The 144,179-nt window shown below is 34.0% G+C and overlaps 4 protein-coding genes across 4 annotated transcripts in view; 1 reads left to right on the top strand and 3 right to left on the bottom strand.

The window, feature by feature from the left end:
- Positions 1-9,951, bottom strand: part of LOC140448564 (uncharacterized) — a 12,135-nt gene extending 2,184 nt beyond the window's left edge. Inside the window, exons 1-3 of the mRNA XM_072541649.1 lie at positions 9,254-9,951; positions 6,796-6,928; positions 573-702 (exon numbers count right to left, since the gene is read on the bottom strand). Coding sequence (XP_072397750.1) covers positions 573-702; positions 6,796-6,928; positions 9,254-9,852 — 862 coding nt within the window. The 5' untranslated portion in view covers positions 9,853-9,951. The remainder of the gene's footprint in view (positions 1-572; positions 703-6,795; positions 6,929-9,253) is intronic.
- Positions 9,952-10,262: 311 nt separating this feature from the next.
- On the top strand, positions 10,263-65,055 carry RhoGAP15B (RhoGAP_ARAP and RA_ARAPs domain-containing protein RhoGAP15B). Its single transcript, XM_072541046.1, has 12 exons — positions 10,263-11,735; positions 33,347-33,589; positions 42,381-42,738; positions 52,810-53,003; positions 55,082-55,314; positions 55,576-55,699; positions 56,732-56,944; positions 58,136-58,323; positions 59,440-59,688; positions 59,920-60,054; positions 62,564-62,782; positions 63,305-65,055. Exons 1-12 carry the CDS (start codon positions 10,682-10,684, stop codon positions 63,563-63,565), a joined length of 3,471 nt encoding a protein of 1,156 aa, XP_072397147.1. The 5' UTR covers positions 10,263-10,681; the 3' UTR covers positions 63,566-65,055.
- A 10,406-nt stretch (positions 65,056-75,461) lies between these two features.
- Positions 75,462-125,241, bottom strand: LOC140448009 (uncharacterized). The gene is made up of 5 exons (XM_072541045.1): positions 124,975-125,241; positions 90,468-90,789; positions 86,221-86,384; positions 82,060-82,161; positions 75,462-77,657 (listed from the first exon to the last, which is right to left on the bottom strand). Exons 2-5 carry the CDS (start codon positions 90,748-90,750, stop codon positions 77,289-77,291), a joined length of 918 nt encoding a protein of 305 aa, XP_072397146.1. The 5' UTR covers positions 90,751-90,789; positions 124,975-125,241; the 3' UTR covers positions 75,462-77,288.
- On the bottom strand, positions 111,880-112,674 carry LOC140449109 (uncharacterized). Its single transcript, XM_072542253.1, has one exon. The coding sequence runs from the start codon at positions 112,672-112,674 to the stop codon at positions 111,880-111,882; it is 795 nt and encodes a 264-aa protein (XP_072398354.1).
- Positions 125,242-144,179: the final 18,938 nt, after the last annotated feature.

Below are 144,179 nucleotides of genomic sequence, written 5' to 3'. Positions count from 1 at the left end.
AAGGAACGATTCCCTCCGAAAATTTTAAGTCAAAATGAGATGCAAATCCAAAAGTCCTATAGTCAACATCTGAAGTTGTTTTCCTCTATAGGAAAATATTCAGTCCTGTATGGAATCGATATAGACACGCCCAATTGAAGGAAATATGAAAAATAAGCACTAGTTGTATGAAATCGACCCCTTCACTCCTACTGTGCCGGGCATCTGGATCTTTGTATCCCCTGAAGGGAGCAGACACGCTGTCCAAAATATGTGGAGAAATTCTGACAATCTTTCGATGAAAAACACTCAATATACGACCTTGAAGAACTACCAGAAGCTATTCGACTTCAATTAATTGACTTATGAGAACCGTTAGCATGGAACTTCTGGAATTGTTCCCACTGCACCCGAAATTCCGCACACAAATCCTAGTGATCCCGGAGAAAATCGTTAAAAAAACTGGATCTGGCTCGCAAATTCCATAGCAGTATACGAAGCCCGACAGGAGCTGAAAAGCTGTAATTAGCCGAATTCAAATTTTATTTTACATTTGCTAAAGTTTGTACTACATAATAGTTAAAAGTACTAACCTGCATCACCGGGTTCTACATAAAACGACAAAGGTTTACACATGCTTTCACATTCTGGTGGTGGATGTAAGTACCAACGTTTTGTTCCTTTTAATTGAGCTTGCCACATTAAACGGTTTATAAAGTCGAGCTACAAATTAAAAAAACTCATTAAAAAAACTACAATAGTATAATACTGTATAACTCACAATAACACTGTATAACTCGCCTTAACTTTAATGTTGATCAGAACAGAATAAATAGATTGGCCAAAAATTACCTTTACAGACATTAAAGCAAAGAAAACAATAATATAAACGATAAAACAATTAAAATATATAATATATATACTTAAAAGGTGAAGCATACAATGAGATATCACAATTTTTACGAATAAAATATGCTAATATGTACCTTATAATAATTAAAAGTAAGGACAAAATTCTAAATTATTCCAAATTAAAAATAAAGACAATATTAAGCTAAAGCTTAATATTGTCTTTAAAATAAAGCTTCAAAACATTAAATGATATAAAAGAATCCCTACAATAGACACAAGAAAGCCTAAAGAACCCAACATAAAATAATGCCTCCAACACGAATATCACCACATCCACTGTAGCAAACTGAACATAGATATCAATGATATTGACGAGCTCTGGGATCGACTGAAACATTGTCTAGATACTGGAACCGCGTAAAAAATACTAAAGACTTCCGCAAGGAAAAAAGAGAAATGGATGAACGACGAGATACTCAATATGTTGGAACAACGGAGACCATGTAAAATCTTCTTCTTCTTTTTTCTTCTCCTTTTAATGTAGACATGACTCAGTCTGTTTTTCAATGTGCCTCCAGTAATTTGTGTTCCATCGTTTTCGTGGTCTTCCTACTGATCGTCTTTCTATTGGGAAACCGTCTCTTGCCGTCTTTACTACTCTATTTGTTGTCATTCGGCTTATATGATCGTTCCATTTTACTCTTCTATTTCTTACCCAGTTCTTGATGTTCTCCACCTTGCATCTACGTTGTATATCTGTACTTCTAGCTCTGTCCCATAGTGTCTTGCCACCATTTTTTCTAAGTGTTTTCATCTCTGCTGTTTCTAACATCCTTGTTGTCATCTCTGTGGTAGGTCGTATTTCTGCCGCGTATGTCATTATTGGTCTGATGACTGTTTTGTAAATTCTACCTTTCATTTCTCTCCCGATATTTTTATTTCTCTATATTGTTTCATTCAGACAGCCTGCGGCTTTGTTTGCTCTATTCACCTGATCTTCCACTTTAGTTTCGTACTTTCCGTAGCTGGATAATGTGATGCCTAGATATTTAAACTCCATCACTTGTTCTATTATTGTTCTATTATACGGCGATTATTCCACCATTAGCTTTATGTCGTCTATGCTAAAGTTACTACTAAAAGTCATCCATAACTAACATACTTCCTAATTCTAAAATCCTACCTGGATGACCGCTACTCTTTTGTACAACATAGGTATAAGCTTACGTTACTATTCCCAGTTCAATCGGGTATTCCACAGGGAAGTGTTTTGGGGCGAGTAATATACTTATTTTCGGAATGATAGGCGTCACAGATATCATAAAGTGCATAGCTTGGCTGAAGTGGAACAGGGCGGGTCATGTGGCCAGAATGAATGGCGGGCGGTGGAGCCAAAAAATTACACTGTGTAGACCACGAGCTGATAGAAGAAGCAAAGGTAGACCACCTACACGATGAACTGATGACGTCAAAAGAATCGCTGGTAATTGGCTACAGAAAGCTCAAGATCGACAAAACTGTTAGACAGTACGATTGAAATTAGGGGAGGCCAATGTTCAACTTTGGACGCAGAAGGCTGGATGATAATGATGATGACACAGCGGACTTAGCACCAAACAATCATACCACGACGGCCATCTACGCATACGACACAGCTGTGTTGTCATTACATCAGGACTCAAGAATAGTTTCTCAACTACTACAGACTAGACTCAAAAAAAAGGAAATTTGGCTTAAGCGATGGCGTTTTCAAATAAACGAATCGAAGACAGTTCATATTACTTTTACAAACCGCAACGGTCATTGTCTGCCAGTATTTTTCAACAATCATCATCTACTGCAGCAAGAAACTGGCAAATACCTTGGAACGCACCTTGACCAAATATTAAACTGGAAGATACACATTTTCATGAAACGCAAACAACTTGGTTCCTTATTGTTCTGAAGCTATTTTCTTGTGGCCTCTTAAAGCAATTACTATTTTAATTGGGAATAAGCCAGGTTTTGTATTTTGAGAACGACTTCCGAAGTGGAAATTGAAAGATCAATAAAGTTATTAACCTAAACTGTGGCTTATTCCCAATTAAAATAGTAATTGAATAAAGTATTTGTCTACAAAGCAATCCAACAATCTATCTAGAGTTACGGACTACAACTTTAGGAAACTGCATCAAACTCCAACATTGAAATCTTACAGAGATTCCAGTGAAAAATACCTCAGATTATTACAAATGCCCCATGATATGTAACAAATAATATTATCAGACACGACCTTCAACTACCAACCAACGGTAACAGAAGTTGGTAACTTGGGTCAAAAATATGAAGACAGATTAACAGAAAATAACAGAAAAGCCAGCATATAGCGAGAGACCTGATGAGACAAAAAGTTGCAGAACGGAATACACCCAGTAATCTACCAGCAAGATTTGAAATAATATGCCCTAGTTGGTGAAAGAATCACCTAATGGTGATGCTTTCATGTTTAGAAGGTAGTTCACGCTGTATATTAGATTATTATTTTAAATATTAGTAAACGTAAATCAAAAACCGTACATTTTGGAAAATGTTTAATTTTAACACTATTGTTTATAGTAGTAATTAATTGCATTTAGCAGCGTACATTAAAGTGTAGTTATATTATTATTTTCTTATTTTCAGAATATTTGTGACAATCTCTTCAAAAATGCAGTTTATAACAATAAAAATATAGAAATTTATTACGTTATTTTTCTATTGCGTACAAATGAATCATACAAATGCCAACCAAAGGATTGACTCAGTCAAATATCTAAACAATCAATGAGAAATGCACTCTTATCTTATTTAGCTTAAGATCACGTCAATTGTGGGAAACAAAATGCATAATTTGTTCATTTTAATATTAATATTCTGTATAAATAAAAAAAAAGTTAATTGAGCATTGGATAATACTATTTTTAATGCAATATCATTCTTAAGATACCTTCTAAACCTCTCAAACCTTCAAATTAAGTATCAAAATTTCGTTTATAATACTTTATCTAAGAGCATGTTTAGTAATAGGGGCATTAAAAAAACAGAAGACATTTGGTCTAGGCGCAACAGACAACAGGGGAAACATACTGGTACAATTTTGAGAACCTTTAAATAACCAATATCTTTTTAAGCAACATTTCAGAACATGTCAGGAATCAAATGTACTTCATTCTACCCTGGTGGAAACATTTATAGCGATCACAATCCAGGAATATTAAGAAAGATGCAACAAAGGTACAATAACCAAGTTCACTGGAAATTCCCGCCAAGGAAATACAAGAAAATACATGTAGAAACAAAAAATGTATTACTAACTGTCAAGAAATTACAGATAATTTCATAAGATGACAAAATTCAAATACCGATGAAGAAAATCTTTCCACATTTAGCGGATAATCGAAAGGAATGGAGTAAGAAGCAGCTATCAAAAGAAACAGATGTATAATTATAATTTTAGTTATTATATTAACGATGGGCTAGGGGCGTAATGGGGTAGTGTTGCGCAACATATAGCCTTTCCTACTGCTCGTATGATGATCTAGATATTCTAGATCATGGTCATCTGGTGCATCCTGCTAGATAACTAACGAGGCTCTGACGTCCGAGTGTTTGCCGGTGTAAGCAATCCACCATTTACTGGTCAACGGCTTCGGGCGGATGAGCTGGTAAGATAAGGAAACAAAGGAGACAGTCGCACGGATTCTTTCAGAAAAGCTAAGTAACATGGAGCAAACATATGATCCAAAAGTATCACTCCAGAATATATGTGAAACCTTTAACAAGATCAGAGAAGAACATCTAACAGAAAATAAAGAGAAGAGGAAAAGTCGGATGAATGACAATATACTGCAACTCATGGAAGAAAGAAGAAAATCAAAGAATAACAAAAGAATGTACAAAAATATTAAGAGACAAATAAAAACCGATATACACAAATACACAAACAACCACAAATCTTTTCAGAGCAGTAGTTTGGTTGGTCACCGAATTTTTTTTTATAATGTTACCTCCATTTTGAGTCCTTAAAATGTGTGAGTAACAGTGTCGGAATAGGATCCTGGATGGAGGGTTAACCCCCAAAACCCCCCTGGGTGCGCCACTGTATTCAAATATATCATAAAAAAAATAAAATAGTTCACAAGGTAGCTTTCAAACTAAATGAAATAAATCATGTTAGCTTATCAAATTGGAAAATATAAACAAAACTTTGTGCAAGACATCAATATAATATAATAAGAATGGAACCTATGAATAAATATTTGCGTCCAAAGTAGCTAGTAACTATGGCCGATCTTGTTTCCGGAATGTCAGTGGTGTACGAAAAAAATTCTTTTGGTACATATACTCAGATGCAAAAAAACGCAACAGAGAAAATTTTGGTCAAATTCAAAGTATTTCAGGTTTTTTATTTTTAGCCCTATTTTGATGATTTTTTAGCACACTGTCTAAAAATTTATAAATCTTAATTTAGAATAGTGAGATTTTTAATAAAATTTTGTATTTGACTTAATATACGGGGTTAATCGAAAGGTGGTTTTTTATCCTAACTTTGAAACATGCTGTGGCATAATTCCGTTAGCGGATTTTCGTAAAACCTTGTTTTTCAGTTGCAACCATGTCTTCTAAGTATTATGTTTTTTGTTCCATTTGAAAATATGGATTGGTTCATTTTTAGGATCGAAATGACTTTGCCACCCACAATTTACGACTTTTCCTATTTTTACCATTATCTTTTGTATTAATTTGTAATACGACGATGAGGGCTTTGGTGACTGATATCGAAAAAATTTCATATCGACAGCCCAGAAGCACTGTATTTAAATAATGATTAAAAGCAATGACATTATCTTGGTTTTAATGAACAATGATAACAACAACAAAACATAAAAAAACAACTTAAATGTAACTTAACCTAAGTACGCATATAACAAAGAAAAACTACTAAAAAATAACTCAATACTTTGTATTGCCTCCCGTAACCTCTATAACTGCCTGTACATGTCGGCTCATGCTGTCTATAAGGTTGCGAATATCATCTTGCTGGATGTTTTGCCATTCCTCTTCTAGGGTCAAGCGAAGTTCGTTAATTGAGGCTGGTGCGACTTAGCGACCTCTAATATTTCTACCAAGCATGTCCCAAACGTGCTCTATTGGGTTCAGATCTGGCGAACACGCCGGTCAGTTCATTTTATTAATACCAACTTCCTCTAAATATTGCGTGACACACATTGCAGAGTGGGGTCGCGCATTATCTTGCATTAATAGAAAATCATCGCCGATATATTGAGAAAAGGGTACTACGTGATTCGTGACATTGTAGCTAGTAATGTGACGTCAGTACCGTCGTCAATTAGCTACATGTAAAAATATCAACAGGCTACATCCTTAGTATATTATATCAATGGTGCAAGATATGCATTATATGATTACATAGAATTTGTTTTTGGTACTTCATCGTAAAATATCATGATATTTTACAGATTTGATTCTGTAATTGGCATTGTGTTTTGATTCTAGAGGACTTTAAGTTACACCCATAACATATTACCAATAATATAAAATTATACAATGCCCTGACATGTTTCACCTCATTATCATCATTAATAATTGTGTACATTAGATTCTAGACTATATTTCAAAGTAACATAAAATATCTTCTCACATAAGAGACTAACTTGGTATGCATATTTCCATACCTGTACTTGCCCTACAATGGCAGTATTTCAGCAGTAGTTGTAGTATTTCCTATTTTGTCATCTATTTAGATAAACAATTATGCATATCACCTATATACCCTGAAATGTGTTCTACCTGCTATTGTTAGAATGTATGTCATGCATGTGACACATTATTAGAAATATACTCCATTTAAACATGGGTTGTATTGATTATTAAAAACTATTAAGAGATTAGTTATCTATTTAAAAAGAAAATTTTCCAACTTACATGTAGTGTAGCACCATCATCATACCCCATAAAGATGTATTCTTTTGAAGGTATTTCACTATCTTCTGGTAAAAAGTGAGGCTTTGGATAGTGTTTTCTCATCTCCTCAAGAATAGTTGGGTGGCAGTTACCCCTAATATATGTAAAAACATAATATATCAATTATTTTAAAAATCTTTTAAAAAAGCTTAAAATATATTTTATGACATTATTATAAAATAATCCAATTATCTTGGGAAAACTTTACCTCCTCTAAAAAATACTTATCATCCTTATCATCACAGAGCAAGAAAATAATATTGATTTGTCCTAGATATATGTTTATTTAATACCTATTAAAACCAAGAGCAGTTGTAGAAAAATATAAAAGTAAAAATTATTTTTTTAAATGTTGCAGTAATTATTTCAATACAACAAGAAACATGTGAAACATACTGGGTAATGTAGGAACCTGAAATTTTAAAATCTTAAGTCCTTCAGGCCATACAATTAGCCAAAAACAGATTCTCCTGGACCAGACATCTCGACTTAACTTTTAAAGATACAAGAAGACCACATTAGTGCACTAGTCAAATTTTTTAACTGGCTAAAATGTGTTTTATAGCACTTCTGAAGAAATAGCAAGCATAAAGATGTCACAAATACAAATTAATTAGTCTGATGAGCCACACATTGAAAATTTTTCTTTGTATAGTTGTAAACCCAATGTTTACAAGGAATGGTACCAGTGCCTTGAACCATTACTTTTCCAGTAGTACCTTGACCAATATAAAGTTATTTATTTAAGTTAATTTTTTCGAATACAAAAAAGCTTTTGATATGCTAAATTATAGAGCAACTAAATTCAAGTAAAAAGATAAAGCACAAAAATGAGACAGCTCAGATGTTTCTCAAAATAAAATCATTCTGTAACCACAAATTAAACCTAAATTGCATTAAAGAATGATCAAATGTTGTATTTGGTCTATGTTAATATATGACATTAGATTTGGCCTTTGAAGACTGATATGATCAATAACCTAGAAGCGTTTGAGCTGTGATTGTGTAGAACAATACTCTGAAATATAACAAAATAAATAAATACCCTGAACAGCTACGCAGACCAACAAACAGGGTATTAAATAATGCAAAGATGTTTGTGAATAATTTAAAACTGTTAAGATAAGAAAGATATCATATCTAAGGCATGTTCTTATAGGAGGCTGATACAGAATCTTTTAGCTTCTAATGAAAGGTAAAATCAAAGATCACAGAAAAATTGGAACAAAACAGATGTCATGGCTAAAGAACATTCACAATTGAATAGGAATATACATTACTGAATAACTATTTCAAGTAGCTTAAAAGCACAAACAACTTGCTAATGTAATTGAAAATATTAGGAGAACCTAATATGGCACAGAAAGAAGAAAAATGAGATGTAATAAATAGAACATTAAGTACTATATCTAAAAATGTAAGTACATGTACCTAACTAGAAGTACTTAAACAATTGAACAATATAGTTGTAGCAGAGTGTTTTAATGATTTGATATGTCTTAAAATGTTTGGATCAAGAAACAAATAAAGAGTCTACTTACAGCAACAATATTATGTCCTAAACGAGAACAGACATATTAAAAATAAAACAACTTTAATAAATAACAAAACAGAAAAGTAAATATAAGGTTGAATGCTCGGATAAATGAACTTTGGTCAAATAAAAGGCATATATCGAGCACAGTTTAATTTAATCTTGCCCAAGTACTTTCGATCGCTAGATCATCGTCAGGGGCATTTCGTCAATTGCGGCATATCTGACAAGAATAAAATGTCATAAACATATAATTGTACAACACACTACACTACACAAGAACAAACAAACACTTTAAAATTATTGAAGAATAGCTACATTGCGTACAGAATTCTGTCTCCGGCTTCTATTCTTCAATAATTTTAAAGTGTTTGTTTGTCCTTGTGTAGTGTAGTGTGTTGTACAATTATATGTTTATGACATTTTATTCTTGTCGGATAGGCCGCAATTGATGAAATGCCCCTGAAGATGATCTAGGGATCGAAAGTACTTGGGCAAGATTAAATTAAACTGTGCTCGATATATGCCTTTTATTTGACCAAAAAACAGAAAAGGTGAAACAGGAAAGTTTGGAATAATAAACTCGATATATAACATTTGAGCAATAGCCAGATAGTCCAATATTACATTAGATAGCAAAAAAATGTTATTATTTAAAAATAGACAATTTTAAAGATATTCGAATAAAATCATTGCTAAAAAATTAAATTTAAAAGAACTTTAAGTGGATTAGAAAGCTTTTTTAAAAACATTTGTCAAATATACATAAATTACTCACACTCACATTAGATATGGTTCACATAAATATTACTTATGTTAATATTCCTATTATTGGTGTTATTCTTAATACTTACAAAATGAAATTTTACCAAAGAAAAAACTTACCAACCAACATACCATGACTTTTCAGTAGGTTCATTTCTAGATCTTTCTTCACTCATTAAGAATACATCTTTAACAGATATAAAATCAGACTTAAAATGTAGGAATTGACACTCCTCGTTAACACTTCTGATTGAGCCTTCTATATTATTGTACAGTTTTTGAAAATATTCTAAAGAAAATACATGCATGGCAGGCCAATGAAGAAAGGCCTCTTTTATCACAACAGGTTTTGAACCATAATTATATGGCAAAAATGTATCTCTGCTTACATTTGGCAATATTATAGGTTCTGTTACATTTAAACAAAAATTACAATTGGATATTGGTCTAGTAGCTTCCCAAATAAAGTAATTATTAGGTAATATGCATCTTACACCAAAAATATAGTTTAAAGCTAATATGAAATATTCTCCATTTAAAAGAATACTCAAAACTGTTGCGCTAACAAAAATAAAAAGAAATATACTTTTGTATGATATTTTGAAAGATTGCTCCAAATCTTTTAAGAGACATCCAGAGTCAATATAAAATTTATTTAAATTGTAGATAGATTTTTTTAATTGATCAGTTTCCTTAACACATATTTTATCTGTATACATTATTTTTTAATCATCCTGAAATCAAATGCTACTTATTTATATAATTATTTTTTTCAACTTCTTACTATAATTATGATATTAAGGACATTGTTTATATTATTACTGTCACCTTTGCTGTCACTGTCATAACAAGATCAGAATTGTCAAGTCGACTGTCATAAGACTTCAAGCTTCAAGGCAGTTTATTGCGTTTTTTTTAACTTAATGTTAAAATACTTAATAAGTTTTTAATTTATCTTTAATGGTATAATTCAGATATTACAAACTTTAATTTATTTTTTTGTTAATTGATATATTCTAGTTGTTTGATTTAAAATTTAAAGTTAATTGTTGCATATTTAAAATATCTATCAATGTAGAAATTGCCTCAGAGTAGAACAAAATAAAGATTTTTATTTATTTATTTATTTCATTCATTCATTTTCATTTCTGTTATGATCACTTGTTGAGTGTAGATGTCAGATGTTAATTTGACTAGAAATACGTTTTGCCAGTTTATAGAAAATATTGAGTTAAAGAGATAAGAGAAGATAAGAATGTTATAAAAACCGAAAACAAACGAGAGTATGAAATTAGATTTTCGTGGTATTTTGATATTTAATTCATTTAATTGAGAGATGAGTCATTCTCAGAAGCACAATGCAATGCATTCCTATACTTAACACGCGGATTGTTTGCAGTTTATACGTTAAAGCATTTGTTTGTGGTCTTTGTTTAAAACATGTCTGTGATAATTTAATAACCCATATCTATCGATTGTGAAACGTAATTGTTACATCCTAATTATTACTGATGCAGAGTTTCCAGTTTTAAATGTTGAACGCAGAAAATGGACAGCAACACAACTCGTCCAATTCCAAAACTAAGAGAATTGAAAAAGCCTATACCTACACCAAGGAGAAGCATAATCAAGGGTAACTTGGAACAAATTGCAGAAACTACACCTAGTACTATAGAAACTATATATGCACTGCCAGAGTTCCCAGAAACAAATGTAAATTGTCTTTCAACTACACCATCAAGAAGTGAAATTCGTAAGCCAACTTCTACAGAAAGTTTATCTAGTGTTGAAGAAACAACAAATACTAATACCTTAACCAAAAGGGTAAGTTCAGCATCAAAGCAGCTAGCTGATGATATAAGCCAACTTGTTCAAGAAAGAAAGAGAGCTGTTATAGAAGGAACTAGACAAAGTGTTAGAAGAATTGCTAGAAGATTTAGTTCAAGTTCACAAAGTGAAAGTGCTTCTGAAGAAATACAGCAGCCTGAAAAAGGTGAAGAGGACAGTATTAGTTTATTTAGTGCTATAACTTTTAGTTCACCTCTGTCTGCAACAGAAAATATTTATAATAATGTAGAAAGTGACCATAGTTCTGTTTCTTCTGATGAAAACTCCATTGCTCTACCTCCCCCAAGTCATCCTCCACCTCCTCCCCCAGATGAATCATTATATGATGCACCATTATCAATTGCATCTAGCAGTAATTCTGGAAGTTCTATCAATTTAAAACCTAAAACAGACAATTATGAAAGTATATTTCCTCGTCATTCTTATAGTGGTGAGCCAACTGGTAATAATGCAGATAAATCCAGTTTTTTGTGCAGATCAGAATCTTGGAGACTCTATGATGGTGTCACTAGAGACAATGGATATACTACCTGTGCTGATCAATTGGAAAAATCATTAAAAGAACTCGAAAAGAAAATAGATAATCTTGATATAAATTTGAATGTTAGTAAACCTGAAAGACCTCCCAGCCTGAAACCCAGTGTATATGAAAACCATCAAATTTTATCTCCAGTTCCTCCTCAAAGACCTCCACGTGCTTCAAAAAGTGTCATAGTTCAATTTGATCCCATTATGAGACAAGACAGTTTAACAGGTAAGTTTTGTTTGTTTTTTTTTATGTAATGATATTCAGACAATTACAAATTTAAAAGTCACAGCTGATTTGTTACAGATTTTACATTTAAATTACAGAATAATGACACAATCTTTTTTACAAAGAATTATAAAAAATTTTATAATTTTAAAGAATTATAAAAAGAGATTTTTTTATCAGTAAATTGTTTCAAAAGTTATTATATTATAATTTAGTAAAAATTATACCATATTAGGTACCTAAATAACCTTAACTTCATTGATTTTCAAAAAACACAGGACACAGTCATATGTTTATAGCCTTAGCTTTCATTCTTGTTGTTCTGCTCCTATTGGAGACTGGAAATCATTTAACCTACTTGTACATTATTATAAGGACATTATTTACTTCTAATTACCCTATTCTCCCAACTTTAGCATCCATATGATTCTTCTATAACTAAAATTCTTCCTTCAATTTTGCTCTATGTTATGTTGTGAACACCCCCTTTTGTCCTCTCCTAGTATGGATTTTGGGTCCTCTCAATACAGTGCCAAAATATTCAAGATTATTATATAGCATATTACTTTACTTTATGCTAGTCACTCTGTCTATCCATAATTCTGTAACGTCCAATGAATACAGTACATCTTAAAACTTTCAATAATTTTTGTTGTTTTCTTTATCTCTTAAGTCTCTAAAGTTCCTAAAGATATCTCAACATTTTTGACCCATAATATTAACTAATAATCACATTTTAAAAAAACTTTAAAATTAATATACAGTAATTAATTCATTCAAACCATAACAAGGAGAACAGTGCAAAAAGAGGAACTGTGTGGCTCAAAGGGGATGGAGAGTGCTATGTTGGGCATTTCACTACTATACAAGATCCCAAACTACTAGATGCCTACTGAAGCAAAGGTCATTCACCAACATGTTGGACTGATGATCTAAAACATTGCCATAAGAATTGGATGCAAGAGGCACAAGATCAAAACAGATGGAACATTATGAGGGACATCTAGATCCAGTAGTGGTAAAGCAAAGATTAAATGATGAAGTAATTCGTTATTGATTACTGAACAGTTTTTGAGAATTTTCCTTACATTATTTTCCCCTAGAATTTCATTTCTAACATAAACTATGTATGTATGTATATACAGCGTTAACAGGCCTTTTAGGCCCATTGCTGGATGGATAATTTCCATCATTTTCTGTTCTTAGCTATCAGCTTCCAATCTCCTAATTCCCATCTCTCTGACATCTTCAATCACTACATCTCTCAATTTTTTCTTGGTCTTCCTCTCTTTTTTTTTGTCCGCAGGTACTCTCCAAGCAATATTCTTGACTAGTCTATTACCTTGCATTCTTTCTAGATGACCGAGCCATTCTAGTCTATGTTTTTTCACCACTTTTGTTATTGTAGGGTCAGCATACAAATGGTACACTTCTGCATTAGTTTGTCTTCTCCATTCTTCCTCTACTACTTTTCCACCAAACATTCTGCAAAGTATCTTTCTTTCCCATGCTTCCAATGTGTTCTGTATGGTTTTGTTCATAGTCCATGTCTCGGCAGCATATAGCATTGTGGCATATTGTAGGCAATAGCATACTTATGTTTGAAAAAAATTTGTGGGTGTTTTGGTGTTTTTACCCTCGGAATATTAAATTCTGTCTGTTTTGAGTTTTTTTTATTATGTTTGTGTAATGTGTGTGTATGTACATTATATGTTTGTGTATTGTGTGTTGCATATATATTGTGTGTAAATTGTACATGATATGTCTATAACTTCCTAATAATTCGCTACTGTTGGTATATTCTTGCAATTGACTTCTAGTATTATCAACTTAAGCCTGCTACATTCTGTTCCTGCTTCTGTTCCTGCTTCTTGGACTTTTCTGTTTTTTCATGTCTGTTTCTTTCATGATTCATGATTATTGATGCATCTTTCCATTATACTTTGTGCTAGTTGTTCCAGGCATGTTTACATATCTGGGACATGTTGAAGTCTCTGTTCTTGATGTATGTTTCATGCTTGTTTATCCTGACACTTACTTAGTGGTGTTGAGGTTTCTTCCACCTAGAAATTACTGTATTCACATGGTTTTTTGTAGATGCAGTTTTTCAATCTTATTTGTGTGTGTTCGGTTTGATTTTGAACGGGATAGATCTCAGTGTGTTGGTTGTTTTGAATGTTGTTGTGATGTTGTACTTATTTCCTATTCTTTTTAATTTTTCTGATAAGCCCTTTACATATGAAGGGTACAGGAGAAAAGGCAACCAAGTCCAAGGACTATATTTTTCAGGAGAAAGAAAACAAAATTTGAAACTATAAAAATACTAAGCTTTGTTACCTTTTTAGCTAAATATTTTTGTATATTTAGGTCAATATGTACTTTTTCTTAATAGCTAGAATAATGGTATGATTGTATTTTTATTTCAAAGTTAGTTATTTTTTATTTAAACAAAATATGGACTGAGTTGGTTCTTCCTCTGAATAGATCAAAACATTTTTATTCTATTTTTTTTATTCCATAAGGTATTTCCACATCATATTAAAAGAACAAATCAAGCTAAAAACTTCTGATTTTATCTGATTTCTAAAAATAGCTTAAATCTTCGGGAACATCATCAGGCTCAGATGGTAACTCAGGCTGATTAGCAAAAAGAAGTTGTCTGTAGTACTCTCTAGATAGCTCTTCTTCACAGGATTTTATTAGAACTTTTAGATCAGCACATTTCTTTGGGTAAAGTAATAAAAGTTTGGTAGAGCTGATTGGGTTCTTGAAGATCTGGTACATTTGATTTTCCTTCCGATTCTTTTATTGATCTTTTACTAAGGGCACATGAAAGATACATTATATATAGTAGATACAATAAAACAGTAGAATTGGATGAAACTAATATCATTCAAGGTTTGCTTAAATGCTATATATGAAGATTTAAAAAGTTACATACTTCTATTACTAATGTACTTAATGTATATTTAGTTACAAGCAACAAAGGAATAATTTCCTAGGTAAGTTTTTGTATATTCATTGCACATTATTTAACACTATCTGATACAGTGATTTATTAGACCATACCTAGTCATATAGACTTAATAAATTGATATCTTCATTTATAAGCACCACATTTAGGCACTTCATAAATTTTGTGCTTTGGTTTATTGCACATTTTTATGCTTTAAAAATTTTTGAGTAGAGTATTGCTTGAATCATGAACCTACTAAACTAGAAGGGAATCAGAATGAATATCAATTCATCACCTTATCAACATTCAATGTTAAATATAAGCACATATCATATTTCATGTTTTATTTCATTATTAATGAAACATAAGAGCAATATAAACCTATAGAGAACTATATTTAAATAAAAACTTATCTAAAAGATTACAATATCTCATTAGATATATATATATATATATATATATATATATATATATATATATATATATATATATATATATATATATATATATATATATATATAAAGTATCTCTTTATAACCATTCCCTCCCTATGTAAAGATAATTCCCCTATATCAATGAAAATAGTAAAATAGTAAACTTGTTTGGTTTGTCATAAGGACAATGTATTAATTCTTTCTTGATACTACTGATATTCTTCTCCCTTTTGACTTTTCATATATGGCAAATGTGTTATTATGTTTAAAGCACAGACTACCTGAGTCACAAGTGGAAAGGACATTGTCCAGGGTTGTTTTGTTTTGCACTTAAGGAATGCGGCCACCCCTCCTACTCATTGTTATTAAAGGGTTGAGTGACACACTTTTATTGTTCGCGCGCGCGGTGTGCCTAACACAAATTTTGTCATCTATTGATGACTTCTCACTTCTAGTTTCAGTTGTGTCTCAGGGTGTGAACAGTCAACATGTTTTCGAAAAAGCGCAAAGTGCTCTCGTGGAAGAAAAGTTAGCGATAACTCGGGCAATAGAGAAAGGTGAAAAAGCAATCGAGCAATGCTTCAGTGGTTCCAGCCGCAGCATATGAACCATATTTCCCTTTCTGGGCTTGTGTTCATGACAAAAGCTGAGTTGTTTTGCAACTAAGCTTGGAATTGACTGTTTCAAGGCATCTGAGGGTTGGCTGATCTGCGGCAAGATCAAGTACGGGCAGATCAGCGGAGAGGCTGCGATGTTAACAAAAACGTAATGGATGAGTAGCTAGAAAACGTGTGGCCTGGACTGAAGGTACGATATGCGTCAGACGACATTTTGAATACTGATATGACTGGATCGTTTTTTTAAATGACACCAAACAGAATTTAAATCGGAAAAGTGCGTTGGTGGAAAGCTCTCTAAGGAATGCATTACTGTTTTAGTAGCCGCTAACCTGGTTCAGCGAAGAGAAAATTTTTAGTGATAGGGAAGTCGAAAATAACCGACGTTGCTTTAAAAGCATCAAAAATCTAGTTGTGACCTACAAAGCAAACAAGAGTGGGTGGATGACTTCGGAATTTTTTTAAAAAGCGATAAGAAAATGGAATGTCGAGCTTAAAGGGAAAAAAATTCTTCTGCTTGTAGACAATTGTCCTGCTCATCCTTTACTGTGCGACCTTTAAAACATTGAACTCTGTTTTTGCCCAGCAAGCACAACGAGTGTCCTACAGCCCATGGACTAAAGTGTCCTCAAGAGTTTGAAAAGACTTTTAATGGAATTGGTTGGGAATAATGGCTATCTCAAACTAAACGTGCTTGGCGCCATCCTATTGATTAGTAAATCCTGGGACGAGGTGACGAGCAATACGATAAAACATTCCTTCAAACACACAAGATGGCTGGAAGATCAAAGATTGACTGAGGATGAAGATGACCTGCCGTTAGCTTTTTAGCTGTTAGCCAGACAGTTTGAACTTCCTACGGACCGAAAGAGCTAACAGATTTCGAAGAAGTTGATGCAAATGTACAACATCTGGACTTTCTGACGAGGATATCCTACAAGCAGTTCGTGTAGAAGAAGAAAATAATGACCTGGAAATGAAAGCAGAGCCAGAACCTGCTCCGATCCGTCAGCAGGCATAGGATGCGTCAAAAGTACTTCATCGGTTTTTCATCCACCAGGAAGAAGGTCAGGTCAGTTCTGTGGACAGGGAAAAGGAAACAGACCAAGGTGACAGACTTTTTCGTTAATGTAGGCTAAACATAGGACGTAATCTTTTTTCATATATTGATGAAAATATTGTACAGTACCGTATTATATATTAATTGTACAGTCATTTTGTATACTGTATTACTTGTCATTCTTTAATAAATCTATGTTGTGTAGAGTATATGCAGTGTTCACTCATTTATAATAATAGTTTCGATCAATGTTTTAAATTACATAAGAGACACACGTTATATCAGATTAATTTTGGAATATTCATATTTTGCAGCCAGATCATTAACTTAGCAAACACCTCACCGTAGTTTATTTTAGCGTTTGAGTAATCTGAAACATATTTTATTAAACGAGATACTTATTGCTTTGTTTTTCATAGTGGTGTTTGTTTGTTTTCAAAATGTGTCAATTTATTTATTATTTGTTATAAGTCTTGTAAGTAATATTTTGTAATACATTATCCCTCGAATAGATAAGAAATTGCGACGAGTGTTAGTCACACAATAACATATTATGTATTGAATGTTTGATTGTATAAAACACTAGGGTTTTTTGGGATGCTAATTTGTTGTGTTTTAATGTTTACTTCCAACATTTATCAGCGATATGAACAAAATATTTCATTGACGTTGAAAAATTAACAAAACAACGAAATTGTACTTAAACTTCAATAGTAGTGGATAATTGTACTCTTTTTTAACAATACGCAATTACAATACGCAATGTTCTTCCTCGGGGATCGCAAATATTTACTTTTTCTTTACTCTCCTTCCCAAAGTCATTCCTGCCCTTCGTGTCTTCTTCATTTAAACAGTTCTCTCTTAACTCCTGTGCCACATATTTCATGTGGTTCTTCTCCATAGTCCTTTCATTTTCCTTTTCTTTCTTACCTTTCTTTCCCTAAACTTCTTATAACTCAATCCTTCGTCCCACATAGGCATTTCTATGTCTGACGTGACCAAACCATTGCCGTCTTTGTTCTTGAACCTTTTTTGAGACTGCAGTCACCCCGGCTCTTTCCCTAATCAAGTTGTTCCTGATCCTGTTCCTTCTAGTCTCACCCAACATCCACCTAACATTTTCATTTTAGCTACCTCCATCTTCTTTCCCTGAATCCTCATTACAGGCCACACTTCACCGATTTTTTTATCACAGAGTATCCTGCTCGTTCGCTTCCAGCTAAACCAACCAACCTGTATTCCTTGGGCAATTTCTCTGATAAGGGACAATGGTCCTTAATGAAGCGTCTAAAGAAAAATGCGACCTGTCTCATCTTTCTTTGGACTATGTATCTCCCGAACTTTTTTAAAATTCGTGCTCCCCAATCTTTCTGTAAAGGTCGATTCAAACACATCAGTCACGTCACAGTTTCGGCGCCGAACCGGCACGGTCCCGTCACAGAACTATTCGCACCTGGAATGCATCATTCTTCGGCGACCAATCTGTTGAAAATATGGCAAGTTTTTCGGATGAAAAATTAGCAATAATTGCTATATGTCTGGACGAAGAAGAAGAAGCGAAAGCAATCCAAACTCTGAACTGCAAAATTTGTCTTTGCAAGGTGGAAATGCAACAGGAGATGCTTTTCAAGAAAAGAGATACATTTAAAAATTATTTTAATTTTCCAGGGTAGTCTTTGCCGTGGCAACTTGAAAAAATTTAAAAGTATGTATTTTATTTTTGTTATAGTGAAATAAAAATAATAAAGAGCGTTTATGCTCCGGTTTCATTCCAAATATTATTTTTTAAACTAATATACATGTATTTAGCACGTTGCAAAAGATATAAAACATTATATTTTCTCAGAGATTCTGTTAATTGTTCACTTGTACCGCCCGTCATGTTTTCGGCAAAACCAAAAAAATATTGGTGTCGTATCGGAACTAGTAACTATGTGGAATTTATATAGTTACCAGTTGTAATCTAACATTGCACAATATTACGCAATATGGCGCAATGTTAGTCCGAACGCTCTTTGTTTGGATCTCGTCTTGAAAAAGACGAGATCTGTTGTATATTCTTATAGGGTGAAGAAAGAAAACAAGAAACTGTGGTAAAAAAAACTCAGCCACAGAGTCTTAAGAAAATATCGCAGAGCCCTTAGAGCAAAGTGCTCTAGGAGCGCCCGTGAGGGGCTGACCTTGACTAGGCAACTCTTGACTCGAGATCCGAAATGCCCCATATTTAAAGGTGTTTTAACTTGTATATGAGATTTTTGGATCTCTCGTCCAATCAAATTTAATAAAAGTTCCAGAAGGAAGTGCGATGCGCATCAGGGTGCGTATATGTTGCACCAGGATGACATTGGCGCGGAGATTATAAAATCGGTCTGACGTTAGACGGGTCGAAACCTGTCTGTTTGGAAACTATTTGGCAACGAATGAATGTTAACGCCGGCGGCATATTTCTATTAAAGAATATTTCAGGAGATTGGAAGAGTAAGGTTGAACTCGCAAAGTGGACGTTTCAGTCTCATCTTTTTCAAAAACCTTTAAAGAATGTTTGTGTATATTATAAAAGCATGTTTCGCCCTTCATATTCCTAAAATTCTGTAAGAAATAATATACCAATCCACTCAAGTCAGAAACTGAACTACATAATCGTCTAGAAGAGCAAGGGCGAACCCACAGGCCTGTTTCTGTAGTTGGTGAGAGGTAGTCTCAGATATATGCCTTACGTTACATTAGCCTTAAAGTTATTTTGTCTTTTATTTATTTTCAAAATGAACAAGAAAACAACAAGGCGGAAACAAAAGAGAACGGAACAATGGCTTGTCAAAACGGAAAAATGGCTTGTTAACGTGTGTAAAACCAAACTGAAACTACTGTATGTTACAAGAAATACAAAGAAAACTATATCTGCGCGCACAATAGGACTGCCATGTAAGTGTCGTAAAATGTGTTTTGAAAAGTTGGGCATGAACAATATCAATATGATTTTCAATAACTTTTGGCAAATCGGCAACTACGATAATCAAAACCAATACCTTTCAAAAGTGGTAAGTTGGAATGATTGTAAAAAGTCTTTAATTACTTATAGAGCTAATAGAAAGCTTCGGACCATAGAATATAGTGTTTCAATAAATGAAGAAAGAAAATGTGTTTGTCGTCAGGCTTTTATTAGCATCCATGGCATAAGCGAAAAAAGAGTTCGCGTTGTTTTAGACAAGCAGACCACCACAGAAACTGTGCTGGGTGATAACGGAGGGAAGCTAAGTCCAGGAAATAAAATGATTGGATATAAAAAGCAGTTGGTCAGAGATTACATTGATTCAATTGTTACTGTCACTATAGCAGAGCCAAAAGTCCTTTTCGAAAATATATGCCACTGGGTTCGTCAATTACTGGAGTATATGGAGCTTATATGGAATGGCTAAGAAACACACATCCTGAAGAACAGTATGTGATAGAGTCCTACTATCGAAATATTTTTGTCAACGAATTCAATATAGGTATTCAGCCTCCTTCTGTTGATGATTGTAATACCTGCTCTTAGATTAAATTGATATAAGGTTGAATGCTCGAATAAATGAACTTTGAAAAATTAAAGGCAAATATCGAGCACAATTAATTTTTCAAAGTTCTTAGATTAAGTTGAACTTGGGTTAAAGACTAGCAACCCGAATTCTCTCAGAATAACTGAATTGGATACTGAACTGAAGGTTCATTTAGCAAAGCAGAAAGCTGCTCAGAATATGATGAAAAGCTACGAAAGCAACCAGGATGAAAATACTTATGTTGTATTTATTGATTTACAACAAGCATTACCCACGCCTAGATTTACCTGCAACGTACAATACTACAAAACAAAAATGTAGACTTACAACTTACGAATCCACAACGTTTGTATATATGTATGGGATGAAACCATCGCTAAACACGCCAATAATAGCCAGTTTTCTTAGTCACTACTTGGAGAACTTTGTTAATAAGCATGTGAGAAAAGTTATAATTTTTAGTGATAACTGTGCCGGGCAAAATAAGAACATAAACGTTGTTTTGTCTAACCTTCGCCACATTTATGCCAATCGCTTTGATTTTATTAAGCACGTTTTTTTTAATCTTGCAAAATCCTCTTTTAATAACGGTATAGTTTTATGAGATTAAGCCACAATTGGTTGCAATGATAATTACATTTAAAAAAAAACTTTTTCTTTCTTAAAAAAAATATAATTACAGCCAATTGTGTCTAAATCTCATAAAACTATACCTTTATCAAACAAATAAATAGCTTCAGAATTTATCCTCTTTTAAATTTTGTTAATAAAATAAAACTTGTTCGCCCTTACTATTCTAACATGTTTTTAAACTTTATACTCAGTTTTCCAGAAACGTATTTTTGCAGTTAGCCTTTACGCTTCCAAGCTCCTGATTTTTTATGGCGGATTGCTACGTTCGGCGCCGGAACTGTGACGTGACAGGACTGATGTGTTTGAATCGACCTTTAGGCCAAGTTGTAGAGTTTGAAGAGTGGTTCGTAGAACAAAAAAGCAAAATAAGTACACAAATTGGCTTTTCCTCGAATTCTATATTTAAAAATCTAAATAAAAGATCGTGATTTTTCGTTTTTTTTTTATTTTCGTTAGAGTGAAAGATATTATTGTCATAGTAATTTAATCGCAATACTGGCAGTGGGATTTTTGTAGAGGATCAAAAAACAATCAAATTTTTTTTAATAAAAACCTTATGGGTGCATTTTTCGCAGAGAAAAGTCGAAAAAAACCGATAAAATCGACCATTTTTTGAAAATATCATAACTTGAACCCTTTTAAAATTGGATAATTTTTATTTATAATACATTGTTTAAACAGGCGCAAAGGTGGACGCTGTCCGACCAATAGTTTTTTCAAAATTTTAGTTTGAATATTTTGCACTGGTAGTTTGGATGGCTCGGCATATTAAGTGGAGTTATCCGATTTTATTTTTTTAAATTTATTAAGATTCAAAATTTATACTCCAAATTGTATATCTTCGATTTTCATTTAAGTATGGCGAAAAATATAAATAATAGCTCTGAACGCGCGATCTCACTTTTGGAGTTTAGGAGTAGGGACGTTTACTCGCACCAGCAGCTTATGCAGTAACGATACTTTTACAATAATTTCATCAATTTTAAATGAATTATTAACTCGCATAGATGTATATTTATATACGATATTACAACACTTTATTGACGATATAAAACATGTAAATAGATTCACATACCTAGGAATGGATCTGGTCGCAAGCAATGAAGAAGAACCGGAAATAAATAGAAGGCTTGTGCTGGCAAATAAAGCCTATTTCGCGATGGGCCACATATTCAAATCGCGAGACGTACACCGGAAAACAAAACTCCGGGTCTATAAAACAATAATCAGGCCCATAGTAAGTTATGGTTGCGAAACATGGGTGGTGACACAGAAATCTGCCAATGCATTAGATGTGTTTGAAAGAAAAATATTGCGTAGGATCCTGGGCCCAATAAGTGAAAACAACAACTGGCGAATTAGGTACAATAGAGAAATATACGAGCAATATAGCGAACCAACTCTAGCACAACATACTAAACTGCAGAGATTACGATGGGCAGGGCACGTGGTCCGCATGCATGAGAATAGAATCCCCAGAAAATTATTAAATGCAAGAATGCAGGGAAAAAGACCTGTTGGAAGACCTAAAAAGAGATGGGAAGATGAAGTCGATGAGGATGCCAGGAACTGCCTGGGAACGCGTTCATGGAAAAGAACAGCGGTAAATAGAGATGGTTGGAGAAGCCTGTTGAAGGAGGCCAAGGCCCGATTTGGGCTGTAGCGCCATTGGATGGATGGATAGATGTATATTGCATATTTTCCTCGCTTGCTTCAATCCCCCACTCCTCCGCTGCAAAGGGAGATTTCTGATAGTCATAAAATCGACCAGTTTTCACCAGTCAGACAGGAAAAGTGGAAAACAAGTTCCTTCAGACAATATGAAAAGTTGTTTTTGCTGCTGTTAATGAAAGTATCCTGAAAAAAAAAGATGTTACAGTAGGCGGTACAGCGCGAAGCTTTATATTATTTTTTTCTTCTCATTTAATGTATGTATTTTGTTAGTTATTTTTTATGCAGGTTTTAATTTATACATTCTTAGAATAAATATGATGACTAGAAACGAATTGATCGAGAGTAATGAATCGATGTGAATAATGGCTATTTTATGACGCTACACATGACGACACTATCTTGTGGCGCTAGTTCAGTGACGATGCTATCTTGTGGCGCCAGTTTCGTGACGCTCACCTCAGCATTTTACTATAGAGAAAAAAGTAATACAACGCCAGTATATAAGCCAGTATAAATATTGTCCGACAAGCAAAAAAGATGAAAAACTGAGTCAACCCACGAAAACCCTTATAGAACTAAGGCGACAAATGAAAGGAGATAACACTACAAGCAAAGAAGCGATAAATCAAATAAATAAGACGATCACAAAGGCAATAAGAAAAGACATAAGAAACTACAATGTAGAAAAAACAAAACAGGCAATAGAGCAAAATAAGAACATGAAAGTTTTGAAGAGGAGCGTACAAAAGGGGAAAATAGAAATTAACAAACTGAGAAACAGCACTGGAGAAGAAACAACGAACAGAGATGAAATATTAAGAATAGTCGAAGAGTTCTACACAGAGTTATATAGATCAAGAAAAAAAGATAACAATACGGAACCTCCAATTACACTAAAAACTGGGGTATTAAACCAAGGATCAGATTTAATGCCCGATATAACAAAATCAGAAATCAAAGAAGCCCTGAAGAAAATGAAAAATAATCGAACCCCGGGTGAAGATGGAATAGTATCAGAAGCACTAAAAATTGGAGGGGATGTATTACTTGAAAAAATTAAACAACTTTTCAATATCTGCCTTCACAGCGCCAATATTCCAACAGACTGGAACAACGCTACTATGATTCTATTACACAAAGCAGGAGATAAAGCAAATTTAGAGAATTATAGACCGATTAGCCTCCTCAGCCATATATATAAGTTGTTTACGCGAATACTAGTTAAGAGAATGGAAAGAAAATTAGAGACTTATCAACCAAGGGAACAGGCAGGATTCCGAAAAAGTTACGGAACAAATGACCATCTACAAAGTATAAAAACCCTAATAGAGAAAGCAGTGGAATACAATAAACCTCTAGTTCTAATATTTATCGATTTTCACAAAGCCTTTGACACAGTTGAGCTAAGCAAAATATTACAGGCGCTTAAAGAATGCAGGCTAGATTATAGATATACTAAATTATTATACAAAATATACCTGCAGGCAACAACCACTGTCAGATTACGTACTAACAGTAATCGCATAAAAATAGAACGGGGGGTTAGACAAGGAGACCCAATGTCACCTAAACTTTTTAATACGGTGCTAGAACATGCTTTTAAGAATTTGGATTGGATGACAAAGGGAATAAAAATAGATGGAGAATATCTAAACAACTTACGTTTCGCCGATGATATACTTATAATAGCTGAAGATCTATGTATGGCAAGAGAGATGATACAGGAACTCGTTGTGGCTACAGAAAGTGTAGGTTTAAATATAAATATCTCGAAAACAAAAATCATGACCAATTTGGTACCCAACCAGAACATCAGTATTGGTGAAAAAGAAATAGAACTCGTAGATAGATATAAATACCTGGGACATGAAATTATGATTGGCAGGGATAACCAGACTCATGAACTGAAGAGAAGAATCGGCCTTGGGTGGGCAGCATTTGGAAAACTGAGAGAAACTTTTAAAAGTGAGCTGCCCACATGCCTAAAGAGAAAGGTATTTGATCAGTGCGTCCTCTCAGTCTTGACGTACGGAGCAGAAACACTTACCTTAACAAAAGCAGCAGCTACCAAACTGAGAGTCACGCAGAGAAGAATGGAGCGGTCCATGTTAGGAATAACTCTGCGAGACAGAATAACCAACGAAGACAGGAGAAGAACCGGAGTGACTGACATCATCGAGAAGATAGCCAGACTAAAATGGAGATAGGCAGGACACATAGCCAGAATGACAGATGGGCGATGGACAAAGAGGTTATTGGAATGGAGGCCAAGGGAAGACAAGAGAAGCGTCGGTCGACCACCTACAAGATGGACTGACGATTTAAGAAGACTCAATAAAAACTGGATGAGAGCGGCGCAAGATAGACGGGGTTGGAAACATGAGGAAGAGGCCTATGTTCAGCAATGGACTCTTGAGGCTGGATGATGATGATATAAGCTTCAAACTTCAGCTTCAAAATTAGCTGGTTGTCTATTAATTTCGTCACAGTCGTTTTTCCGACATGTTCCGAGTCGTCAGACGCGTTGAATGACCTATATTTATCATCAAACAATTATTGCACACTTCTCCTCGCATATGTTCGTGTTTTTATTATAATTTTTAAGCTATCTAAGTAAAATCTTAGAGAGAGAGAGAGATAGCATTAGACAAAAAATCTTTTTGCCACAGAAAATTGTTATAAGGATGTTTAAATTTTTATTTTAGAATCGCTTATAAACTTGATTAGAATATTATATATAGATTTGTCAGAATAAGATAACAGATTGCTGATGTTAACTGGTAGGCTAATATTGAGATCAATTAAACCTAAATATAGGCTTCGAGTCTGTTCCCTATGATTAGGAAAATCGAAAAATAAGTGGTTCAAATCTCCAACAGATTTACCATCACAAGGACAGAAAGGAGTTTCATAGATCCCAATCCTATGCAGATGCTCTGGAAAGAGGCCATGGTTAAATTTTAACCGGGTTATTAACGGAGAATGTACTTTATTGTAGTTAAAATTAAAATGTGGAATATTTTTTGGTAAGCATGGATGAATAGAAAAGTAATGGCTTGAAGTCTTCTGAACCTCTTTTTATTTTGACATCCATCTTTCCCTGCCAATACTCCTGATAATAGAAAAAAAATCTTTAAAGTAGTAAAAATTTGTAATTTCGGATATCTCAGATGTATTTTTTGCCATACCATCCACTAATTCGTTTCCAATTACTCCATTGTGTCCTTTAACCCAGAGTAAAGTAACTGTTTTTTTTTGTGAATTTTGTGTAATTTGTTGATATCAAGTATAATTGAGTTTTGAAAACTATCCAATGGATGGTTACGAATAACTTGTAATACTGCCTGAGAATCTGATACTATTACGATGTTCTCATAATAATTAGTGACACACCAAATTAGTGCTTTCTGCATAGCAGCAGCCTCGGCTGTAAAAATAGAACAACATTCAGGAATTCGATATTTCTCAACATAATTACTGTTTGAAACAAAAAAAGCGAAACCAGTACTTTCAACAGTTTTTGAACCATCTGTATAAATTATTGTTAAATCTTCCCCTAATTTGCTTAGTATGGATTTGAATATCAGATTAGTTAAAATTGGCAAGTCTGAATAAGAGGGCATTATAATGGTTGGTTTGTCTATCAGAACTTCAAAGTCTTGTATGTAAAAAGGAAATTTTGGTAGCTGTAATATATAAGATTGAAATGAATTCGTATCGATAAAAGATTCTGCAAGAGGAGGAGAATTTTTTATTCTCCAGTAAGAATTTGTTAAATTTTCTGTCAAAAGTAAAACTATTTTGTGAACCATAGTTGTATTAAACGATCTAAACTAGTAAACTAGTTGTATTAAACGATTAAACGAAGTATCCGATGTCACATTTTATGGATTTGAATATCAGATTAGTTAAAATTGGCAAGTCTGAATAAGAGGGCATTATAATGGTTGGTTTGTCTATCAGAACTTCAAAGTCTTGTATGTAAAAAGGAAATTTTGGTAGCTATAATATATAAGATTGAAATGAATTCGTATCGATAAAAGATTCTGCAAGAGGAGGAGAATTTTTTATTCTCCAGTAAGAATTTGTTAAATTTTCTGTCAAAAGTAAAACTATTTTGTGAACCATAGTTGTATTAAACGATCTAAACTAGTAAACTAGTTGTATTAAACGATTAAACGAAGTATCCGATGTCACATTTTAAAATCCAAATAAAAACTCCCTCACTCAGTCATATAAAGGAAAAGGACGTTCCGATAGAGGTCTATAGAGACGACATTTTATGGTAACCCCATAATTATAACAATTATTATTTGACATTTCGATGTTTGCCTCGTAAATCGTTCTCAAAATACAAATTAAAAAAATTTGACGACAAGAATAATTGTTCTCAGTTCATTCTACGTATTTGGACTCACCAACATTTAATTTTGATGATTCAAGTTTATCAGTCTCGTATATAATGAAGTTCTCGATTTATCTTAATATGAAAGTAGATAAAATATAATTTTATCAGTCTGTAAACCCAGTAATAAAATATGTATGACATGTTCTCCTATGTTTCATGGTTGCTAAGTGTTGATTTAGGTTATATTTATATATAGCGTAGGAACGCTAAAATCTGAATGTATTATAACAGTATGGTCCAACCTTTTAGACGTTGCGGGCCGTATTAAATTTGAAGTTATTATGAAGGGCCAGAGAACTCGACTCGTTCAAAAAAAGTTTATTTTAAAAAATAATATACAAACGAAATATTATGTATTTACTTACAAATAATATTGGTTTACAATTTACATGTTATGTTTAAAATTTAACTTAAAATAAAAAATCCATGGGATATTTGAGGCAAGGGTTTATCCTCTACTAACTTTTGCACATCTATAGTCTAGTCGTAGTGAGTCTAATTCACTCTTCCAGAGAATCGTTATCCAAGCGATTACGTGTTTTAGATTTAATATGCTTCGAAGCAGAAAATGTACTTTCACATATATACGTACTACCAAACATTGAATATAGTTTCAACGCAAAGTTACGAAGTTTAGGAAAACGATCCCTGGAGACTAACTTCCAAAAGGTACTAATGTCTTCATTCTTCTTTGCTTGAAAAAACGAATCGGACTGTAGTTCGCACAGCTCTAATTGGTATTCTGCTGATTGGTTCTGGATGTTGACTCCCATTGGATTATTAAAAAGCTTAAGATCGGGTTTTAGTGCTTCAAATTCCGAAAACCTTTCATCGAATTCTCTTTTTATTTCTGTAAGAACTTTTGCAAACCTCGAGAAATCGACCATGGTTTCTTCGTGATTTATTTCGAAACACGCAGGAAAATGTGTGAGGTCGTATATTTTCATACAGTTCTCGAAAAGATAAAGTTTTTTGCGAAATGTCTCAATTTGACCAACCAACTGTAATACTGTCTTACTTTTTCCCTGGAGTTGTAGGTTTAATGTGTTCAAGTGAGAGGTAATGTCTGTTAGAAATGCCAGTTCATGAAGAAATGTTTTGTTCTTAAGCTTTGTTATAAATACGTCCGTATTAATAACAATTTCCGTTTCAAAAAACAGTAAGATCTCTTTTCTTTATTTACCTGCACTCAACCAGCGTATCTCTAAATGTAGGGGGACGTCCTTATATTCAGTATTTAATTCCTCCAAATAAGAGATGAATTTTCGGTGCCGCTGAGCTCTGTTTCCTCCTCTTAAGCTGTTTTCTATCTGCACTACAGTTTTCATAGTATCGTTGATTTTAATTATCTTTCCGCAGAGAGCCTCTTGATGGATAATGCAATGAAACATAACACAGTTCACCATTTTCTCGCAAAAGTCCAGCCAATCCCGTTATGTGTCCCGTCATTGCTTTTGTTACGTCGCGTCGGTGCAAACGCAAGAGCACTTTTGAAAACCGCCTATATTTTTCACAGCGTCACTAACTGCTTCAAATATATTAATACCTTTGGTCCCGTCTTCCATGTGGTGCAGTTTTAGAAGTTCCTCAGGTACACAAAAATCTTCACTGATGCATCTAACAAAAATTAATAACTGATTTTTGTCAATAATATCAACAGATTCGTCCAGGGCTAAGGAGTAGTACAAACAATCACGAACTGTGTCGACCATTTTTTTTAAATACATGAGTATTCAGCTCATCAACTCTTCTAGATACAGTGTAAAGGGAAACTGAAACACATTCAAAATTTTTGGCCATCTTTTCATCTCCAAAGGATCGCGCTATTTTAACGGCACACCGCTTGATCATTTTTCCATCTCTAAATGCTTTTTTACTTTTGACAAGCTCTAAACATACTTCATATGATGCTGATAAGCTTGATGATTGAACGGCTGTCAGTTTTGTAAATAGAGATTTTTGTGTATTCAATTTAGCTTTAAGTTCTTTTACAAGAGTATTGCGAGCTTCACCTTCATATTTGTCTTATTTTGTTTTGTGCTGGGTTTCATAATGCCTAGTAATATTGTATTCTTTTGATAGCGCGAGTACTTGACAACAAATAGTGCACTGAGGTTTGCCTTTTAATTCGATGAAGAAATATTGATTTTCCCATTTTCCTTGGAACGTACTATTCTCTTCGAAAATTTTGCGTTGTTTTGGCACTACTCCACTACTCATTCTGAACTTAACATTCAATTTATTCGCCACTGTTAATTCAGTGACGAATGACCCTGAGTGGGTGTTCAAGGTTAACTACTTTCTTAAGATTACGGAAAGTTAGACAGGGTTGGAACAGGTAAAAGTTATCAATGGCAATATTGTTGAAATGCGTTTGCGGGGGCCGCAGTTTAACGAGCCTCGGGCCGCATGCGGCCCGCGTTGCTGAGGTTGGACCACACTGTATTATAAGATTAAATATAGTATGCCATACCTACTTTCAAATGGTCAAAAATACATTCGTATTTTTTTATACTTACTTCAATTTTATTTTATTGATGTGTTGGGAGGGGAAGTATAAGCTTAAGTTTAAGTTTGTGGGGTCGCCACTCTTGTCCCCCGGCCGCCATCTTAGAAAATGGGGGGAAAGGGTTTTCGCTCTGTATCTAGTAAACTAGAAACCCTACAAAAAATTTTAGCAAATTAAATTATCTACAAATTTATTCCTGTTACTTTTTATAGTAAAATGGAAAATAAAAAAGTTATTAACAAAGATACCTAAAAATTTTTAACAAATTTTCTCTTCGGCCTTAACTATTTTTCTAGTCATTTTACAGTAAAATGACATCAGAGCAATATTATAGAGTGTTTTGCAACGAATCATTTTCACTACAAATTTGTATAATTTCATTAATTTTTCTGGGTTTTACAGCGCTCCAAAGTTGACTGGGTTCTTGATTACTCGTAAGAATACGATAAAAACGAACCATTAAACTTAGTTTTGTATTAATATATATTTTTTAGTCATATCATTTTAAATCTATTATTTAAATTTATTATTTTCTTAACATTCCTATGTTATTATTAATTGACTATCGACCTATTCCCCCACCACAAAACTTACCCCATCTCGTGTGCTTTCGTTGCACGAAAAAGCACCAATGGACAGAGATAAAGTTTAATAAGACCGTAACAATATTATTCCAACATAAATTTCTTGGCAATGAAAAGAACAAAACAGACTTAATAGACCTTTTCAAAACTACTGTATCTGAAGTGGGTTGGTTTTAGTGTCGACCAGGCTGAATCTGATGTCATCACATGTTCGGCGCTTGCTCCATTCCAAGCCTATGATTATGTGACTGTCGTAGCAGAGGACATTGACATTCTTGTCTTGCTCATGGTATTAGAAAGGGAGCAGTTCAATGTAGTGTGTCTAAAGTGTCCAATTTTTTAAATCTTCAAAAGGGTGTAAGTCAGCAGTATAGCTGCCAAGAGCTCCGATCTTGCGATAAATGGTCTTGTGTAGAGATAACACTGGAAATGTAACACATACAAGCACAGAGGTCTGTTGTATCTGTTCAGATCTGATGTTTCATCATCCCAGATACATTGAAGTACCAGAACGGTTGTAGAAGACGTTTGGCTAGCAAGGCACATGAAAAAATAAAACCAAGAGGATAGAAAAAAAATACGACTGAACGAATAGCCCGCTTTGTATAAGATTTGTCAAAAGGACGAGAAGAATAAGAAAGTCGGTCACAGGATCCCATTTTAGGCCTAGCACCGTAATAATGGAAGGTTCCCCTTTGTTAAACGAACAACATGTCAAAATGTCTTAGCCAAAGCCTTGAAAATAAACGAGAATGGTTGCTGACGAATTTGTCTAATGGAAAACCATCGAGCTTTAAAAGCTGAGTGGGTGCTCACTGCAGAGAGCGAGTAGATAAAAGAGAATCACATCCTTACAAACCGTTGCCAGGACCGTTCCTAATAAAATGTCGCATTAAAGCTTGTGAGGCAGTAGGAGAGTGTGATTCTGATGGAAAACCGTCGGGATGGTTGCTGGCACATTGCCTAGCGAAAAAACCATCGAGCTGTAGAAGCTGAATAATTGCTCACTGCAGAAGGTTAGTAGATAAAAGTATTGCTCTTGTAGAGTTTTTTAAGAGAAATAAAACGAAGAAGAAGTGCCGTAAGTAACGGTACGTAGTAAAAAACTCTTGTAGAGGTTTAGAAAAATCGGATCTCTGAAGAACCCCTTTATAATTTCAAAATTTCTTATTTATTTTAATTTTCGATGCGTTTGCTTTATATCGCAAATCAAACAACAACGAAAATATCGAAAATTAAGTAAAAAACGAGATGCCCTTTTAGGATCAGTATTGACACCTCGAAAGTCATTATAGACTGACGTCGAAGCTAATACTAATTTTGTTTTTTGAAAACTGCCTGAGAGTAATAAGAAATAGTCGATTTAAAATCCAATTCAGGAACCGGCATCCTTTAATCCAAACTAATGATACATTGATTTTTTGAGTTTGTAGTTCATGAAGTAGAGTATGTAATTATATTGGTTAAAATATAAATACTATTGACCTGGTGGATATTTTTTATTTTTATAACAGCACTTTCATTTCATTCAGCAGTTTCATCTTACTTCAATGGTTTTCAATTGTTATACATTTCTAAACATATTTGTTATACCTACTTTGAACGTAAAATGCCACCTTATAAATAAATGCAATTTGCATTTATATTTATATTTGCAATGCAAGATAAGTATAATTTTACTTTCAATATTCATAAACATTTAAAATGCCTTCAATATAAACGCTGTTCGATGTAGATTGGGAAAGAATACATTACAAAAAGAATGTTCACTTACATTCACTTAACCTTTACTCATTCAATATTGATTCTGATAGTTTATTACTCTAATAAACAACAATTAATAAGACAACAGTAAGAAACGCTTTGATGCTTTTATTTTCATTGTGTTTTCAGTTAATTGTTTAAATACTCAAATAGTTGAAATCATTTCAGTATATTAGTACATATTGTTTAAACAATAAGTTTGCCCGTTTGTTCGTAATATTACCGTTTTATCGGAATAAGTACACTAGGTGGTATGATAATAATATTAGAAATGAAAAACACGTTTTTCCAGAAAAATCTTTTATTTTATTCCAGTCAAAAAATCAATCTTTGTTTTTTTTATAACCTTATAATACGATTCTGGAATCTCTGCAAAATAGGCGTTTATTTCAATTATCTCTTCGTTTGAGCTGAATTTTCTATTTACGAGCCATCAAATTTCGGAATACATAATAATCGGAGGCGGCCAAATCGGGAAAATAATTAGGGGAAAATAATTTGAAGCCCAACTCATGAACTTTGGCAATGTCATAACGATCTTGTGAGTCGGTTTCTTAATCTGCTTCTACTAATTTGTCCAATAGTGGACTACTTATAATATTTTTGCTACGGATAGTTTTACCTTTTTCGGGATAGTCAATTGAAATTATCCAGAATAAATGGGCCAAAACACACTTATCTATCTAACGAGCTTCATGGAATTAAAATCGAATTATTTGGACGATCTCAGGAATATTTTAAAATTATAAACAATTTTTTTATATAGTCTATTTGGTTTCTTATAATAACGTCTTCTCCGTTGTCTCTAGGTGATTTCCACGTATACAGGTGCAGTAGCGCACCTAGAATTTGCCTCTGGGGGGGTTTTGGTTGGCCACCGAAATTTTTTTATGATGTTACCTCCATTTTGAGTCCTTAAAATGTGTGAGTAACAGTGTCGGAATAGGGTTCTGGGGGGGTTTAACCCCCAAAACCCCCTGAGTGCGCCACTGTACAGGTGTCTAGGTGGTAGTTTGTAAAATTGTTTTAGCACGATTAAGTCATGTTCAGCTGCAAAGATACTCTCCTGTCTCTTGTACTCATTGTCTCTCCTCGTTGATTTCTCATATCTTATAAAAAATTTAATTGTCGAATTGTTTTAAAAGTTATAAGCAAGGAAAGTAGAAAATAATCGATGTTTTTAATAATTTTTAAATATTTTAATTTATTTTATTAATGTTCCTATTTTATTAATTTACCTAATGGAGAGAAAAGATAACTTAATTATTATTACTGTTATTACCTAACTATTTCTGCAAAAATACGAATGCCACCTCTCACTTCCACTTCAAAACATATCAGCCCTGGTCTATAGATAATATTGTAACACTTTGTAAAGAAAATAAAGCAATTTTTAATGGAAGCCCTTTTCTGAACTAGCCTTTTTTATTTTACAGATAGTGTACAAGGTCAAAATGATATCCGACTGTTGGAAGAAATGCTTCAAGGAGATCTCTATGGAAACATATCAAATGCACATACGTTTGATGAATGGAGCATATCAAACGAATCTGAATCCGAAGAAGTCGTCAGTCCTCCAACTCCTCCAATGAGGGTCGATTCCTTGCCTGGTGATGAACAAGAAACGGAAAAAGAAAAAACTGATCAACTGAAGTCCCGATCAAATTGGTTCACACAAGGTAAGAAAAGAAAGGATTCAATTTAATAAAAATGTTGTAGATTAGTATAATGAAGTGCAAGCAAGCAATTTAATTAAACCCAGTCTGTGAGACATGTTCACCCCTTAGAATTACGTTCGGGTGTAACAATTCATTGGAGCGAGATGTATTAACAGGAGTCACTCCACCTCGCTACAATGCTGCAGATCATCCCTTCTCCCTTATAGCACTCTGATGCGCGATAGGGGCACGACTATCTGCCAAATTCTCTTCATGTGGGAGTACTCCAACATGGTTCCCTAATCGATTTTAAATTCAGGACATCGTGACGCGCTATACTCCTGTGATCCTGTTATGACTTATCCGCGGAACTGAAATTGCTTGCTTGGGCCTCAAGCTTCCGCTTTGGGTTGGCACTCATTTCAGAGGCTTGGTGCTCAAGAGTTTGGGCCCTACGTACCCGGTTTTTTGGTTTTTTATTAATTTTTTTGGGTGGCTTGCGCCGGTTTTTTGTTAGTGTATTTTAATTTTTTTTGTTGGCCAAGGCCTTTTTTATGTTTTTTATTGATTTTTTAGTAGGATGTCGTGGTGGAAGGTCTTCGTTGTTGGGGCCTACACAGTGGTTTATGTTAGTCTGAATTGGTAGAGCTACGAACTGTCCTTTTTATTTCCTTTATTTTCACTCTAGGTGTTGAGCATACTGAACTTTTGAATGTTAAGTTTTCCAATTTCATTTGTATTTTTTACCATATAATCCGCTCTGAGGTATTTAATATTTTTATCAATAACTTTTTACACTTTTTTCCTCTTGAAAGTTCTCTATCTTTTTATCCTCTTCGATATCTATCATCTGTATTTTTCTGGACCTAACTGCCATTGTAAGATCGGCTGGCTTCTGTAGACATTACAAAGTTTGATACCACTATTCTACTTAGAGAGGTTCTGAAATTGTTTTCTTGTAAAATCCGTAAGTTAAATATTATTTTATGTGGGATTAAACCACAATTAATTGTAATGAAAATTACATTTAACATTTGTTTTTGAGGTGTCGAATTAAAATCCGTAAATCGTTTTCAAATAAGTCTTTTTATTTTAGAGACTTTTTAAAGAATTTCTCCTGTAGCAATTCATGTTCTCTTAGTTTTGCGTTTTAGAAATTTCGTCTTTTTATTGGTGATTTGTGCATTAAACCAAATTGTATACTTCCCGTCAGATTTATTGTGGCTTAAATTATGGTTTTAATTTTTAAATTATCGAGACTGTACAACGTGATTTTTATGAAGTACGTGTAAAATACTTATCAGTTTTTTAAATGGAATAAATGACATATATTTTAATTTATGAAAAAATACTGAGGAAATACTGAAATACAAGGATCGGCCACAAACATAATATACAATATATAAACATATATACAAACAACTGTATATACTATATTATTTATCTATGGGTCACAAACACATTTCAATATAATATATATTCAGAAAATATATTCTTTAACGTTGTCAGTTGTCCCTTATCTTCTTCTTTTTCTTCTTATAAATAGGCCCCTAAGGCCTGTTTCTTCTTTGATATTAGCCTCCTGTACTGTTTAAATTATCACATCATTTCCCTTGGTCTTGCAACATTTCTTCGAACATTTGGTGATTTGCCAGGTGCTATTTTTGCTATTTTGTCTTCTGCCATTTTGCTAATGTGTTCGTTCGATTCATGTTTTCTTTGGGTTGCCCATATAATATGTTACACTTTTTTAAATCAGCTTTATTTAACACCAACAATATTACAATAATTGTTTATAATAGCTCCATGACAGCTATAAACTTCAAAATCATAACTACGACTGTTACGAACTGTCACTATATTTTCTGACTTTTCACCCTTCATTTCCGGAATTTTCAATGACATCTCGAAAATTCTAGACTTTTCATCACTTATTCTTTTTCGTGTAGGGACTTTTTTTATATGAAATAAATCTCACGGAACTGTCGTGACACTGCTCCCTCCTTTATAGTTATTCGCCCCGAGTAACTGGACTATTATCACCAAATGGGAAGGAAGTGTCTGGAAAACTACGGCGATTTATCCATTCCCACGGTGCCTTACAGAGGGACTTCTATCAGTCCATTCGAAGTGCCCTTTGCGTATGTTCCATCTTTGGTGGAATATTGGTATTTTTCACAACATGAATGAAATAAAACACATTTTCCAAAGGTAGAAAAGATTCCAACTAAGAGTCTCGGTTCGTAGAACGGGAGCAGGGGCCCTACAACCGATTCTCAGGGTACAGGATTCGATGAATCGATCATTGTCTCGTTGTTCTTTGCTATTTGTCGATTCTCTTTGTTGATGATTTTGTTGTCCTGTTTTAGGTGGAACACCTGTTCAGGACGTGGTTTTTTTTTGTTGGTGTCGGTATGTATCGCTGCTTTCTGCTCACTGTACGCTTCGGTACGCGGAGGAGGTGGAATCCAGGGTGGTCAGGGATGAAAGGGTTGTTGAGCTAAAACGGTCCTTTTCAGAATTTTATTAGTAAAAATTATATGGTTATGAGTTGTGACTGAATGTAATTAATAAGTATATAAATGTTTGAATTACGGAGAGGGCAGCTATGGCTGTACCCTCGACAATAGACAGGTATAATTGTGCAATGGGATCGGGAAACCACAGAAAACCGATCTCTCCCTGTCATAGCAAGCTCGAAGTGAGCAATTTAATAATTACGGCGATAATAGAGTGGAGTTGCCTCCAGGATATCAATGTATTCATCAGGGAGTTCGTTGCTGGCAAGAGTCAGCAATTTAGCGGGTAGGAATGGGAGTTTGCGTTTAAGGTGTCTGTTGAATACATTACCGAAGGATAAGCAGGTAGTTTTAATAATATCTTGGGCTCTGAAGTTTTGGCCACGGATGGTTTTGATTGTATAACTCCTGCTCAAAGAGGAGAGCCTCTCATTGATGGGCTGGATATTCGACAGTTGATGAATGAGGGCGGAGGGGTAGTCGTGCCGTTTGTTTTTTACTCTATGCAGAATTCCCCGTTCCAATCCCAGCAGTTGTATGAGGCGGCGATTGAACATGATATAAAGATTAGACCTATATTCAATCACCGGCCTGATAAATGTTTTGTACGTGTATATAAGTGTACGTGGGTGTGTCCGTCCGAACTTAACACAGACGGCATTGAGTAAACCGACTCTTCTCCTCACCTTGTTACAGGCTGCAGCCAGATCGGCCCTCCAGTTTAGTGTTTCTGTGAACACCACACCGAGGTACTTAACCTGGTTACGGAGTTGGAGTCGGTCGCCTCAGAGTCTGAGATTGATTCTTTCGGCTACATTTTATGTAGTGAATCTGCTTAGATTAAGATGTCTAAAGAGAATCATTTGAGTTTTATTATGATTAGGTGTTACTCTCCATCTCCCGCAGCACCTGTCCACCAGGTCAAGATGATTTTGAGCAAAGCGTAGTGGAATACGGAACCTTGTGGAACTTCTGCTGTGAGAGAAAAAGAGGCTGAGAAATGACCTCGCATCTTTACCGTGATTTTACGTTGAGTGACATATGAATGGATGAGTCTAACGAATGAAAATGGCAGGCCGATGTTCAGTAGTTTCTTGGTCAATCCAGCATACCAGACTTGGTTAAAGCCTTTGTGAACATCGAGAGCCGTGAATTAAAAATGTCGCATATTTATATGTCCGGTATGGGCATATTCAGATCAGTCGGCCAATAGCAAAAATCGTAGATGTTTTGAGGCGTGGTGATGCGCATATCAGATAACCAATGGATAAAACTTATTTTAGAGTGGAGACCAATACAAGAAGCAATACGGAGCAGAGGAAGGTCACCAACTAGATGTACTTACGACTTGAAGCCTGTTAGCAATAACTGAATGCAAGCCGCACGAGAATGACAAATGGAAAGAGCTGAGGGATACCTATGTCCGGCAGTGGACGCATACAGGTTGATGATGATGCGCGTTGGAGTGCGCTTTAGTCTACTACTAAGGCACGCGATGACACTATCAGGGATCGATTGAAGCCAACAGGGTGGATCAGTTCCAATGTATGAAACTAGTCTCTCGATATGAACTACCTTGGGCTTACTTCTAGCTGAAAACTGGATGAGGTAGTTTAGATCATTTATTTTGTACAGGACAGTGTACGGGCCTTGTTAGTTGCGTTAAAGTTTCGGACAAAGTCTTTTCTTACGTGTGGGATTGTACAACCGTACTGGTTCATCTTTTTCAAAAGTTGTACCTGTAACGTGCATGTCGAGCCTGGCCTTGGCTTTATCACTTTGAAGCTTCAAACTTTTACGAGCAAATTCTTAGACTTTAATTTAAAGGTAAAATATATTCAGGAATGAACGTTCTTCGTAGGAAGGCAATCTTTCAAAAATAAGATCTGGATGAAGCTTCATTTCTCTTCCGGTGTTCATCATCAATGGAGAATAACCGGTTTTCCTTTTCTCATTTTTTTTTCTTGTCTACGATTCGCATTTTCCTTTTTCTTTTCTTGCCTACGTTTCTCTTCCTCTTCTTTTCTGTATCAAAATCTGTAGATCTTTTATTTACCGTTAACAACTGTTAAATCTTTGGTCTCGGCGACTAGGGCAGCGTACTCTGCATAGCATTTTGTTTAGATCTCCCTGTTCCCCATTCTGTAACCATGACCTTGATGTACTGCTTGTATTATTTGATCTATTATTATATTATATTAATATTACACCGAAACATTTTATTAAATTTACAACTCCTGAGAAATGCCCTAGCAGAGTATTATAAACCCACTACAATAAATATCTAATATCACTATCTAAACAATATTATAATAAGTGTATTTTTACAAACTCATGAAGTAATAGAAGACGCCGAGTTATCAGGATTAAATTACACATTGAGTTTTTCTTCAAAATGATGTCTCGTCTTTCAGATAATACAATAGAATTTAAATAAAGGAATATTATTTAAAATTTATTTGTATAGCGTGTTTAAAATGTTAAAATTAGGTGAAATTATGTTAATTGCTATATAAACGTACGTTTGTCTTTTGTATCTTGAGAGAAAATGTGCTTACACTCAAGCAACAACATTAAATGTTATTTTTCGATATATTCAAATATATCTATATATATATATATATATATATATATATATATATATATATATATATATATATATATATATATATATATATATATATATATATATGTGTGTGTGTGCCAATCAAACTGTTTTTTATATTATACAACTTTTAAACACCTTCAATGCCGATAAGAATGTTGGGATTATCGGGAAAATCGGTACTAGTGTATTACTAATATGGAAATAAAAACCAATGAAAATTATAATTACTTATATACATTTTAAAGTATATATACGTCAAACAGTATTTTGAACCTTGACTCACCATTTAAGGCCTTTGAGAATGTATCCACACATAGGCCAATGACTCAACAGTTGACTCATGTAACTAAACCAATATTACAATCTAAATTTAGAAATAAAACAACATACATCAATCATATAAACTTATATTGCATATTAAACAACAACAACCATAAAAAATGTTTTAATTAATAGTATGAAATAGTCTGAAGCAGTCTCCAAGGTAAAGCCCTGGCTTATCGGGACACAAAGCACAAAAGAAATGGAGCGTTCTTATTATTTTCATAGCATACTCTACATCTTTTCCTCATTTGTCTTCCCTGGAGATCAGAATGGTATTTTTCCTGAAGGTGAGTAGTAGAGCTCTTAAGATTATTTTTTTCTACATCGGCAGGTTTTTCCTCAACTTCTGATAGTAAACTCTTTATAATTTTATGCCGAAAATCGTAATAGGAAAGATTTTTGTTAATAGAGTGTTTGTTGAGTAAATGGAAACTGTTAAGTAACATCGTTGATATTATATGAATGCCAAGTTTTTTGTACCATCTAATCGCTTTTCGTTCACTGACATAATATGACAACATCTGATCTTTTGCGATCAATCCCTGACATATATTTGTTATCCTGCACAATAGCATTCGGCTTTTCGATCATCTGTCTTCTCTTGTTCTGTAGACTAATAATTTCACCGCTAAATTCTGTAGAAATTAAATATATTTCTCTCCTCTCACGCCACTTTCCAATTGTGACTCCGTCAGCATATGTAGTTATAACTCCCCCTTTAGTCAATTTTGTGTTTATAACTTCTGTCGGGTTTCTTTTTCTGTTTAATCTTAACGTTCCTGTTACGTATTTTTTTATCAGAAGTTCTTTACTGAGAGCAAGGCTGTTGTAATAATTGTCCATAAACAATGAATGCCCTTGATCAAAATAATTTCCCATCAATGAAAATACTATAATGAGCGACATGCCCCATGTCTCTCTGCATATCTTTCTCTGTTCCACAGTATATTCTTAATTTTAATGTAAGTCCATCTGGTTCAGTTAACATATACAGTTTTATTCCAAATTTATATCGCTTGTTCTTGATATATTGTCTAAATGCTAAGCGTCCTCGCCAAAGAACTATTGACTCGTCTAAAGAAAGCTGTTTATTTGGATAATAAATTTGGTCAATTTGTTCGTTAAAAAAATCCAGTAGCCACCCAATCTTATTCAGGCGATCGTTATAACCTGGCTGGCATACTTGTGGTGTTAGCGAAAAATGAAAACATCTTAAGATGGTAAGAAAACGATTTCTACTCATAGACTGAAACATAGAAGATGCCCATGTGCAACCATAAACCCAAAAATACTTTTAGTGATGAAACGGTTAACGGTTTCCAGGTAGCTATTCTGGAGTGCTCTTTTGTTTTTTCGCTCAAAAACAAATTTTCAGCGTACGTATTGTAGAGTAGAGAAACTCTAGAAAATCTAATTTTACATACAGTAGCCGCACTGCATGGAACGTTTATAAAAAAAGAATTCTGGTTCAAAAAACTCTACTGTCCCCAAATCCGAAGACGTGGCCAAACGCATACGAGCCCCTTCCCATAACAGTTGGCTCAACGTTAGATTGAAAAAATACGCAATCCCTGAACTAATCATCCAGGGAAAGATTGAAGGCAAGAAAGGAGCAGGTCGCAAACAAATGTCGTGGCTGTGGAACATAAAGAACTGGATAGGCATAAATAACACTGGCGATCTTTTGCATACCGCAAAAGACAGACGTCTGGCCTTAAGCTAATTCGCCAACGCACTATAGGTGCACGGCACTATAAGAAGAAAACAACGTTTTTGAATTTCCTAATTATAGAAAATATTTTATAACGTAATGAAAGCGGCGGGATCTCTTAATGACACAATCTGGAAGAACAAACACCTAAGACAAGACACAAAAACAAGAATCTCTAAAGCAGCAATTAGACCTATATTAACATACACGGAGGAGACAAGACCTGACCCATCTAAAACGAGACCACTACTAGAAACAAAAGAGATAAAAATACTCCGACGAATATCAGGGAAAAGTCTGTTGGATAGGGAGAGAAGCGAAAACATAAGAAGACCATGCAATATAGAAGACATAAATGGATGGGTGACAAAACGGAAACAGCAGTGGAACGAACACATTAGTAGAATGGTAGAGGATAGCTGTAGCTTTAAAGCCTACATACAAGAAGGAAGAAGAAGAAGTATAATGGTTTAGCAGAAGTTGCCTTATCCATTTAAACAAAATCATCACCTGGAAAAGACACTGCATTACGTGAAAACTATAGGCCAATCGCATCGCAATTTTAAGCATCTGCTACAAGGTGTTTGAGAGAATAATCTATACGAGGCTTTCTGGGTTTACAAACCCAAATATCCTGAATTCATGCCAGGAAAAAGCTGCTTCAAGTTTTCGCTCTAAGAACATTTATTGCGAATGGATTCAAAATAATCTAAACTTTTTGAAACGGCAGTACATTCATAGACCTGACCTACGCCTACGGCACGGTATGGAAAGAGGCTCTTTTGTTTAAAATATAGCAGATGTATATTGACCATCATTCAATGGCCTGATAAACCAAATGCTTACTGGAAAATGACTTTCCAAATAAACCTCAATGAAGAAACTAGCAAATTCAGAAGTCCGCAAAACGGCCTACTACACGAGTCAGTTCTGTCTCTTCTCTTTACACATCAAATGTCCGGCTACCATCTCTCGAAAATTTATCTACGCAAAATTACCCTGGCAGTCAAGGAAGAAGAAATAGATAACGGCGAATTCACCACAGAAGCAGATCTGAAAACTATTAACAAAACGTCAAAAAATTTCGACAAAACCCAACACTGACTAAAATCCAGATATCCACCAACAAGAACTGCTACCAACGTGACAAATTTCATATCTGAGAAATTTCGACCTTGTATAGAACCTTACAATCAAACCAAACGGCTTTTTTCTCCCTCGCCATCAATGGTGCAATCTGAACAGAATACTAATCGGTCATGGAGTTTGTAAGAAATCGCTAAACCATTGGGTTACTATCGCTATTTCGGTATGTGGCGATGCCATATATAAAAAATCAACCATATCCTTCGTTAAATTTGAAGACAACCTGCAATACATCCATCAACTCACTTCCAACGCAACAGATTAGCTCCAAGACTATTTATTATTATTATTTTGTCTTTAACATACAAAAGTTTTAATACTTTTACAAAATAATTAAATTAAAAAAAATATACTAAATAAAACAGTGCATTTTCTTTGATAGAGCGGTATAGAATTGCATATTTTTACTATGTAATATATATTTTATGTAATATATAGTTTTTCAACTTATAGTCTTAATGTCATTGTAAATTGTAAATAATTTTCGATCATATTCTCTTGCAGAGAACTCTACTCCAAAGCCAGCTCCCCCAGATAACAAAAAGAGCAGTTGGTTTAAACAAGTCAAAGGGGTATTAGAAAAGGCTCCAGATGTCGTTAGAGGTTTTAAAAATAAAGACAATTCTGTGGAAAGGGCTGCCATAGCTATGAATATGGTCATTCAGAAGAAGGGAATGTTGTACAAAGTTCAAAATGGACCAGTGGAGGATTTATTCGGAGAATACAGTGGAAGATGGTGCATTCTGGAAAATTCAAATTTTCTTTGTTATTCCGACAATACTTGCCAAAATTTGAAGGAGAACTTTACTGGGCAAAATATTTTAAGCATACAGTTACTACAAGACAAAAAATACAATTATAAGTAAGTATTTTTATATTTTTGGTAATTTTTAATACGATCTCTTGTTTATTTCTGAATAACATACATAGGTTTTTTAAGGATATAATACAAAATCTTGTATGTTATGCCCAAATCGTCCAACTTCAGTTTATCTTGACTATCTTGAGCTGTTGTTTATTTTACTATTTTCAGTTTTTCCAACGCTTTATCTGTAGGTGTAATTTACTATTAAGTATATTCTTCTGTTTCTTTGAGATATTCTTTTAAATAAACGTTACTATTGTTACTGGATCCTTCTAGATGTCGTAAGTTTGGTATTACTTTCAGGTAATGTACTATTCACATTTGACTGTGCAATTCTATCCATTCTATCTATGTTCTCATCGTCAGTCGGTTTACTGGGACTCCATTTCCCTTAAAAAGGGTGGAGTGATATCATTAATTGGAATAACAATATATAGTGTATTTTCTCTCTCCCTTTCACCGTTTTTACGTTCTTGCTTACTATTAAAGTTATAGTGTCAGTACATAAAGTATAAATTCATAAAATCATAACGGTTTTATAGATCTATCAACGAAAGTAACTCTTAAATTGTGAATCGTACGTGAACACTAAATTTCATTATCTTTTTTTATATATCCCATATTTATACGAGTTGGCCACTCAAAAGAGTCCACCATGATATTTGGCAACACTCATAGGATTTTGTAAAAATGTTAAAACAGGTCGATTTTTATGATAAGGGGGTCATCTTTTAACGATATAGATATCTGTCAATTGTCAGCTCACTCTCTTCTAATACCCCAATCCTTAAATTTGAAATAATGAATATACTATGTTGGGCACATTGTTAGACAGATATTTCGCTGGAGAATTCAGACATACATATTTTTTCGATATTAACTCTATTTTTGTGAAAAATTATCAGTTTATTGAAAGTGTACCTCTTAAAAACTAAACGTAACGCCTGTGTTTTGCTAGTGTCAATTTCCGGTCATGTCAAAAACTACATTAAAACGAAATTTGCAACATTAATAGGAAACTTTATTAAATGTAACGTGAATAAAATGAACTAAATTTTAAATTAAAAAAATTCATAATTCCAAGCAGTTAACTCATCAGCTATAACTATTTACTTAAATGTTCAAAATGATATCCACCAACGTCCATACAATTATAAAGTCGCTGTTCGAAATTACGAAGAACATTTGGAGCTTTTTAGGGATTACTACACAAAATTCATGCACTATTCGTTATCTTAGTTTTTCCAATGAAGTTGGAGGGTATTATAAATCTTGCTTTTTAAATAACCCCATTTGAAGAAGTCCATGAGAGTTAAATTGGTGATCTTGCACTCCATTCAATATTGCTCGTTCATCGTGAGTCGTGCATTCTCGCTACATGGCCCGCTCAGTTTCATTTCAGTTCCGCTCTGCGTTCCACAACATCAGCAATACTGGTCCTTCTTCGCAGATCTTCGTTTCTTATTCGGTCCCGCAACGTCACTCCCAGCATAGACCGTTCCACTCGTCTCTGTGCCATCTTAATTTCTAAGCCGTAGTCATGGTTAGAGTCATAGTTTCCGCCCTATAGGTCATGACCGGTAATACGCATTGGTGAAATACTTTTCTTTTGAGGCTCTTTGGTATGTTGGCCCTTAGTGTGTCTCGCAGTTTTCCAAATGCTGCCCACGCTAAAGTAATCCGTCTTTGGATTTCGGATGTTTGGTTATCCTTGCTGATTCTTATTTCATGACCCAAATACGTATATTTCTCCACCAGTTCAACCACTTTGTCTTGAATAGTTAAATGGTTATTGGGGATCATATGTGTCATAAACTTAGTTTTGATCAAATTCATTCTGAGGCCCACATTCGAACATGCAAAGTCCAATTCATTTAACATATCTGTGGCTTCTCCTAAATTATCTGTGATAAGGACAAAGTCATCTATAGTTATGAATAATTTCGGTGACAATGCATCTCCTTGCCTCGAAAAATATCCCACGAGTTACATGGTACGAAAGTCCGGACCTGGCAGAATCGCAACCAACACCTGCGGCTTACTCTGCAGTTTCCCCAAAAGTTGTATTGTTTCTTTGTTATTTGCATTGTAAAAATTATTATTATTCTTGGTCTTGTTCAGTTTAGATGCATTAAAATTGTAGTTTAGAAATAAAAATATTTTTTAAAAACAAATTTCATTTTTTGAAATATAAATTTGGCGCAGTCAGTAGGATTTGTGCGAGTCGCGAAACTGTGAATTTCGTATCTATCGGAAAGCAGACTTTTTCGGGACTTTGGTGTTTCAACGCCTTAAGTGCAAATCCAAAAGAACATTCCGTTTAGTGGAAAGCAGCCCCCATTGGAAAGCAGCCCTTCAGTGACAGCAGTCCTTCATTTGGGTGGACGAATTTGGAGAAGTAGTTGGCAAAGACTATCGAGGTGAGTGCCAAGTTCCTTCTTGCCTTCCTTATTTGTTTTTTATAAATTCGGAAGATAGCTTGTTAAGACATTGTTTATTAGAAGATATTTTCATTTTATGATTGACGCTGATTCCTTGGTAGAATCTCTTAAGAATCTAAAGATTAACTTTAAAGGTAGGAAGAATAAAGATAATAAAAATATTAAAATGGCAACTAACCAAACTGTTCAAGCTAATCAAGCGACGGCAACGCCGACGCCGACGTTCGAACGTCGTCCCATTAATTGGGAACTATTTAAGTCAAACATTTCAAATATTAGACCTTATGATGGAGATACTAATACTTTAAATAAATTTATTTATCTTTGCGATAACTTAATTATTACATATAGAGCATATAATGACCAAGAATTAAATGATCACATTTTTGAATGCATTCAAGGAAAACTTATAGGAAAAGCTGAGCTTATGGTAGGAAATAGGGTAGAATTAAATAATTGGGCACTTTTAAAAGCCGCGCTTATACAATGTTTTTCTGATAAACGTAATTTACAATCCTTAACACAAGAACTTACTAGAACCAGGCCACAAAGAAATGAAAATTTAATAGAATTTGTATGCTTATGTAATAGCTTATGTAAATGAATTTGAGAATTTCGAGAAATTTTATTCAAGTAATAATGACAATAAGTCGCATCAAAATAAAGGCAATTTCAGAAATCAGAATTTCCCTAATCCAAACAGGCAATTTTATAATCCCATGAATAATCAATATTTTCAAACAAATTCTACTATTCCCCAAAATCCAAACTTTAATACAAATAATAATTATCCCCAAAATTTCCAATGGCCTCGCCAACCTATTAATGTACAGCCTCAACAGCTACCCCCTAAAAGACTCCCAACTAACTCTGAAGTCTTTGGACCTTCCCGAAATACGAATGTTTTCAGACCAAATCGAACTCCCCAACATCGCGCCCCAAAGCCGGAACCGATGAATATTTCCACAAATTCTAGATTCCCTTCAACGTTCAACAGAAGAACAAATAATTTTAATAGAAACTATTTTCAAAATAATGGGCAAAAGCCGAATATTATAGTTGAAGAATTATATAATAATGATTGCGATAGACAAGAATGCGGACAGACGCATAGCGACGTCGACGCAGATATCTATTCCGGTGAGCAAGTAGATTTAGATTATTTTCCTCAGAATTTTCAGGAAACCACCTCAGAAAACCAAATAACTTAATCGAAGTAAATTTAACCTCTAATAACCCTTTACCTTACATCACTATTTTTAATCCCCCATTAAAATTATTAATTGATACTGGTAGTACGAAATCAATCTTAAAACCCAGTATTGCTGAACAATTTTATTCAGATTGCATATATTCTTCAAACGTTTCAATTTCTACGTCTCTTGGCACGAAAGATATCAAATACCAAGCAGCCATACCGGCGTTCCAAGAATTTAATCGAAACAACATACTGCACTACATATTATATGATTTTCATGAGTTTTATGATGGCTTGGTCGGGGTTAATGACCTATTATCCATGAAGTTTAACATTGATTTTAATAATAAATGTCACGTTAGCAGAGACACAATAATCCCTATTAAATTTAGAAAACCATCAGACATAAAGTTTGAAATATCTGTTGGCCCTTATGAGAAGATTAGAAAAGAAGTCCCTGTGACCGTACCGAACGGTGAAATATTAATTGATAAGATAATTTTAGGTGATATGTATGTACCAGAAATGCTAACTGTAGCAAATGATGGTTTAGCTTTAGTAGAATTTGTCAATGAAACTAATAAAAATTTATCTATAACTTTATTAAAACCCATAAACGCTTATCCATACGATTCTAACGTTTATCAATGTTATAAATTTGAATTTTCTAATAGACAAAATAATTATAAAATAGATTCCGATTTAAATGCTCTCGAAACGAGTTCGATGGACGTTAATTTAGGTGACATAAATGAAATATTAGATAATGAACTACGCAACTTTGACGACTTATCGCAACTTTCAGAAGGAGACCTTGACTCCTTACTAAATGATGGATCAACTAGTAAAATAAATATTATTTCGGACATACAAGTTCGACCCCCTCTTGAAAATCCCGAAAGAGATGACTCAGACTTAGAAACCTGTCATGCCTCTTTAGAAAATCCCATTCTAGGTATATCCATAACCTAAAAAGCCCTAAATACTTATAAAAATCAAATTATATTAACCGGTGGAGAAATAAATAAAATAAAATGCAAAAATGAAAAAATATTTGATAATATTAGATTTTATGTTACTTTGCCCCAAAGAAATATTGAAGAAAGTATTTTTAAATTTGTAAAAGAATATATAGATCCCAAAAAGATTTATGCGTTGTACTTTAAAGAAAATATTTTACCAGAAACATTTGTAGTAATAGTTCAGAATTATTTTAAAAATTCCGCTCTTTTAAATTTGTACATTCCACAAAATTTTTAACTGACATAATAGATACTCAGGAACAGAAAGAAAAATTAGAGTATTATCACATACACAAAAAAGGACATCGCGGTATAAATGAAGTAAAAATGTCCCTATGATCACGTTACTATTGGCCAAAAATGGCAGAAGATATCGAACGATTTATAAATAATTGTGAAACTTGTCTTAAAAACAAATACGATAGAAATCCTCCAATTATAAAATTTAGTCTAACTCCCACTGCATCAAAGCCCTTTGAACATATTCATGTAGATGTCTTTAAAATTTCTAACCAATCATATTTAACGATTATAGATTCATTTTCGAGATATGCCCAAGCATATCCTTTACCTAGTGTCAATGGCACCTCCGTAGTGGAAAATGTACTTCTTTTCGTAAGCCACCACGGTTTACCTTATAAAATTACTGCCGACTGTGGAACAGAATTCAAAAATAATGACCTTAAAGATTTTTGTAAACTTCACCATATAGAACTACATTTCACAACTTCTAAAAATAGTAATTCCAACTCCCCCGTAGAAAGGTTTCATTCTAAACTAATAGAATGCTTTCGCTGTCTTAGAGAAGAAAATAAAGAATTAACCCCTAACCAATTAATAAAACATGCTATTCTAAGCTATAATAATTCAATTCATTCCATCACTAAGTTTACCCCATTCGAAATAATAAAAGGACACATTAATAGTCCAGATCCTTTCGACTTGGACGATAACCTTATTTTATCATACTATGTACAAAACCATAAAAAAGCAAGTAAACAGTTATACGAAATAATAAAAAGTAGAAACGAAGAAACAAAAGAAAAAATAATTAATAAATTAAATGAAAATCGAAATGACCCTCCAGATTTCTCTAACCAGGACATTGCATACGTCGAAACAAAATTGCGCGATAAAAAGGCACCAAAATTTAAAAAGACTGAAGTAGTCCAAGATTCAGGCCTTATCTTACAAACTAATAAAGGAAATTACCATAAAAATATAATCAGAAAACCCAGAGTAAAACAAAAAATATCTTTTCAGGAAAATGAAAATCCGGACAACGTGTTTGCTCCTGATATTCTTGGCACTTCAACGGAGATGTGAAGGAGAAGATGTAAAAATTACCTTTATACACTGTAAACATACCTTTATACACTATCTAGATTTAAGAGAAGTAACTAAACAGATAACTAGTTTAACTAACCATTTTTATAGCCTTAAGAATAGTCTAATAGTAAGTAATGCTTCTAACCCTATATCTTTTCATAACTTAGCTGAACAAATGACAAAAAGAACCGAATTCTTAATAAAAATTCTCGAAATATAATTTGAAAATTTACATCCACATATTCGCTCTAAAAGAGGTTTAATAGATGGAATAGGCAAAATTAATAAATGGGCTTTTGGAACTTTAGATGCTGACGATGGAGAACGATACGATAAAGCAATTAATATTTTACAATTAAATCAGAAAAATGTAATTCATGAACTTAACCTTCAGTCAACTTTGTACAAAAAGCTTGTTAATCATTATAATCAATCTTTATCAACCTTGTGGCAAAATCAACAAAAATTACAAGACAATATAGAAAAATTTAAATATTCATTAGAAACCAAAATAATCACTTTGGATAATTACATAACTTATCAAAGTATTCTTTACCAGATTAATCCTGATTGCCAAAACTTAATAACATTTATTGACAATATTGAAAATCCGATCGTTTTCTCTAAATTAAATACTCTTCATAATTCAATAATATCTACCCAAGAAATCTCAGAAATGATGTCATATTTATCACATATATACAAAGAAGAACAAATTGCAAAATTTAACAATGTGCTAACATACTATCTGTTTCTCAGTACCCAAGTAACCTTTTACGAATCCAAGCTTATATTCGCTATCCATGTTCCTATATTCAAATCAGAAAATTACGATTTTTTCCATGTTTACCCCGTAATACAAAATCATCAAACATATATTCCTTTATATCCCTACTTGGCAAAAGGAGAAAAATCACTATCGATAAAAGAAGAATGTCCCATCGTCGAGACCAGATACTACTGCCAACAGGACTACACCCAAATAGATACCTGCACCTATAAATTAATTGATGGACGTAACCCAGAGAAATGCTACGCCACTGAAGTAAATCTACAAGAACCCATTATCGAGCACGTCATGGAGAACCAGATCTTAATAATCCCATCCAGTACTGTCAAATTAATCTCAAAATGTGAGTCCAATTCGTTTTTGGAAATAAAAGAACCTTCGTTAATAGAAATCCCGCCAAAATGTGAAATAGAAGTTGGAACCTTAAAATTTTCAAACAATCCACGAATCCAATCTGGAAAAATCATAATATTACCAAAACTAGAAAATTTCTCGACTGAAAAGGTAAATTATCAAGTAACCAATTTGAGCAAAATCGATATGGAAGGACTATACGAAATTAACAGAATTACCAGAAATCTTTCACCGGTAGAAGAAATTGGCTTTCCAACTACACCCATTATCAGCACCGGTTCAGTCATCTTATCTATATTAATACTAATCGTTATAATTTACATCATAACCAGATACCGGAAGTATTGGAAAAATAAGAGGGTTCCTGACGAAATTCCATTGGAAGAAAGATGTCCCCAAAATTTGGAATCCAAAAATACCTCGGTTATTTTTTCCTCTTAAGGGCGGAGGAGTTACATGGTACGAAAGTCCGGACCTGGCAGAATCGCAACCAACACCTGCGGCTTACTCTGCAGTTTCCCCAGAAGTTGTCGTATTGTTTCTTTGTTATTTGCATTGTAAAAATTATTATTATTCTTGGTCTTGTTCAGTTTAGATGCATTAAAATTGTAGCTTAGAAATAAAAATATTTTTTAAAAACAAATTTCATTTTTTGAAATTTAAATTTCACGTTTTATTTTTATTGGTCGGGTTTTATCATGTATCTTAGGAGTCATAGTGGCATTTTTGTAAATATTGTAAATAAGTTCACTATACCTATGATCAATCCTGCTGTCATTCATTGCTTTTATAAGGCTGTCTATTTCGATGGTGTCGAACGCTTTATGAAAATCTATGAAAGTGAGGACAAGAGGTTTGTTGTATTCTATAGATTTTTCAATGAGTGTCTTTACTGTGTATACAGATGATCATTGGCACCATAATTTGAAAGGAATCCTGCCTGCTCTCTCGGTTTATTTTTATTAATATTTATTTGTATTATTTGGTATGTATGTATTAAGTTATTCTGTCCCAACTCTCTATTTAAGCAATTTCATTGGAGCAGCATATTGGAAATCCCAAAAATAAATATGGTCTTCTGAGAACGACTGCACTTTATGAGGCGTATTGGCCATCATCAAATTAATCATCACAATTAATGATTGATGTTTGCACAATCGGATATTTTTAAATAATTAAAATATCTGTGTAACTCGATATTAACATATCACATACTTTGGTATTTGCGTTGGCGGTATTATTATCAAATTGATTGTTTCGTTATTTAAAATAAAATAGAGGAAATTCTTTCCATGGTTGATTATTTTTTTTAATATTGTTTAAGTGAGCATGACCTAGAGCTAGATAAGAAGAAGTTGAATAGCACATTTTTTAACAATATTCATTCGTTCATATATATCACCCATACTGAATTTATTTTTACAATTTCTGGGGTGTTTCTGAATTTCTACTATTTTTCTCTGTGTTCTTTTATTATCTCTTACTTTCTCTCCCGCATTTCTTATCCCCATCTTTCTTTTGTCCTCTTCCACATTCTCCTCATCTTATTTTCTGTATCTTTAACCTGCTGATATTCAATCTGTTATCACTTTTAAGGGATGTTTCTTCTTATTTGCCAATATGTGCCCATACTATCCTCGATTATATTTCGTTTTCTTCCATTTAAATCCCGAATCTTTTACAATTATGTAGAGAGAACCCACTTCCAGTCCACACTTACGGCTATTACGAAATTGAATTTCTGGAACTGTTTCTCGTAGTCTCTTAAGACTGTTACAGTTACTTTCCGTTGAGCAGGTGTTGTAACTGGAAATTCTTGTGAAATTTTTGAATCTGCGTTTGTTAACATATTTGCTAATCGAATTATCCTTTTTACTGTGCGAACAGTACCTTCGCTCACACGTTGTTTAATATTGGTTCGATTACACAGTGCTGCAATTTAAAAAAAAAAAATATATATATATATATATATATATATATATATATATATATATATATATATATATATATATGTATATATATATATATATATATATATATATCGATGACTGAGAAGTGAAAGACACCACGTACAGATTTTTCACAAATCGCCATCTAATTTTTGTACCACAAGAAAGATATCTATGCTTAATAAAAAAAAATATTAAGACGAAGAAAATAAAAAAATCATTGGTTAAATTAATTTTCTACAACCATAACACAAATTAATATAATGTTACTTGCCATTAAGACAAAAAAAACATTCTCTTTCTTGAGTTTCTAAATGTAGATTCCTCTGGATTTCAGTCTTTCTTGAGGTTCCAGAGGTAGTCAGCCATCATAGTAGTATTCTACCCTACTTGATAACGTTGCTCCATTAATTTAATATCTTAATGGAACCTCCCCCCTGTCCTTCGCTCTAATCTCCCATTGGGGAAATAGTCCAGTTGTGAGTAAAGAAACTGAAGATTTATTACCCTCATAAGACAACCTAGGTTTTGGAAACTTTTTAACACGCCATTTACTTCTTTGTAGTTGGTTTTTTTTGGTTCCCAAGAAACCCTTGAACAACTGATTTGAAGTTCCTCCATGCATTTTTACCTTAATATCAATGCATTTTTCAAATTCAGTGTCGATCATTAATTGGCGAATTTGAGAACCCACAAAAATTCCACTTTTTATTTGCTTAGAAGTTATCCTAGGAAACTTCTTACCCAAATACTGAAAACGTCATTGAAAAATAGACTAAAATACCGTGACTGCCTAAATAAAGTTTTGTGTTGATATCTTTTGTTTTTAATTTTTTATGCCAAAATGTTATTTACTTACTGGACGACCAATGTAATGTGTAAATATTAAATATGCTAAGATTGATACTCCTTTTAATAAAGCTATTTGTTTTTGAATTATTTGTTTTCTTTAATTGCCTATATCATTATTTGACGTTTGTTTTAGATACGATAATGATGAACTGTACTGTTTTGAACTAAATACGACTGGAAAAACTAGAGGTGGGCACATCTACGGTACAAGAAACAGTGCTGAAAGAAGGATATGGATTCAATTCATTTGCGAATCTTTGACGCATAGATTTTCATCAAAAATAACTACAAATATCAATAGAATGGGATGGGCCTATGTTAGAGAGGGTAATAATTTGTTCTATGTGATTTATTCGTTACTAAGTTACTGATGTAATACTAATTATTGCGATAGTATACGTCCGTTTGGGTGATCTTTATTGTGTAATATACAAACCACAAAAAATTTTACTAGAATTTTTGAAAGTCGATAAAATCAAAATGTATGCATTAAATTTGATTCTAAAATTGGGATAAATGTACTCATAACTCTTCTTCTTTTTGGTCCGTCTATTTTGAGAAGCATCTATGTCAGAGTCGATTTTAGTCTCAATTGTGTTTTTTTTCTGATTTCTTATTTCCCTTCTTGTATTATATTTCGTGGCTATCAATTATATTTCTTACAATTTTGATAGATCTGCTTTATACCGATTGCATTACATCTCTCAGTGTTTGATTGGTTTTCTCTGGTATGGTTTTTATTTCTGCTGCTTCGAGTAATCTTGATGTCTTGGTCGTAACTGCAACGTCGTGACTGCGTATATGTAATTAAGAACCTTATTGTAGGTTTGCATATGCAGTTGTTTTTTCCATAAACGTATTTTTGCTTCTCCATACGGGTTATGTTTCCATATGTATTTTTGATATTATCTCTTCACCAAAGTATTCTAGCGTTGTCTCTTGAGCACGACCGCAATAAGAAACTCTTCATGAACGTGCCGTATACCGCAATTAACATGAATTGCGTAATTCTTAATAATATGATTTTGTTTGCATTATATTTTTGCGTTCTGCAAGTTTTAAAATCTATGTCGTAATTTCATGTCGTTTAAGATGTCAATTAATTTTAAGTTTTGCTTTAAATTCGAAAAAAGTTGTGCGGGAACTATTTATGAGGATCAACCCAGAAATAGGGTTCCCAAAGTGGCGTCTGTCGCATGGAAGGTGCGGGGTGAAAGTCGTCAACTCCATTGCGCTCGACTGTTCCCTCACTTTCGATTCATTTCGGTCGCGCTTTGCTGTGACGCTCATTTGGTACCCATGCTCAGCAATCGTCCGAAATGAAGGTTTCCATTGTTGATTCCACCAAGTGTGAGATTCATTATTGGATTTACTATACGTGATACAATTTTGAACACATTAACATCCGGATGGACAGCAGAATGGGAAAGAACTAGAAATCGATTAGTCCAGATGGGATACCTCTTGAACTAATCAAATGCATTTATGATGAAACTCTCTCCATACTCCTAAATATATGTAACATAATCTACATAACAGGTCTAATATGCCAAGAATGTTTATTGTCCATCTTTGTTACACTACTAAAGTCAGCACACTTAACAGGATGCTCATAATACAGATACGTTCATAATATCCGAAAGATCATTGGAAGAGGATACAATTTTTGTTTTATTGGTTTATCTATTGATCTTTTCTCCAATAATCTAACTGAAATTTCCCATAACTTTTACAGTATAAAGTGTAGTCTGATCTATCTTATTGAAGCTACTAGTTTTGCCGTATTGCCAGGTTCCAGTTAGAAATTAAGAAGGTATCCATTGAATTCTGGCAGGCAAAGGTGGGGAAATCTTTTTTAGACATCTAACGTCACGGAGCAAGACACGCTGGCATTTTTCAGCCGAGTAGGATACTAGGCCAGAAGACCCCAGGGCAGTGCCGGATTAATTGTGTTCCAGCTAAATCCTTAACCACTGTTCCAGAGAGGTGGCCTTGCCACTCAATGAACAACTAAAATGAAGAACTAAAAACTTACAAATAAACATACCTATTAACGTAAGTCAGAAAATATTTTCGTTAGGCCATAAACTAATAAATGATAATAACAATAAATTTCAGATCACTGGTTCAATTTCCTCCTCTATTTCCTCCTTCTTCATTCAATCAGGTAGTGTACGTCTCTCCATTCTTTCTCTCCTCTCAACTCTATGTTTACCATATTTCTTTCATCTAGCCCGAAACCCATTCGTTTCATTTATTTATTTCGTTTTATGATCTAAGCCAAACTAGTTTGGTTTAGAATAGTTTAGATCATACCAATCAGACCAAACTAGTTTGGTTTAGATCATAAAACCTGTATATTTTGCATCGTTTATTAATTTTAATGTACTTATGTTCTATTTAAGGTGTGAGCGGTAAATGGGCAGGTGCCTGGATAGTCTTGGCTCAAAGAGAATTTAGCTATGCGATAGATGGTCAACCTGTAAAGCATATGGATTTGAGAAAAGCTAGATGTATTGTGTTACAATCTTATGCGGATGGTGAGAATCCCAGAACTAATGATAAGGGTCCTAATATGTTAATAGACTGTCCGAATATGGCCTTGTATTTAAGAATGTGGACTTCAAGAGAGACTAAGGTAATGTATTTATAAATCCCTTTCAATCATTGTCAGCTCTAAATCATTAAATATGGACTTTAGCGTCTAGATTTAAAATAAAAAAAGACAAATGCCATTGTCTATCACTCGCTGATTCCCTTTTTGTATTTCTTCGTATTTTTTTCTCCTTCATGAAAACCTTGAGACATCCAATCTATGTTGTATACTATTTACAAACTGAATATTGCAATAAAGAATTTTAATAAAGTTCTTAGATTTTAATTGCACGAAAATTTTTAGGTTTGGTGTCACATAGTAAAATTAGAAGCACATGATAATGGTGCCAAACTAGATCAACACCAATTGACTAAGAATGACGTTCCTGTGATAGTTGAAAAATGTATTAATTTTATTTATGCTCATGGTAAGTAAAGTGGCAAAATATCTGCCTTTGGTACATACGTTATACAATCTTATATAAATCCTCCAAGATGCTGGAGCGATTAGAAATAGTGAAAGGTCTTAATCTGAAATAAAAATCTAAATGTGGTAGAAAACGGCAACATCTAATTGGATGGTCAACGCTGATAAGGACTGAGTGACTGCCGGTGTAAGCAATCCCCACTTACGGAACAACGGCTTCGCGCGTATGATTTGGGAAGTGTTATTGACACTCTTCTGTTCTGTTGTCAAGAAATCACTGAAAAGCTAATGGGACAACACTTTATTTCCTCGCCCACTGCCATAATACCCCAGCAAAATTACCCATGTTTGAGTCTTGTCTTTTTAAACACAAATCGTATGCTATGATTTTTCTGAGGCGTATTTTTAAGTTACATATAATTTCATGTAATTAAATAAACTATTCTCCAATAAAGTCGTCGCGGGAATGCACCTCAAAAATATTGACAATATCTTTTTAAAGTCATCTACTTTAAAATATATAATATATATCTGAATTTTTAATATGAATGAGGCAGATAAAATTATTTTAATAGCAGAATTTTTTGTGTATCAACTAACAAAACAAAAGCATAACATTATCACGATTTACATAATTTATCAAAAATCATTATATAGAGGGTTCCTAATTATAATCCCCCATTCTAGGTGGTAGAAAAGAGAGATGAGTGACCAAAAACCAAAAATTTCACCAAACACTTTGTTTATAAAGGTTTTCCAGTCACTCATCCCCTCTTTTCCACCCCCTGGAGAGAGATGATAAAAGAAGAACCTTATGTGAGGTCAATGAGTCTTCTTCTCATATTCTTATAGGCGTTGGATAGGGGTTACATACCCACTTTTACTCAATTCTTCTGTCAAGATCATAATTCACCAAAGTTGTCAAAGAATCCTGCAGGATTCTTCGACATACCGTTATATCTGTTTATTTGCCACTTATATTTTGATAAAAAGTTTGGTGTTCTTTGTAAAATCATTGTTTTTTTAATTGTAGGTAGTATGGCTGAAGGTATATACCGCAGGCCAGGTCAAGGATCGGCGATTTCAGAACTGTTAACAAAATTTAGGAAAGATGCATTTGCAGTGCAATTAACAAACGACTTATGTACCGAACACGAAGTAGCAACAGCACTGAAGCGATTCTTCCGAGATTTGCCAGAACCTCTTTTAGGTAGCAACCAAAGGCAGTATCTCTATGAGGTTTCGAGTAAGATTTATTAAATAATGATATATTATATATGATTTAGCTCGATACATGAAGGCGGTCCGATACTTACTGCAAAAAATTAAAATTTTAGTAAAGTGGCGATTTATTTCTCAACATAGTCTCCTTTTTACTGGATATACTTGACCCAGCGATGCTCTCAACTTTTTTAACTCGTTTGAAAAATGCATTTTCTCGAAACATACAAAGCAGGCCTCCCTCCGTGGCAACAATTACCTTCCCATTTGACTCAAATTTCTCCCCAGCGAGAAACTTTTTTAAGTTTGAAAACAAAAAGAAGTCACATGGCACGAAATCTGGAGAATACGGTGGATGGGGCAGTACTTCGTAGCCCCGATTCGACCAATTTGGTTGTGTGGAGACGGAGCGACAGAGGTGTGAACCGGTACGTTGTCATTGTGTAAGAGCATTTTTTTCTTCGAAAAATAGGGCCGTGCCTGCAATTCGGCGTCGAATCGGCCCAATATCTTGGTATAGCAGAGCCCTGTCGCTGGTAGTCAACGTAGATCATCACCTTTACGGCCGACAGAACAGTATTCGTCTTCTTCGTATTACGTTCACCGGGTTATAAGTTCGCTGTTTCGACTATTCCTTGGTCATTGGTGTGTACCTGTAAATCGATGTATCGTCGACTATATCGAAACGACGCAAAAATTCTTCGGATTGCGCTTATGACTGCTCTGAAGTGGTCTCACGGTTGCGCTTGTTGCGGCACCCATCGCGTCGATAGCTTTCTCATGTCCAAAATTTTATGCAGGATATGGCCCATACGGTCTTTTGAAATACCAATTATCTCATCTATCTCGCGCACCTTCAATCGGCGGTCTGCTAATACGAGATCGTTGATTTTTATCACGTTATTTTTCGTGGAAGCCATTTTTTGGGGCACCCGGACGAGGACTATCAAAAATCGACGTGCAACCACAATCGAATTACCTAGCGATGTTGCTCGGTTTCCGTTTTTCTAAAATTCGTGGACACGGTTGCTTCCACAAGCGCTCAAACCGAAATTACGAGTTGATATCCGTCTACGAGAATGTATAATACAATAGTAAATTTCTCTTTCGATAGTGGCGTCATCGGACGGTGACGCTAAATACTTATCGGACCGCCTTTGTAAATATATCAGACATTCTTACAATAACAATATATTGTAATATGTTTATTTTTCAGAGCACAAAAATAGAGAAGAAAAAATAAGAATGTATAAAGCCGCTCTAGACCAGTTACCGCCTATTTCGTATAACACTACCAGAAAACTGATAGGGCATTTACACTTTATCAGTTCACAAAGTGCCAAAAACTTAATGACAGCTGAAAATCTTGCCAGTATATGGGGACCGACGTTATTACATTATGAGGTATGTCGTGTAAATGTAGATTCAAAATCTTTAAATATTCGTATGCTAGTCCAGCTAGATCTTCTGGCCAAAGTCTTTTTAGACGTCTGACAACCAGTGGGGGGTTGAATAATTCGTCTATGAGATGGTTTGGATGGTCTGCGCTGCGATTCATGTATCTTCTGGAGTGGTCGGCAATCACATCATTGATGAAGGGGATGTTGAGGTCTGCATGAAGGGTTTGGTTTGACACATATCATGGGGCTTTAGCTAACATACGAATAGTTTTTGACTGGAATGTCTGTAGTATTTTGGTGTTGGATGGTTTGCTACAGCCCCACAGCTCAATTCCGTATGTCCACACTGGTTTGAGTATTGTTTTATAGATGGTCAGTTTGTTTTCTAATGAAAGTTGCGATCTTCTGTTGATTAGCCAGCTCATATTTTTAACTTTTAGGTCGAGGTGTCGTCGTTTGGCTCCAATATGTGATTTCCAAGTAAGTTTTTCGTCTAGATGAAGGCCCAGGTACTTTGCTTCTGTTTTTATAGGTATATGTGAATTATTTAGGTGTAGTTGTAGACATGTAATTCTTCGATTTGTTGGATGGCAGAATGAATGGCAAATTTGGAAGAATATTCTTCTTACGTTTGTAGCATCCTTCCACACTAATAAACTCGAGCATTGGTTTTCTTATCTGTTTGTGCTTTTTGTAATATTTTTATTCGTATTTATGTTCCTTAATAAGCTCGGTCGTTCCAATGATCCTAGACTGCGCCTGTGTTAATTTATCACCATCTGTCACTGCCTGCTACCACTAATTGACGAATGGGATATGTGAGTTCCGGATAGTATATAGGTTATGACTGAAGATCAAAAAAAAATATACTCAAATTACGGTATAGTTTTAAGTGAAGTCACTTGAAATTCAAAAAAAATTTTTGTTCGAAATGAGTATGGCATTTTTGTTTTCTAGTATATACTGCAATCAACGGGAATCATGGAATGAAGCATTTTACTGTAGAGAAAAAAGTAATACAACGCCAATTGATTTGATTATTAATGAAACGCCCTTTATATCACAATAATTGTGGCAAATATGTCGTAAGATTTTAACAAATAATTGTATTTCTGCTTAGGATCCCGAAGGTGATATAAATGTAAACCATAGTCATCAACTTGATACAGAAGTGGTAGCTCAATTGATAAAATACTATCGTTATATTTTCCCTGAAGATCCAGGAGATTTAGAGAAGGAGAAACATATGTTACGAGTCTTGGAAAAGTATTCAAAAGCCCAACAGAGTAAAGTATCAGAAAAATCAGCCGGTGATTTAAGGATATGGGTATATCTTCACAACAAAGAGGGACAATCTTTTAATGTTTCGGTAAGTATTTTTAAAATTAATATAACTATATAGTGTTAAACAGGCACTACAGCAGTTTACTTTATTACAAGGCTCACAATGTCCTATAGAGCCAGGAGAGAAAAAAATATTCTCTGCAGTTACATCACTAACCACCATTCAGGACAAGGCAACAACACTTAGAGCTCTTTACTTTTGTATTCACTGACCTTCATTAACTATAACTTAAGATGTTTTTAACTTTTATTTTAGATTGGTCCTAATAAAACAGCCTACGATTTGTGCAAAGAGTTGTCCCAGCAAATGAGACTTCTTGTGCATGAACTGGTAGTTGAAGAAATTATTTTAAATGAAAAATTGATTAGACCAGTTCATCATCAAGAAAAGGTAAGTCATGTTATATTAATTAATATAATTACTATTTAAATGGGAATAAGCCACAATTAAAGGTTAAAGTATGTTTATTGACATTTCAATTTCCACTTCCACATTGTGGCTTATTCCCATTTAAATAGTAATTACATTAAAATGCCAGAAGAAAATAGCTTCAGAACAATATTAATTAATATAATTATTGTAGTTTACAATGAGTTATGAAAAAAAGTCAGACCAATATTGTCCAACGCGACAGATGTGGTATTCAATACATCTAACACTAAAAAACTAAATTTTTACTTTAGTGCTTGAGAACACTTTGTCCTTTGGCATATATAATAAAAAGAGGACTATATATTAACGATATCAAGACAAAAGACATGGGGTGCAGTGACCAAGAAAATGTAAGAGACAAGTATTTAACAGTACCAACAAATAATAATACAAATGATAAAATGGTTGCCAATGTGAGTCCATAATACTAATGTATAGGAGACTCACAATCTTAAGTAGTTTTTATTGTTAAATTTTTTTGCTATCGGTTTCGAGGCTTACAATATATGCCTCGTCATCAGACCACAGTACATAGATCTTTGTTCTAACAAAAAGTAGACACGGTCTTGCTAGTCGTATAGATTTCTGTAGTTCACTGTCTTTCAACCCATTGATGAAGGTATCTACAGCAATTTTTTCCAATCTGTTGTCTGGTGCCTCCGGATAAACCAACAGCGTTATACGAGCAACATCTGTTTCAAATTCTTGCAAACTCTCATTTGCTCGTTAAATTCTACTTTTTATTTGCGCCTTGTAGACTTGTTGGGATGGGAATCTCCGTAACGTTTGTCTAGTCGAGTGAACAAGGTTGGTAACATTTTTCTTGACTCTTAGGAATCGATCTTAGGATATCCACAGCATCACCTCGTAAAGCAGCAATTAAGAATACAGCTTTTTCTTGTTCTGTCCAATGATTGGCTGTCGCAATAGCTTCAAATTGTCCAAGGTATATGGACCAAGAAGACTTTCCATCAAATGGTGGCAATTTGAATCTCATAAGATGTGTCGTTTCGTCTCTAGGTGATTCTTCTTTCACTGCAGGATCTAAAACTACTGCATTAACTGGTGGTAGCACTTTTGTATTGGTTATCATGGTCTTTAACTGTTTGATCTTCTCTTCTACGTCGTTTACATTTTTCTGTATCTTATCGAATGTTCTAGAAACTTCTTCAAATTTCTCATTGTGGTGAGTACATACTTCTTTAATTATTTGAGAAGTCTCGTCGAATCTTCTAGACACATTTTCGAATTTCTCGTCATTTTTTCTAGCTGCTTCTTTAATAATTTGGGACGTTTCATGGAATATTTTGGAAACATTCTCGAATCTATCATCAATTATTAGAGAAACATTTCATCGAATCTTTTGGAAACATTCTTATTATTATTTCTAGAATTTTCTTCGATCTTCGTTAAAACTGCTTCTTCTGCTTATTAGAAATGGAATGTATCTGGGTCATCTCCATGCTTGTTGAGAACATCCTTCAGTCGTTCTTGAAGGATCTTTTTGGACCCGCTGTAGTCTTTATCTCTTTTTTCTAGTTGTTCACGTAACTGTTTTACTGATAGTTCTGCAAGCTGCATCTTTGGACAGGCACACACGTACTTGTTTTTAAATGTTCTCTCTTACAAAGATTACTACCGAACTACGCGGATGTTCTCGACGAACAATACTTTTCAAAAGTCACTGCTGAGTTTATTTGTATAAATAATTATTCCACGCTGTAACACCAACTGTATCGTGTTTAAATAAAACGAACGGTTCTAATTTATATAAATATATTTATTTATAAGTTTACAGCATGATAATATCTTATTAACTCCATTAACTAATATCGGCGCTGCTTATATATACAAGTTTTTATGTACTAGAATATATAATCTGAAATAATCCACCTCTATTTAGCTTGCATTAGCGCCTCGAATCTGTCCGCCGGTCGATAGATCATGAACATCATCATCACAGATCATCATCTCGAGATGCAACTGTTACATGGGGTACGTCGAAATAAGCTCGTTCGTTACAATATATTGAGACATCAGTGGCATTAGTTATAACCAGTCTGATGGAAACTGCACAATATAGCGAGTCATTAGTTAATTGATAAAGGATTTGTAAATTTAAATTAAAATTAAAGTTCCAAATTCCAAGTCCTATTATATGAGAGAGTTATGACTTACATATCGGCACAAGAAGGTTATTCTAGTATGGATAATTATGTAACTCACCACCACCCTCAATTTATTCAGATTTGGGAATATATGTCTCTATACGTGACTATACCATACCGTAATTTGTATGATGTGGTAGTAAGTTTTTTCTCCACTTATAATTTAGTTGTGGTTGCCTTTGACAGTATTTTAATTTTAGGAGTAAAATGTTCAATTCGTGTCACTAATCACTACATAAATATATTTCCTTGTATATAACGGTCAAATATTAATATTCTATTTTCTAATTGTCTTTCAGCTATTGGACGTTGTGTTAAAATGGGGCTACTGGGACGAGCAAGATCGAAAAGACAATTACTTGACAGTAGCTCCACTGTCGAAATATTGGGAGTATATTGTAGACAAACGATATCCGGTCTCTGGTGAGATGAGATTTGCAGATAGCAAAACAAGACTGTGTAAAATGTTAACGTTCCAATTTTCTCAAGGAAAATTAACATGCTTTAAAGATAAATCGGTAAGTTCTAACTATTTATTGGATCTCAGTAATTCAAATATCGAAGCTGCTATTGTAGTATGCAATACTTAAACATATTAATTAATTTATTTCGCTGGTTTGTGTTTTTGTATTCTTCTTTCATCATGTATTTCAAGAACCATCCTTAATGTGAATCAAGTATATTATGTTTATATTTATTGCTATTAGAAACGACTTCCCAGAAGTGGATACCATATGCCCAAATGGGCTTAAAAATGGCGTTGTAGACAAGCAGTTTGTTTCCTAGAGACAACTTATTTTTTTGCAGACAATCAAGCGAAGTTGGCTTAACTTAAGTCCTATTTCCCGTTGGGATTTAATCTTCTGGACAACATCATTATCATGATAAATATTAAATACTTTTTTTTAATTCCATTAATTTAAAAAGTAAGGTTTTTTAAATTATCTATACAAATGACATCAATTCTCATTAAATTTCACTTATTTGTAGTTGATTTAGTAAATTCAAATTTATTAATAATTATTCTTGTTAATTATTAGGGAGAAGTCATTTTACATTCGTGGAACATAGAGGATATAGTGTGGTATCTAGGACATGAATCAAAACGAAGCACACAATCGAGATGGACCATTACCTTTATCGACGTCAAGGTACAACCTGTAAGAACAAAGAACTCGACTTTCTTCGGATCAGTAATCGTTTGGAACGACGCCGCAACAAGAGCCAATTGGCTTAGCGCTATGTTGAACGCAAGGTATCCAAATAATGTGACACCTCCTCCAAGCTTGGTGTCCATTTAATAAGAGGGGAAAAGCTTTAGGAAGACGGGAAGCACGTGATGTTTGGAGATTGGTACTGAAATTAAACCAAAAATATCGAACAAAATTATTAAATTTTCTCTTTAATTCTCATATAAGAATTTGCAATTATATTTCTAATTAATTGTTCAGTGTTATAGAGCTCAATATTAACATCAAACTAAACCATTAATGACTATATACGGAGTTGGGATAAAGTGTGGAATAAATTAAATATGTTTAAAATGACAAAGACGATATTTATGAAAATTGTCATGCAAATTGTCATGCAATTAAATGTTTAAAATGCTCGCCGTTCATCCTGACAATGTGCAATTTGAAGTAATTTTTTTTAATTATTGTATAATTCTTATAAACTTGCTATAAATGAATTAGGAATAAAAGTTCTTTTAAGATCTTCAAAAATATACAGGGTGTCCCATTTAAATTAAATTAGTTGCAGGTATTTCCGGTGAAACCGGAATTAGGCTAGTAAAAAAAAATATGGCGTCATATGCGTTATGTGTCATTGAACTTGCATGCAAAGTTTCATGAATATCGTCGTTTTCGTTTCTAAGAAATTTACTTGGTTCTATACTTTATCCAAACTCTGTATATTACAAAAGAAGTTAAATACAAATTATTTATTTTGCACAATTTGGTCATGGATAGTTTAAGTAACAAAAAAAAAGTAATTTTCGAATTAACGTTTAGACTGATCATTGAATTTTCGGTACATAGTTAATGCTTATAAAAAAATACGAAGTTTGTTCAACTGGAACGTAAAAAACTATTTATTAAATATATTTATGAACTAGTAGAGGCTCAACGCTCACTTCGAGGCTCAATGTTAACTCATGGCACATGACACATCCCAGCCAAACAAATTGAAGCTCACTAGTAAACAATCCAAACTGTATCTACGGCTTTGAATTGTAGATTCGCAAGTCATTGAGTAAAGTATAATTCATATTCAAATTCGGTTTTAAATTCTCACACTTTCAATACAGAGTACATACTTAACTGCTTTTTGCAATATATATTTTGACATTTTAATCCTTGACCTTTGACAGCCGACATGGCTGCTGATGTCAAGACCGCTATCTTAAAAAGGGGCGTGGCTTCTTATGTCAGAGTGGAGAGGAGGTATCTGTGGATTAACATGAGCATTTAGTTGAGATACGGTTTAATGCTTAAAATAATTCTTTTAGCTCTGTACTGTGGTTGAGGTAGTTAGAAAAGAGCTATGTCACAACTTTAGCTCAGGTTTAGAACTAAACTACTCTATCTGTGGAAATTTGTCTCTTTTACTGTAGTTAAACAATTTATCTTCTAGATGGTCCATATATGAATTATAACAAACTGAAAACTTCAAATAGAAAATCTATTTGAAAAATATATGAAGGTTGGACAAATTTTTGTGTTTTTTATATGGGTAACTTAAAAAGTATTGTCCTATGTATTGAATTAAATTGATTTTATAAAAATGTCTTATATTTTTGGAGTGGAATCTAATAATTAACAAGCAATAACTTTCTTAACTTGCTGGCAAGAATTTAAAAAATTGTAACCATTTTTTTATCTTAGAGAAAAAAACTTGTTGGTTTTTGAAGAATCTTGAGGATTCCTTACGTTCTTTCTACTAATAATCTTTTTATCAAACTTTATATTTGTAGAATATAATGAGTTTCCACTATTTATACCTATCGATAAAAAAATCGTCTATTATAATCTATTCACCGCCAAGAAAAAGCATGCCTAAACAATTACAGTGAACAGATACTGTAATCCTATCTCAAGATACTACTCGCTTACTCTCTCTGCAGCTATTTTACGACCATTCCTCCAATGAATATTCTGTCGAAAAGGAATTCAGCGGTCATTTTCTTATCTGTGAATAGTTTATAAATATAACTAAGTAGATATCTAAGAATGCATTAGTTTTTTAGCAAAAATTAGAATCTATCGATTTTTTAATTTCCCAATGATAGTAATTGTCCCATTCTATTTACTTATATTCTTAATTTTTATTGTGTTTTGATTGGGTATTAGTAGCGACTGAAAAAAAGTTAAAAATCCCAATGAAATATTTTTGTAAACAAAAAAAAATGACTTAAAATTGTTAATGAAATTATCGGACAAAATAACTAGACTGATTTGAAATTTTGTTTAGTAAATTGAATTTTTTATTTTATTGTGTGATTCCTGTTTTTATATCTATCAAAGGTTTCCTTATAAAAGTGCCTATATAATTATGTAGTGTAGTGAGATATTTTAGATTTTATACCAGAATTGTATTATGACGAAATTTTAAATATTGCAATTTTATATGTTATACAAATTTTATAAATATATTGATATAGAAATTGTGTACTATACTTATACTATTTACAAAATAAAGTCAACTTTATAAATGACTTCTTAAATTTATTTATAATAACAATTTACAAAAAGAGGCAAAAGAAAACGTTGTTCAAAGGTCACTGGAAAATATTACAGAAATACATATATCTACTAGAAAACTTTTTTATTCATTCACGTGGACATTCTAGATCCAACTTCTACCGTACACGGAGCATTAATTAATATTTATTATTTATACAAAAATATTTGGTAACCTAACCTAACCTATTTGCTAACCAACGTTGCATTGATTGTCAAAAGCAAATTAAATTTCTGCTTCTGCCTGACTTTTATCAAAAATAACAGGGAATCAGCTGAAATTAAATTAAAACGTAAATAAGTGTGATATTAACAGTGAATATTAGTGCTGTGTGAAATTCGCCGTAAAAAGTCGCGAAATTAAAACTGTCTAAAAGTGAAGTTTATAGGAAGTTATACATAAACCATTTTGTTGTGGTGACCTGGAACATTTAAAGAGCTAACCAATGAGATAAAGAAATACAAAATAAATGTTATGGCTCTACAAGAAACTAAACAAATGGGAAACGAAATAACGGAAGTTGGGCGGCATAGCGCTGTTTAAGAGTGGCGGGAAAGACAGGATACTGGGAACAGGTTTCGCAGTTGCAAAAAAATTTAAAGAGCAAGTTATGTCCTTTAGACCGATCTCAGACAGAATATGTGTAATACGAATGAAGGGTGAAAAAAGGCCCCATCCTAAGATAAGAATGATGAAACAAAAGACCTATTCTACGATCAACTGACGGATAAATATGAGCATCTACTAAAACATGATATATGAAAGAAACCAAAAAGATAAAGAAATGGGAAAAACAAATTCAAAGAAGAAAAATCGATATGACAGAAAAACTAAGCGAAGTGAAAATAAAAAAAAGTATACCAATGAAATAAATAAAGGGCTATTATCCCAGAAAGAAGAAGAGAAACTAGGAATAGAGCAAGTGTGGCAAGCTACAAGAGAGGCTAATAACTATAGCAAATGAATTGACACAAAAGAGCCACATGAAAGTAATGTGCCACATAATAAAGAATTGGTTTGATGAAAAATGTCTAAGATAGCAGAGGAAAAGAAAATATTAAGACAATTAGCACTAACAAATAATAATGATGGTTGATGAACCTGAGTTACAAAGATCAAAGAAGAATAGTGAGATGGGTATGTATACGAAAGGAAAGAATATAGCGAAAAAATAATACAAGAAATAGAGGAAAGATTTCATTAAAAAGAAATACGGTCGTTTTATCAGAAACTTAAAAAACTGAAAGGGGATATCAGAATTACAATTCATACATGAAAAAGAAGATGGAACACTCACGAGTGAAAAAGAGTCAGTGATGGGTATACGGGAGAAGCCTTTTAGAATGATGGCGTAATAATAAAACCTAGTGGAGGAGAGATAATTAATCAATGGGCTCGTAAATAACAAAAGACCGGGAGAAAACTAAATAGCTGCGGAAATGCTAAAGAATGGAGAACTGCAAAAAAGGATGTATAATCTTATCAAGAGGATATGGGTGGAGAAAAATATGTCCAAAGATTGGACCAAAGCGTTATTCTGACCCATATAAAAAAGGGGGATAGATTGGCATGTGAAAATTACAGAGGTGCTGCTATGTTGGATAGTTGTTACAAGATATTATCCAGGATTCTAAGAGAGAGATTTAGCAGATTTGCTGATAATAAACTAGTGAGTATCGAGCCGGTTTTAGAGTTAATAGATCAGTGACAGAACAGATTTTTATACTAAAAGAACTCCAGACTATTTGCTATGAATATAAGGTAACCCTTCATGCATTGTTCATATATTTTAAACAAGCGTATGATAGGATAAAAAGGAATAAAATGTATGAAGCACTGAACTCCTTGGGCATACCCGCCAGACTGGTTAGGTTAGTAAGAATGACTCTTAATAGCACACGAAATCATGTAGTATGGAGATGATTTTCATCAGATGATGAATAGGGGTCTTAGAACGATATCCGTTATCCACGGTGCTTTTTAATTTGGTATTGGGAACAATAATTAGTAATAGCCGAGTTAAAACGATTGGATCCATATTCAACAATGAACATTAATTTGTGGCCTTCGCTGATGATCTTATTATTCTAATGAAAACGAGAAAAGAATTTTAGAAAAGGAGGCACAATATTTTGACCTAGAAATAAACCAAGAAAAGAAAAGTACATGATACTCGGAAATACAGAGCAAAAAGAAGAGGGGCAGTTTACTTTCATATCTAATGAATCAAGGGAATATAATTTCGAGAGAGTGGTCTATTTTACTTATCTGAAGGTTATTATAGAATAGAAAGGTCAGGAAGAATGGAAACTAGTTCGTAAAAGCACAGAGAGTGGGGCACGTGATGAGAATGGAAAGGAAGAGGATGCTAAAGATGATTCTTAAACGAGGCCCAATCCCGAAAAGAACGACCCAGACAAAGATAGTCTGATAGTGTACAGAAAGATCTCAGAAAAGAGGAAAAGAAAGAGGCACAAACAGGAATGAATGGAGGAGAATATTAAGCCAATGTATGTTCTACTTATAGAGGTAAAACACAGCAGAAATAAAAACTCTTAGAAAAATCGAAGACACTATGGGACAGAGCTAGAAGTACTGATATGCGACGTAGATGCAAGATAGAGAACATCAAGGACTTTCTAAGAAATAGGAGAATAGAATGGAAGGATCGTATAAGCCTAATGACAACAAATAGAGTAGTAAAGACGGCGAGAAATGGTTCCCCAATAGGAATACGATAAGTGAGAACACCACGAAAACTATGGAACGATAACTTACTGGGTTGTGGGCACATTGAAAGAAAGACGAGTCATGTCTACACCAAAAGAAGAAGCTTAGTTTATAAATCATTGAAACATTGGGAATCCAGATCACATATCCCCTTATTTTAGCCCAATTTACTTTTGCAATGGTAAGGTGGTCTCAAAACAGTAAGCCAATGAAATCTAACTATTGAATCAACAGCATTATGGACAGTAACTACCATGATTCTCCTTATTGTCATCAGTTTTGTTTTGGATATATTCTCTGTGCATTTTTCTCTCGCAGCCAGCTCTGCTTGAAGGATTTTCGATCAGTCATTGTTGGAATGCGTTCAACAAGGCAACTATGATAACATGCATTATCTTACACTATGACAGAGTTACTATGAACACCCTGGTAATGTTTTCTTTTTCTTTGATATAAAAACAAGGCGCCATTTAAGCAAAAATTGCACGCTGATCCTTACTGGACGTTGCTTAAAATCCTGCCGATAAACCTTGCTAACAAAGGCTTGCCGAGAGGTGTTACTGTTCTATATTACCAAATACTGCCAACTGTATGTCCGGCGGCGTTAACTCAAGTCTTGTAAGGTAATTAATCTTTTTTTGGTCGCACGATATTCCCGAATTAATTGTAGATAGTTTAGATCGCAATAATAAAATTTCCTTCTCATATGTTAAAATTAAATTCGTCTTATATATCGGGGTAAGATCCCTATTACAGAAATAAAAGTTAAGTTTACAATCCAAAAGCAAAACCTAAATAGGAAATAAATCAAACAACATTTATAAAATTGTTTATTTGTTACAATTAGTATTATTAATTTAAGAAATTCAGTTACCAAATCTATAACAATAAGGTTAAATTAACAATAAAATGATTGCCACATAGGACTTACATATATATCTTAACCGAATGCCAAGAATACATTATTTTGATTAGACTCACATATTGATTTAAGTCATTCATCTAATTACCTAAAACCTTGCCTTAATAATAAATTACAATAATTATCAACAACAGTTTTAAACAATATTATAAATTCGAGTAGCTTCTTCGACTATTACTGCATAGGTATCTTTTAATAATATTTATCTTATTTAAATCAATTAAATTACCTTTTTATTTAACTGAAATTATTTAATGCTTTGATGATACCGGTATCATTTTTACGTTTCTCCTTATACATAGATTACTAGAGCTGTTCTAAAAAAAGGTTATTTTAGCAGCTGAATTTATATTTAAAAAAAAATACTAAAATTTAAAAATAAGGACGATAAAATCTGTCACCTCTGTCAGCTTCTGATTAAGCTCAGGTTTCCAAGTTTAAGCGAAAAATTTTTGAGCAGCAATTTTTGTACACCCGTTCCATGGCTAAGTGAGCCCAAAATCCATTCACGGCACCAGCTGTAGGAATTTTTGTCACTTTGATAACATAACGAGCCATTCTGATTCTATCAATCACCTCTGAGTGATTTCTGGGCTTTCTTCTGGGATTACTTTTCAGTTTTCCTGTTCTCTTTATTTCGTACCCACTTTATCTCTATTTTTGAAAAAAATACGAAAAAGCCATGATATTAAGGCGTATAGCAGCAGAAGGAAATAAGTTAGTCTTTAGGATAAAAAACCGCTCAGTTGCAGCGATGCTAGTAGTGGGAGATGTCAGGATACTTATTTTAAAATGTGACTTATTTAAATTGCCTTCCATATTTGATTGGCACCAGGAAAGTGAAGATGGTATGTTTAATCACAGAGAGGGCATCAGAGCGCATCCAGGCCTGTCTGACTTTTCACATATTTACGAAAAACTGTATCCCTCTACATAATGTATATGTGTAAATTATGATATCTGGAAGGGGAATTAATAGGTGGTATGAAAAGTATATGCCGGAGGCTAAGGGCTCTACCTACATATCAAAATAACACTAAAACTACTTTTTTAACGATTTTGTTAACTTTTCTATCGATTTACTCAATGTTGTCATTGTGATTTGTTAATCTTTCTCTGTTGGAGATCAGTGGCCCCCTTGAGAGTAGCGGCTCTTCTAATTTGTTCTTCTCTCGATTCAGGTAAGCCAATTATGAAGCTTTAGATTGTCTTGGCCCAGAAGCCACACTTCTTCTTGAGTATGCTTTAGGAAGGACGTTTACTTCAGTTGTCATTTAGTTAACTGGGCCTTTAGCTTGGCTATTTACTTATAATTCTTTACCATGTCCTCTCATCTTCTGATGGTTATTTTTTGAAGTCTCCACTAGTCTACTAGATATTTTTGATATTGGCAAATGAGTGGGGAACAGAATCTGCCAGGTACTTTCTCGTTTACACCAAGGAAACAAAGCTTCTTGTTGATCATACTTATGTTATAATAAGTATATTATTACGAATAGGCGAAATTTATAACAAAGAGATGAGTAAAATAGGTGGTATAAATTTAGTCACAAAGAATTAGCGGTTTTAGGCTATTTGTTACTCGAAAAGATTGAAATAGTCATGTCATACTCATGTGGTTTATCTCTACGAGTGGTATATACCGCAATGACAAACTATAAGTAGAATAAAAGCAGCATGTATCATGACATAACCGTACATATGCACAGTGCACATTTAAACAATAAACTTTGTTTTACTTGTTTTATTAATCACAAGAGAAACTGTTCACAAGAACACCAAAAATTTCTAGTACCGATTTACACCAACTGACAGAGCCCGGTTTGAGACAAGTTATAAATAGGACGCATAATCGCGAAGTACTTTCAGCAAAAAAAAAAACTAACAAAAAACATAAAAAACGGCTTCAGCCAACAAAAAAAATTAAGAAAACATTAACAAAAACCGCGAAAGCCAACAAAAAATAAACAAAAACAAAAAACCCGGGCACGTAGGGCCCAAACTCTTAAGCATCAAGTGTCCGAGCCGGATGTAGTCCGGAGCGGAGGCTTGAGGCCCAAGCAAGCAATTTCAGTTTCGCGGATAAGTCACATGAGGATAACAGGAATAAAGCGTCCTAAATTTAAAATCGATTAGGGAACCATGGTGGAGTTCTATTACCCAGGACTCCCACATGAAGAGCATTTGGCTGATAGTTGTGCCCCTATCGGGAGTCAGAGTGCTATAGGGGGAAAAGGGATGGTCTGGAGCATTGGAGCCCGGTGGAGCGATTCCTGTTTATTAACTCGAGTCAATACACCTCGCTCCAATGAATTGTTACACCCGAACGAATTCTTAGGGGTGAACATGTCTCACAGACTGAGTTTAATTAAATTGCTTGCTTTAAGTACCTTCAGGTACTGGCGTGGACAATGACCGCAACATTGATGAAAAAAGTAGAGGCCTTCGAAATGTGGGCTTACCGACGTATATTACGTATATCCTGGACTGAGCACGTGACCAACGAAGAGGTACTACGCCGGATAGGTAAAGAGAGAGAGGTAGGAATAAGTATAAAGAAAAGAAAGTTGGAATACTTGGGTCACGTTATGAGACATAATAAATATAGAGTACTACAGCTGATCGTTCAAGGGAAAATAGACAGCAGAAGGGGTCCAGGAGGAGAAGACACTCGTGGCTCCAAAACTTGCGGCAATGGTTCGGATTGTCATCTGCTGAACTATTCAGATCTGCCGTAAACAAAGTCAGAATAGCCATGTTGATTGCCAACGTTCGAAACGGACAAAGCACATGAAGAAGAAGAAAGTACCTTCAGTTACCGGGAGAAAGTTACAGGGTCGTCTTTGAGAATATCTGTCGTAGTTTCAGACCAAATGCCAAAAAGTAATATTACCAAACAACTGACTATAAACATTGTATTATACAAGAAATCGACCGTGAAAATGATTTCCATTTCATTTAAGTCTAATATGCTATTTAAATAATGTATTTAGAAAAAGATATTTCTTATGGCTCTTAAGACACACATAAGCATAAGACTAATAAATTTTAAGTATCATGCAGTAATGTTCGAAAATTTATTAACATTAAAACCTTATAAATAACATTATAACTATAAAGAATATATACATAAGTACAAATATCACTAATCTTTGGACGCATTGATCTGCCTTATAAACTTTGGTAAACTGTGGTGTATCATTTGGCTGAACAGTGAATTCAGTTGTGTAGAGGAGAGAAGTCTTAGAATTTACAAAATAACTTGACAGTTAAAGCGGGGGTCATTTTGTTAAATTGCATTTTGAAGCAAGATGATAAACTCAATGGAAAAATATACGATGTGATGTCAAAAGAACGGTTACCTTAAGTACCTAAGGTTTTATTGTTGTCTTTATTATTGTTTACGTTATACCCAGACTTTTTAACTTGCTATTAAGGTATATTTAAGAAAGGTTGTATTTAAACCATTATTTTAACATAACACCATCTTTTACCCAAATATTTAGTGGCTTGACCTGTTTATGGCTTGCTGCTAATACCAGCATCTAGGGTTATTAATCGGTTGTGTCTCGGTAGGCTTATCATAGACGTAGGAACTTAAATGTTAATTGTAGCACAAAAAAATCAAAATTGTATAAATATTATTTTCTACATTTTTGTTTATGTACGTTTCCGTTGTTAAGTAATAAACGAAATAATTCAATAATTATACTTAGTCACTATTTTTCCCCTTAGCTCGAAAATATCGACCACACGTAAACATTTGCAAGAAAGAAATTGTAGGAAATCGCAAGTGTAACAATTTAATTCCTTACCATTTGTCGAAAAGTTAAAAATCGCCGAGATATTGAATAGAAAACAATTCCTATAACACCAATCCCCGCAAGGTCTTACGCTAGCGCCTTTACCGCATACGTACGTCGTCAAATGTTGATTTCAGCAAAAAAATGAAAGGGATCAAAATTGTATAAAATATAATTCTCTATATTTTTGTTTATGTACAATATTATATTGTTCAATAATATTTCAATAATAATTATGCTTCCCCCCTTCCATCATTTTCCCCTTAACTCGGAAAATATCAACAGCACGAGAAAAATTTTAAAAAAGAAATTGTAAAAAACCGAATTTGCAACAATTTCAGTCCATACCATTTTTATTGAAAAGTTGAAAATGGCGGAGATATTGCGCAAAAACGGATCTCCTTTAAATTTAAGATGGCGGCTAATGTGGTGGCGGAATTCAGTCGCGATTTTAAATTTACACTACTATTAGGTCCCCTAAAGTTTAGCACAATAAAATTTGGGATATCTCGCCATGCAAGGTTAGGCCTTTTTTTTCGTCCAACCAAACTGGACTCTTATTAGTTCGAGAAAAACTTTTCACTCGCTTTATCTGTCATATTTTACATACATAATCGTTCCTCTTCTACCGTTAGGTGCCGAGGGCTGTGATGTTTTATTTCTATGAAATAAATAAAAAATTGTTTAAACGTTAATTACTAAAGTATTTTTTATACAAACATTTTATTGCCTAACACGCTTAAAGTATTGTCAGTACCGTACCCAAATATACAAATATTTACATAAATAAAAGATATACAAATCGACATGTTGCTTTTTTCGATATCAAGGTACATCCTGTTTTTTATAGCTGTTAGTGTCATCACTTTAAAGTATACTTCTCAATTTTTTTTACTTGCTGTCAAATGTATTGTGCTGAATGGGATACTCTATAATCAACAAGATTCAATTCGATCTTATTTATTTTATTTAATTTTATTTACATAATTTAATTTAAATTAATTTTATTTTCTTAACAAACACGCATGGTACTTCGTTTACTACTCCATGTAGTATATAGTCGCGCGATCGTTACAGTTTATCGTTTCAGTCGCATTTATATTTTGATCCTGTGCGCGATCCACCGCTCGGTAAGTAGTCCGCGATGAGAAAGCTATGGCTCCAAAAAGTTGGATGTAACTACGAAAATTTGCCCATCTTTCGAAGAAATATTGTTATTATTTGCTACGAAGGTTGGGTCGAAAGAAAATTTAATAATTGCGAAAAACTATATTTATATGGTATAATATGATAATTATAAACGAACTATACATTCAAGGAACTTTCCGTTATATGTTTCTACTATACAGAAGTGATTGATTTCACTCTTGCTTCTGCGTCTGTGACAGTCGAGCTAGAATTATAGATCTATATACTATGGCATTACATTTTTTGAGCGCATACGCCAGTATCATTCATTTTTTCATACTGTTAGTACGAAGACGTAAAACACGTATATATATATATATATATATATATATATATATATATATATATATATATATATATATATATATATATATATATATATATATATATATATATATATATATATTGATTTATAGTATCAGCAATCGGTCAGGAAATAAAACTCTATTTGTTCAGTCCCAATATTTCGTCACGATTTTGTGACTTCTTCAGGAGAAAACTGTAAATTTATTAGAATAATTAATGATTATATGTAAACAAAATGAATATTTTAATACTTACAATTATAAGAATGAAAATTAAAATTTTTTTTTAGGCATATCTAAAAAATTTAAATTTTCATTCTTATAGTTGTAAGTATTAAAATATTCATTTTGTTTACATATAATCATTAATTATTCTAATAAATTTACAGTTTTCTCCTGAAGAGGTCACAAAATCGTGACGAAATATTGGGACTGAACAAATAGAGTTTTATTTCCTGGCCGATTGCTGATACTATAAATCAATATTTAAAACAGTACGGTCGAAAAAATAATTTGAAATATATATATATATATATATATATATATATATATATATATATATATATATATATATATATATATAATAATATACCAGCCATTTCCCATATCAGTTGGCCCACCTATGAAATTTGCAGTTTAAATGGATTACCATAAACAAATTATATTCTCTCTGCATGTTTTTGTAAGTTCCCATATTAATTAATATGGTATTTATATTAATATTTAATAAAAACATTACCCTTATGATTTTTTATTTGTTTTCAACAAAAAAAATTCACTAAACCCTGGCTATGCATTCACTTAAGTCAACATATGGAAAAATGACATTAAAACCATAATATTGTCAGTAAATGTCAAATGCATTTTGTAGTATTGTAAAGCTTTTTGTCGTTTGTGGAAAATCCAATTCGGAAATCGCGAATATGTTGCAATCACTCTATGTCACTCTATAGTGTAAGAAATATAGTCAAAACATACAAAAAAACAGGTTTGGTTGTCACAAAACCTAGAAATGTACGAAAAAGTAAAATAACTGAAGCAGATCGAAGGGCATTATAGTGAAAAATCGACGAGCAAATTATATGGAGTTAAGCGTTTTATGGAGTGACGTTATTGGAAGACACGTTTCTAGATCAACATGTCACCGAGAGGCCTACAAATTAGGCTTTGGAACTTACAAACTAAGTTTTATAGTTGAAAAAATTAGTACGAATTGCTTTTAATAAATTTCATTTTATTTTAAGCTAAGGAAAAGGCACTTTTAACATTACAACAAAAGGAAAATGGACTAAGATGGTCAAAAGACCATAAAGATTGGACTCAGTCACAATGAAATTCAATACAATTGAGTGATGAGTCCAGATTTGAAGTGTGTGTTGGAGACAGTAGGAGTCGCGTCATTCGCAGGAAAAATGAAGCTTTCCATCCCGACTGTCTGAAGAGAAAAGTCCAATTTCCTACATATGTCATGATCTGGGGCAGCATGTCGTCTAAGGGTGTTGGAAAGTTACATTTTATCGATGGGATTGTAAACATGGACAAATATTTTAGAAAAATCTCTTTTACCGATTATGGAACACCGTTTAACATTAGCGGAAGATTTTGTCTTCCAACAGGACGGCGCAGGTTGTCATACCTCAAAAAGGAGTTTAAAATGGATTGAAGACCATGGCATACCACTTCTGGAATGGGTTTCTAACAGACCCGACTTATCCCCGATAGACTTTGTGGCGCGAAATGGAAAAAGCTTTGAGAAAACATCCTGCCAGGACCGTCAACGAATTGAAGGAAAAATTGCAAGAAATATGGGATTCGTTTACATTAGAACTTTGTCAGAACTTGGTAAATCTTAAACAAATTAATCAGATTATAAATATTAATTGTACCTATTTAAACAAGTAATGATGCCTAACCTTTCAATCAACTCACTTCTTTTTCCCTTTTGACTTTCATGACATTTGAGCCACCTTTTTAATTGCGTACAACTATAGGCTTCAACTGAAAATAAGTTCAACTGAATAAATAAATAACTGAATAATATTACCACTAAGGGTAATACTGCGTTCCCAGCCATTTTTGCTCAAAACAGTTCGAAACAATTGAATTGCAGCTATTTCAACATGGTGGTTGCGCTTGCGTTCGTCACATGATGAAAATGCCTATTGACTGAATATGCCATACTATTAAAACTGGTCTTAAAGTGAGTGGGCAAAATTTATTTAACAATATATGCTATTCCAATCTCAGTCTTGTTTATTTTTATATGTAATAAATAACGAAATAGTCAAAGCACCGTTTTTAATTTCTGTGTATCTACCACATGCAATATTATATGCTACCTATGCTCCCTGTGAATCTGTAACGCATTAATCGGAACTCTAGAATACTCGTGAATATTTCTGTTTACCCAGTGTAAATATAAATATACAAGTTCAAAGACAAAAACTGAGCAGCTGGCTATAGCCGAGAATGTAATTAGGATCTTTAAAGCTGTTTCAACTTCAGAACAGCTCAGATCCACGTAGTGGTAACTGTCAGTGAGGATGGATATTTCTGTGGTGTTCATATTGCATAAGCAGGTCGATACTAGCTTGTCTGGAGGCGCGCAGATCATTGAAGACAGTACGATGAGGTGAAGCACTGAGAAGACGAACGTTAGGAAAGAAGTACACGCTGCTACTGCACTGATGGTTACAGAAGTCCACTAAAATATAGAAAAAATTGTTACAATTTATTACTTTATTTCATATCATGTATACAAATGCCATAAAAACTAAATAGTATTAATAACTAAATCAAATTCAATCAAAATATTATCACCAACTATATCTTTCTTGTCATTGCTTTTGCTTTAGTATTTGCAATTTAAATATTGTTTCTTTGCATGCCATCTCCTGACTATTCTGATTATTCTAATGTTATATGCGGCTGATCTTAAAAATCCGTTTAATATGCATTCTTACTATAATAGAAGCCACACTTTGAATGCAGCGTTGGTCTTACAACGCGCAGTGATGCTACTCATGTCGGCACAGTAGTAGTTGTGTGGTAATTTGGCGATATACTGAGAAATCAGAACCGTACGCGGTTTGTTTCAAACATCTTTATTCATTAATTTAACCGAAAGAATAAACAATAACAAAACAAATTAATTCTATACAAAATGCCCGTATACATAAAATATTTAATACTTCGTAAATACTTATATACATATATACAAAAAAAATGCAAGTAGTTTACCCTATACGAAACGATAAATATATATACATAAAATACACAAGAAGATCATAACTGAAATGTACTGTACGTACAGTACTAAAAATAAAACAAATAATCATTAAATCTGGGATATTTCTCGTTAATTAATACTAATCGCAATCCACATCTAAATCATCCTCATTCTCTGAATCATCTCTTATATTAATTATCATCAGCAAACATTTTTTCTTCTACTTTTTTGACGTGGTTCACATAATTATGCCACTGCTCTTTAGATACGCGTTGGTAAGCTTCTTTTATCAACCGTTTTACCGTTTTTTCTTTAAAATCGACGTAAAATCTCAATCTGGTTCAGCTCGCAATGGTAAGGCGGCAGTCTCAAAATCTGGTTGAGTTTACCGAAAGTACAAGCTGAATATAGCCGCAAATGTCAAAAATATTTCGGTTTAACAGTGTTGGCATGTTTTTGTAATGCATATGTTGTATGCTTCAAATATAAAGAGATAAAGCTTTTAAAAAGTACATTTTAATTATACTATTTTATGAATTCTGTAATTTTTAATTTATATGAAGCAATAACGAGTAAATATTTGTCTGTTTTGAGATTATTTACAAATATCTGTTGCAATCTGACAACTGCTGATTTGACGATTGCCAAATCTATTCCCTAATCTATCAAAGGGTAATTGCCAAAAAAAATTTCTAATAATTAACTGCAATTAATCTCCAAAGAAAGAAATATTTACTCATTATTGTTTTATATAAATCAAAAATTGCAGAATTCATAACATAATTTAAACAAAATGTAGTTTTCTAAAGCTTTGTCTTTTTATATTTGAAGTCTACAGCATCTACATTATAAAAACATGCCAACACTGCTAAACCGAATTTTTTTTTGCCATGTTTAACATTTGCGGCTATAATCAGCTTGTACTTTCGGTAAACTCAACCCAAAATCTCAACGCCATAGTTTTCCACAATCGTTTCAATTTTGTACTTGTCGTACTCGTCTCTATATGCGGCCGCAGTATCCAGTAATTCACTTTTTAGATAATCTTCCTCGAAGAAAATGTTCTTTTCGATTAGCCAATCCTCGATTTACCTTTTGTTCCACAATTTTTGCGGGAAATCAAATTTGCGGGAGTGGTATGACGCGTTATTCAAAACGACAAGATTTTCATTGTCTTGGAATTAACGTCTTCTCAAACCATTTTTCATATAGATCCCCGTCCATTTCGTCGTAGTAATCAGCGGTTCTCTTCTTGGCTAAGAAACTTAATTAGACTCATGCCACAAAACCAGTTTCGCTTCCAGCATGAAGAAGAACAAAGCGAGGAACTCTTTGGGTTGGTCCTTTCAGTCCAGTAGATAGCCCTTTTATGGAGGCATCTGGTGGATTCTTGATCGTTGTGTCCCTCCCTATAGTCCCGCAATAAGACCTGTAGACCCGTGCAATCGGTGCTTATTGTACTGTAACCTCGGAAACCTTTTTTGGATGGTGCTAGAAAGGTCACCAATGGAGACACTGCGGACGGCAGCCAGATGGTTGGTGGAGAGCGAGTCGTGGGTTCGAAACTAGCTTTTGAAACCAGGAATGGGTCCAACGGACGAAATAAGTAAAGATACGATAGGAGATATTGGAAAAGATACAGAAATGAACAAAAAGATAGATGGGTAAAATTACCAAAGATAAGATAAGATAGGGAACAGGGCGCCACTTAATATTTTGGGGTTTAAGGAGAAAATTAAGAAACCTTAGAAAAGAAAAGAGATAAGGAAAGATGTTTAGGTTCTGAGACCAAACCCAAGAAAAGATATCACAGTTAATTATTGAATAAATTTGGTCAACACTCTACATAAACAAAAAATAAATATATAAGGTATTACACTTACTTACCTACGAAACTTAATAAGCCTGATCTTTCTACTGGTCAAAGGTATAGTTATATTTAAAGGTAAAAAGCAAATATATCAGGGAACTTTGTTAGGAGTCGACAAATAAAGTACATACATGAAACAATAACAATATATTAAACAACAACACAATTACGACGCTGCAGAATGCAACACAAGTAATAAAGATACACCAACAACTATAAAATGGTGGTATACATATAAAAATAGGCAGAAATATAATTCGAAAATATCTTTACAAAGATATAAGTATAACACAAGCATGCACAAATAAAGTTTTGGCGAATCTCGAGATATTATAGCAAATAAAATTGAATACAAATTATAACAAACACAAAAGATAACAAAAATTAATAAAATTTAAATTTACAAAAATACAAAAAAGTTTACTGACGTGAAAACATAAAAATTTAACCAAACCGCACTTGGTTAAGTCGATTATTTGGTTCGTAACAAAAAAAAAATATAGAATGTTCTTTAATTGACTGCAAAATTCAGTAGCTACGCTCAATTACATTTGAAGACATGTATGATCGTTTGATACGTCCAGATAATGGGAGATGATATGATGCTATACCATGTTACTTGCCCAGATAGGTGGAGATATTAAAATTATGTCACTTACAGTAATTATTCCTGAAGGCTGCTGCTTTAATTCACTGAAGTTAATACTGTACTGGTATTAAACACTGAATTTATTTACCCTTGAAGGTGCTTTACAACTATACTTAAACTAATATAGTGTAAGATAAAAAAAACTCTAATAAGCAAGTGTATACACACTTATAAAGAAAATGCACAGAGACGGTAAGGTAGCAGATACGATATTGTGAACTAAGCGTCTTAACTCGACGGATGCCCGCCGATAAGTTGTTTTCTCTACGAGTGCCCATCGAGAAGTAACTTGGTTCCTCTAAAATTTTTCCAAGCTACCCAAGAAAAGGTGAGGGTATCTTCCCCCCAAAAATGATAGGCCAGCTGTATGTATTTCTGAGAAGGTAAGGTTATAACTAACATTGAACATAACGGTATACTTCTACCTACAAAGGTGATGGAATATCAAATCTCCTAGATTAGGTTTTTCCCGAGATTGGGTCTTTACAGAAAAATTACTATACGAGTCTTCGGAATATTTACAAATCTATCATAAAAGACCCGGATTAAGACGGAAAGGATTAAAAACCTTTCGGACGCAAGGAAATTCCGGGCATTCAATAAAATTTTGAAGACGGTAAACCGAACATAAGCGTATCATCACGGGGGTAAAAGGAATAAAAATAATTAATATTTTAATTTTAATATTGTATAATGTACGGTGTTTAACGCGTAGTTGTGTAAGAATGCGTAGTATACGGGTGACCAAAATTGATGCAGAATCAAATTAAAGAATTAAAGAGTCCTTCAAAACGTTGATTTCTTTCTCAAAGTCCATGATTCTCTAGAACACTACATATCTAGTTATTATTTTCGGTGTTTGTTATTTTTTCGTTAAGGTTTCCAATTATTATTAGGATAGCCTTATGTGGTATGTTGGAGATGGAGATGGAAATTTTAATAAATATCGCTCAAATCAAAATAAAAAGCTTAATAAAGAAATCAGCAGTATATTTATATATTATTTAAGAAATTCTTTATAAAAAGGTATATTTAAAGAGAACACATTTGGACTACATCACCGAATGTTTTTGAACTGCCAAGTCCATCATCAGTGCTGTTACCAGGTATACATGAGTAAAGCTATTAAATATGTAGGTAAAAATAAGTGGCTTCACTCATATATCCCTAGTAACAACACTGATGATGGACTTCCGAAAACGTTCTGTGATGTAGCCAGAAAGGGTATTTTTAAATAAATAAACCTTTTCATAAAGGATTTAAAAAATATATAATTTAAGGTTCACAGCTGACTACAGGAAATTCATTTTCCTTGTGGATTTATATTTTATTTATATAATTTTTTTCCATAATCTTACCTTTAATGCTTTTCTCCAGTATCTAAATTTTCTACCAGAATAGCCTTTTGGATTAGGAATAGTGGATATAAATAATATTCCCGCAAAACTTGAAACTAGCACCTAAAATTTTAAAAAGCACAATCTAAATTTTGTACGAAAACATGGGTATTTAGCCACAGTAGGCCAAAATATAGCGTAAGCTACACTAAGTTGCTTCTTTTCTAAAACGCTCCTTTCTTAACAAGATTGTCAGTAAACGCACTACCAAAAAGTTACTGTGTTGTTTACAACCAGTTGATTAAAAGTGTTTGAAATTCCAATGTGTTACCGACCTATTAGTTGTAAACTTCAGAGCATTAGTGCAGATTGGCTATCTAAGCCAATTAATATTTTGGCAGGAGTTTCTCCAACTACAACAGCAGCTATGGATACTCTACTAGGGCTGCCCCCTTGCATTTAATAATAGAAAGAGAAGAAAGGTTGGGAGCCTACGGGATAAAACAATCACTGAAACTGCGCATTGAAGAGGCAGGTCATATAAGTATTACAAGGATCGTGACGAAAGATATCTTTACTGTAGAATCGGATCAAATAACAAAAATATACAATTTTAAGAATTTATACAGGGTGTCGATTCCAGACAGGGATATATGGAGAAACAAGGAATACCACAACCAACAGAGTAACCAAACTGGAGTGTGGGGAAGGAATATACTCTAAAAGTCCAAGAGTTAGCAAAAGCTTTGCCTTGGGAGAAATTGCACAATTTTCCAAGCGTAGATCTATGCAATACTACGAATGTTCAAAGAGAAATAATGAGAGAGCACTTAAACAAGAGCAGATCCATATATTGTCAAACAGTCAAGTGGGACTGAAGGCACTCACGAAGTGACGTCCAGACTTGTGTGGGACTGCATCGGAGAACTGAATTAACTGAAAGACCGCAACAAGATTGAGGTTGTCTGGGTACCAGGGCATTAGGGCATAGAAAAAGCAGATCAACTTACTAAAAGAGGAACAAATCAAACTGATCAGCTGTGACCTTGGGAGCATTAAAGGCTGCAGTCCAAAGAGGTGTAGAAGACTGGATGCGAGAAAATGATGAGCGATATTGGGAGAGAATCCCAAAACATATGGGAAAATCTTCATTGGTAGACCATGTACAAAAAGAACAGAGGAACTGCTAAATATGGGTAGGAATAAACTAAGGACAGTAACAGGAATGTTCGGGTATGTACCAGTAAGAGAAATACTGAATAAAATAAGCATTTACAATGGTGACCTAAACTGCAAAAGGAACTAGAAACTGTGAAACATGGATTATGCTTTTGCTAGGCACTGGACAAAGAAAAACAAAAACTATATAGGCAACCAAGAGGATACTCAGGTATATTTAGGACACACTAAGAAGCAAAAGACCTGTACAAAATTTGTACTGGTTTGCAAAAAATAAATCGTAGGAGTATTTCCTAGGGCTATTGATAAATTGGTGTTAGCATCAAAAATCTCGTGGACCTGTCAGTACAAAACGTGAGAAAAACTCACTTGATTTACGCGATTTTGCTTTGTGAATTAAACTGAACTAAGACATTAGCCTAACTGTATCCTGATATAATTAGCAATATATACAAATACAAAAAATATTAACAATATACAAATACAGCTGAAGGGATACCAGGAATCTGTAGGACAGGAAAGTATAGTACTACAGGTTAGTACAGATATCAACCATATTCATGGGCAGTTCCAAATATATTCTGATTTTGATCTCCTGAATGTAATCATTTGTGGAGTTAATCATTGTTCCCAGATATGCATATTTCTCCACTTGTTCGACGTTAGTTCCGTTTATTAGAAGATTCTCGTTATTTCTTTGAGTTTTCGATATTCTCATAAATTCCGCCTTCTTGACGTTCATTATTAGACCGTACTCTTTTCCATACTCCACTATTCTGGTCACCAGTCTCTGAAGATCTTCAATATTTTCAGCTAAGATCACAGTGTCGTCCGCTTATCTAATGTTGTTAATGGGAACTCCATTTACCTTTATTCCCGCTGTTTCACCCTCAAGAGCGTTTTTCAAGGTCTCTTCGGAGTAGGTATTAAAAAGAATTGGCGACAATACGCATCCCTGTCTCACTCCACGTCTAATTTCAATTTCTTCTGGCAGCTGTTCGTTAACACGTACTTTTGCTAGCTGTTTATAGTATAACTTTGATATGATCCTGAGGTCGTTGTAGTCAATCTTCTTTGATTTTAGGACATTCATTAATTGTTTATGTCGTACTTTATCGAATGCTTTATTATAGTCAATAAAACATGAGTATATATCTTGATTGACGTCCAGGCATCTTTGTATCAGTATATTTAGTGAAAAAAGAGCTTCACGCGTTCCTAGGCCTTTGCGAAAACCAAATTGTGTATCATTAACGTGTGATTTTTATTAACTATGTCCAATTTGTGATATATTCGGTTATGGACGACTTTTAGTAATAGCTTTAGCACATAAGACATCAAGCTAATGGTGCGGTAGTCGCTGCATTCTCTTGCGTTTTTCTTTTTGGGAAAACCAATAAAAATCGACGTTAACCACTCTTTGGGTAATACGCCTGAACTATAAATTTGGTTCAAGAGTGTCACTAAAACATCAATGTGCTTCTCATCTAGAATTTTTAGGATTTCTATGGGAAGCATGTCAGGTCCAGGGCTTTTCCCACTCTTCATTGTTTTTAATGCGTGTAAAACACATATGAAGATACATAAAAAGTGGATAAGAGAGTAAAGCGCTTAAAGCTAACTCGAAAATCAAGCATCCTAACCTCAAGAAGAAATAAAGAGATTTTTGACCCTTTTTTTTTCAGCTAATCTGAAAAGTTAAAAACGACGACAGGAGACAACAAAACTCTTCAAGGGAATTGCAAATGTTATGCGTGCGTATGCGTGTGTGTTTGAACTATTTCAACTATCATTACTGTGTCAGATAATAGGCCAGTCAAATAAAATTGGAATACATGTAATAAGTAAAGTAAAAAATAAAAAGAAGAAGAAGAAAAAGGATTTATGTCAAAAGTATCAGTTTAAAATAAGGCGTTATTGCTTAAACCTTAGACAAGGAAAGAGAGAGGACAAGTAACACTCATTTAATAAACCTTCGAAAAGTGAAGCCAGTTTCGATGTGACCGCCTTGTTTTGGTGCCTGTACGTTGCCCATTACTACCTCTCGCTGGGTTACCAGATTTACTAATTTTTCAGTAGATCTACTGCTTTCAACTTCAATTTACTGATTTACTGAAACACTATATCGATCTACTAAAAAATATGTAATGATAAAATCATGTTCAAAAAGTGATCATTATATAAGTGTTCAACTATAAATTTTGAAAAAAATCTATTTATTGATATATATTCATTATTCTCAATCTACTGAAGAAATAAAATATGACCTATCAACCTTTCTGGTGCCGGTTTGGCTTCAGTCAATCCCATACGATTACGCGTCCCCTCTCTTTCCGATAACCGAAAATCACTATTTTTTTTTTTCAATACTTCTTTCTTAATTAGAAGTTTCCAGTTTTGTTTTCTTGAAAGGTTATGAAAAAAGGATTCATTTGAAACCTTCTAAATTAAATTTGAAAGACTGCAAAAACTGCAATCTTGTAGGAGCAATAAACATCAAAAATAGGCATAAATAATAACAAAAATTACATAAAAATACGTCTTAACAATGATCCCTTTATTTTGAATTGATACTTTTAACATAAATGCAGATTTTCATGCCAAAACTTCAATTTTTTAAGTATTCGTTCTGAAATGAATTACTTTACATTTTATTTTTTGTTTATTGGACTATAAGATCCCAGTTAATATTACCTTTATTAAGTTTAAGTTTGACCATAAAAATAGTAAAACTATAGTAGTTTCAATATTCGAACACTTTGTTGAAACTTTTGAACTTGAACTTTCATTAAATCCGATAATGTATTTTTACTAATTACAACTTTATTGTAATAAAAAATATTATGAAAGTGTAAACTAAAAGTATGTATAATTAGTTTAATGCGCACATTTAAATTAACATAAAAATACACTTTAGCGGGATCATATTCATTAATTATTTGAAACGATTTATTATCATCCGGAATCACGTCATTAGAATAGATAAAAAAATTAATGCCTCACCGGTATTCCACTCCAACCAGGATTGTCTCTTGATCTCAAATTTGGCGTCCATAATAATAGCCATAAAGATAATATACACATTGCCAATCCAACAATCAAAATAGCTATAAGAAGCAGCCTGACTATTTTGTAATATTGTAAAGCAGAAGGTATTACAGGAGGTGCTAAAACAAAAATCCTTTGTATCGATACCAATTTATTATTTTTGCTAGGAATTAACCACAATTTTAGTTTAGTTTAGTTTAAAATGAATTTATTTTGATGTTTCGATTTCCGATTCGAAAATCGTTCTCAAAATACAAATTATTTGGTTTTCTTACTTGATTAAAAAATTCTTCTAAGAATTTAATTTTATCTGACTCATTCATATTGACAACTCAGACATATATTAGGTATATAATATGTACATTTTAAAGTAGATGACTTTAAAATGATATTGTCAATATTTTTGAGTTGCATTTCTGGGACGACTTTGTTAGAAGATAGTTCATTTGATTACCTGAAATCAACTGTAACACTTTAACATACGAATATCCGCCAAAAATCTCATAACAAGTGATTTGTCTTTAAAAAGACAACCACATGCAATGATAACAGTCGAATCATCCTGTTACTGATCCTATAGTAAAAAAATATTGACAATATTTATATAATATATGCCTGAATACAGAAGTGGTATACCTATAGGTTCAAAAATTCGATCCATGGCGTAATTATTTAACATTTATTGTGCGTAAGATTATTTTAATCGTCTGTCTTGCCTTGCAATTTATAGAAGGCACAAAGCAAAAATCTGAATTTTGGTTTCGTCAATCAAGAAATCTTCGCATTTCTACTTTGATGTTTTATTCTCAGATGTCGCTATAGAGTCCACATTGAAGCCATTTTATTATTACTTCTTTTGACGGAAAAGATTTTATTTCATTTTTAGAGCTTCTGGACATTAACAACTTTATCAGATAAACAATAAAGATTCAGATCCGGAAGATCCTGCGTAGACGCCGTATTTGTACTAAGACAAATCACAGAAAAGGCCATCGAGTACAATAAACCAGCATATCTATGTTTTATAGACCTGACAAAGGCTTTCGACTGCATCCAAGTAGAAGACGTCTTACACCTACTGTATAAAAGGAACATACCAATCAATATTATTCAAACCATCGAAAACATCTACTTCCATAATCGAATACAGGCAAAGATAAATGTAAAAGCAACACAGTGTATACCAGCACAAAGCGAAGTAAGACAAAAGGATTCGTTAAGCCCACTTCTATTTAATATATTAATGGATGAAATAATACAAGCAGTACGTAAAGGTCATGGTTACAGAATGAGAAACAACGAAAGCCAAATATTATGTTATGCAGACAACGCCGTATTAATCGCCGAGACAGAAGACGAGTTGCAAAGATCAACACACATCTTCAATACAACAGCCAAGAAATACAATATGATAATACCAGCAGAAAAAAACAAATGTATGACAAGATCTAAATACCCACTTAGATGTAAAATCGAAATTGATGGGAAATAATAAAGCAGGAAGCTAGGTTTAGATACCTGGGAATATATATAACTAGTTACGGAGATGTTGAAGCAGAAGTAAAACAGCAAAGCTTAAAAGCAATCTGGAAGAACAAATACTTAAGACAAGACACAAAAACAAGAATCTATAAAGCAGCAATTAGACCTACATTAAAATACACGGGAATCAGGGGAAAGTCTGTTGGATAGGAAGAGAAGCGAAAACATAAGAAGAACATGCAATATAGAAGACATAAATGGATGGGTAGCAAAACAGAAACAGGAGTGGAACGAACACATTAGTTTAATGGCAGATGATAGGATAGTACGAACAGCACGAGATAAGTCACCAAATGGACGAAGAAGTATTGGAAGACCAAGAAAAAGATGGTGCGATGATTTAAACAATTTAGGAGGCTAACATTGAAGAAGAAACAGGCTTTTAAGCCTACATACAAGAAGGAATAGGAAGAAGAAGAAGAGCTTCTGTACTAGTAGCTCTGATGAATTCTGGTAGGATGAAATACGTATAAGCGAGTATACAGAGGCACTATACGTTAAATCAAATCTTGTAAACTTGAAAACTGTCTATTCTGTTAATTTATTTAAAATATATTTGTAATACTTTTCAGTCAAAAAAAGTAACTGTAAAAATAATAAGCATAATACAAGAAAAATTAACTGCATTTATAGATTTGATTTTCAAATACTACTACTAAGGATTTCCACAGTTTTCACTGTCTTCCTTCACTCAACCGTTTTCTCCAATTTTCCCTGTCATTCCAGTCTCCATCTCGCAGGGTTCTTTTCTCCATAGCCTCGTCGATTTCATCTCTGAATGACCTTCGGGGTCTTCCTCTCTTTCTTCTTCCAATCGGGCTCCATTCTGTGATTTTGTTTATCCAGCGTCCTCTGTCCGCTCTTCTGACGTGGCCGTACCAGGATAGTCTCTTCTCCTCTATATAGTCGATTATGTCTGATTGCACTCCCATTCTCCGCTTAATCTCTGCGTTTTCAATTCTGTCTCTTTTTGTAAGTCTACAGCTTCTCCTCAGGAACTCCATTTCTACTGCTCTTATTCTACCTCTATTTCTCTTGTTTATTGTCCAGTTTTCGGACCCATATGTCAGGATACTTCTTGTCAGGGTGTTATATATTCTCTTTTTTGTCTTTATCGTAATGTTCTTATCCCACAACACTGAGTTTAGCTGTCTTATACAGTTTCTTGTTTGTCTCAGTCTGTTGTTTATATCTTCTTCTGTTGTTCCCTGGTTCGATATTATGGTTCCTAAATACTTGAATTTATCTGTTCCATTTATTTGTCTTCCCTCGTCTATCTCTAGGTTTCTCATATCCTTGTTTTCTGTTGTTAGGTATTCGGTTTTCTCTAAGTTTATTTCCATTCCGTTGTTTTTATATTCTTCTTCTAGTTTTCTGAGCATAAAGCTGAGATCTTCTTCATCTTGTGCGATGACTACTTGATCGTCGGCAAAACTTAAGGTGTATAGGTATTCGTCTCTTACTGGTATGCCCATTCCTTCGCACTTTCTCCTCCATGGTTTGAGTGTCTTTTCCAAGAATATTTTAAACAGAGTAGGGGGCGTAGCACAGCCTTGTAGAAGTCCTTTTGTCGTCTTAAATGGATTGTAGGCTTTATTTCCACATTTAATAGCTACTTTGTTTTCTTTGTATAGTGCTTTAACTGCTTTTATTAGTGTTTGTCGGATTCCGAGATCATTCATTGCTTCCCATAGTTTGACTCTAGGTATTGAGTCATATGCTTTCTTTAGATCAACAAAGGCCAGATGGACCGGTCTACCTTTTGCCATTTTCTTCTCTATCAGTTGTTCTAATGTGTACGTATGATCTAGGCATGATTTTCCTACTGTGAACCCTGCTTGGTCTTCTCCAATTTTTCCAAATTTCAAATAAAAAATTTATTTTTTTGTAAAATTTATTTTTAAAGGATATTATTTATAACTAGAATAAATAAATATTTAAGTTACCTATTTTTTCATAACCTTTTCTTAATCATTAAATAATTTAATTTGATAAAATTATAAGCCTTTCTTTTCAATTTGGTACTTTCAGAATTGATGTAGAGCTAATAGTTTACGCATAATACCGTTGTAAATAAAAGCTTTTTGGGATAAACAATTTCAATTGTACAATAACTGTTGAAACTTGTTGAAATCGAATTACTTGCTCTGATGGAATATTATGTTGACCATAAAATAAACGTAGTGAGTGATGCGTATTTCAAACAGAACCACAATTTTCAAAATAAATTTGTACAATTTGGAAGCGTTGTTGGGCGTCAAGTCTATTCATGCCTCATGCTGATTTGCTGAAATCCCAAACCGAACTTAACATAAATCACTTGACAGCTGTCAAAATAGACGACAGTTAAAAAAGTGTTACCAACTTACATTTCTATACCTCTATTCTATACTTTTCTATACTTTTTAGTTAAACTATTCACAATAAATTAGTCACATTTATAGTTCCTAAATAAAGAAAAGGAACTCTCCACTGGAAGAGGCTCCTACACGCTATGTAAACAAACAAACTACTTATTATTCTTTATTTTTGGATATCTTGTAATTTTAATTGGAGTTAATAAAAAAAATATACTTATATATATACTTAATAAAAAATTATACACCAAAATTTCATTATAGTGGCTTGCATTAAAGTTTTAAAGTAATAAATAAATTTACCTTCTCCAGATCTATTCAGAACAATCATTCTACTGTGTCTCAGACTATTCCTCGAAGGCGTATGTTTGCCTGCTATGTCTTGAGCCAAAATATTCACCGGGACCGTCGTGTTCGAAAAATTGATCTGTGACCTGTTGGGGCATTCCCCCTGGCTAATATTATTATTTGATGAGCTAAGTTGATCTGGTTTCGTGTTTTCGTAAAAACTTACTGGCCTAGTTTGCACATCCTTCATTTCGATTTCGATATAAGGTGATTGATAATTGGATGATGAATTATCCATGGTTCGGTTCGGTGTTAGAGAGCAATCAACCGCATATTTCTGAAACAGAACGTGAATATTAGACTTTATACAGGCTGTAGTCAACTGTTATTTTACAACAATTATGCTGATAAAAGTAGTTAATTAATAAGAAATGAATACATCTAGTGCCAAATAAAATTCTAGTCATTTTTTATCTGATATATCCATAAACATGATACACGTTAAGAAAAACAAAAAAAAACATCAAAAATACAATAAATAAAATGATTGTCGTAATATTTAATTTAAGAGGCAATAACAATAACTGATAGTAAAGAATACAAGAAAAAGTAGAAGAAAAAAAAATAAAAAGAATAGGATAATAACATATCTGACAAGTCTTTAAAACTGGAAAGTTACTAAAAGAAATCCAAAATAGTTATCTACTTTGTATATAAATAGCTATTAAATTTAAACCGCTACTACATAAGCGGTCCGATAAGTACTTAGCCTCACCGCCCGATGACACCACTGCCTCAAGAAAAATCTACTATCATGTTGTTACGAACATACTTTTGGCATGGCCCAGGTAACGGTTGCATTGCATCTCTAATACTCTCGAAAGTTCGCGGCGTATCGAGTGCGAGAGAGAATAACCGGTCACGTAGGTGAATTAGAGGTGGGACAACGCCAGAATATTCTCGATACAGTAACTGTAGTATATATGGGTAACAATGTTAGAAGTAGAGTTAGTTGATAAGAGAGTACCGAACTGTAAACTTATAAATAAATATATGTATATAAATTCGAACCGCTCGTTTTATTTAATCACGCTACAGTTGGTGTCCGGTGTGAGATTTGCAAATAAATTCAGCAGTGATTTTTGAAAAAAAACTTTTGAACTTTTGAAAAGTATTATTCGTCGGGAACATCCGCGTAGTTCGGTTGTGATCTTCGTATAAAAGAACATTTAAAAAGTACGTGTGTACCTGACCAAAGATGCTGCTAGTAGAACTTTCAGTAAAACAGTTGCGTGAGCAGCTAGAAGAACGCGATGAAGACTGCAGTGGGTCCAAGAAGATACTCCAAGAACGACTGAAGACTGTGCTTAACAAGAATGGAGAAGACCCAGAGACATTTCAGTTTCAATCAGCAGAAGAAGCAGTTTTAACGAAAATAATTGATGGAAAATTTGAGAATGTCTCGCAAATGATTGAAGAGAGTTCTAGAAAGAATGATGAGAATGTTTCCAAAAGATTCGACGAGACTTCACAAATTATTAAAGAAGTAGCTAGACAAAACGACGAGAAATTCGAAAATATGTCTAGAAGATTCGACGAAGTATGTAATGAAAACAATGAGAAATTTGAAGAAGTCTCAAGAACATTCGATAAAGTAGAAGAGAAGATCAAAGAATTAGAGACCATGATAACTAACACAAAAGTGCTACCACCAGTTAATACAATAGCCTTAGATCCGGTAGTGAAAGAAGAATCACCTAGAGACGAAACGACACATAATATGAGATTCAAATTGCCACCATTTGATGGAAAGTCTTCTTGGTCCATATACCTTAGACAATTTGAAGCTATTGCGACAGCCAATCATTGGACAGAACAAGAAAAAGCTGTTTCCTTGACTGCTGCTTTACGAGGTGATGCTGCGGATATCCTAAGATCAATTCCTAAGGGTCAAGAAAAATGTTACCAGACCTTGTTCACTCGACTAGACAAACGTTACGGAGATGCCCATCTACAACCAGTGTACAAAGTACAAATAAGAAGTAGAATCCAACGAGCAAGTGAGAGTTTGCAAGAGTTTGAAGCAGATGTTGCTCGTATAGTGCGGTTGGCTTATCCGGAGGTACCAGACAACATTTTGGAAGAAATTACTGTAGATGCCTTCGTCAATGGGTTAAGAGACATTGAACTACAGAAAGCTTTACGACTAGCAAGACCGAAAGTTTTAGATGAAGCGCTCGCTATTGCCTTAGAACATGAAACAGCTAGTCAAGCTTCACGGAGCTATCGAGTACGAACCTCTGAAGAGAGCGACGAACAAAACGAGAAACGTCTGGAGGAAATCGTACGGAAAGTAGTTCGTGACATGATGCCGAAGAGACGTGAACCCAGATGTTGGAATGGTAACGACGTAGGTCACATTCGTCGTAAATTGCAAGAAAATAATACAGCAGTCAGAAAACTAGAACGGGTCGACAACAAGGGGCAACTGCCGACCTCGAGAAACACAGCCCCCATAGTAACTGTCAACATTACGTCCTCAGGTGGAATTCATAGCTTGTACATAGAGGGTCGTATCAATAATAAAAGTAGATCGTTTTTGGTAGATACAGGTGCAACGAGAACTATTGCACGGCCAGAAGTAGTACGAGGCCATCTTAAATTATTGCCTGCAACAGTAAAGCTTAGAACAGCAACTGGTGAGATAATTAATACATATGGCGAGGCTAATATGTCAGTATCCATTGGCCAGACCACAGTGCAACATACAGTATTAATTGCAGAGATCTCCGATGATTTCATATTGGGGATGGATTTACTAAGGAAAGTTGGGGCTGTATTGAATGTCAAAGATGGAGTTCTCGAGATCAGTGGTGAAGAGTTGCCGTTTCATGAAGACCAAGAAGATGTTATCAGCTTAATAACTACTTGTGACGTAACAATACCCGGTAATAGTGAGAAAATTTTAATGACCAGACCTGATGGTTACTGCCGAGAGGGAAGTTTAAGGATGGTCGAAGATGTGAATAATGCCGAGTTCCTAACGGCAAAAGCTTTGGTGAGAATTCGAGATTTCGTTCCTGTAAGAGTTATGAATTTAAAGGGAACTGCTATTAAGTTAAGTAAAAGAACTTTGATTGGACAGTGTGTTCCCGTGGCTTCGATTTGTTCCATGAATACTAATGAGAAACCGTCGAAATCTAAGTATCCAAAGGAGCTTGTCGAGACGATGATTAAAACGTGCCAAGATCTTGATGATGAACGAACTAAAAAAGTGAAGTCTATGCTGATAGAATTTCAAGATGTTTTTGCCATGGATAAGAAGGATAATGGCAAAACAAGCATAGTAAAGCATAAAATTAATACCGGAGACGCTCAGCCAATCAGACAACAACCTAGACGACTTCCATTTTCGAAAAGAGATGAAGCCGAAGACATCATCAAAGATATGAACAAACAAGGGGTAATTGAACCATCAAACAGTCCATGGACATCACCAGTAGTCCTAGTAAAGAAGAAAGATGGTTCAACACGTTTTTGTATTGACTACCGACAGCTCAATGCAGTAACTAAAAAAGATAGTTATCCTTTGCCCAGAATAGACGATACTTTGGATACACTTTCTGGTTCTCGTTGGTTCTCCACACTCGATCTGAAAAGTGGATATTGGCAAGTAGACATGGAGCCAGCTGATCGTGAAAAAACCGCATTCTCGATAGGATCGGGGCTTTGGCAGTTCACAGTTATGCCCTTTGGTTTATGTAATGCCCCGGCCACATTTGAAAGATTAATGGATGCAGTTTTAAGAGGTCTAACATGGAAAACATGCCTGGTTTATTTGGATGATGTAATTGTAGTTGGAAGATCCTTCGATGAACATGCCAATAATCTAACAGAAGTCTTTCAACGATTGCGGGCAGCGAATCTGAAGTTGAGTCCGAAGAAATGTCACTTGTTTCGACGAGAAGTGAAGTACTTGGGACATATTGTAGCAAGTAATGGTGTAACAGCTGATCCTGAAAAACTTGCAGCGATTAAGGATTGGCCAGTACCAAGAGATAAACACGAAATTAGAAGTTTTCTTGGCCTATGTACATATTACCGCCGTTTTGTCAAAGGATTTGCCAATATCTCCAAGCCATTAACAAAGTTGACAGAAGAAGGCAAAGAATATACATGGAGCGAAGAGTGTCAAAGAGCTTTTGAACACTTACAAATGGCTCTGATCAGCGCACCGATTTTAAGCTACCCTAGACAGGCAGGAAAATTTGTGTTGGACACCGATGCAAGCAACAGTGCAATAGGAGCTGTTCTTTCCCAAATCCAAGATGGACAGGAGAAAGTCATCGCTTACTTTAGCAAAGTCTTGTCAAAACCAGAAAGAAACTATTGCGTTACCAGAAGAGAATTGCTAGGCGTAGTGAAGGCTTGTGAGCATTTCCATAAATACTTGTATGGCAGAAAGTTTCTTCTTCGCACGGATCACGCTGCTCTAAAATGGCTCCTACAATTTCGTAATCCAGAGGGCCAGATGGCAAGATGGTTAGAACGATTACAAGAATATGATTACGAGATCGAACACAGGGCTGGCAGAGTTCATTCAAATGCTGATGCCCTTTCGAGACGGCCGTGCAGTGCAAATTGTAATCACTGTCTTAAATTAGAAGAACGACTTTGCCCCGTGAGACGAACCACCGTCATTAATGAGCAATGGCAGCCTCAACAGCTACAAGACGCTCAAGCAGATGATCCATGTATAAAAAGAGTATTGGATTGGATGCGTCGAAGTGAGAGACCTTCTTGGCAAGACATTAGTGCATGTAGTCCAGAAGTCAAGTGTTACTGGAGCCAATGGAATTGCCTAGTGCTGAAAGATGATCTTTTGTATAGAACCTTTGAGAACGATGATGGTACAGAAACTAAGCTTCAGTTGATTGTACCTAAAAGTAAAGTGTCAGAAGTATTGCGTCAGTTGCATGACGGTGCATCAGGTGGACACTTTGGTATCACGAAGACTCTGCAAAAGGTTCGAGAACGGTTCTATTGGGTGAACTGTAAAGATGATGTAAGAAGATGGTGCCGGAAATGTGAACTGTGTGCAACCAGTAATGGTCCAGCTGGTAAAAAGAGGGCACCCATGAGACAGTACAATGTTGGTAGTCCTATGGAAAGAGTAGCAATCGACATTGCAGGTCCACTTCCAGAGACAAATGATGGAAATAAATATATCCTGGTAGCCATGGATTATTTTACGAAATGGACTGAGGCCTATGCGATACCAAATCAAGAAGCTGCTACCGTTGCAGAGGTACTTGTTAAAGAATTCTTTAGCCGATTTGGTGTTCCTTTGGAGATCCACTCCGACCAAGGGCGAAATTTCGAGTCAACCCTTTTCCAAAACGTTTGTAAATTGATTGGTGTCAATAAGACCAGAACGACACCCCTGCATCCTCAATCAGATGGAATGGTCGAGAGAATGAACCGAACAATGGGTAAACACCTGTCCAAAGTTGTATCAGAACATCAAAGGGATTGGGACCAGCACATTCATTTATTCCTAATGGCCTACCGCTCGGCCGTGAATGAAACTACAGGCCAGACTCCAACCTGCCTGATGTTAGGTCGTGAAGTTCGTTTACCCTGCGACCTAGAGTTTGGCTGCAGACCTTCCGAAGAACATGTTGCAAGCGAAGATTATGTCGACCGCCTGAAGTTAAGAATGAACAACATTCATGAACTTGCCCGACAACACATCCAGATAGCCAGTGACAGAATGAAAGATCAATATGATTCTCGATGTAAGAGTGAAAGCTATGAAGTAGGCGATCTTGTTTGGCTTTATAATCCACAACGTCGTCGAGGCTTGTCTCCCAAACTGCAAAGACAATGGGAAGGTCCATATGAAATTAAAAAGAAAATAAATGACGTAATATACCGAATTAAGAAGTTGCCGAAAGGTAAACCAAAAGTAGTTCACATAAATCGTCTTGCACCATATGCTGGCTCAAATGAAACAGAAGAAGCACGAACCCTTCAACATGAGATCAAAGATGACCGGCGACCAAGCTTTAATGAATTTATGTCAAATTACGCAGAGAGAAAGAGTGCTAGATTCGGCGTGACCACAGAAGTTCAGCAGGATCTTTTTAGTGTTCCGCATAACGTCTCTCTAGCCCACTGTGTTGCCCAAGATCTTGAGATGACTAAAGGAATCTCATCCGTATTTTATAAGAAATTCGGTCGTTTGGACGAGTTAAAAAACCAGCAGCCTAAAGTTGGAAGAGTACTGAGATTAGAAGATGGTTCCCGATCTTTGCTGTATATGGTGACCAGGAAGTCTTATACAGACAGGGCAAGCTACGAGGATATATGGCGTGCTCTAACTAATTTGAAGAAAATTGTGTGCAATTACTACATCAAGAATTTGGCCTTACCCAAGATAGGCCATGCACTAGATAATCTGGACTGGAAGATTGTCAGAAGCATGCTTGAAGTGATCTTCCGAGACACCGGCGTACGAATTACTGTGTGTTGCATTAACCCGATGGGATCGTATCCTTCAAAGTCAGTAGACTGTTATTTCTTTCTAAAGGGTTCATGCAGAGCTGGAGAGTCCTGTAGATTCCGCCATGCTGTGCCTACCGGAGTTGCTGATCGGGACGATCAGATTTAAGAGGGGAGCAGTGTTACGAACATACTTTTGGCATGGCCCAGGTAACGGTTGCATTGCATCTCTAATACTCTCGAAAGTTCGCGGCGTATCGAGTGCGAGAGAGAATAACCGGTCACGTAGGTGAATTAGAGGTGGGACAACGCCAGAATATTCTCGATACAGTAACTGTAGTATATATGGGTAACAATGTTAGAAGTAGAGTTAGTTGATAAGAGAGTACCGAACTGTAAACTTATAAATAAATATATGTATATAAATTCGAACCGCTCGTTTTATTTAATCACGCTACAATGTAATACATTCTCGTAGACGGCTAATTTCAGCAGTCTAAGATTTCAGCCGAATCGAACTCGTAGTTTTGTTTTGATAGCGTGTAAAAGCGGGCGTGTCCGCAGATAGGTCATATCCTGCACGAAATTTTGGTCACGAGAAAGCGGTCCGCACAATGAATGCAGCATTTGCACACTCCAGACAACAAGCGCAACCGTGAGACTACTTCAGAGCAGTGTTTGACTATATTTAAGCGTAATCCTAAGAATTTTCTATATCGTTTTGTAACCGTTGACGAATTATGGATCCGCTGGTACACACAAGACATCAAGGAACAGTCGAAACAGTGGATGGCACCAGGCGATGTGCTCCGACGAAGGTGAAGACCGTCCTATCGGCTGGAAAGGTGATGGCCATCATTTTCTGGGATTCACAAGGGGTGATCTACATCGACTACCTGGAGAAGGGCAAAACGGTCATAGAGCTCTACTACGCCGAATTATTGGGCCAATTCAACGAAGAATTGAAAAAAAAACGAACCTATTTGGCGACAAAAGTACTCTTCCACCATGACAACGCACCGGCTCATACCTCAGCCTTCGATATGGCCAAATGTATGGCATACAAAAAAAATATAAGGGTACTAGCACAGGCGATCTTGAAGGCCATCGGACGGGTCCGTTAGTTCCAATCATTCTGTTTGGAAATGTGGCATTGAAGTAATCGATTACAATACCGATCTTATGTGGGGGTACGCAATCTTGTTGCCATACCACAACTCCTCTTTCGCGTAAAGGAATATTCTGCAGTAACAAAGGTAGCTGATTTTCAGAAAATTAGGATATCTCTGACCATTTAAATATTCTTCAAAAAAATATGGACCTATTAAACGCTCTTAAATAACCTACACCAAACATTAATTTTCCATCTAGTTTGAAAGCGAGATCCCCTTAACCATTAATGAAATTTTCCACTGATCAATAATGGGAGTTATGGTGATTTACTATCCCATTATTATGGAAACGAGCAGCTTTATCAATTCACAAAATTCTAGATAAAAAGTCATTAGTGTCTTTCATTATCACTTGCATTATGGCGATGAAGGTTAGTCTCGATCCCAATCGGTGGGTGAATGAACCAAACGCAGTGAATGGATGGTAATGTTGGTTTTTTAAAATCATTTTAACTGTAGTTGAAAAAACTCCAGCTTCTGCAGCAAAGGACCTTATAGACACATGTGTATTAATCGTTATATGCTAAAAAATTCGCCAATTGCTATTCGGCAATTTGGAGCTCAGATTCGTATTCAGTGCACCAAAAATGAAATTAGAGGCATTTGAACGCTGATGCTGTCGCTGTGGCGTGATACGTAGAATGCTGCGTATATTGTGGATAGACAAAGTTGCCAATATTGAAGTCCTATGCAGTGTTAATAAAAATGAGTCGTTCAATATATTAAAAAGCAAAACTTGAATATTTTGGACATTTAATGAGAAGAACAAGATAAAGACTGTTACATTGGATTAAAGAAGGTAAAAATTCAAGGTAAAAGAGATAGAGGAAGAAGACTCTTAGTTGCGAAATCTGCGAGAATGGTTTAACTTAAGCCCCATCCAACTTTTTAAAGCTGTCAAATATAAAATGAAAATTGTCATGTGGATATCCAGCCTTCGATAGAAAACGAAACATTAGTAAGAAAAAGAATGGGAAATAAATAATAAGGTTTTAGAGAATGATTGGGAACAAGGGAAGTCTTGTGCTCAATATTGGTATTATTCCAAACATCATGGGAAGCATTAAAACCAATTTGAGTCTACTTTACATATTTTGAATAGGTGTTTGATAGGATCCAACTGAATATTTTGGACATTTAATGAGAAGAACAAGATAAAGACTGTTACATTTGATTAAAGAAGGTAAAAATTCAAGGTAAAAGAGATAGAGGAAGAAGACTCTTAGTTGCGAAATCTGCGAGAATGGTTTAACTTAAGCCCCATCCAACTTTTTAAAGCTGTCAAATATAAAATGAAAATTGTCATGTGGATATCCAGCCTTCGATAGAAAACGAAACATTAGTAAGAAAAAGAATGGGAAATAAATAATAAGGTTTTAGAGAATGATTGGGAACAAGGGAAGTCTTGTGCTCAATATTGGTATTATTCCAAACATCATGGGAAGCATTAAAACCAATTTGAGTCTACTTTACATATTTTGAATAGGTGTTTGATAGGATCCAACATGTCCAAAGACATTATGGTTCATTGATACCAAACTCTTAAAAAAAAGAGAAAAGTATCAAACTGCAAAATCGAGGAAATTTCATAAAGTAATATCTTTTATTTTATTTTAGATAAACCAATATATCTGCAATATTTTAAAACCTTCTTACAAAGAATACTAACTCTTTGTCAATTCCTTCAATGAGTTTTTTCTACTTTTTGTTGCTTAATTATATTGAAACTATCATTGTGTAACGTCCAATTTTACGGTATTTCCTGTAGCTAGAGATTGTTTTTGTAATTTGCGATTCTTTGCGGAAATAAATAATTTGCGTTGTTACATAAACAAGAGGGTTCTTTTTGAATGAAACATCAAAGTAGGCTCATCAAATGGCGTATAATTTTCGATGTCTCATTAAAAGTTAATATGAGAGGAATTCTAAATATGTTAATGAGAATGAAACTGTATTCATCTAAATATACATAGTGTTTTAATTTGATATCTTTTTGTCTAAGAGGTAATGAATAAACGTTTTTATATTTCAGATATTTTTATTCCTGAGAAAGTAACTTTTTTTTTATTTTGGCTATCATCGTATAATTCTTTACAGCGCTTCCCAATAACTCTTCCATCAATACAGCAGAGGCAGACTGTACTAATAATTGAACTGTAGTAAGATGTCTTCAATTTTTTAAGAAATAAAAAATAATACACAATGTCGTTCACATAACTTTATTCCTACTTCGTGTCTATCTGTCTATCCTCTGTCAGATGTCATTACACCTTGACGGAGCGTCAAATTCAAATTAAAAAAAAAGGCGGAACAATAAGAAGTCTAAAGAACTTTCTTTACTTCCTTTGACTTCCTCCCTTTATTATAATGAGGATTTTTGGGATTATTGAGTATTTAAAGGATAAACATATACAGCAGCGGTATCATTGACTTCAAAGTTTTCTACATCTTCGTAAAAATTTGATTGAATTTTGACAATGTGAAAGTTTTTCGTAAAGAATTTCCAAAGATTTTGAATAACGCTGGGCCCATAACGGTGTTTTAATATTGTTCTGAAGCTATTTTCTTGTGTCATGGGAATAAGCCTCAATTGAATAAACTGGAGTTTTCTAGCTTGTTTCTATCGATTGTTTCGTTGTCACTATCAGGGTCTACAATATCGCTTGTACACCCGACAGAATCTAAAGATTTTCTTTTTAAAAAGCAACAAATTGAGCAACAAATGACATTTCATCTTCATATTTCCATTTTTTTTTGCTGCCTGTCCACTTTTACCCTTTCTCTTACTTAAAGCTCTTCTGTATGCATCCCTCACACCTTGCCATCTGTACTTACACGCTGTACTGCATTTAAAAATGTAGTAAGTAGCATAATTAACTGCTTAAAGTGTATGTTACTGGCTATTTTGATTGCAGGTACCTAGCAACTTGTGATTCGTTCACAACAATTGCTTTTAGCTATTGCATGGGACTAAGTTCTGTGAGACGGGCCGTGTTTGATGTTTGTGACGCTATAATAAACATCTTCTTCCTTCTTGTATGTAGGCTTTAAAGCCTGTTTCTTCTTCAATATTAGCCTCCTAAATTGTTTAAATTATCGCACCATCTTTTTCTTGGTCTGCCAATACTTCGTCGTCCATTTGGTGACTTATTTCGTGCTATTCGTACTATCCTATCCTCTGCAATTCTACTAATATGTTCGTTCCATTCCTGTTTCCGTTTTGTCACCCATTCATTTATGTCTTCTATATTGCATGCTCTTCCTATTTTTTTGGCTTCTCTGTATCTCTATCCAACAGACTTTTCCCTGATATTAGTCAGAGTATTTTCATCTCTGTTGTTTCTAGTAGTCGTCTCGTTTTAGATGTGTCAGGTCTTATCTACACCGTGTATGTTAATTGCTGCTGATTCTTGTTTTTGTGTCTTGTCTTAGGTGTTTGTTCTTCCAGATTGTGTCATTAAGAGATCCCGCCGCTTTAATTGCTTTTAAGCTTTGTAGTCGTACTTCTTCTTCATCTCGGTAACTAGTTATATATATTCCTTGATGTCTAAACCTTGCTTCTTGCTTTATTATTTTCCAATCAATATCGATTTTACATTGTACTGGGTATTAAGATGTTGTCATATATTTGGTTTTTTCTGCTGATATTATCATATTGTATTTCTTAGCTGTTGTATTGAAGATATGTGTTAATCTTTGGAGCTCGTCTTCTTTCTCGGCGATTAATGCGGCGTAACATAATATTTGGATTTCTTTGTTCCCCATTCTGTAGTCATGACCTTTACGTACTGCTTGTGTTATTTCGTCCATTATTATATTAAAGAGAAATGGGCTTAACGAGTCACCCTGTCTGACTCCGCTTTGTACTGGTATACACTGTGTTAGTTTTCTATTTATCTATAATAAACATGTTTTGAGAAATGATTTCTAAACCCAGCACAGCGGAAGGAAAAACATTGAAAAATTTTGGAATAAATGGCATTTTCCTAATTGTGCAGTGCTATCGACAGAAAGCATGTTGTGATTGTAGCACCTCTTGTAGAACCACAAACTGTGGTTCTCTATATTTTAATTATAAGAAAGCAGTTTCTATTGTACCTCTGGCTTTGGTTGAAGCGAATTAAAACTTTATAGCTGTAAACGTCGGTGATTGCGGCAAATATAGTGATGATATGGGGTTTTATCAAATTCGAAAATGGGAAAGGCTTTATAAAAAATAAGTTCAATATACCAGCTAGTAAAAAGTTTCCTGGGACGAATGTAAGTGCAATATGTGTTATTTTAGGTGATGAAGCTTTTCCTTAAAAAAATTATTTATTGAGACACTATCCATCACAACAGTCGATTACTGATCATAAGAAACGCCAGTATAACTATCGCTTTTGCTGATCTCGACCAGTCATCTTAAGTCTATGGACGCATGCACTTAAAACCTGAATGTGCCGAAAAAAATATTTTAAGTGTTGCTATCAACAAGTCCTCGTAGACACTTTGTCTCAGGACCAACCTCCAGTAGAGTCTTATGTTGCCATGTTATCTATTCCAATTGTAACTTTAACATCATGGCATAAAGATCTAATAATGTAATTTAAATTCAAATTAATAACATTTAAAGGGTTTTTACCCAAATATTTAGTGGCTCAAAACATGTACACTTAGACACACTGATAATGGAATATAGATTCCGAAAACGTTTTGTGGTGTACTCCGATTGGGTGTTTTAATTATATACCTTTTATAAAAGATTTTTAAATAAAATTTTTAGATTAAAATATCATTTTGTTGTGATCCTCGCCTTAAATAGGGGGAAGACAGAAGAAATTGAGTGCAGTGACCGTAAATGGCAATTGATTGGACTCCCGTAACATGGTGACGGGCAAAATCACTAGTTTTATATAACTTCATAACACTTAAAGAAACTGTCATTTTTAAGAAAGCAACTCATGTGCTGTGACGTCGGTAAATGCAGTTTCTTCAGCTTATGAAGCACGTAATCAATTGGGGGATTTTTTTCCACTTTCCTCAAGAAAAAGTTGACTGGAATTTTAACTGAATGGACTGAATGAACAAAAAATAATATTTGTCTGATTGTTTTAATTGCTCCTTCCATACGCTCTATTTCTTCGCTGTAGCCATATACTTTGAAGTTGCAAATTATATAAATACTCCTACTAGTTGCAACTGATTCGATAAGTTTTTCGGTCAGGTCTAACAACATTGCGTGTTATTTAGGGGTAGTGGAGTTTCTAAACGGCTATGAGTCGTGCATGCGCAAAGGACAAATTTACGCTTCGACCGTACAAATTTTAATAATTTTTGAAGAACCGACGCGCAGATACTTTCAAGGTCATAGCCACTTCAAATTGTTGCCATTGCCATTCCGGTCTTGGAACTCCGAATGGTATTGACGGTAGTGTCGATGAAAACTCTGGAAAACTCTGGTATTGTCTGATACTTTTGAATGCAAAGAATACTTTTTGCGCGTGCCGATTCGATTACGGTCAAGGTATAGTACGATGTAGTGGGCAGAGACCGTTAAATGACTGACAAAATTCTTTTTTTTTTTCTTAACTAGTTATTGCATGCCAAGTAAAGCTAGTGACTAAAACGATTGGAGGAAAGTAGAAGATGCCTGTGATCGAGAGTGGACATAATCATATCATTGTTGAGTAGGTAATAGATTCATTAATAATATTTAATCAAAAAACCATATTTTGGGACAATCTCTACTTTTATCTGGAGTTTTACCTAAACACATTCCAATTATAATAAGACTAAACAGGTATTTCCAAATAACTAACTAATGAACATAATCGTAACAATATTTATAAATATATTAGTAAAAATTATGAATGAGTGCAAAATATTGTATAATTTTGAAATTTTACAATATATTATCATATTTTAATACTAACATTCCTACATATTAATACACAAAGCTGAATATTTAAATCAAATTCACTAACTAGGTATTTAAATAGTTAAATAAAACTATTAATGGACTTGTTTAAATATTTGTTTACTACATACCTAATCTTCAAAAGAAAATAAGATTTTTTACTTTATGTTTTTAATGATATATTTGCATGTTAAAAGTGCATTTACCTTGTAGGTACATCCACAAAAAAGTAATTGTTCAACAATTACTTGGTCTGTTATTTTCAGCCATTGTAAAACATTACCGTTTCTATTTTTGCCGTGTCGGTCGGTGATCGCCATTTTCTTACCACATAAACGATTTAGAAGAAATAATCCACAGCAAATATTTATTAGTCTTAAAGTAATTACTAAATTAGTTTTCAGTTTTAATTTTTGTGGACAGACAAGAAATTGATTTAGAGCAAATATATTTTTTTAGGAATTTACGAAAAACATCATCACGATGACCACGGCATAATCCAAAAAAGAGATTATGACATATAGAACAGTTTCCACAGAACGAGACATGAGTTTGGGGCAGCGTTTGTAGTCAATATAGCCCAGTCTAGTTAAAAAAAGGTGGAAAAATGTTTCGCAGATATCTGAAGCTTTTAAGACATCGGTGATTAGAAGACCACACAGAAAGGCACTAGATTTAAATAAACTTAGAAACAAAAATATACGACAAGAAACAGGAGAAGAAATAAATGAAAACCTCCGTTCAGTGCAGCAACAAATTAACGATACAAACAACGTTAACCAAAAATTAAAGTACATAAATACAGCTATACAAACAGCAGGAAAGAAACATCTTACAAAAACAACAACAAAGAATAAGGGGTGGATGACACAAGATATACTAGACTTGATGGAACAAAGAAGAAAGATGAAGAATTACCCAGACAAATACAAAGAAATAAATAATCACATAAAAAAGAGAATAAAAGAAGCCAAAGAGGAGTGGATTAAAGAACAATGTGAAGAAATGGAAACCTATGAGAAAAAGTACGATGCGTTCAATATGCACAAAAAAGTAAAAGAGATAACAGGAAGCATAAAGAAATGCCAAATAGGTAAACTTAAAGACAAAGATGGAAATCTTATTGTAGATCTAGAGAATAAAATAAAAAGATGGACAGAATACCTAAATGAATTATTTGAAGACGATAGAAACAACTTTAAATCAATGTAACTGGGCCAGACATATTGAAAGAAGAAGTAGAATACGCAATAAGAAACGCTAAAAATGGAAAAGCAAATGGACCTGATGAAATTCCTACAGAACTGTTGAAGCTTTTGAATGATAAATCCGTAACCATAATATTAAATTTTGCAGCGAGGAGCTAAAACAGTTTCCCCTCCACTTTCCTATGTCGATCTTTCGAAAATAACTTCGTTTCGAAAGGTTTTAAATTTCGAAAAAATGGATAAATTTTATAGCTATAAAATTCAATATAAAGTTTAGATTTTCATTCAAAATTTGTGCAAATTTTACTTCTTAATGTTTATAAACAATGTGTTTTTTTACCAGCTATCTAATGGTTGTACGTACAAGTCTGTAGCTTGAAAAATATGAAAGTTATTACAATTGTTTATAAGTAAAAAACATACCCCTTTTTCAAACGTTTATTTTGTAAATAATTTCGATGAAAACTCAATATTCTTTTAACTTCTGAGATAGTGTAAGTCTTAAAGAATCCTATGAAATTTGTTAAATGTGTCTAGCATCATTCATAGGGCAAGTTCAATGGTTTAAATAATTAGTCCCAGAGATAAACAAATTGAATAACTTTTAAACTATTTGACCGATCGGGGGGAAATTTCGCACAAATTTAAAGGACGGTAATTCCTCAATGTTGAAATGTATTAATAACATTTTATTTTGTTAATAAAAAAATTAATTAAATTTATAAATTAGTGCAAAAAACTGCTTTTTTGCAAATATCTCCGTAAATTATTTATCAATTTTAATTAAAAAACGGGAAAATAAAGATATTCTTGATATAAAAAAATGGTATAAATATTGTTTATTTAAATTATAAGGGAAAAAACTTATAGATAAAAAATCAAATTCTGACCATAAATTATTTTTTAAAAAAAACGCAAGGTAAAAATAGGAGTATCTTTTTATCTATTCGTCATCTAGTAACCCTCACCTATGTCTTAAAAGCTTCAGATATCTGCGAAACATTTTGCCGTGAAATCAATGATTTTTGTATAACCAGACTGGTCTAATAATAAAGTCAAGCATTTGGTTACAGATTTTAAGTCCACGAATAAGTTGTTTAAGGATCAGGGGCAAGTTCTTTAATATGTTTTATTATTGAAGACGCCCTAAAATTCACAAAATTTTTGTAAAATGTATGGCTGCTGGGATATAGCAACGATAAGAAAAAAAAATTGAATTTTTCTAATTTTTTTTACAAATTATTTAATAAAATATTTAGCCCACCTTTTGAAGTGTCCGCATGGTAAAATTATAATTTCTAATAATATATAATAAGCGATTAAAACAAAAAAAATTGGATCATATATGATTTTACCCTTCCCAAAGTAGATATTGCCTGGTCTATACAGTTTTGCAGTGTAGTTATAGTGCCATTTGCCACGTTCCAGGTATTTTGTGAGTGACGTGAACCATGTGAAGAATATGTGAATAAATCTTAAAAACTTACAAAAAAATAATACATTAGAATCCACTTAACATTCATGAATGGTAACATGTATTTTCCGCCTCTCAAGAAAGTATAAAGTATTCCAACGATTCAATTTTAATTAAAGTTACTTCACATATCCTTTTGCGAACCTTTTTAATATTCAATATCAGTATATATTCTTATTTTTATCAACACCAAGCAAACGAGACCCGTTGGCTACTTTTAATACGAGTATAGAACACACAAACAACTTTCATCTATTGTATTGTCAAGGAAATCAATCCGTAAAAAGTATTTTAGCTAATTAAATTTTATGCTCGAAAGAAAAAGTGGAAAATGCGGATTATAAACAATAATGTGAATATCTATGGTGAGTGATTTATGGAACTTTCAATATTAAGCATTTTATTAACGTACATGGATCGAGCAGCAAGAACACTTTTGAGTGTTTTAAAATGTATTTGTACGCCATTTTTTGTAATGTTTAAATTGTTTTAGTTTACTCCTGAGGAAGCTATTAAATAAATGGCGAAATATTGAGTATCTCAGAAAAAAGAAAGATTTTCATTACAGACCACTTTACCGGATAATTCGAACGTATTTATAAATTATTTTTTGGTCGAAATAATCACTTCTAATATATATATATATATATATATATATATATATATATATATATATATATATATATATATGTATATATATATATATATATATATATATATATATATATATATACAGTAGACTCCCTCTATAACGAGAACTGAAATGACAGACTAATTACCTCGTTATAAGCCGATCTCGTTATATCAGACAATAACAATACTGTGCATACATATGAATCTGTAGTTTTCTAAACCATTAACTTCCATAGTGAAGCCATTCGGAGCAATATAAGATGCTAATAAATATTGTTTGAATGGCGTTTTTGAAAAAAAGTTATTTACTTTTATTGTCAATGAAATATATTAAAACATAAAAGAGTTGTTTACTTTTATTATCAATGATATACGTTAAAACAAAAAATCTGTACTTATATTTTTTTCCAACTACATAATGTACAAAGCGTATTTTCAAGGATAACATAAACTATTGTTTCATTCTGAAACACTGGTCCAGTATCATTCTATCATATTTTCTAAAGATGTGAAACAGTTCTATTTATTCATTGTAAAGAAGTTTATTGCGGGCTGCAGTTAAGTTTATTGAGGGGCTGTTTGAAAAGGTATTTATTTATAGCCACGACCCGACCAAAAACGTAAAAAACACGTTTTTGGATCTTATTTTCCCTCGTTATAACCAAATTTGCCTCGCTATAGACGGTTATAGTTCAATAGAAATTTCACGGGACATCTAATGTATCTCGTTATAAGCGAAACCTCGTAATAACCGTGTTCGTTATAGAGCGAGTATACTGTATATATATATATATATATATATATATATATATATATATATATATATATATATATATATATATATTATATAGAAGGGCTTATTGCTATACAATGGCAAGCCAAATTTATTCATTTTCTGGATATTTGCATTAATCTGTTAATAAATATAATGCTAAGCCACAGGGTAAATAGTTCCGCAATCAAATCACACATGGCATTTGTACAGGAATCATCAAAATATGTAAATCCGAATTTATGTCCGTTCATGGTCTTCACCGATCTAGAGATAGAATAAATAATATTGTATCGCAATTAGCTTCAGGTACTCCTGCGCCATCGAATTAGTCCTGCGCCCAAAATGGATGGTCGTGGAAAACATAATAATAAACCAAACAGTATAAGCGATGAAGCTATTCACTATGTTAAAGACCATATTAACCTTATTCCTAAGTATCAGAGTCACTATAGTAGATCTGATAATCTGAGAAAGAATTATTTAAATAGTGATATGTCAGTAACTCGTTTATATGAAGAGTTTTATGTTCTGTAGAATATGATGTACTGTTAAATTTCACGTCAAAATAACATTTTTAGTCACACTTCGGCGGTAAAAATCCTCCGTAAACATAAAATGAATCCCTACCGCGTACAGTTACAAAAAGAATTGTTAGTCGATAATTATCATCACTGATTAGCTTTTTGTCAATGATCTTAGCAGCAAGTGCATAGTGACTGGTTTTCTTTCGATTTTGTGCTTATGTGCTTTTTGGAGATGAAGCTACATTTCACAAAAATGTAACAGTAAATCGGCATAATTTTCATTACTACGCATCAAGCAATCCCTAATTTTTTAACAGTCCTGGTCAAGCTAGGTGGTTTATAAGTTTTTGGGATGGTATTGTAGGGGACTATATGATTGGTCGACATTTTTTGATGGCCGTGTGAATGGCTATATATCTGAATTTTTAGGAATAACAATTTGCCATTACTACTGCGAAATGTTCCACTTAATATTCGACAAAAATGTGGTTTTTACACGACGGTGTTCCAGTTCATCACACTGCTCTGATTCACAATCATCTAAATAACTTTCCTACGAGGTGGATAGGCAGATGAGGCCCAACTTTTGGTCAAATATTTTTAAATAAACAATCAAAACGTCAAACTCATTATTTTGCTCATAACTTTTTTAGAAAAAAGAACTAATAAGTATCGGTTCTTCATTACTATCTGTCATTTTTTTAGTGCATTTTTTACATTTTGTACCATGCGTTCCGCTTGCCCATTACTACTTGGATGGTAGGGTGCAACCAATGCTTGTCTAATACGGTTTTTCTTTAAAAAATCTTGGAACTCAGCTGACGTAAAACAAGTTCCGTTATCTGATACTACGACATCTGGGATGCCATGAGTGGCAAATAAACCACGTAATACATCTATAGTCACAATACTAGAGGTATTTAGAACGATTTTAATCTCCAACCACTTCGAGTACGAGTCTATGATAATCAGAAACATTTTGCCTTTAAATAGACCGGCAAAATCGAGGTGTATTCTTGTCCATGGAGCTCTGGCCCACTTCCACGGATGGATTGGAGCCTTTTTAGCATGTTTTTAGACTCCTGGCACTCGCTGCATGTATTTACTAGGTGTTCGATTTATTTGTCGAGATTTGGCCACCAAACATATGAGCGTGCCAGTGACTTCATTTTTACGATTCCGGTGTGTGCTGAGTGTAGCAAATTCAATATTGTTTTCCTCCCTCCAAGTGGAACTATTACCCTTGTACCCCATAACAGGCAGTCTTGATAACAGCTAATTTCGTTTTTACGTAGTAGATAAGGAGTATATTCGTCTGAAAATTTATTTTCTCATCAGGCCAACCTTTCCAAGTCCACTGCAAAACTTTAGATAACACTGGGTCTTTCTTAGTCTCATTGTCAATGTCTTTGGCACAGATTAGTTTCTCTGGGATGTTCTCAAGCATCAAAACGTCATCTGAGCTTGGTGGTTCTGGCGCATGTACCTTTTGTGGCAATCTGCTAAGAGCATCTGCATTCTGAATTTTTGAACCTGGTACGTAACATGATTCGTAATCATAAGCAGATAACATAGGAGCCCATCTAAGCATTCTGGGTGACAGTATCTCTGGAACACCTTTTTTTCGGATTAAAAATACCCAACAATGGTTTATGGTCCGTTCGTATGCCTATTTTCCTGCCATATACGTATTCATGGAATTTTTTAATGCCCGATATTATGGCCAGTGCTTCTTTGTCGATTTGGGAGAAATTTCGTTCAGTAGATGATAGAGTACGACTATGGTACGCCACTGGATATTCACGTCCCTCATCATCACGTTGATTAAGCACACAACCTACCCCGTAAGAGCTGGCATCACTCGTCAAAAATATATCTTTTTGTTCATTGTAATGTCCTAACACAGATTCCTTCGCTAAAATTTCTTTTAATAAATCGAAATCTTTTTGTTCTATTAATTGCCACTGCCAGGGAACGTCATTTCGGAGCAGTGCATGTAACGAATTAGCAATTGTTGCCTTGTCCTTTAGAAAAACATGATAAAAATTTAAATGTCCAAGAAAAGCTTGCAACTCGGTTTTATTGGTTGGCGCAGGCGCATTAGTTATGGCCGCAATTTTGTCTTTAGTGGGGCGTAAACCGTCTTCACTAATTTGAAAATCAAGAAACTCTATAGTTTTTGTTCGAAAAGCGCAAATGCCTTCCTGGAAACGCGATAATACTGCGCGCACTTTTGAATCCAAGTCTATTTCTGAGCTACTGACTATTAAAATGTCATCGTAATAAGGTAGTACACTAGGAATACCCATTAATCTAGTGTCTATGAATTTTTGAAAAATTTGTGGAGTCACTGATATACCCAACTGTAAACAATTGCATTTAAAAGCCCCTTTATACGTAATTATTGTTTGTGCTTCAGCAGCTTCGCGGTTGACACTTCACTACAGATAGGCTTGCGCCATGTCCAGTTTTGCAAAAACTTTACCGCCCGAAAATGTGGATAAGATACCCTGTACCGATGGCACTGAATAAGGTTCGGGATTTAACGCTAAATTCAATGTGGATTTGTAGACACCACAAATCCTAACCTCCCCATTTTCTTTGCAAACAGTTACAATTGGGGTGCACCATTTTGGGTGAGTAATCGTCTCTAAAACCCCTTTTGCAATAAGCATGTCCAGTTAAACTTCGATTTTGTCTTTTAGTGCAAATGGAACTTTACTTACTGTGTGAAAAAACTTACTGGGGGACCCCGGTAAGATCCCAAATCTGTATTAAATACATCTGGGTATTCTTCTGAATAATTAATCATTGATAAAATTTGACTTACCCCGGCTATGGTTAAACCTAAACTATCAATCCAGTTTCTGCCGAGTAGACTGACGCGATTTCCTTCCGTGACTATGAGAGGAAGTGTCGCTGATCTTGGACCTCTCTTTACCTCCACTTGACACTTACCCAATGTGGGTATCACTGTGTTTTGATAGTCCCGTAAAATAACACTGGATTTATCTATTTTAGGTCGATTTTCATTGAAGATTTTATGGTAGGTTGATTTTCTTATCACTGAATAACTTGCGCCAGAGTCAACCTCCATTTTCACTTTTTGGTCATTGAGTAGCACATGTACTAAATATTTACCGGTAATGATATCAGACGTCACGTTATTTAACGAAAATTCGTAGTCACTACTTTGATAAAAAACACTTTCAGTGTTCCCCGAAACCGGCTCGGTATTTTACGTAGATTCCACGGTAGTCTGATGTACTTTGCGTTTGTAATTTTGGTTCTTCTTTTTAGCAAAACAAGCTATTTCGATGTGTCCAACTTTCCTGCAATACGTACAGGTTGATTTAATGTGTTCACAAGTTTCGGGAGAATGTTCCCTTTCGCACCGAAAACATTTCTTCCTTTCGCGATTAGCTAATTGTTGTTTGAACTGTCCCGGTTGATTTTTACGAAAACTTACCGCGTTTACATCTGCGCTCGGCTCACTTTCTCGTAGCACCGCCAAACTTTCCACGGCCACCTCGTGTGTAAAGCACATGTCTTGCGCGTCCTTAAGTTTTAACTTGTCTGTGGCTAGTAATTTTTGCTGTAGCGATTCGTCGGTAATACCACAAACGAGTCGGTCACGTAGCATTATGTCAAGGCTAACTGCGAAACCACAGGGTTCTGCCAATTTTTGTAATTCTTTCAGATACACAGATATTGTTTCACCAATCTGTTGATTTCGACGATAGAACTTAAATCTGCACACAATTTCCGACGTTTTTGGAGAAAAATGCTTTTTTAACTTAACTATGATTTGGTCATAAGTTTTATCAGACACTTTGGACGGCGCGACCAAAGATCTAATAATCTCGTATGTATTTGGACCGCACAAACTTAAAAATGTAGCTTTTTTCTTATCAGGGTCCGTAATGTTATTTGCTGTGAAGAAGAAATCCATACGCTCGACATATGATTCCCAACCTTTGGAGTCACCCACGTTAAACTGTTCGATGTTTCCGAATGCCGCCGTCTTGCACATAATTTGATTTATTTATCTCCAGGACGAATAATGCTGTTAAACTGGCACACACACGGATCCCATCCTCGTCGCCAAATAATAAGTATCGGACCGGGTTGTAAATAATAACAACAGTATAGGAAATACTACCGACTTTAATTACCACTCCAAAACGTAATGCAAATACAGTGTACTCCCTCTATAACGAACACGGTTATTACAAGGTTTCGCTTATAACGAGATACATTAGATGTCACGTGAAATTTCTATTGAACTTTAACCGTATATAGCGAGGCAAATTTGGTTATAACGAGAGAAAATAAGATCCAAAAACGTGTTTTTTACGTTTTTGGTCCGGTCGTGGCTATAAATAAATACCTTTTCAAACAGCCCCTCAATAAACTTAACTGCAGCCCGCAATAAACTTGTTTACAATGAATAGATACAACTGTTTCACATATTTAGAAAATATATGATAGAATGATACTGGACCATTTAAAGCAGTTAAAAATGACAGAGTTCTTAAAATTGCAGAAGCAATAGTTTATGTTACCTTGAAAATACGCTTTATACATTATGTAGTTGGAAAAAAATATAAGTACAGATTTTTTGTTTTAACGTATATCATTGATAATAAAAGTAAACAACTCTTTTATGTTTTAATATATTTCATTGACAATAAAAGTAAATAACTTTTTTTCAAAAACGCCATTCAAACAATATTTATTAGTATCTTATATTGCTCCGAATGGCTTCACTATAGGAAGTTAACGGTTTAGAAAACTACAGATTCATATGTATGCACAGTATTATTATTGTCTGATATAACGAGATCGGCTTATAACGAGGTAATTAGTCTGTCATTTCAGTTCTCGTTATAGAGGGAGTCTACTGTAATAATATACATTAATTAAACCCTCTTCGCGTCTGTCTTCCTGAGTTTCTCCTCAGCTGATTGTGACGTAACCGCATTCCATGGTTGCCAATACATCACACAAAATTAAATATGGTAAGTTAAAATTGAATGATAAAAAGATATTGCAAAATAAATAACAAAATCGCTATTTTTTAATATTGTTAATCACTCTTTTATTATTTATTCAAATTTGTTTAAATGTACCTGAACTTCAGGGTCTTATTGTGTTTAAATTGTGTGCAAAAGATGGACACGATCGGTTGAAAAGTTTTTGCGAAATTTAATTTGTTTATAAGATTTTTTGAAACTCATTAATAAAAATCCACCCTGTATATTCGGGAAAAAAGACTGACTTTTTCCGAGGAAGGCAATAATTTCATATAACGTAATATTTTGTTTGTTACCTGCCAACGGAGATAAAAGTCAAACGTTTTTCCCGTTACGGAAAAATATTATATACATAACATTTTTGTTTAAATTCAATTTTCAGATGTATTTATCTTATTAAAAATGCATTAAAGATAACTTCCAGTTACACTGCCATTTTAAAAGCTACCTATTTGATGAGCATTCGTATGTATGCATATCATTATTTCTGAAAAATAGGAATACATATACGAAGAATAACAAGATGTAAAACTTTTGTTACGCTCCGTTCAATAACTACAAAAAGGTTTTATCTGAAAAATCCAAAGCCAGCTTGAATAGAAAGTAGTAAGATGTAGAAAGTCACGTAAGCAAATATTTTTACTTTTATGTACTTATTCATTTTAATATCTGATCGATGATAAACATTTTTCTAGAATAAACTGGTCGAAAAAATCAACACAATTACAATGTTAATATGAGTATTAGATTAGTAAACTAAACTATAACGAGTAAATTAACTTATTTGACAAAAAATTAACCACAAGCATTTATTTTTATTCAAATTACGTTATTCGATGTTTCGGCCTGCAGGTAAGTGGTGCTAGGTCTAGTGAAATTTCACATATTTTCAATCTAGTGTTTTTTATTAATTTTAAATTGGCATTTGATGTAAATATCATTTTCAAAGAACTGTCTAACTTTGTTTTACTATGTACCTAACGTTATTCATTACTAAGACTAACATATCGGTGAATGCACTAAGAAAGTAAAAATAGCGAGTATTAAGTAAAGGTAACATTACAATTCATTCCTGTTTTCAGATTTCAGTTATCCCCCGATCAATATGCAAAAGTAAAGGTAGTCTACACTTAAAAAATTTAATCCCCAAAAAAACGGTCATAATTTTGAAATAACTAAGGAAATTTTGAGGGCCACGTAAACTCGTTACCATTTAGCATAAATGATAACCAGTAAAAAAGTAAAAAAATGGTAAATAGATAGTACAAATTCATTACCGCAATAAAACAACGGATTTTAAAATAGACCCGGGGGGATTTGCAAACTGATCACTGACCTACCTGCACCCCGTGGCAGGTAAAGACCATAATGCTTGCAAACCACTAAGGTTTAATAATTTAAAAGAATAATCCAAATCCGGATGTATTAAATACAAATGCAATGCATTGGATGGTATTTGGGAATTCCACTAAATTCTATTGATAGCTACCTAAACCTAAGCTAAAAGAAAAATTTTTCTTCATTTGCCCTTGCCACTTAAAAAATTAATTTAAATATTTTAATTAAAACTTCGTAAATAAATTTAATGATTTATTCATTTATTTTGAAATAACTTTGATAAAAACAACAACAAAATACCTTGAAATGCAGTAAGAAAAAGAATTAAAGTTTTAATCAAAACAATAACATAACCTTAAAACATGAATATTAAGAGTATAAATAACACCAATCGCACAGAATAAATTTTCATAACCAAAAGTTCTTATTTACTCTCCAAAACAATTAAAAAAAACCAATATTTCCAACTTCTTATGAGACAAATACACACGAATTAGAAATGTTTGGAAATGTTTTAATCAACTTGCTAAAAATTTAAATATTTTAAATGTGCTGTAATTGTATCCAACAGTAAAAGTCGTGTAAATAAAGGTCATTACATACATTCCATTGTTTACCTGCTCCAAAAAAAGGTTCAGTGTTTTTACTGATTATTTTGATAATAAAAAGACAGTTGATCAATTAAAGGGCTGGAAAACTGTATTGAAATTAAAACATATTTATCCTAAAACAAGAGTTTATTGAGTAATAACTTTTGTAAATAATAATTTACAAAATCCATTTTTTCAAAATATAAACACAAACAAATAAAGCAAACACAAAGCTAAAAGTTAGGTTAGGTTTAATTTTAATAATAATAAACGGTATTATGTATACTGTCCTGTGTTGCTATGCGAAAATGACCAAGCTAGAAATGAACGAAAATGACCAAGCAGAAAATTACATAAAATGTTAGTTACGGCTCTCATATTATGATCATGAAGTTCTTTCAGTTCATCCAAATTAAACTATTAGCTTTGTGTTTATTGCTATTATGTAATATTTCATTAGAAAACCACATTATTGAGAAAAAAACTGAACTTTTGTATATAATGCAATGTAAACTACAGCAGAGTAGGACTCGACGGCAGACATGACACTTTGACAATGTGGAGGGGGTACGAGTACGAGTTATCTCAATACAAAATTTTAACATTAAAAAAAGCAGCAGATAAATTTATGTAAATCGGTATATCTCGTATAAAATTCGTACGGCCCTTGGGCTTAGCACGGCCCTTTTAAAAGTTCAAAGCTAGAACCTTTCCTTCTTAAGCCCCTGCTATGTTTGTTGCTTTGTTTACCGCTTACCAAAATTATGCTAAGTCAAGGCACTGTATTGACAGCAGGCATATATTGTTCCTATCTATCTCTCTAAAGATTATAAAATTATAAAAATAGGGCACTGAAAAAAGGGTCCAAGAAGAGCCATAGACTTGATGTTGCGATACCTTATAATAATAAATCTAATAACACTAAAGACAATGAGAAAATCGTTAAGTACAGAGTCTTGGAATGTGAATGAGGAAATGATGAAGTATAGAAAGTGTCCAGAGTACCTATAGTCTTCTAAACTATTGGTATTATTCCAAAAAACGTTTTAGAGAACATCAAATATTTGAGTCCAGTAAATATCTCTATAAGACCATGTAAACAACCACGTCCAGTTCCGTACGAAAAAATGGGAGTTATTTCAAAGTGCCAGGTTACCTAGTACTCGATGACACCGAAACAGTCCTGTAAAATTCAACATTTTTGATAACGTAAGCATCTGGAATGAGTGAATTTTTTTCTTAGAGGGAGTGGGAGTCGTACGTCTTGAATTTAGGTAATAATATTTTTATAATTACATAGATTTACCTAGATAATAATCTAGGTAAATACAGAATAATTTTTTTTAAACATTGCGTCTGCCTATTTTTAATAATAATTTTAGTTAAAACTTTGAAATTTGAGTATTTTTTGGAACGCCACTGGTATGACTATTAACATGGTTATTCTATTGTTATGCTATAAATCATTTCTTACAATAATTTTCCACCGAGGATTTGAATTTGACTGTAGTGTTGATAAACTTGGGATTGTTATACGTTTTTTGCGAAAATTTTCTGTAACTAATATGTTTTTGACATTTACCTATCAACTTCATTGCATTTGCTGTGCAATTTGTTTCATTTAATAAAATAGGTAAGGGAATTTGATACAACGGAGACATATCAAATTAATATTTATGTAAATGTGAACATAGTATATTAATCACAGATATTATACGAATATTTTAATGTTTAGTGGCCCAAAACTAACCTAAATACAATTTTTAATATTCAGACGGTAATTTAAAAATGACAAATAAATTACCGATAAATTACACTGGATAGAGTATGGTTTTCATAATATACAATATCATCAGAAAGCTGAAAATAAACTTGAATTTTTTTTTATCACCCTCACCCACACTTTATTTGTTACGAAGAATTATGCATTGTACGGGAATATATCAATTTTAGTATGTTCTTCGCGGTGCGCTTGCCTTAAAATACTGTGGCAGATGTTTTACGGCGATACTTAGTTGCTGGAACATCACAGATTAATGTCCAGCAGTAATCTGCCAGCAGACGGGGACTTCATTTACCTTGGTTATGCTTTTCCATGTCTCCAACGTCTTGGTGGAACCGTTCTCCATATTCATCATTTAAGCACCTAAATTTTCTGATAAGAAATTCAGATGATTATCCAGGAGGTGAATTTTGAGAGATATGTTACATCCTATTTCTCTGTAGGCAGTAAATAATTCAGTGACAAGATCTTGATAATTGTCAGCTTTGATATTGCGAAGAAAATTGGACACAACTATTTTAAAAGCTCTCTCTTAAATCGTTAAATTCAGCCTGTGAAATTAGATGGGGTTTTGAGGAACATTCTGGTTCTTGAAATAGTGAATCATTGTCTATTTCCTCTTCTAATTGTATTGTAAATAAAAATGGTCATAACTTGTTAAATACTCTATATAGTAATGCAAAGCGCAATATTATAAGAACAAGAATTACAAGAGGAGTATAAATATGAAAAAATATATAGGGTGTCCCATTAAAAAAAATTGTATGTTTGCTATACCAAGTAGTTATTAATCACTCTGTAGAATTCCACATATTTTTCAAGTATGGAGAATGATATTGCCTACATTTTTTCTAAATAAGTTTTTTGGATATCTTGCACCACAATCGAATTATTGACTGATGTCGCACTAAAAACTCACCCTGTATATATATATATATATATATATATATATATATATATATATATATGTATATATATTTAAACTATATATAGTTCAAACATTCTTTTAAATTTATAATAATGATAATTACAATAAATAATAAAGAATAAATAATTTTATGTACAAACCATTCTTATAATAAATAAATATACGCGATAAATACAGCTAGTTTTACGGTAAATAATGTTTGGTTGGGACCTATAAACTGTATTAATACGTATTTGATTTTTTTTTTAATTTTAATTGATATTTTAATCAACTTATAGTAGTCTGCAGCTAATGTAAATCTGTACCCAATTAGTGCTTTGTGTAGTAGAGATTTTAATTTAAAAAACAGATCTGAAAACTTTATATTTTTATTGTAAATCGCAGTCAAGTTTGATCAATCATAACCCCGGAACTAATAAACGGATCATCTTATTTTTTCTTTCTTTTGATACGTCCTTTGACACATTTTTAACATCTGTTTTGAAAATTAAGATCGATCAAGAATTAATAGATATGCAAATTGTTTATAAGCTTAAAATTTAAACAATTTAAAAAAAATTCTATATGTTCATAATATGGGGAGTAATACTGCTCTAATGATACTGTAGAACGAAGTAATCGCGCATCGAGGCTCCACTGAGATAGCATCAGTATTGCCACTTTATATACCTGAAATCTTCAATCGTCTTGATCCAGGCCAAGAAAAAAAATTTGTTATTTGGCCAGATAGATCTGTCGGCCAAAATAACTATTGGAAAGTCATAACATTACTTCAACTACTACTGTTAGAAAAATAGTTAACCAAATTGAGCAAAAGTTTCTAACTAGTGGACACAGCTTGCTGCCTTGTGATAGAGACTTTGCCCTCATAGAACGCAACAAGAAACTTTCATCGGTTTATATCCAGTTTCAGTGGACAGATGTAATTGCAGAAGCTAGAGTTAAAAACCCATTTAAAGTTAACTACATGCATCAAACATTTTTTAAAAATTTTATCAACGCAGAAAATGTAGTATGGAAAGATCCAAAGTGCAAAATAACTCAGTCAGTGTGGATACAAATTAGCACAGATGATCCAAATACTATACAGTTAAGAAAATCCCACAACACTATTCAACTAAGGTCATCTTATTCTTTAAAGTCAACTAAAACGCCTATAACTGAAGTCACTCTTGCTGAACTTACAGAAGCCTATGAAGGGCCACTACTCATTAAAAAAGAAAAACATGCCAATTTATTAAATATTGCCGAATATATTCCACTAAAGTATGTAAGCTATTAGCAAAATCTTAGAGTGAATAATTTTATTTTGATATGTACCTTATATAAAATATGTTTATAAGTAATTTGTTAATAACATGTACGTTTCTTAATTTGGCGTGTAGGTACTTCATTTTTTCTTTCTAAAACAACGTTTTACCGCATTACTTCCACACAACAACATTTTATCCGATGGGGATTTAACACGTTGTTTTATTAAAATATAGCACATATTATGTTCATAAATACTTGTTTTGTATAGCCTAAGATTATTTTTGTTGATATTAATATTATGCATCCAATAGTCTATCATATTACGCTCATAAATATATATTTTTTCAAAATAATCAATTATAAGGTGTTTTTTCAATTTGTCGACAAAATGTGATTTGGCGTTTACAAAGTTGTTCCAGCATATTATTCAATATAAAAGATAATTAGGCATTTTGGTACACTCTGTACTATATATAAAGTTAACGAAATGACAAATAAATCTTTATTAGTTATAAGTTATAACAAATAAACATTATAAGGTATAACAAAACCTACAGCTATTGAAAATAGTTTTAAGATAAATTTAGAACAAAAGCTGTATCATTCTCCAAATAACAATAGCCGATACATTTCACCCTCATGTCGACATGAATGCAGGTTTTATTTTATTTCTAATAACGAAGGATAAACGACGGTTTGGTATTGCACCTGTTTAGCCGGCGCTGGCAGGTATTCTGAGTTATTTATTTTTTATATCAAGAAATTCCGAACGAGCCTCGATATTAACTTGAATAAAATGTATGGCATTTCCTCTCTTTTGCTGCCGCTTCATTATTTGCTGGTACCCTTATGTTATATTTTTTGATTATTACATGAAATTAATAAATTGTTTCAAAATTAATTTCTCGCAAGTTATTTAGTAACTCACGACTGTTGTTTGGGAGTGTACACAATGCTAAATACAAAGTATGCTGCTAAGGTTTTTAATTGATGGTAATCGATTTAGGGGAAGAATTATTTGTTTCAAGTCGGATGTAATGTCACCATTGCTCCCGATTTTCTTCTTCTTTTTAATGACATGACGTTTATTTTTCAATGTGCCTCCAGTAAGTTGTCGATCCATCGTTTTCGAAGTCTTGGGGAACCGTTTTTTGCCGTCTTTACTAGTCTATAGCCCTTTATGTTCTGCACCTTGCATCTACGTCATATATCTGTACTTCTAGCTCTGTCCCATAGTGTTTTACTATCAATGTTTTAAGTGTTTTCATCTCTGCTATCTCTAACATTCTTTTTGTGCTCTCTATCGAGTCTTGTTTCTGCCGCGTATGTCATTATTAGTCTGATGACTGTTGTAAATTCTGCCTTTGATTTCTTTCCCCATATTTTTATTTCTCCATATTGTTTCATTCAGGCAACCTGGGCTCTGTTTGCTCTATTCATTTGATCTTTTACTTCTGTTTCAAGCTTTCCGTAACCAGATAATGTGATGCCGAGATATTTAAACTCCATCTCTTGTTCTGTTATCTGACCTTCCTAGTAAATTTGCTGTTATAACCATGCAATTTGTCTTTCTTGTGGAAATTAACATGTTTTAATATTCTGGCGGTTATATTAAATTGGTGCAGCATACGTTGTAAATCATCCTCACTTTGAGAGAGTAGTATTGCGTCGTCTGCATAGCAGATTATTTTAAGTTGTTTTTATCCCATTTGATATCCTTTTTTACTTCTTACTTTTGTTATTCTTTCATCCATAATCAGGTTGAACAATAGAGGACTCATGGAGTCTCCCTGTCTTGTTCCATTGCCAGTTTCAATAGGGTCAGTTAGTTTCCTCTTCTACTTTTACTTTTATTGTGTTTTGGTACATATATTCGACCGTTTTGATTACTCTTAAAGGTATCTCTTTTACGTACAATAAGTAGATCACGTCCTTCAATTTGACCCGGTCAAATACCTTCTTAAGGTCCACGAAACATAGATAGGCCGGTTTGTTGTATTTTAATGATTTCTCTTGCATTTGCCTTATTTTAATAGTGTCGGTGCATGATCTTCCCGACCTAAAACCTAGTTGTTCTTCTGCTAGTGTTATACTTAATTTCATTCAGTTTATTTGTTATCACTTTGGTTGGTAATTTTAGTATTGTGTTTAATAAATTAATTCCACTGTAATTTTCCTGGTGCGATTTATCTCCCTTTCTGAAGAGAGGTATTAGGATGCCCGATCTCCATTCTTGAGGAATTCTGTTTTGTTCTATTATTTTTTTGTTAGTTTTAATAGTTGTTTGTTTAGATCTAGTCACCCGTACTTTAGGAGTTCGTTAGATATTCTGTCCTCTTCTGGTGATTTTCTATTTAATTTCCTTAATGCTTCCTTTACCCCTTCCTCCTCAATATTTATTTCTTCCCTTGTCGTCACCTCTGGTGTTGGTGGTTCATTTTCGTAAACTTTGGGAAATAGGGATCGAAAGTAATCTGCCTATGTTTCCTTCTAAATGTATTTCATTTTTAAGTTCGTTCATTTGTTTCCTTTGTCCTCTGATTATTCTCTATATTTCTTTTTGTGTTTCGTAGAAGTCGTGTTCCATCTGTTTTGCGAAGCTTTGACAGTGTTCCCTTTTTATTTGCATACCTAAAGTATTTGTTTCATTTCTGATTCGTTTATAGTGGCCTGTTGTATTTGTTGTATTCTGTATTGTAAAAGGGCTTTCTTTTTTCTTCAAATTTTGTCTTCACTTCCTCTCTAAACCTTAAGATTTTTTTTTTATTTCGTCATAAAACGTTTCCCTTGTTGTTTGAGGCTTGTTATTTTCTGGGCCGTATATTCCGATGATGTTCAGGCCTTTCTTCTCCATTCTTATCTTTGCTGTTAAAATCCTTACTGATATATATTGACACTCTTTGATGTGATTTTGGTACCTTTAGTGTATTAGTAAGGCTACACTTTCTTTAATCCTGTTTTCTTTTACTATTCTACTGTAAAATAGTATGTATTCATCTAATTTTGATTGTCCTTTTCCTTTCTTTTTTGTTTCCTGTAGCACACAAATGTCTATTTGTTTCTCTTTCAGCACTTGGGTTATTTCTTGGTCCCTTGAGTTGAGCGATTTGGTATTCCATGTAGTAATTCTCATAATGTCCTTATTTCTTTTCGTGGTCGTCTTCATAGTAATAATCCGATTCCGAGGCTGTACATTGTTTCTCGATTTTGTGCCATGTAAATCCAGTTTGTTATACTTTACATTCCTACCACGTTCCACTTCGTATGTACTATCATGTCCACAGAATCTGTAATCTCCGTTCTGGCTGTTATATTGCCATTAAGGTGGATGGCCGTAGCTCAGCGGCAAGATACTGACCTTCTAAGAGAGTTCGATGCGTACGAGTTCAACTTCGGCACCAACAACTACATTTTCATTTTTAAAAATAATACAAGCTGTTCATCGTGCTTCGGAGGGCACGTAGAGCCATCGGTTCCCCCTGGGGCGGTGTGCATCGATCCTAGCTACTTGAAACATGGTTAAAGATGTAATTAGCACCGGAACAATCCGAAAGGATCTTCCCGGCAAAAATGCCATACAATATTATATCGACATTTATACCTCTGTCTCTTTGCGTATGTTTCCTGTGCTCCTGTTGATGTTCTACTCATAATATTAATATCATCGACATAAGCGGACAGTTGAACCGTTCAGTTGGTCAGTAGATTTCCTCGTCCAGTTTACATTTGCCAAACCTCATACTCCAATGCCAGGTTAAACAAAGTTGGAGCCAACCCATCGCCCTGCTTTAATCCCTGCGAAATTTTGAAAAAGTCTCTTCGGTGGTTTTGTATTCGTACACATGTCTGATTTTCATCCATTGTGGCTTTAATGAGTCAAATTAGCTTCTGTGGTATTGCCAACTCAGCCAATATAGTGTAGAGTTTGTTCCTTTTGACTGAGTCGTATGCCTGTTTGAAATCTACGAACACGTTGTGAACATCAATGTCATGTTTCCATGATTTACTCAAGATCTGTTTGACTGTAAATATTTGATCCAGTTATCTATTTAATACTTTTATAAAAACTGACATTATTTGCGTCAAAATACAAAAACTGCATACGAAAGCCACTCTTTAACTTTAATACGTGTTTTGATTTTTGTCGGTAGGACAATCTAATCAACAGATATCGAATTTTTATCGTCGAGTTGATACAAAATTTTATTTAAAATTGATTTTGCGCGCGTACCTGACATTGAAAATCACCGATCGCTTCAAGCGTTGTTACTAAGAGAAAGGTTTATTCTATAGAAAGAATGATAATATACATTTTTGTTTAAAATGACCTCAGCTACATTTTTTATTTAAAACATTTTTTCTGCGGCGTAGGTACAGATCGATTTTTTTTTGTTTATGATAAAGTGACTAGACAAAATAAAATTTTTAAATTGGAGGATGTCAAACAACTTTGACAATTCTATAAAAAACGTAACGAAAGATAACTGGACCAATGCGTCAACCACGTAACAAAAGAGGAAGAAAGATTGTGGACTTTTGATAATAACATTGAAGAACTTTGTTAATCTACAATTATTATCATAGGGACGGACAATGACACAGAAGAAGAAGAAGAGATGGAAATCCATAAGTTATAAGTAAACCAGTAAGTTTTTAATTTGTGCCCATTTATTAAATGTTAGATAACAATACGATGTATATGCTTTAACTTTAATTTTATTTAACATATAAATCTGTCCCTTTTTAATTCTCCAACACTGACCCATGATTTTCATACCCGGTAGGTATATAATCCATGGGTTTGTATTGATATTTCTATGTGAACAGGGTGGACTTTGAGTGATTCAGTTTAACCACTTTACCTGTTGTTTGTAGATTAGTAAGATTGGCATTTGCAATGAGCTGCCAGTTGCACAGATAAAGTATAGTCATATAATGAGAGAAATATGCAATACTAAGACTAGAGAATTTCTGGGCTTAGAAATTTAATCTAGTGTGTTATTATGAACTCCAGACAATTAACTATGACATCTGTAAATAAAGTAAGAATGAACATAATGATTTGTGGAACTTTAAAAAGTTTCTATTTTGTTTTTATTTATTTTTATATACATAAGTATATTTTATATAGGTATTTGTTATCTAAAATGAAAATAAGTATTCATATCTCTGTGTTTTAAAACTAGTGCAAAAATAGGGAGACTGTTAGCAGAATATATAATAGGTACTAATTTTTACAAGAAAAAAACAAAAAATTTTTTAAATTTAATTGTTATTTAAATTTGCGATGCGTGTAATGTAAATAACATTATTTACCATTAACTTTTGATAAACATGGTGCTAAAATTCGTCTACAACCAGTACCCACTTATTTTCCATTTAAAATGAAATTATAATGACTTACCTTACAATTATTAATTCAAAAATTGTCATAATATCACTTCTACAATTATTACTTGTTTACCAACTTGTTGATTGCTTCATAATTATGTTAGTTTCGTAGAAATTTCTACCTTGTAATGATCGTTTCAATGTCATTTATTCCGCGCTCCGTACCATTACCTGCCGAGTATACACGGTAAACTAACCAAACCAACTTTTGTATTCATTTGTATCCGTTGTGTTGACGTTTTGTTCCATGCCATGTGCTCAGAGACCTTGTCCACTCGGAAATTACAGAGACTCAGAGAACTGTATGCTATACTTTGGTTCAACTAACACACAATTATTACTTTGCCTGATATGCATAGATTAACAAATAAGTAAATATTTTGAGCTTGAATTTTACAAGAGTAAACAATTGTTTCTTGTGCCTTGTGCCAAGCCGCACGTTGGCTATTGTCTATACTCTCTAAACTACACTGGAGTGCAAAATTAACCGGACACCCAGATTTTTCATAAAAACGTTAAAAAAGTGTAAGATATTTCTAAGTGAGTATTTAATGGTACATAATAATAAAATTTATTACAAATCAAAAATTTAACAAAGAAAAAAGAAATTCAAAAAATTTGAAAATCTGCAAAGAAATAAAAATTCATTTTTTAAATTGTGAACATCTTTAATAAAAAACGATATTTAGTAGGGTGTATTACCTCGACGATCCCTAATTACTGCTAGCATTGGATCAAATATACTTCGGACTCAGGCAGCAAATTCTTCCTGGGGAATTTGCTCCCATTCGTCACAATCCGTTTGCTATAAGTCATTAATGATTTGAAACTGAACATCGTTACGTCGAATACATTGGCTCAGAATATCCCATGCATGTTCTATTAGATTTAAGATCGGACGAGCATTGTCTTGCATCAGGCATCAGACGAAAGTTTTCTCCAACAAATGGAGCAAATGCACTACATGATCTTCCAAATATTGTTCAATATACTTTTTAGCGTTGAAATTGCTCCCTAAAATTGTAAAAATTTCTGTATGAGTCTCTAGGAAAATGTCTGTAAACATCATTATAACACCTTCGCCAAATTGAACGCTGGGAGTAAAACAACATTGATGATAAGGTTAAAGGTATTTCCGACAGGTACACAGGATTAGGTATTTCCAAATAAATACACAATTAATATTTTACAGAAACTATGAAGCGTAATTACCAATATTTTAATCTCATCGTAAACATCAACCCCTCGGCCGAAATTACCCCTGTCATAAATGGTACCCCTTGATTTATGCAGGTAGGCCAAGGGATTACCGGCCGAAATTACGCCCGCCGATTAAGATAATCGCTAGCGAAGTATAAACGTTACCTACGATGTTCTGTTGTTAATAGAGGTATTCTGGACCTTAATCCACATTTATTTAAGCGTCTTCGAACGTTATAAACGGAAACTGTGTTTTTAGGGACATCATTCAATGGTTGAACAAGTACTGGTGCTATAATGTGTGATCACGTAACTCTTGCAAAAAGGTGATCTTCAACTTGACTTGTGATTTTTTGTCTGCCTTGACCTGGTCTACTGGTGTATTCTCCTGTTTCCCGAAATCTTTCCCGAAAACCAACAATCAGTTTTAATTATCTTGGATATAGAGAAATCCAGTTCAATAATAGGAAAAATAAAATAAGAGGCAGAGATCAAAAAAGCTAGTAAGGTAGCAAGCTGCATAAATGACATAATGAGATATGAAGAAGTAAAATAAACGACAAAACTATTTGTGCTAGGGAAAACGGAAAACACATTAAAAATAATAATTATTTGATACAATAATCCAGAACAGAAAAAATAAAAGCCAGAATAGTGAAAATAGACAAGACAAACCATCAATAGAGAGAAAAAGCATTGTGCGATCCAAAAATGTTAGTGTGACTCTTTAGAAAATTTTGAAGATTGAACAGGTACTTTGCCTATTAAGAAAAATGAAGAAAAAGAAGAAGAAGAGTGGATCTGAAATGTAAAAATATAAAAATAAATGTATTGAAATCTATGGTAAGGTAACAACTCCAGTCGCCTGAGACGAAAATGCCACTGAACCTCTAAAAATTATACGAACGAGCTGAGTTTTGCTGAGAATGTTAATTTTGGGACCCCAGAAAAGATGCAATAAAAAATTTATCGCCCTACCCGCGGACTTCTCCCTAAAATCCCCCCTCGTAAGGGGGGAAAACGGAAAACATCGATTTACCAAGAATACGCCGCCGCCGCCGATAAAAATATTTATTATTTCTTTTTCTATAGAATAAGCCGTTTTCTCAGAAACAATGCTTGAAGCAACTTGAGATTTTTGGTTGAAGTTATGCGTCCTAAATCATTTTTTGTATTTTGCCGCCAATGTAGTCAGTTTCGATAAAGCTGTTAAAAAAATGAACGTTGCGCGGTTTTCGCTATTTTTTACGATTCTCATGAGATGAATAAAATGTATCACTTCCATTATCCGGTCACTATGGAATTTCCATTTTTAGAGTCTAATCTTCAAAACCTATAACATAAAATTTCGATTTTGAGTTTTGGTAACAAATATGAGGCATTTGAAATAAGCCTAAAAAACCTACTCAAACGATCTAAAACTTTTAAAAATCATTCTTTTCGATTGCACAAGTACTTTTTTTAAAGCTATTCAATTTCAGCTACAAATTCCACCTAATGACGTCTTTGTAGAAGCATTTACCGTTACGTGAGACTGTTTGTAATGTAAAAAATTGTTTGGAAGAAGATTACGATGGGGCTTCCAAATCATAGACGTATATATTAACATATTAATATATACGTCTATGTTTCAAGTATGCTATAAAAATAGTAATTGGCGATTTAAACGTAAGGTTAAACACGAAGTTCGTCACTGATCACTGAAAGGCTGTCAAAATTTCCAAGAAGAGTCTAATGCAAATGGAAACAGAATCATAAACTTAAAATAAATAAAGAAATCATAGTACCTATATATTAGAGACGACACACAATAAGAAAAATAATTAGAGGCGGATCTATTATTATTTTTATCAAAGTTTCCAATATTAATTATATTATTTATTGAAAGCAAATAAAGTATATAGGGAGCATCCCCTTATATACCTGTATACTTAGTGGTGCTTTCAGAAATATTTTTTTACATTATTTATTAATGTGTTCACATTAAGGTGTTTACATTTTGAAATTAACTCTAACTTTCTCTGAAATTCTGTTCAGGCCGTGCGCCATGCATGTACAGGGAATTAAATTAGGGAAAAATATTTTAAGATTGGATGCAGCTTTTATCATAAGTGAGGCGGCATCACTAACCATTAATAATATTTTTTCAAATGGTACTTAATCAGGTAGAAAAAAATTTGTTAGGGAATCGTTAAAAAATTTAGCTATTGTAGCATAATTTGTTGTTGTAAACATTTTAAACTAATTAAATATGAGTTTTTAAAATCGCCAGAGTCATGGGTGCCGATAGTATTATTTTCAGGGGTGTGCATCCACTTTTCAAAGTAAACAAAACTACAGGGGTATCGACATCGACTCACTCATTTTATTTAGGTGAAATATCGGCCAAAATATTAGGAATAAAGCCACAATTAATATAAAATACTGTCTACGCATTGAAAAATGTGGATTGAAGGTTGAATTCCTATGAATAGACTGGCGATCTGGTCTGTAATTCATAAAAGAGGTACTAAATTAGAATGTTCTATTTATAGAAGGTATTTATCTTTATTAAATGTATCCCACTAAGTATTGATAAGATTAATGGCAGAGCGATTGTATCTATATACCGAATGACGAGATAAAGATAGAGAAAGAGCTATCCGAAGAGGAAGGTTAACAGGTAACATATCCACAATATGCAACTTTCTTGAATGAAAATCAATAGCAAAAGGATCAATTATTTGACCGTAAATTAGTAAATTTTATTAAAATGACCATAAAACAAAGCAAGAATAGTAAAATAACAACGTCAGGAGAAAACTATATGGACATTGAAATAGAATGAGATCTTAAGCAAGAGCTATCCTTACCCTACATCTGAGTCAACTGTTGAAGAAGTCCTTAAGAAATTACCAAACACCCAGGTGGTACTGTCTTTAATAATAAGATATAACTTATTGCATATGCTGATGACATCGATATGTTCAGCAGCAGAGGAGCTAAGAAATAATTTCACCATCTTGGGCAAAGAACCTAAGAAAGCAAAGTGTATGATGATGAATAGAAATTAATAGCTTAACAAAAAAAGCTCAATCAGCCAATCAATACAAATTTGAGAAAGTTAAAAATTTCAAATATTTGGATTCAAGAATAATTTATTTAAATTACTATCAATTCGATTAAACGAATTACATTAAAATCACTAATAAAGCGTACTATAATGTTCAATATTTGATCACCTGACTATTATTTAACAGGAAAGCAAAAAATAGAGTCCAAGAAAGCCCAATATGAAGATGAAGCAAATACGCCAGGCAATGCCAAAGTCTTACGGCAGAAGTGAAAACATCCGGAATGAGATGGTTTAAATATCTAGAGCGCATACCCAAAAAAAGTCTTTGGTAGCTAGAGTCCGACTCCAGGACTGAAACGATTTGAAGATAGAAAGAAAGAAATATGTAGTTAAGAAAGCCCAAGCTCTACAAGAGCCGTGGCGCCATTGTATGGTGGATGAGTAGTGTTTTTTGTTTATCTAATATTGAAAGAAGAAATCAATCAAACAGGTAAAGAAAATATGAACTACAAACAAGAAAAATCACTGAACAAGCGCTCTCTAAAAATTTTTCAGTGATTACAGTTGCTTTTCTTGACGTATCCTTAAAGGAATTTAGTCTTTTTCTGCTAATATCATCTAGCGAGTGATATGTATCTTATTGTGAGTGAGGATATTAAATATTCTCTGGTTACAGTTTTCCAGAAAGTATGTATTTATTTATTTTAAGTATCTGATCGCTTTTGAACGCATCTCAATATAAAACATTAAACGCTTTAAAAGCTTTAATTTTTGGTCAGAAAAATTGTGGTTCATATTGATCATTAAAAATAATCTAAAATTAGATACAAACCTAATAATTATACAAATAGTTTTTGAGATTTATGTTGACAAAGTAAATAAGGTAAATACAACAATTATGATAATATTATCAGCGAACTACTAACTTTATAGCTGTTACATATAACTATTTAGGTTATTTATGAATTTATTGCTTTAATTTATTATTTATCATTTTAAACATATTGATACAGGGTAAATATTTATTGATGCAATGTCCATAAATAACTACCAAAATGAAATAAATAGTAATATAAACTTTGTTTAATAATTTCTTACTTTTTTATTTTTAATTATTAGTTAGCAATCAGAAAGGTACATTTCAATATGCTAAAGAGCTGTTGATCACTAGTTGCTCTAGTGATTAAATAACATGATCAGGTAAACATCTATCGATATCACCTATTACAACTTAACTTAGTTATATCCATGTGCGAAGATGCAGGTGTGTTTGTTCTTACACCTCGTCCTGATGCCTTTGGTTTGCGCACCAGTCATAGGTCGCTGGTTTTTCCCTTGGAGAACTAGTTTTATCCTTAGGGAAATATGTTTACTGTTCTATACTTTTTTGAAGAACCAACAATCTGGGACAAATGAAAGTTTCGCAAAGAACGTTTTAACAAGTCTATTGAAACAATTACAACTACTATTTTGAACGCCGATAACTTACGTTTACGACAGCTGATTGACGAAATTTAGTCGTCTTGAATTTATGTGCGAAAAAAACTAAAGAACTTGTCGATGATGCGATTGACACGAGTTGAGTAAAATTATTAATATTCCGACTGTGTTAAACTTTCTGAAGTGCGACTAGCGCGAACAGGAGCTTTGAGCTCACCCAGTGCTGGATTCAAACTTGTGTCAACTCATCCCCTTGACCAACCACGTATATGAAGGACCTGTTTAAATTTCGCAACCTTCAACTCTCGTTTCATTGGTAAAATTAGCTGAGTAGGTTTATGGTCGATGGGAAAGGTTATTTTTCAACTTGCATTTGCTGTTAGGGTTTTTCGGATGACTCAAATCAATAAATACACTTAAATTATTTAAGTATGGTGATGGTTTAAACTAGTTTAATTGGCCAGAACTATTTTAGTTTTTTGTGAATTACTAGTCCAAATAGTTATCCCATAAGCAATGGATCTCTATGGTGTAACGATGTTTAATGGCTGTTTTGTGGATTTCTTCTTGCACTGTCGATACGTTTAGGTCTATATGCATTGTGTAGTTTTACATACAAAGGAGCATCTACAATTTGTCGCAGTATCTTGGACTGGCATCTATGGATAATCGCAATGTTATATTTCGAGGCACATCCCCACAGTTCTAGACCATATATCCAGATAAGTCTGATAACTGTTTTATAGATCAAAATTTTATTTTCCGTAGCGTAAACTTTAGATTTCAAGTATACCCACAGAAAAAAATCTAATGGTGTGAGGTCCGGTGACCGAGCTGGCCATTCTATCGTACCTCGTCGTCCAACCCTTCTTCCACGATATTCCTTATTTAGGTAACGTCTTACTGCACCATAATGGTGTGCAAGAGCACCATTTTGTTGAAACGTTATTTCCAAGTTGCCGAATTCATCTGGATTATCCTCCAGAATTTCAAGTATTAACGGTTCAATTGCATTCAAGTTAGTATTGAGAAAAACAGTCTCAACTATGTAGTTTCCCAAAATACCTGCCCAAACATTCATTTTTTTGGAAATTGAGTATGTGTTTCACGACAGACTTCAAGATTTGTGTCACTTCAATACCTCACATTGTATGTGTTAACATTTCCATTGAGAGAAAAAGTGTTTTTGTCACTAAAACAAATTGTTTTTATGTAATCGGGCTGTTGGTTAATCTTATTGGACATATTTTCACAGAATTCTAGTCTTCAGTCGGGGTCATCATCTGAAAGTTGATGCACAATTTTTAATTTGTATGGATGAAATTTGTTTTCAGCCAACACTCCATATTCCATAGATAGATGCAACTTGGGCTGTAGAAGAAGGTTCACTATCATTTCTGAAATTGTGTCAATTTTTTTGCCATCACTAACTGTTGGTCGACCAGATCGTTTGACATCTTGAATACCACATGTTTGTTTAAACTTCCGAAGAAGCTTCCTCAAATAAGCTCTCGATGTAGGGCGATCGGGGTACCTCTCATGAAAAGGACGTTCCGCTGCATGGAAATTATTTCCACATTCACCAATTATTAACACAGCTGCTACTTTGTCGGCTACAGTACGTACCATTCTGCTTTTGTAAAAATTTAAACGACTCGTTAAACAATAATTAAACTAAATATTAACTAAGAACAACTAACTAAAAACATCTTGACTAAACTTGAATTGACTAAATTAAGCAGAAAGAGAAACTAAATATTGAACTATAAACGCTTTTCCAAACTAAAAACAACTAGAGAATTGACAAAGGTCAACTTTTTTTACAAATAACCAAAGGCAGACGTTAAAATTTTTATTAATTTAATGCCAAACTAGAATTTTAGTAAAAAGAAAAGACAGTTAAGATTTGATTTCACATACAGTGCGTTTGTGTATCTACTTATACGTATTTCACCCTAAAAGGGATTTACAACCGCTCTGAACGTGAAAACAATCTTTCCTGTCATATTAGAAGCAACTATAAAATGGCTTCGATCTGGACGCAATAGCGACATCTGATAAATAAATCCATAAACTAATTTTCCAAACCAAGTTCAGATTTCTGCTTTAATCTGTGCCTTCTATGAATTGCAAGGCAAAACAGACGTTGATAAAGATGTTATTAGAGACATGGAGAATCTAAAATTGCATTCCACATATCTCCTCAACTAAGCAAAAATCCTTAGCGAATTGGTTTCTCGTACTCATAAAGAGCAAATCGGAATAAAAAGAAAGAAGATCCCTTTTAGGGTGAAATACGTATAAGCGGATACACAAACGTACGTGAAATCAAATCTTAACTGTCTTTTCTTTTTATTCCGATTTACTCTTTATGAGTACGAGAAACCAATGCGCTAAGGATTTTTGCTTAGTTGAGGAGATATGTTGTGGAATGCAATTTTAGATTCCTCATGTCTCTAATAACATCTTTATCAATGTCTGTTTTGCCTTGCAATTCTTAGAAGGGACAGATTAAAGCAGAAATCTGAACTTGGTTTCGAAAATTAGTTTACGGATTTAGAATTTTAGTATTTATTTAATTTATTCGTCAAAATCATCTTAAACCCAAACAAAATTATGATAGTATGATTGAATAGGTATATTAAAATAACGTTGACGTAAAAACAATTAGAGAATTGAAAAACGTCAGCTTTTTGACAAGTAACCAGAGGCGGAGATTTTAACATTTAGTAATTAAATGTGAAACTACAATTTTAGTATTTATTTAATTTATTCATCAAAATGAGCTAAACTCAATTAAAATTAGTATTAATTAGTATTTCAAATTTCAATACCTTTCAAACGAAGTATCACTTGCTATAAGTTCCTATTTAAAATTACAATGTCACAGTGGCGCTGTAACGTCATCTGTCACTATTATGTCACTTATTATGAGTAGTTAAGAAGCATACGTCTGTTTATTATCACCCTCCAAATTTCACTATTATAAGTATAACCGTTCAAAAGATACGAGGAGGGAACGGACTTTTGACTAGCACTGTATAATACATAAACTACTAGGCGTATAACACTACCTTATGGTACTCCAGATCCGATAGGATAGTAAGTGTTCTTCGTTTACCTTAGTTTGGAAGGTTCTTGTACTTAGTATGACTTCAGGAGATTTAAGTGGAAATTATTGAAAAAGTGGTGGCAATATGTTCTTGATTTTGTAAATTAGCCCTAGATACCAGCCTTTGTCAATTCTTCTTCTGCTAATGCCTATCCTCTATGGATGTTGGCTACCACAATGGCTCATCGTATTTTATTAACAGCTGTTCGAAATAGGTCTATGGTGGTCATACCTATCCACTGTCTCAAATTCTTAAGCCAGGATATTCGGCGGCATCCTGGTCCTCTATTTCCTTCTATTTTCCCTTCTAATATCAATAGTAGGATTCTGTATTTATTTTCATTTCTCACTATATGTCCGAAGTATGCTAACTTTCTTTCTTTAATGGATTTCAAGACTTCGGGTTCTTTTTGTAAACGTTGCATTACTGCGTCGTTAGTTATATGATGTACATATGATATTTTGAGCATGCGACGATAGCACCACATCGCAAGACTCCAACCGTCTGCAAGACGCATCAGTCAGTGTCCATGCCTCTGTTCCATACATAAGAACAGAAACACATAACAATTAAGGATTTTGAGTAGTATATGTAAGTTCAAGGTTAAATTCCAGAGAACTTTCTTCATCTGTTGGAAGGCACTCCTTGCTTTTTCGATCCTACATTTAATCTCGCATGAGTGATCTCAGCTGTCTGTGATGTTGCATCGTAGGTATGTTATTTGTTATTTTTTTTTTTTTTTTTTTTTGCTTTGTAGGCTTTGTCAATAAAGCCTACTAATATCGAGAAATTCGCCACTGCTGTAATGCTTATCTGCTAGTGCTTTATTAATGGTTTGAACAATTTGATGTACAGTTCAATGAGTCTGCCTAAAGCCAAACTGATTGTCTGGCCTCCAATTTTGGCCAAAGTTATATACAATTATAGATTTTGCCTTCTTTTGCTGGTTTTGAAGCAATAAATTAATTTGAAAAATTTTAGAATACGCCATTTTGAAGGTTTTTCTATTTACTAACAAATAAAATGTTTATATTTAGGTATAAATAGTTTTTATACTTAAATATACCTTTATTATACCTTTTTTAAGGGTAATAATAGTTTATATACCTTTTTAATGGTAATGGAAAATTCGAAAAAATTGCATTTTTCGCACCAAATTGTTAGTCATTAAAAACCACGCCGAAATTTCTACAGAAAATGTATAAGTAGTTTTGCTTACTAGAGGTATGTATTATCGGAATAGGTCGTCAATACTTGGCTACTGAGATGTCCTGAGAAAAACTTATTTTCCTGAACTATATATAATTTTAAGGATTTATATAATATTAAATTGTTTATAATATTCTATAATGTAATGCATTTTAAAAAATCACAAATCTAATAATAAATAAATTTCCGTTTCACTTTAATTTCCTGTTGTCTTGTCTCACACGTGAATCAAACTATACAAAGAAGTAGCTCTCTACACAATACTGTGTATTCACAATACCAGAACTTTCTTTCATCGACGTCTTCGATTTCCTATTTCGTGTGTCTATTATCGTATATCCTGTCGTGTCTTTTTCAAGCGCAGATAGTAAGTAGTATCTCCGCAATCTCGGTCTCAAGGTATTTAAGTGTTTACCTTCCCACATAACATAAGAAAAGCAAAGTGAAAATTATGCCTACACGATTTTACCGAAGAGCGAGTAGGTAGAGCGACTAGAAAAATATAAATTATTAATTTTTACTTATATGGGTGTATTGGATGGCCCACCCAATAGAGCCAAATAATTTTGAATGAATAAAAGTCAAAGACCTTTGAATGATTTTAAAATTTGGTTTTAATGTGAAGGTACAGGGTGAGTCAACGGGGGACTTCAAAACTACTAAAATTTTGCAAATTTGTTGTGATATGTTGAGAGTAAAATTTTAAAACACATAATAAGGCGAGTATTAAAATCACTGAAGCTGAAAATCACAAACAGAAATAAATCTAGAACTATTAGAAGAATCACGCTCATGGACAAAATGGATAACAGAGATAGAGAGATGGGATTTCGCAACGTATTTATCTGGAATAGTTACAGCCTAACATGGGGAGAATCATGTCGATAAAGTGGACTCAAAACGTATAGCAACAAGTAGAGTAACACAAAATACATTAAGAAACACTTAAGGACGACCTAAGGTAAAACTACCTATTAACGGCCTATACAAATTAGTGATGTAAATCCGACCTAATAAAAAAATTGAAATTCTAATGTAAATATGTTTTTAGTTAAACTTAATACTTCGGCGCGTGTATATTATAGCGAGAAATTTATTAGGCCATTTTGGTGTGTATAAATGGAGGGGCGACATGTTCGAGAGCGGTCGTCAATCCTTAGTGTTTCAGTTTCAGTAAGCATTGAGAAATTCATTGGTTACAATATTTGCTTGCAAATTATTACAGAAAACATTTTTTCATCCACATGCAGTAGTTTGTTCATTAGAAATGATAATGGTTAATAGTTGTATTTTTTATCAAATACTTTAGTAATTGGGCCAAAACAAAGTAGAATTTACAAAAATACACATATGTCCAAAAGTTTGGAATATTGGAATAGTTCATCTTTTTATCGATTTTTATATATAAACTCTTCTGAATAGTTAAACATCATTTTGTTTTAATTCTCAACAATACTAAATAAATCTTAAAACCAGATAAACCATAAGCAAAAAAATTATTTATTCTCTTGGAGTGAAAAACTTACAATGTACAACTTACATTTAAAAATAAATTAGTATAGAAAAAAATAATTTTTAATAAAACTAATAATTAGTATTTCCTCCATTGGCCTGTATTCATGCCTGTAGGCGATTTGGCATGCTGCCGATTAACTGGTCGAGCTGGGCTTGCGAAATTCTCTCCCATTCTTCACGAGCAGCATCTTTTAGTTCTCGAAGTGTAATAGAGAGATTGTTTCGCTTCTTAATGCGTGTTTTGAGAATGTCCCAAGCATGTTCGATAACTTTCATGTCGGGATAATTCGAGGGCCACTGTAATGTAGATATTCCTTCTTCTTCCAGAAAATTTTGTATTGCTGCTGTTCGATGAGGAGGTGCGTTGTCATGCATAAACACAAATTCATCACCTACTGCCCCTCGGAATAGACGTGCGACAGGATTTAAAACTTCCTCGATGTACACAGCACCAGTGGCTCTTCTCTCCAGAACCAGCAGTGGCGTCCGTGTACCACTCATAATACCACCCCAAACCATAATACTGCCACCTTCAAATGGGACACTCGGTTGGGCTGTTTCTAGTCGGGCTTGTCTTTCTGGGGCCCTCAAAACCAGTGTTCTTCGCAAATCAGATAGCAAGCCAATTTTTGACCCGTCAGAGAACATCACGTTATTCCAGTTAGGACCATGATACACCATTTCTATAGCTAATTGCAACCTTACTATTTTGTGTTGGTAGGTTAGTTTAGGAACACGTAGCGGTCTTCTACGATAGAAATTTACCGCATTTAGTCTGCGTGTTATTGTTTGCCGTGAAATATTCAGTCTTTGAAGCCTGGAAAGTTCTCTAGAAAGATTCCAGACGATTTCTGCGAGCTATCAATGTTATTTGCCCGTCTTGAGATGATGTTGTACATTGACTTCTACCACTTCTGGGACGATCCTTGACGTCATTTGTATCTTGGAATTTTTTATTTTATTTTCGATAAAGCACTCTGAGTAACATCAACAATATTCGCGATATAACTTTGACTCGAGCCCTGTTGTAACAAAGCAATTACTCTAGATCTGTCAAAATGAGATATCACGTTTCTAGGCATTTTTAAACGGCTCAATTCAAATTTGAACAAAGACTGAAATAATGCGTGAATACGCTAATCAGTTAAATGTGACCAACATCATACAAAAGCGATTCAAATTTTTTATCATTTTCATTTAAAAACGCTCTAGAATGAATATCAACAACAGTTTTAAAACCGCTATAGGCGTAGATACATTATTTGTACGTATTCCAAACTTTTGGACATGTGTATAGATTAGGCCGGTATTAGGGCACAATTTTAGTAGCTACTCTAATTCCGGCCCAATGAGCTGTAGTTACGAATGTGGTTTTTTTTTAATTCAAATTTTTGTTCTTCAATATCAAAAATTATTAAAAAAGTAATATATTCTTTTAAAAAAAATATTACCAAAAACGTACTATCAAAGTCCGTCCCATACTTTTTTCTGTAAAACCAAAAAAAGAAGTTTACAGCTATGAAAGTCAGGTAGTTATTTCTAATGGTAGAAAATTAAAAAAATTCCCAAAAAAAATTATTTTATTATTTTTTTTTGTAAAAAAAAAAAAAACATGCCCGATTGAACAATTTGAAAATAACAATTCAATTCCACTTAATATGCAGTCAAGGAGTACTTCTACTTCCAATGAAGCATATAATAACATATCAGACGAACTTATTGATGGCAGTGACAAAGAGCGATTCATCATTTGTGAACAATTTCCCCGACAACGAAAATTTCACTAACCTGAATTTAGATGAGGAAGACATATTAAATATCGATAAAAGTTTCAATGTGACGGAAGACACTTGCAACGGGAAAATTTTGAAAATTGAGCATTTAAATCTTAAAACAAACACCTGGCATGTAGAAGATGCAGTTAGCCATAAAGAAAACATCCCGGATAAATGACTACATCTATCTTATACTGAGAATATACGTATATGGTGAAGGGTTATCTGCTGCTAAAAGTTACACATCAACTTCCAACAATTTAAAAAAAAAATTACAATTTACGGACCAGCAAACAGAGGCCTTCCAAGAACTCAAACGCCTCAATATAGATATACAGTGAAGACGTAAAGGTTTGCATAAATTCAATATTTTTGTAACTAAAAATATTTGATTTGACGAAATCCTCGGACAGGCCGATTTATATTTTGGATTGAGCATCGGCTTGTATAATTCGAGATACTGGTGATGTCAAAATTCTCATGTATATGACGTCAGCGACGTTTTTTCAAATGGAACGATAATATTCTTTTTTTGTTTTTGAATTTTGCTTTAAAAAACAATTTCAAAAATATAAAACACTATAAGTCTAAAATCATCAGTTCGTGAAATAGAGAGAAATATTTATTACAATTTTTACACAATGTTATTACATGTTTTTATTTTGGGTAACACAATACATCTTACAATTAAATGTTGAAACTGCATGCCGTTTACATCCTGACAATAACCAAGTCGGTATTGAAATTCTTCTAAAACTCTATTTAATGTTTATGGGAGAATGAGTCTTACCTCATTTCGAATTATATCTTTTAATTCTTCAATATTCCCTTGTCTATTTATGTATACTTTAGATTTAAGATAACTATAAAAGTAAAAAATCAAGGGGGGGCTAAATCCCAAGATCTTGCTTGCCACTCTAAACTTCCTCGCCTACCTATTCACCTGTTGGCAAAATATTGTTGACAACAACTGCCCAAACATTAATTTTTTCGGATATTGCGTATGCGCCTCCATCATCCAATGAGTATTACTATCTGACCAATATCTTCAGTTTTGCCTCTTAACAGTGCCATTTATGTAAAATGTTGCTTCGTCTGAAATACTAGGTGTTTTATAAATTCTTCTTCTTCTTCTTTTTATGTAGACATGACTCTGTCTGCTTTTCAATGTGCCTCCAGTAAGTTGTCGTTCCATCGTTTTCGTGGTCTTCCTACTGACCGTCTTCCTATTGGGGAACCGTCTCTTGCCGTCTTTACTACTCTATTTGTTGAAATTCGCCTTATATGATCGTTCCATTCTACTCTTCTACTTCTTACCCAGTTCTTGATGTTCTCCACCTTGAATCTACGTCGTACATCTGGACTTCTAGCAGTGTCCCACAGTGTCTTCCCATCGATTTTTCTAAGTGTTTTCATATTTTCATGTATTTTCATGCTGTTTCTAACATCCTTTTTGTCCTCTCTGTGTCAGATCTTGTTTCTGCCGCGTATGTCATTATTGGTCTTATGAATGTTTTGTAAATTCTGCCTTTCGTTTCTTTCCAGATTTTCTACCAATGTTTTACAAATTGTGGGTCATTATTACATTTCTCCATCATCATTTCGCAAAATTAACTTCTTCGATCATAATCGTCCTCGTTGAGCTCCTGAACTAAATTAACTTTGAACGGGTGCCACAGAGTAGTTTATGTTTTTCACAAGAGACTCAAAAAAAAATTAAAAGCTGCGAGGAAGTAGACGAGTAGATCATAACACTGGACATTTACAGAAATGAGCAAACATTTGTCGTTATAGGAGCATATTCCCCTAGTGAAAACGCTAATGCGCACACAAGAGATGAATTTTCCGAAAATCTAAGAGAAAATATATATCAGAATGAAGAAATCTGCATACTAAGAGACTTTAACGCCAGAGTCAGAAGAAAATAAAGCAATCCCATAGTGGGGAAATGTGCTTAGACTTAAAGGCTATGAATGTATTTTTACAGCACAATTTAAAGAAATCCATAAATTGACATGGATACAACCAAAGAAGAAATTGCAATCAACTATTGACTATCTGATCCGGCCATAAAAAGCAACTGGCTGCGCCACTGATATCTAATATACACAAACGTTTTTGAAAAGAACTAATTCACTAACCACATGATATGACGTAAAATACTGTTGTGAATTTATTAATTGTTATGTCTTTAATTTATAATGTCTTTACTAATTTATTATATTGTTCCTACTTTAATTTATTAAAAGGCACGATAATTTATATAAGTTTATTTCTCACTAAATAATACACATAATTTATTTAGGCGAGCGTAACAAAAATATCGCGAGCGCGAATCTTCTTTATTAACTGTTCCTTCCCAAATAAAATGTCCTTTATATATGCCATTGCCTTTACGCTAGAATCATCGAACAGCCTTCTCGATTATAACGGTAAGGCAAACGGGTATTTTTACATCGGCTCGACCGTTTCTGGAAGGTCTCTTCAGGTAAATTTCTGCCGGCTAATAGAATACTCTCGTAAAATCTAAAAACAGAACACATTAGTCATAATATTTACGGTTATTTTAGGCCAGGATAATTATCGTAACATTGCCCCCCTCTTAAAAGATGGTTCCTCCTGGAACCTTGTCGGGACTGAAACCGGAACTGTATGCTGGTATCGGCAACTGGACCCTCTTTTACAACTTCCAGTTGTATAAAAATGACAAGGGACGGTTTTCTCTCCGCACCAGTAACTATGCGGATTGCAACAGACTAACACCTGGACTTCGGTGTCTTTAAAGATCTCCTCCACCATATTTCGGATAACCCTCCAATCTAATTGGCGGCACTCCAACTTTGGCATGGCTAACTTTTGCACGTCGGACTCTAGTACGTGCTCTCTCAATTGAAGTAAGGCTTCCCACACATCTCGGTAGGTAGGTTGGTCACGGGCAGTGTCTTTTGTTACCAGGTAGAAAAGGTAACGTGATGCATCTTGGAGTTTCAAGGTTTTACCGGGAGCTGGCACCTGGCATTGAAGTTCTGCAACTCGACCAAACTTCCTTCGAAAGACGGATGCCAACCCTGGTGCGTCTTTGATACTGGCCGGGATGGTAAGGGCCAGCGAGTAGTCATCGGGGAGCGCGAGTAGATCTTGCTTTTCTTCAGTGGTAACACCATGTCTTGCTTTACCGGTACCTCCATAGGCACCCATGAATTCCTCAAACGTGAGGTCAGACACGTCTTGGACTTGGTTTGCTTCCACTTCTTCATCTACGTCGTGGTCACCTTCGAAAGACGCCAGCCGGTTATGGTGTACTATCATCGGCTTTCCCCTCGGAATCTTGCTTATTCGGTAGATGACATCGTTGATCTTCTCCATGATGAGGTATGGACCTTCCCAAAACTGCTGCAATTTGGGAGAACAACCTTTTCGCTTCTTGGGATTATACAGCCATACTTTGTCGTTCTTCTTAAAGCAACCCTTTTCGGCTTGTGTATCGTACCGTTTCTTCATTCGGTCGCTAGCGATCTGAAGGTGGGAACGGACCAACTCATGTACATCGTCCATTCTTCTTCGTAATTCGATCACATAATCTTCACCTACTACATCTTCTCCAGGTCGACACCCAAATTCTAGATCACAAGGTAGTCGCATTTCGCGTCCGAATAGGACTCTGGCTGGTGTCTGGCCCGTTGATTCGTTAACAGCAGATCTGTAGGCCATTGTGAAGAACGGAAGGTATTGGTCCCAGTCTCGCTGATGATCGGACACCATCTTTGTCAAATACTTGCCAACTGTCCTATTCATTCGTTCTACCATACCATCCGATTGCGGATGATACGCGGTAGTTCTTGTTTTCTTCATGCCTAGTCTATCACATATTCCTTGGAATAGATCACTTTCAAAGTTCCTGCCTTGGTCACTATGGATCTCCAAAGGCACTCCAAATCGGCTGATATATTCTTGGATCAACTTATCTGCAACGGTGGCGGCCTTCTGGTCTGGAAGTGCATAAATCTCGACCCACTTAGTGAAGTAATCCATTACTACCAACATGTACTTGCCCCCATTTTCACTTTCTGGAAATGGCCCTGCAATGTCCAAAGCTATTCTTTCAAACGGGCTTCCAACATTATATTGTCTCATAGGAGCTCTCCTTTTCCGGTGAGGCCCGTTACTCGTAGCACAAATAGTACATTTCTTACACCAGTCTTTTACGTCGTCGGAACTGTTCATCCAATAAAACCGTTCCCGAATTCGCTGAAGGGTTTTCCTTACACCAAAATGCCCTCCCGATGGACTGTCGTGTAACTGACGAAGTACTTCGGCTATTCTGCTCTTTGGGATCACCAACTGTCTTCTTTTCTCTGAACCGTCATCATTTTCCAGGACTCGTTTGAGCAAGCCATCTTCGATGATAAATGAGTCCCACTGGGCCCAATACGTCTTAACTACTGAGCATAGGTTTGATATTTCCTGCCAAGGTGGTCGACGGTTTTCCTCTTTCCATTTTCGGATTTTCTGTATAACTGGATCTCTCTCTTGTTCTTCCCTTATCTTAGTAGGCGTCCAGTCGTCGTTGACAATCGTCGTTCTTAGCACTGCTGCTTCCTTGGATTCCGTTTTGTTGCAGTGGGAACACTCTGCGGGGCATGGCCTTCTGGAAAGAGAATCAGCATTTCTGTGGCTAACTCCGGCTCGGTGCTCAATCTTAAAATCGTATTCTTGGAGTCGTTCGATCCACCTGGCTATCTGACCCTCTGGATTCTTAAACTGCATCAACCACTTAAGGGCGGCATGGTCGGTTCGGATTAAAAACTTCCTTCCATAGAGGTATTGATAGAAGTGCTCTACTGATTTAACTACTGCTAGAAGTTCTCTTCTCGTGACGCAATAATTCCGCTCAGGTTTTGAAAGAACTTTACTAAAATATCCGAGGACTCGTTCCTGTCCTCCTTGAATCTGAGACAGCACTCCTCCAATTCCCACATTACTTGCATCCGTATCTAAGATGAACTCTCCTTCTGGCAGTGGATACCCCAAAATTGGTGCTGCTATTAAATGCTTTTTCAACGTTTCAAAGGCATTTTGGCAGTCTATATCCCAGCGGTATTCTCTTGCTTCCTCTGTAAGTCGCGTTAATGGCTTAGCGATATCTGCAAACTTCTTAATAAACCTCCGGTAGTAAGTACATAGTCCAAGAAAACTTCTCACTTGATGTTTGTCAGTTGGTTTTGGCCATTCCTTAATGGAATCGATTTTTCCCTTATCCACGGCCACTCCTTCTTTACTGACTATATGACCCAGATAATTGACTTTACCTTGAAATAGCTGGCACTTCTTGGGGTTTAGCATCAATTGGGCAGCTTTAAGTCGATTAAAAACGTTTTCTAAATTCCTCAAATGATCTTCGAATGTCTCCCCCAAGACGATTATGTCATCTAAATAAACCAGGCATGTTTTCCAAGATAACCCTCTCAACACATTTTCCATAAGCCTCTCAAATGTCGCAGGAGCATTACAAAGTCCAAATGGCATAACGTTGAATTGCCACAATCCAGATCCTGTGGTGAAGGCTGTCTTTTCTTTATCGACTGGGTCCATTTCTACCTGCCAGTATCCAGACTTCAAATCTAAAGTAGAAAACAATTTACTTCCAGCCAATGTGTCCAATGTGTCATCGATCCGAGGCAGAGGATAACTATCTTTCTTGGTAACGTTGTTCAGCAAACGGTAATCCACACAGAACCTCGTCGTTCCGTCTTTCTTCTTAACCAGGACCACCGGAGAGACCCATGGACTCGTAGAAGGTTCTATCACCCCGTCTTTCTTCATTTCCTGAACAATCGTTTCAGCTTCCTCTCTCTTCGCCTGTGGTAATCGTCGAGCTGTTTGACGAATTGGCTTAGCATTACCAGTATCA

The sequence above is a fragment of the Diabrotica undecimpunctata genome, chromosome 8, assembly GCF_040954645.1.
Source record: "Diabrotica undecimpunctata isolate CICGRU chromosome 8, icDiaUnde3, whole genome shotgun sequence".
NCBI classification, from domain to species: Eukaryota; Metazoa; Arthropoda; class Insecta; order Coleoptera; family Chrysomelidae; genus Diabrotica; species Diabrotica undecimpunctata.
Note: the sequence above shows the minus strand (reverse complement) of the source record. Positions and strands in the feature narration are given on the sequence as shown.

What these genes read in the sequence shown, in the direction of transcription:
- RhoGAP15B (XM_072541046.1), top strand. Translation starts at nt 10,682, where the DNA reads ATGGACAGCAACACAACTCGTCCAATTCCAAAACTAAGAGAATTGAAA. An exon ending in ATGGGCCTATGTTAGAGAGG is followed by an intron (nt 53,004 to 55,081) that starts GTAATAATTTGT and finishes GTTCTATTTAAG; the next exon opens with GTGTGAGCGGTAAATGGGCA. An exon ending in CAGTTCATCATCAAGAAAAG is followed by an intron (nt 60,055 to 62,563) that starts GTAAGTCATGTT and finishes ATTGTCTTTCAG; the next exon opens with CTATTGGACGTTGTGTTAAA.
- LOC140448009 (XM_072541045.1), bottom strand. Translation starts at nt 90,750, where the DNA reads ATGGATAATTCATCATCCAATTATCAATCACCTTATATCGAAATCGAA. An exon ending in TCTGAATAGATCTGGAGAAG is followed by an intron (nt 86,385 to 90,467) that starts GTAAATTTATTT and finishes TTTTTGTTTTAG; the next exon opens with CACCTCCTGTAATACCTTCT. An exon ending in CTGGTTGGAGTGGAATACCG is followed by an intron (nt 82,162 to 86,220) that starts GTGAGGCATTAA and finishes TTAAAATTTTAG; the next exon opens with GTGCTAGTTTCAAGTTTTGC.
- LOC140449109 (XM_072542253.1), bottom strand. Translation starts at nt 112,674, where the DNA reads ATGTGCAAGACGGCGGCATTCGGAAACATCGAACAGTTTAACGTGGGT.